Source organism: Diabrotica virgifera, chromosome 1 (assembly GCF_917563875.1).
Source record: "Diabrotica virgifera virgifera chromosome 1, PGI_DIABVI_V3a".
NCBI lineage: Eukaryota > Metazoa > Arthropoda > Insecta > Coleoptera > Chrysomelidae > Diabrotica > Diabrotica virgifera.
The window spans coordinates 107197560-107341738 of record NC_065443.1 but is presented as its reverse complement, the minus strand read 5'-3'; the positions used below and the strand labels follow the sequence as shown (position 1 = coordinate 107341738).

General features: G+C 33.2%; 2 protein-coding genes and 1 long non-coding RNA gene across 8 annotated transcripts; 2 read left to right on the top strand and 1 right to left on the bottom strand.

Annotated features, from left to right (window-relative positions):
* The first annotated feature begins 47076 nt into the window (after nucleotides 1–47076).
* On the top strand, nucleotides 47077–131031 carry LOC126879743 (uncharacterized). Of its 5 annotated transcripts, none has more exons than XR_007696235.1 (2): nucleotides 47077–47264; nucleotides 50407–50591. It is a non-coding gene; the product is annotated as an uncharacterized LOC126879743 (long non-coding RNA). The 5 variants fall into 5 exon arrangements; XR_007696238.1 differs by lacking the exon at nucleotides 50407–50591 and adding an exon at nucleotides 56387–56571 and having other exon boundaries at nucleotides 47101–47264; XR_007696246.1 differs by lacking the exons at nucleotides 47077–47264; nucleotides 50407–50591 and adding exons at nucleotides 52303–52574; nucleotides 130868–131031.
* On the top strand, nucleotides 105321–123805 carry LOC126879730 (uncharacterized). The gene is made up of 2 exons (XM_050642945.1): nucleotides 105321–105467; nucleotides 122768–123805. Exon 2 carries the CDS (start codon nucleotides 123248–123250, stop codon nucleotides 123659–123661), a length of 414 nt encoding a protein of 137 aa, XP_050498902.1. The 5' UTR covers nucleotides 105321–105467; nucleotides 122768–123247; the 3' UTR covers nucleotides 123662–123805.
* LOC126879735 (uncharacterized) lies at nucleotides 108616–116750 on the bottom strand. Of its 2 annotated transcripts, none has more exons than XR_007696231.1 (2): nucleotides 116443–116750; nucleotides 108616–108850 (listed from the first exon to the last, which is right to left on the bottom strand). XR_007696231.1 is itself a non-coding variant. In XM_050642948.1 (2 exons), exons 1-2 carry the CDS (start codon nucleotides 111790–111792, stop codon nucleotides 108840–108842), a joined length of 342 nt encoding a protein of 113 aa, XP_050498905.1. In that variant the 5' UTR covers nucleotides 111793–113572; the 3' UTR covers nucleotides 108616–108839. The 2 variants fall into 2 exon arrangements, 1 of the variants encoding a protein (XP_050498905.1); XM_050642948.1 differs by lacking the exon at nucleotides 116443–116750 and adding an exon at nucleotides 111462–113572.
* Nucleotides 131032–144179: the final 13148 nt, after the last annotated feature.

Below are 144179 nucleotides of genomic sequence, written 5' to 3'. Positions count from 1 at the left end.
GATTTATGTATCTAAATATATACGATGTATGTTTCCTATGTCCAGCTGAACAATTTAAGTGCTGTATATGTGTCATCCTAATCATTCTCTTTGACTTTGTCCATATGCGGGTGTAATAAATAGTGTGATAATAATTCCCTAATAGCATTTCTCAATAAGTTTCTATCTTGAGTCATATCACCATCAATCCCCTTTACCGACCAAGTCACCATCTTCACCCAAGGCTTCTTTGGTCTTACTCTACTACTCCTTAAAGGAACTAGAAGTTCAGCAATTGTGCATATTGAGTGATTAACATCTCCACTTTGAACATGACTAAACCATCTTAACCTATGCTCCCTCATGCTGGCATCAACTGGTGCCACCCCTGGACTTGCCCTAATATACTGATTTTTAATAATCCTTTTTTGATACTCCACTCATCCATCTAAGCATCTAATTTGTTCTACTTATATTCGTTGCTCTTCTTTCTTTTTAACTGTCCAACATTCAGTCGCGTACATCACAGCCGGTCTTATGGCTGTTTTATAGAATTTTCCCTTCAGTTTCAGTGGAATTTTTTTGACACACAACACACCACTATCTTTCTTCCACTTTATCCATCCAACCCTAATTCTACTGCATGCGTCTCCATCTATATCCCCATTACTCTTTGATATCCATCCTAGATACTTAAAACTACAATTACTTTTAACACTCATTTCACCATCCAAAGATATCATTGTAAGTATTGGTAGTAACTCCGTTTTTAAATAAACATTCCGAAAACTCTGTTTTTATCGTGTCACTAAGTAGTTTTATGCTTGTGCTAATATACTGCTTCTCCATTCGTCTGGCATTTGTTCAACTTCTATAATTCTATTAAATAGACCTGTCAGCTAACTTGTTCCTGTCTCTCTTAATGCTCTCCACACTTACCCAGAAATATTATCTGGTCCAACCGCTTCTCCTTTCTTTATTTTTTGAAGTGCAAGAAAAAAGTAGATACAAAAAACCGTTGTTTTTATGGACATTCAGACATTCTTGCACATAGCTTTGACAAAGCTTTAGCAAAACTTTGTATACGCAGCCTATAAGCCAAGTTTAGTAGCAATTATTTCTCCAAATAAGTTCCATGTGCATCTATCATATTAGATATTTTCTAAAATCAGCTTCATACTGCCTACTACCTACTAAGTAGTTTAAAGCATGTACTATTTATTATACTGCTTCTCCCTTCGCCTGGCATTTGTTGAACTTCCATAATTTTATTAAATAAACCTGTTAGCTAACTTGTTCCTGTCTCTCATAATGCTCTCCACACTTACCCAGGAATATCATCTGGTCCAACTGCTTTTCCTTTCATTATAATAATAATAATTATACCGTTGTTTGTATGAACAATCTTGCCCATAGCTTTGACAAAGCTTTCGTTAATCCTAACTTGATTTGCAGTGGTGGCAGGTATACTTTTTTTAAGATCACCCAAAGGCGTGATATTTTTTACCAGCCAACATTTTATTTACCAGATTCAAGAGATTTCCGCTTATACCTTGTTTTCTGTTTATAATGGCTTTTACGATCACGACTGGCCCATTCACAAAGAAAGCAGCAACACTTTGTAATATACGCAGCCTGTAAGCCAAGTTTCATATCAATTACTTCCCAAATAAGTTCCATTTGCTTCTATAATATTAGATATTTTCTAAAATCAGCTTCATACTGCCATATGACTCTTTAATGTTTGCAAATGGGCCAAAGGGTTTGAAGAGAATTGGTTACCGTTATGCAATAGTGCAGCCTTAAGGCTAACTTTCGATGAGTTGTAACGATATGTCTTCCGCCCGGCATTTAACAGCTCGCCAGCAGAGGACCGAACGCGCATCGACATCAATCCAACCTCACTAAGTTCCCCTCTCCGATGGATCCAAGGAATGATGGGTCGCCGAGAGTGCATTTAAGAAGACAGCCGAGGATCGTAAAATCAGTTCCACACAGTGTACTGAACTGAAAAGGAACTCAAACGGCAGTGATGTGACGGATTGAGTCGGAACCTGCCGGGGCGAAGGAACTCTGTATTGAAGACATGCTTCGCCGGTAACTGTGTAGCCGCAAGTGAGCGGTTGCTGATATTTCCGATCCGGAGTTGTTGTATAGGTAGCTGTGTGTATAGTTGTCGACTGTTTTTATTTCGAGAGTATGTGTGATTATACCGAATTGAGATATAAATAATGGGGCTACGAGTCTCTGTTCTGTGTGTTGCGTCTTTTACTAATATTGTTATTACGTTTTTGATAATAGTACATACAATTTAGTTTTCTTTTGCAGACTTCCGACAAGGATGCTTTCTTCGGGGGCGGAGCAAAGACACAATATTATTTTATTTTATTTTAATTTTACTCTGTCTATAAATATTCATAATATATTTATTTATTTTGAAGCTGTTTACTGATTCTGTTGTCCAAAAAGAACTACCCGCCACAGAGTCTACAAATAAACTCCATTTGAAATGAATTAAGACGTATTAGAGAGGAATTGGTAGTATAGGATGTAGTGAGATAAGTTAGATCATGCAACCTATTTTGGAGAGATCATGTTGATAGTATGCTAGAAGAAAGATTGGCAAATTGGGCTAAGAAACGAAACACGCAGAAGCCCAAAATTGGTAGATTACAAAACCGATGATTTTTATTTAATCCCGGTTGTTTATAGCGTTCTTCGGTTCCCAGTTTCCAGCTTTTTCGGTCGTTCCATTCGCCAGGGTGTAGATTCCTTTCCGAAATTGCTTTCTGATGCCGCCTAGCCAGGATTGTTTCGGCCTTGCTCTCTTCCTTCTTTCCCTTGGCGTTCATTTTAGAATTTGTTTTGGCAGCCTGTTGTTTTCTTACTTTTACTCGTACTTTACTTTTTCGTGACTGGATCCGAATACAGTTTTTCTGTCCAGTATCGGGCTACGTCTACACCCTTTGTATTGGAGAACCATAAATCATCGAGGGTGCACTGTGATGGGCAAAGTCTGCATACTCTCAGGTGCTCCACGTTCTGTATTTCCCCACGTCCCCACATTCACAAAGTGCGTCGTTATCTGTTTTTAATGAGGTTCTGTTTTACAGGGGTAACACCTGTGCATATGCGGTTGAGTGCCAGCCAGGTTCTCCAGTCCAGGTTCATTCCATTAGGTCGTTCTGGATGTAGGGGGAACAGTTCGGGTTCGGCTGATTCCTGGCGGTTCGTCAAACCCGTATAATTGGTGCCTTTCATCGAAAGTTTGCCTGAACTTCTCTACATATTGTGAGGCGCATCTACGGTCGTCTGCTGATGCGAATCCAGCTGCCCGGTACAATAGGGGTAGAGAGGTAGGCTTCATACAACCGGTAATTATTCTACATGTTTCATTTAACGCCGTGGTGACTTGTTGGGAGTGTCTAGATCTACCCCAGATGGGACAAGCATATTCCCCTGTTGAGAAACATAAGGCCTCAGCTGTTGACTTTAAGACCTGGGGGTTTGCACCCCACTTGCTCCCTACAAGTTTCCGGAGAAGGTTGTTTCTCGTAGAAACCTTTTGTCTTGTGCTCTGACAGTGGAATTTACAAGTTAGTGACCGGTCTAGTATCACTCCAAGATATTTGGACCTATCAGTATGTTCCAAGCGTTGTCCATCCCAAGAAACATTTAGTTTTACATGCGTCAGATGGTTGTTGAGATGGAATGCACATACTTGGGTTTTAGTAGGGTTTGGTTTTAGTAAGTTTTGTTTGTAGTAAGTTGACATCATGTTTAAAGCCTCTTCCATTATCGACTCTACTTGTGTGAGTATTTTCCCCTTTACGGCGATACCAAGGTCGTCAGCGTAAACAAAACTCTCAGTCTGAGGGTGCACTCTCAGCCTGAGGGTGTCGGCGTCTATTCTTTCTACATGACCATACCAGAACGCAACTTGAAATAGCGTTATTTCCCTTAGAATTTGTGTTTTAGGATCCTTGGACAAGACCAAACCCTTGAGAGGAGTGGCGTGGATTGTCCGGTCGTTTGTCGGCAAATGAGCACACTTCAAGGAGAATCAGAAGCTTGAAATATTTCCAACTCAGCTACAGCTGGTCAACAACCTTGTGTTGTAATTGTTAACATTGTGTGAATTAACCAAACCACTCAAATTTCTAAGGCCAACACTGGTGGTGTACCTTATAGTCTCTAGAGGAGAAGATGGTCCGACCGATTTTAACATAAAGTAAATATTTATTAATTTCACAGTAACCTGTGACGCCAATCGTTCTCTCTTTTCTTTTCACTATTATTATATTTTCTTTCTCTTTGCCTATGTAAACCAGTGAAGTTTTCCACGCCACACTCCATGGAATCACATCTTAAGAAAGCCAAAAGTTCAGGGATGCTTCGAGATTCTGATTATATTTTTATTATTTTTGAAAGTATCTAGTAGTTGTTATATTTTTTAATACTATAAGGCAAGGTATTCTAGAATTTAATAGGTACTATAATTACAAACATTTAAATTTTTATCTAATTTCTTCTTGGATGGATCCCTGGACTGGCTTATTTCGCTGTATTAACAGGTTTAATGACAATTTTGATGATGAAATTACCAAGTTGAAAATGTAGGGAATTCAATATTTTTCGTCACAATTAGAGCACTTAAATACGGACGGCAAATTTGAAACATTTTAAGCACGCAATGGTTCCTGGCTCTTAGTTGGAAAATTACGATTGATTTTAATCATTATAAATGCGCAGCACCTGTCAACTAACATGCGACTTAAAATTTTTAGGAAATTTTCGGAATTGATACAAATTTTCTTGTGATAGTGTTTTGCAACTAAAATTATATCAATTTTATTATTAAGGTTATGCTTCTTTAGGCGCGATTGGGAAGAATACATTTAGATGGAGCTGTATCGTCGCCCCCATTAGCGAAATTATTCCGATTCGATTTTTTTGCATAAGCTTACTCAAAAAGAAATCCTTATAACAAATACGCATGGTGTCAGGCGGTGCCGTGGTCAAAAAATTGTTTAAACAATTTTTTTAAACAAATTCACAAAAATTATTTTTTCATTTCTAACAAATTTTTTTTAGATAATTTGGGTCATTCCGAGCAAAAAAGTATTAGTAATTTTTCTCTAAAATTGATTGTTGTCAAGTTATAATCGATTTAAAATTTGAAAAATGCGAAAATAGCCATTTTTAAGGCTTAATAACTCGATTAAAAATTATATCTTGAATGCCAGAAAGTGATCAAAGCAAAGTTTAAAACCCCTCCTTCAAGTTATTGAAGAAATTTTTTTCATTATTTTATTACAAAGCTGTTATTTTTTTTTAATTATTAACAATTAGCGCTATATAGTCCAGGCTGTATCGTCGCCCCCGTTAGCGAAATTATTTCGATTAGATTTTTTTGCACAACGTTACTCAAAAAGAGGTTCTTATAACAAATCCACAGAGTGCCAGGCGGTGCTGTGATCGAAAAATTGTTTAAAAATTTTATTTAAAGAAAAGTTTTTTTACTTCGAACAATTTTTTTTTAGATAATCTAGGTCTAGTTCATTCTGAGCAAAAAAGGTCTCTTGGGATTTTTCTCTAAAATTGATTGTTGTCGAGGTATACGCATTCCGTTTTGTCGCATTAATATTGTGTATTTATTACTTAGTTACGAACCACATAATGGTATACATTATGCCCGCGCGGGCATATGTTATACTTTATACTTTATGTTTATACTTTATGTTCTACTTTATGTCCGCGTGGGCATAAACAAATTATTGCAATAGGAAAGAACAAAAATCAAACATTTCATTTAATCCATTACAGAAATTTAGCGTATTCCTTGTCGTACGTTTCTTTGGATTTTTCGGTAACAAATTCTCAATCGCTTTTTTGGCTTTTTAACTATTTATTCAGAAATATCGAATTTCTCTTGCATTCTGACTTTTTTTTGACAATGTCACATAGAAAAACTTTGTTTATGTTAATACCAAATTGCTAACCAACATAATTTTCCTAGCAACGGTACTAAATACCTGCTGCGATACAATATTACTTCTAAATAATAAAAATAAAATTAAAACTTTAATTGATGTAATGAACCGGTATGAGATAAAGTCAAAGTTTGTATGCACCACGTGCATTTTTAGATGTTTATACTCTACGACAGGGGTCACCAATTAGTTTCCCTGAGGGTCCGTTTCAAAAACCTATGACAATTCCGGGGTCCGGATTTAATGCTGCCTGTGTCTGGTTGTTCTGATAGGGTTTCTTTGCGGATTCTTGTTAAGAAATATCCCCTATAAACAAATCAGAAGGATGAAGGGCCAAAATTTTTGGGCAGAAATTGTTTAACAATTTTTTTTTAACAAATTCAAAACACCACCTTTTTTGTCCCCGAAAATATTTTTGGGTCATCTTATACGAAAAATATCTATTTTCATTTTATCGAAACTTGAGAGTTTTCAAGCATCGAAAATGCGTATTTTTGCATTTTTCAGATTTTAAATCGCTTATAGCTCGAAAACTATCAACTTTTCAAAAATATGACAAGAGACCTTTTTTTGTTTAAAATCACTCAAGAAACCTAAAAATACATTTTTGCACGATTGATCATTTTTGACTGTTTACAGTGACAGATTTTACGTCAGTAGGTGACATTTACTAGCAACTCGACGGTAAGTAATCCAACTCGACGGTAAGTAATTCACTTACCGTCGAGTTAAAAAATCTCTTAATTTTAATTTATTTTTTGAAAGAATAAAGAAAACTAACGAATTATTTATTAATATTGAAACTTATGGTACAATTTGTTAAATTATTTTGCAGAATTTCTAAATATGGAATTTTATCGTCTGGTTTATTAACGACTGTAAAAGTACGCTGGATGCACGGTTATTAGACTTTAATACGGTTGTCTTGTCCGACGGTGGTGGGGAGACTTATATTTTTGACTTTACGTCACAAGAGTTTACATTCCCATATTTTAAATGATTTTCGATCATTGAATGTGTGTTATTGTGTATATATGTGTATTATTTGTGTTATTATGAAATAATTAGACAAATAGTACACATTTTATCTTATACCGGGTGGTGAATCGTAAAAAGGGCCATAGGAAACTCAATGTGAAATTCTGAATTGTTGAATTCCTGCTTCCCTGATTATTTTACATCAAAAGTCATGAGGGAATACTTGTAGAGAATTAAAATATGTATTAAAATCAAAAGTTAAAATTATTCTACGATTTAAATGCATTCCAAAATTTTGAAAAATATGATACATTTTTTTTTTATTATTTAGCTAATGCCTCGACAAATAATGGCCATTGGCATGGTAGGTACGGTAATTTAGAACAGTTAGGTACCTAGTGTCATGTGTAGTGTGTGTGTTGAGTAAGTGTCTTGTTACTTTGCAAAGTCGACGTCATTGTCTTTGCAAAGAGACGCTAATTGTATCCGAACGTCTGCGGTCCCTCCGGTGAGTACCGATCCCACAAGGACAGAAACTATATTCATTTATTAATTTATAATAAATGAAAAATTTCTGACCCTGGTGAGATTCGAACCCACAACCTTTCGGATTTTTCCGATCCAAAGGCAGGCGCTCTTACCACTGAGCCACGGAGGGGGTATGATACATTTGCCACAATAGGTATGCGTGTAAAAGTAAGGCCACACGTTACTGTTTAACTGACAGTGCTCACACCATTGACTGAATAAAAAAATCTTTATTATTAATCCTTTCTCCGCAACTGAGGGTATCTTATCAACTGTATTGTTTTTAAACAATAGATGATAAAATAAAAATATTGACAGTTCAGAAATATGAACATTATTGCATTGTGTGTGGCCTACGTTTGGGCTGAAAACTAAAATGTATTATATTTTTACAAAATTTTGTAATATGTTTAATTACGTAGACCAATTTTAACAGTTATTTCCAATACAGATTTCAATCCTCTACAAATAGTTTCTAATGCCATTTGATGTACAATAATTATTAGGGAAGCTGGAATTCAACAGTTCAGAATTTTACATTGAGTTAATGCAAAATTTTGACGCATGTCAAAATTCTCAATGTGTTTTAATTGTATTCATTTTTTCGAATCCTGAGAAAACTAATAAATATTTTAAAAAAATTTAAACTCAGAATGAAGGACTACATTATTACCGAGGGCTGAAAGTCCCTGAAAACTTATATAATGTTTATTTTAATAAGTTACAGGGCTGAAAATAAAAGAGAAGTGTGATATTTAATTTCAAATATTTCATTCAATAGAATCTGCTTGTTTATTCTAAGGGGCTTTCCGCCCTCGGTAATAATGTAATCTTGCATCCTGCGTTTAAATTCTAAAATACTTGGTTTTCTCAGGATTCGAAAAAAATCATATTACGATTCAAATGACAGTAAACTCTCGTGACGTAATCTCACCCTTAATGTTCATTGGTTAGTCGATTTAGGCAACCGTAGTAATGTCTAAGAACCGTGCGCTGGATGTTCGTTTTTGTATTGGGTACTTTTACAATCATTAAACCATCGGTTTGTTGGATGACATTCATAGTAATATTATATAATTCTTCTCTTCTACAGGCACCAGATATTCCCAATATCATTGCGACCTACAAATTATGAAAAAATCTTCATTAGAGTATTTCTTTTACCTTAACTAGCTTATATTACCTTGTGAACTAGAAATTCTTCATCCGGTGCTTCCATTAGAAATTTTTCAAATTGCTGCCGTGTAAAAATGCTCGCTTTCTTAGGCCTATAGCCAACATTTTTTCTCTTCAAATACGCGATCAAAGTTGAAAACTTGGAAATATCAATGCCATCATAAAGAAAAACGGTGGATTTAATCATTGAATATTCTGCCCAGAGGCTTCCAGGAGCTTTCAACTGCATATGTCTTTGAACGAAATATGCCAATAGAGTCTTTTCTTCGATTCTTAAATTCTTGCCGTCGCACCATTTTTTAAAACTTTGGTAGGTATTTTGATAACGGATTTTGGACTTTTCGGGAATAATTGCGGAACACCCTTCTTCCCAAGCCCGTTCAATTTCTTCAAATTCACTTTCGGTCATATTTTAATTTATAATAATCAAAATTGTACTTAAAATTATTGACAACTAAATAAAAACTCAATTCTCCATTGTTGTTATGCACCCTAGTTACTACCTAACAACCAAAGTATCTATCTTGATAAAATGAATGAAACTAGTCAATATGACGAAAATGTTTAATTTTATAATTTATAATGGTATCAATCGTGTAAAAAACGTTATAAGCATGTCGAACGTTAAGGGTAACCGATCTCAGACAATAATTGGAGTCGTCGCTCCGCTCCTCCTCCAAATAATTGTCTTCGATCGGTATAAAACCCTCCGTTGTCCTAGGTGAACGACAAACGCGACAACGCGACACGACGCGACGCGACGCGAAAATATCAAGTAATGGTTTTATTTGTGTATGGCCTACGTTTTCGGGTTAATCAGTCTACGACAAGACGCGACGAAGTGCGAACTTGATTTGTTCGCGACGAGACACGACACAGTGTGACACCCCATTGCTTTTTTCAATTCAAATTATGCTACGCAATAGTTTATTAAATTAATAAAAACTAATAATAACTATATAGTACCAGTGTTTTTTCATTAACATACCTTAAAGTCAGTAACAGCCTCTCCTCAATAGAATTTGGTTTTTGAAAATTACTTATTGATAGTTATTGAGAGCTCAGTTATTAATACATACTGAGTTTAACAGCTTCAGTGATATAATCGAAAGTGAATAAGCCACAATACTCTTTAAACCAACGTGGATTATTTCATTAATTTCGGATATAAATGATTAAACTCTCCATAAATGATTAAACTCTCCAAATTTACTCGTTCTAAATATATGACATTTGTTGTCTTTCTTTTTCGTTTATGGAATTTTTTAGCTAAGTATTTAAAATATGAATTTTCTAGTAACACTGCCGTATACTTCCCCACACTTAAGAATAGGAATGAATAATTGACATCGTCACGTTTGTCCTGGTTTGAGTGATGGAAAGCGACGCGATGCGACGCTACATAAGCCACACGTCGCGTGAATTACTGGTCGCATCGCATCGCAACGCATCGCATCGCGTCGCGTCGTTTTCCGTCGCTCACCTAGGACAACGGGTTACCGTTCTCCATACTTAATATACTATTTTGTACGATTGATCATTTTTGACTGTTTACCGTGACAGATTTTACGTCAGTAGGTGACATTTATAACCGAAAATAATGACTACACTGCAGAAATCAAAGTCAGAATCGAGAAAGCACGTTCTAATTTTATGAAAATGAAAAAGGTCCTATGTAGTAAAGATTTAACATTAGCTCTTAAAGTACGCCTAACAAAATGCTACGTATATAGTGTACTATACTATGGACTGGAATCATGGACGTTAAATGTAGAGACAATGAGACGACTTAACGCCTTTGAAATGTGGACGTATAGAAGAATTATGAGGGTTTCCTGGGTAGATAGAGTTACGAACAATGAAGTACTGAGAAGAATAGGTAAAGAGAAGGAAGTTGAACTGACAATTAAAGAAAGAAAACTACAGTACCTCGGACATGTGATGCGGGGCGAGAAGTATGGCATCCTGCGACTCATAATGCAGGGAAAGATAGATGGCAGAAGAAGCATCGGCAGAAGACGAATTTCATGGCTGAAGAACCTGAGAGAATGGTTTGGATGCAGCTCAAAACAACTATTTAGAGCTACTGCCTCAAAAATTAAAATAGCTATGATGATTGCCAACCTCCGTAGCGGAGATGGCACCTGAAGAAGAAGAAGGTGACATTTACTAGCAACTCGACGGTAAGTAATCCAACTCGACGGTAAGTACTCCAACTCGACGGTAAGTAATTTACTTACCGTCGAGTTAAAAAATCTCTTAATTTTAATTTATTTTTTGAAAGAATAAAGAAAACTAACGAATTATTTATTAATATTGAAACTTATGGTACAAATTTGTTAAATTATTTCATGAAATCCCACTTGTTTGGGCTGTGGTTTCACTTCTAACAGAAACTCCTGCAGAATCGCATACATTAGTAGTATTACTAGTATTAGAATAATTGCGGAACACCCTTCTTCCCAAGCCCGTTCAATTTCTTCAAATTCACTTTCTCTCATGTTTTAATTTATAATAATCAAAATTCTACTTAAAATTATTGACAACTAAATAAAAACTCAATTCTCCATTGTTGTTATGCACCCTAGTTACTACCTAACAACCAAAGTATCTATCTTGATAAAATGAATGAAACTAGTCAATATGACGAAAATGTTTAATTTTATAATTTATAATGGTATCAATCGTGCAAAAAACGTTATAAGCATGTCGAACGTTAAGGATAACCGATCTCAGACAATAATTGGAGGAGGAGCGGAGCGACGACTCAATTGATCGACAAACAATTGTCGTCGATCGGTATAAAACCCTTACCGTTCTCCATACTTAATATACTATTTTCGGGGCAAAAAGGTAATTTTGAATTTGTTTAAAAAATTGTTACGCCCGGCACCGTTCTGCACCAACACCAAAATATTCTATATGGTCCACATAATGTTCAGAAAAAAGTCACACCATTTTGAGCGTCGGGTTTGGGGGGGGGGGGGAGAGGATGGAGAAATCGGTAAATTCGTAGTTTTTTACGTTTTTCGTCAATATTTCTAAACTAAAACTTTGCGGTTTAGCATGAACAACCTTTTATACAAAAATGTTCTACATTAAATTTGAAATAAAAAAAGCCCGATGCATAATCCTTCTAAAATGAACAGTTCCAAAGTTACGGAGGTAGTGTAGGTGTAGGTATAATTGGTCCAAAAAAGGCCTAACCCAAACATCCAAAGTAAAACTTTTCCTCCAACACCAAATTGTTCTATATGGTCCACACATTGTCCAGTAAAAAGTTACACCATTTTAAGCGTCCGGTTTGGGGGGGGGGGGAGATGGGGGAGAAGTCGGTAAATTGGTAGTTTTTTACGTTTTTTGTCAATATTTCTAAAACTATGCTTTGACGTAAACAATGTTCTATAAAAAATGTTCTACATAAAATTTAAAACAAACCAGGTGCTATACATAATTTTTATAGAATCAACGGTTCCAGAGTTACGGAGGGTGAAAAGTGGAGGTTTTCGATACTTTTTATATTTTCTGGGCAATTTATAATATTATTACTGATGAAAGAAATTTTCTTTAACAGGATTGTGTTTTCTAAATAAAATTTGCTATTTCAGTGGCCGATGGTATGTTAGTGATAAGCCCTTGAAGAAACGTCAACCTCACCACCCAAAATCATCATCAATTGCCCACAAAATATAAAGAGTATCGAAAACTTCCACGACAGAGTCCGACGCTCTTATAGGGCATAAGGACAACGTGAAGAAGAAGAAAACTTCCACATTTCTCCCTCCGTAACTCTGGAACCGTTGATTTTATAACAATTATATGTAGGACTTTTTTGGTTTAAATTTTATGTAGAACATTTTTGTATATAACATTGTTTATGTTAAAGCATAGTTTTAGAAATATTGACGAAAAACGTAAAAAACTACTAATTTACCGACTTTTCCCCCATCCTCCCCCAAACCAGACGCTCAAAATGGTGTAACTTTTTACTGAACAATATGTGAACCATGTACAACAATTTGGTGGGGGAGGAAAACTTTTACTTTGGATGTCTGGGTTCGGCCTTTTTTTGGACCAATTATACTATACTGCCTCCATAACTTTGGGACCGTTCATTTTAGAAGGATTATGCATAGAACCTTTTTAATTTCAAATTTAATGTAGAACATTTTTGTATAGAACATTATGTGGACCATCTGAAACAATTTGGTGTTGGAGGATAATTTTCATTTTGAATGTCTGGGTTATGCCATCTTTTGGATCGATTATTGTATCATACTACTTGGTTTTCATCTAAATCATTGCTATAAATGTCGGTAAGCCTAAGTGAGTAAGTTTCAACTTCACTGGGAGTTAAATTTTCCAAATGATGTAAAAACCCAAAAATTGCAATGGATGGATTTATATGCAGAAAGGCTCTGACATAAAGAGGAACTGAACTGATCTATAATAGTAAAATTTTGAGTCTTAAATTTCTCCGATGTTATCATTTCAGTCTCTAGTAATGTTTCTTAATTCAGTGGAGTCAGTGGAATATTCCTCAAAAGAATATAAATTGATGAAGTGATCTAAGTGCCGCCACTCCTGAATTAAGGCTAATATTTGGATCTTGGAGAATACGACTTGTGCCGTTTGTCCTCTCTGAGATTTAAAAATATTGCAAATATTCGAGTAATGAATTTTGACTAATCTTTTAATGAATTTGCCGAAAACTCCAGAAAATGAGGTAAACAGTAGGTACCTTGGGTACCAGGTACTCCGTCGATCACTTCCGATGTCATATTCGTCGTTAGCGACCCCAAAAACTCCCGAGTAATTATTTTTGTCTAATTTTTTAATAAATTCTTTGCCGAAAACTCCACAAGACGAGGTAAACAGTAGGTACCCTGGGCAACAGGTACTCCGGAAATCACTTCCAATGTCATATCCGTCGTTAGCGACCCCAAAAATCCCCGAGTAATGATTTTACTAATTTTTTAATGAATTTGCCGAAAACTCCACAAGACGAAGTAAACAGTAGGTACCCTGGGCACCAGGTACTCCAGAAATCACTTTCCACATAATATTCGTTTTCAGCGACAGGGATGAGCGGGCCCCGGTAAGAAGTGAAGAGAGGGCCCCGGTAAGAAGTGAAGAGCGGGTCCCCGGCAAAAAGTGAAGAGCGAAAAAATTGTTTAATTCAAACATTTCAAATACATATAACTTTTATTAATTTTTATTATATTTTTATAATAGTGAAAATATTTACAATACCGATGCTTTTCGAGTTTTCTGATTGGCAAAAATGTCTATAATTTTCGAAAATTTGCATGATTTTACCAAATCATTCTCAGTGGTCAAAGTTGCTAGGTCAGTTAACTAATCCTGTTTCATTTTAGCTCTTATAGCATTTTTTATGCGAGAAAGAAAACTAAAGGATATTTTCCCTTTTTGCGACTTCCACCGGTAATGTGCAATGTGTAATGTTGACGCTATAACGACGTTAGGAAATAATGACTCCAATTTGGGATGCTCAATTTTATTATGCAAATCTACTGTAGAGCTTCACAAATTGAGATTCACAAATATTCTCCTTGTATATCGCTCTATCGTCTTCTTTATAAAACTCGAGCAATATATCAATTTTTTTGAAGTTATACTTCTTTACGATCGAGAGTTAAATTTTATAATACCGGGCACATGCGCACACAGACAGTATGTAGTTCGTTGCTAATCTTTCAAGATATGTATGTATCAGCGCTGTCAGCGCAAATAAGTCATTAAATGGATATATTAGTGTTTTTAGTAAATGTATTATTTATTATAATTTTTGTGTCTTTGGATTTGTCTTCCTCGGGAATAAGATATTTTACAATAATAGTAAGTATATTTAAAGTATTTTTGTATACTTCACTTGGTCTATTAAATTTATCAGTATGTATGAGAAATCTTGTAACCTGTCAAAGCGAAGGGAATATAGCTCAGTGGGGAGAGCGTGTGACCGGAGATCGAGAGGTCCCGGGTTCAAATCCCGGACGATTCATATTCTTTTTTTCTTTTTTTAATTTTTGGTATCGTTTTAATAAAATTTTTTAAAAAGTGGTAGGTAAGAAAGTTAGTTTAATATTTAAATAAAATACAAATAACCTGTTAAGTATATTTATTTCTTTGAAATTATACATATAATAGAAGTATAACTTCTTACGTGCGTACAAAGTACACACACATTCTTTTTTCTTTATATTGTCATTATCTTCATCTCAGAATGCCCATAGAATGTTAAATAGCGAATGAATTTCAATTGCTGCATTAAATCTTCTGGTTAAGTTGCTTATTATATAATCTATGACAATATTAAATCTCTCTCCCTCTCTTGGAATATCACTCCAAGTGGAGAATTGGGCCATTTGGCGCATCTACGTTTCTTGGCCGATGGTGTAAGACGGCTGGTGGCCAGCTCAGCGCATGGCAATATTAAATATTTCATAGCGAAATATTGCGTCGGGCTCAAAATTATCAGTCGCCTCAATACTAGGCCCTATAATTAAGGAGCAAAAAAAACAAGAAAAATTACGTCTTTGGTCTGGTCGACGCCGGTCCTCTTACATCGCCGGGCCGCGAATTTACAAAACCTATGCTATTTCAGTCATGGGGGCGACTGAATTCCAGTAGGTTTTGTATACAGAATGTTAGTTACATATCCTATGCTATTTCGGTCCAGAAATTAACTGTATCGGTGTAGGATTTGTAAGCGAAATTTTTTATCATTATTGAGCAAATGTCTATACTGTTTCAGTCATGTAAGTAAAACTAATCAAATATTTACTAAGTGGATTTGTTATTATATTTATCATAAAATTTTTGTTTTGTTTTTGATTAGTTTTGAAAATTAAAATTAATAACATATATTTGGATAATATTAAAAATTAAAAACAAATGAATAATTACTAATGTATGAATATATACAGTATATCCCTGTAAGTTGGAACCATATGAAAAAATTTTTTATTATTAATTTTACGAAAAAAATATATTCTTCATAAAAAGTTCTGCATGGTCTAAAACCGAAGATGCAATCATCTGATATCAAGCTTTTTCAATAGTATACGAGGGATGTCAAAAAATATGAATTTGTCTCAAGAGTAAAGTAACTTTATATATTTCACAGGATTGAAAATTGTTATTACCAAAATTTGTTTGGACTTAAAAATAATTTTCTAATATGCAACTACATTCTTCTAATTGAAAAAAAAATTGAAATTTTTTCTCTAAAGATACTTTACTCTTAACAGAAATTCATATTTTTTGACATTTCTCATATACTATTAATAAAACTTACTAGTAGTAATATCAGATGTAATAATGCAAAAGTAATATCAGATGATTGCATCTTCGGTTTTAGACCATGCAGAACTTTTTATGAAGAATATGTTTCTTTTTTTCGTAAAATCAATAATAAAAATGTTTTCCATATGGTTCGAACTTACAGGGGCATACTGTATATATTCGTATATTAGTAATTATTCATTTGTTTTTAATTTTTAATATTATGCAAATATATATTATTCATTTTAATTTTCAAAACATATCTACATATTATGATATAATAATAAATCCACTTAGTAAATATTTGATTAGTTTTACTTACATGACTGAAACAGTATAGACATTTGCTCAATAATAATCAAAAATTTCGCTTACAAATCCTATACCGATACAGTTAATTTCTGGACCGAAATAGCATAGGATATGTACCTAATATTCTGCATATAAAACATACTCGAATTCAGTCACCCCCATGACTGAAACTGAAATAGTATAGGTTTTGTAAATTCGCCGCCGGGCCCCGGTAAAATGTACCGGCTGTACCCACCTCTCGGCGGGCCTCCCTACAGGGTGTCTCAAACTTAACATAAGAAAACCATTTCTTTTCTTCCACCCGGTATAAGTTAACAAAAGTTTGAGTAAACCTTTGCCCAACTGTGTAAATACCAAAGAAAAATCTATCTAAAAAATAATTTTTGCTATATAGTACGTTCTTTAACGGTAAAATATTGCAAAACCTCTAAATTTTAAAGAACCGCTTGGATTGACATGAAATTTGGCATACACATAGCTAACAAGTCAAAGAAAAAAAGTGATATTGTGCCGATATGTGTTTTGCCCCGAGGGTGGTTTTCACCCCCTCTTGGGGGTGAAAAAGTATTCGCCCAAAGTAAGTCCGGAAATTGATAAACTGACTAATTTTAAGTAACTTTTGTTCTATAGAGTTTTTTCACTAAGTCAATACTTTTCGAGTTATTTGCCAGTGAATATTATGTTCATTTTTTCAACAAAATAACCACGCTTTTAGACGGTTCTTTGCAAATAACTCAAATAGTGTAGGAAACAGAGGTTGAACCTTGCAAAATGGACACAAGTCCGGTTTTATTTTTTTTCTTGCATATCAAGGGGTGCTTATTATAAGACTAACTTTTTCTGAAAAAATTTCGCCCCGGAACCCCCCTTTCCACCCCTTTAAAGGGGGTAATTTATGGTTTTGCAGAACGTAGCCCTTCCTGTACCTTTTACAAAAAATTTCGTTTATAGAAATATGAAGAGGACTATATTTTCTACGATTTATTTTCGACAGCATCTCTCTATCATCCACCGTTTAGCAAGGGTGGCGCCCCAAAGTTGACAAGTTTTTAAAAAAGATGTTTTTAAAAAAAATATATTTTTCCCCAACTGTAACGGAAATTAAAAAGAAATGCTGCGGAAATTATTCACAAATAGATGATTGATTTTTTGGTATAGGTTTCACTTAAGGGTAATTGCCCTTTTTTTAATTACAGGGTGTTACATTTTAAAAAACCCCTTTTTATACCACCTGAACCGTTTATGCTAGAGTAAAAAGACTTTTAGCGATTACCCATGTACTGGTGTTATTTACAAATTTGTATAATGCACCCCCATTTTTTCCCCGGAACCACCCAAAAAAAAAGAAGAATTAATAAATAAAGTGATTTTCTTGGAATCCTTCACACACAATGCCCTTCATTAATATGCTTCATATATCATTTTGTGCAAGTTATTATTACCCATGCATGGACACTAAAAGCGATTTCCTAGTGCAACCCCTGTAGCCAAAAACAATAAATAAAATGGGGGGTTGAAAATTTTTTTTTGTTTTTTGCTTTTTGATCCACATGGGCATATGCTTCATCAATAGTGCTTTTCAAAAATATATATGGTTATTACAACATCCCTGCGCAAACCACCCCTATCCTTGAAAATATACTGCAGAAACTACCCCTATACTTTATCCAGCATGTTTTTACGATTTTCTCATTACCTATTCATTTTTTTTTAAACAAATTTATACAAGCTTAACGACCACTATTTACTCTAAAAATTAGGTCGTATTCATTTTTTTCGTTTAAGCAACCGTTACGGCACAGTGGCGCCGTAAACCTCATATATGCTTTGACGGGCTCCAGTTTTTGTTTATTTTTTCGTCATCTGTTTGTTTTATTGATAAAGTACTTATGTAAAATAAAACAACACAGTGTAACCTACAAATTATGACCTATGCACATTTTACACTCTTTGCTCCCCAAAGCTACAGTGGTGGCCCAAAATAAATTTTTTCATATTTTCGTCACCTACACGCATTTTATTGCGTTAATGCTACCTTAATAGCACAATATTCACCCCTAAGTGGTCGCTAAGCAGTGGCGGATCCAGGGAGGGGTGATGGGGACGATCACCCCCACCCCTCTCAAACCAAGTGATATTATATTTGAAGATTATAAAAATATTCATTTATTTTTATAGAAATACTTATATTATATTGATATTATTTTTATAAGAATGACTTTTTATGCTTTAGCGACAGTGGCGGATCCAGCATCGTTAAGATGGGGGTGCCAATTGGTTAAATTTCTATAAAAATAAATGAATATTTTTATAATCTTTGAATATAATATCACTTGGTTTGGGAGGGGGGGGGAGATGATCACCCCATCAACCCTCCCTGGATCCGCCACTGCGTAGCGACCACCTAAGGGTAAATATTGTGCTGTTAAGGTAGCATTAATGCAATAAAATGCATGTAGGTGGCGAAAATATGCAAAAATTTATTTTGGGCCACCACTGTGGCTTTGGGGAGCAAAGAATGTAAAATGTGCATAAGTCATAATTTGTAGATTACACTGTGTTGTTTTATTTTGCATACGTACTTTATCAATAAAACGAACAGATGACGAAAAAAAAAAACAAAAACTGGAGCCCGCCAAAGCATATATGAGGTTTACGGCGCCACTGTGCCGTAACGGTTGCTTATAGGAAAAAATGAATACGGCATAATTTTTAGAGTAAATAGTGGTCTTTAACCTTGTATAAGTTTTGTTTAAAAAGAATACATAGGTAATGAGAAAATCGTAAAAACATGCTCGCCAAGGGATAGGGGTAGTTTCTGCAGTATATTTTCAAGGATAGGGGTGGTTTTCGCAGAGATGTTGCAATAACCATATATATTTTTGAAAAGCACTATTGATGAAGCATATGCCCTTATGGATCAAAAATCAAAAAACAAAAAAAAATTTTCAACCCCCCATTTTATTTATTTTTTTTTGCTACAGGGGTTGCACTAGGAAATTGCTTTTGGTGTCCATGCATGGGTAAGAATAACGTGCAAAAAATGATATATAAAGCATATTAATAAAGGGCATTGTGTGTGAAGGATTCCAAGAAAATCAATTTATTTATTAATTCTTCTTTTTTTTTGGGTGGTTCCGGGGAAAAAATGGGGGTGCATTATACAAATTTGTAAATAGCACCAGTATATGGGTAATCGCTGAAAGTTTTTTTACTCTAGCATAAACGGTTCAGATGGTATAAAAAGAGGTTTTTTAAAACGTAACACCCTGTAATTAAAAAAAGGGCAATTACCCTTAAGTGAAACCTATACCAAAAAATCAGTCAATTATTTGTGAATAATTGCCGCAGGATTTTTTCTTAATTTCCGTTACAGTTAGGGAAAAATATATTTTTTTTAAAAACATCTTTTTTAAAAACTTGTCAATTTTAGGGCGCCACCCCCGCTAAACGGTGGATGATAGAGAGATGGTGTCGGAAATAAATCGTAGAAAATATAATCCTCTTCATATTTCTATAAAAGAAATTTTTCGTAAAAGTTACAGGAAGGGCTAGGTTCCGCAAAAACCACAAATTGCCCCCTTTAAAGGGCTGAAAAGGGAGGTTCCGGGGCGAAATTTTTTCAGAAAAAGTTAGTGTGATAATAAGCACCCCTTGATATACCAGAAAAAAAATAAAACCGGACTTGTGTCCATTTTGCAAGGTTCAACCTTTGTTTCCTACACTAAAATTGTAAGTATTTTCTCGAAAAAACATTCGTAGCAAAAATATAGCCTGTGAAAATTAAAAAAAAAATGATGTATACATCACGTTTATATACCTAGTAGAAGCAGAGTTATAGCTAATTAAAAATAGGTGCATATCCGTCAAAATCCAACTGGAATACTTTAACGTGAAATAACCAAAAATGAAGCACATTTCGGGGAAAACTCATTACAACTTATTTAAAGTGTTTAAAAAAGCTTTATTTCTGTTTTATAAAAAAATTTTTAGCATCAAAAGTAAACAAGTTACGCTCAAAATAAAGTTAGTCCCTTTTTTTTGGTAAAACAATCGGAAAAATCACCCCCTAATTAGTATCTCAAATGAACTTAATCGTTACGACTTCACAAGTTTCTTGACTCGTGTATGTATTGTTTATATGATCTGTAAGTTTTATCGGTTCAAAGTCCTTATTTTGGAAAGGGCTGTAGTTAAAAGGGGTTGAACGAGTCACTGATCACGAATGTATGCAAATTTAGAAACAGCAAATCTTAATCAATTTTTGTCTAACAGAAAAACAAAAAAATACGCGATATGCAGAAAAGCAATGCTGACTTTTTTTGTTTTTCGAGATTTTTGGTATCTCTAACAATTTTTAAGTGATTTTGAAAAAAAGCATATTTTTCAAAATTAAAATTTTTAAAAATTTTAATTTAAAACAAATTTTTTTTCCAAAATAAGCACTTTGAATCGATGAAACTTACAGATCATATAAACACAACATAAGTAAAATAATTTGTGGAGCGGTAACGATTAATTTTATTTAAGTTGCTAATTAGGGGGTGGTCTTCCCGATTTTTTTTGCCAAAACAAAAGGGACCAACTTTATTTTGAGCGTAACTTGCTTAAATTTAATGATAGAAACTTTTTGTAAAAGCAGAAATAAAGCTTTTTTAAACACTTTAAAAAAGCTATAATGGATTTTCCCCAACAAGTGCTTGGGATATTTCACTTCGAAGTATTCTATTTGAAATTTGCTGAATATGAATCTATTTTCATTGGCTATAACTCTGGTTTTACGAGGTCCAGAGACCTAACACGTACATCATTTTTTTACTTTTTACAGGCTAAATTTTTGCTAAGAACGTTTTTTCGACAAAATACTTACTTTTTGAGTTATTTGCGAAAAATCGTCTAAAAATGTAGTTATTTTGTTGAAAAATGAACATATTCACTCGCAAATAACTCGAAAAGTGTTGACTTGGCGAAAAAGCTCTATAGAACAAAAATTACTTAAAATTAGTCAGTTTATCCATTTCCGGACTTATTTTGGACTTACATTTTTTCACCCCCAAGAGGGGGTGAAAGTCACCACCAGGGCAAAAGCACACATCGGCACAATATCACTTTTTTTCTTTGACATGTAAGCTATGCGTATGCCAAATTTCATGTCAATTCAATCGGTTTTTTAAAATTTATATCAAAAACCGTGAAAGAATGGACTAATATCCCTAATCCTAACTTATGCCTCGCAGTATAAGTTGTGTATTGGGTACTATATCAACAACCTAACCCCTTTTGTGGTATAAGTGAGACATTTTTATTTAATTAATGCGCATTTATAACTTTAATTAGAGCATATCTTTTGTACATATTGTTTATTAGAATTGCATGACAAATATGGCTTCGAGGTCAAACTAAAGTAATAATAAAATGACGTATTCTTTTATGAGCAAACATATCTTGTCAATCCTCACTAGAAACGCGGAAAAAAATATAATTAATGGTTTAATTTTTCTTTGAAATGTTTATTACCTATTATTTAGAAATATGCGGTTTTGCTTCTGTTTTATTTCTTGTTTAAAATATATTTGATAAGTAAATAAACAAGGCATACATATTTATACAAATTTACTATTTTTACTAGGAATAAGCCACAGTAAATTATTGTATTAAGATGCCACAAGAAAATTTATATAGCTTCAGAACAATTTATACAAATATAATGGAAAATACCTAATTTTATAAATTATGTATGTATAATTTTTTTTGTATCCCGAATTAAGTACGTGCCTCCAAGTGGCGGGATACGGACAACGATACATTGGCTTATAGAGCAGTCCTATAAGCCATCCTGTATAGGCCATCCTGGCCTATACAGAAAAATGCAGGCGGGTGTGGGGTAATACTGCACTTTGGTTGCATTGGTGGTGTATTGGCTAAACGTACAGGGAAGGGTATGGTGCTGACAGAAAAGGCATTCAGGCATCAAATATCCAAAAAATCTTTTCAGGCCATAAAAATGAAAAGACCTTCTCCAACGCAATAAAAATTTATACTGAAATGATGGCATCTCCTGAGGTAAATTATTCTGGAAGTAAAATGAGCCTCCGTTCGGATCTCCGGGTGAGGACTATCTCAGGGGGAACACCATTACAGATTAGAAAAATCAGGATAGGGTCTTGGAATCTTGGTAGTCTTACAGGTAAGAGTCTGAAGTTAGTGGAGGCACTCAAACGAGGACAAGTTCAAATTGCTTGTATTCAAAAAACTTGGTGGAAAGGACAAAGGGCGAAAGAACTTGGTGAAGGATACAAATTGTGGTATGTAGGGAGTAGTAACACTAGAAATGGAGTTGGTATAATTGCTGATAGTGAAATGAAAGATAACGTAGTAGAAGTTGTAAGAACGAGTGATAGAATGATGCCAGTGAAATTTGTAATTGATAAAGAGGTATTAAATGTTGTGTGTGTGTATGCTCCTCAAACAGGTCTGGGTGAGAATAAAAGAAGAGCTTTCTATGACCAATTAGGAGACGTACTGAGCGATATTCCAGCAGAGGAGAAAGTTATAATAGGAGGTGATTTCAATGCACATGTGGGCCAAGCCAAGACAGGATATGAAACAATACATGGGGGATTAGGCTTTGTAACTAGAAATAAAGCTGGAGATGACATTCTTGAATTAGCAACAGCATTGGATATGGCGATTGTTAACACATTCTTTAAAAAGAGAGAAACTCAACTTATTACCTACAAAAGTAGATAACATCAAACCGAAATAGACTACTTGATGATAAGAAACGAAGGCATACGTGAATGCAAGGACTGCAAGGTAATAGTTAGTGAGACAGTAAGCCAACAACATAAGCTGCTTGTTCTGGACATCGAAGTAAAAAGCAAACAAAAATATCGGAGAGGACCACAAAAAATCAAGTAGTGGATGCTAAAACATGAGAAAGAAGGTCTATTTAGGGAAAGAATAGTCGAAAAAATATATTGGAACATAAAAGGAAGCCCTAACACAATTTGGAGAAAAATGGCCAATATTATTAGAGAGACGGCTATTGAAATACTTGGGAAAACGTCAGGAAAGAAGTTTGAGGATAAAGAGACTTGGTGGTGGTCAAATGAAGTACAAGGAAAAATAAAAGAGGAGGGAAAATTATATAAAAAGGGGCAAGAAACCAGATCGGACATAGATCTTCAAAACTATATGGTCGCCAAAAAGGAAGCGAAAGTAGCAGTAGCAAAAGCTAAAGCAGAAGCGTATTCAAACCTATACGATCAACTTGATACCAGGGAAGGCGAAGCAAATATATATAAAATAATCAAACAGAGAGCAAAGAAAGCAAGGCATTTTAATCAGGTTAGATGTATCCGAGATGAAAATAATAAAATACTAATTCACGAAAAGGATGTCAAAAAGAGATGGAGAAAGTATTTTGACAGTTTATTAAATTAAGAATTTGACAGACAGCCTGTGGAGTTAACGGAGACAGTAACAGCAATGGTTACCAGAATAACAAACGAGGAAGTGGCTCAAGCGCTTCAAAAAATAAAGAAAGGAAAAGCAGTCGGACCAGATGACATTCCTAGGGAAATATGGAGAGAATTGGGAGAGACAGGAATAAGTTGGCTAGCAGGACTATTTAATAGAATTATGGAAGTTGTACAAATGCCAGACGAATGGAGAAGCAGTATATTAGTACCTGTCTACAAAAACAAGGGAGACATACAACAATGTACAAACTACAGTCCTAGAAAACTACTTAACCACACCATGAAAATATGGGAGAGAGTAATTGATAGACGGACACGTGAAGAAACCGAAATATCTGATAATCAATTTGGCTTTATGCAGGGCAGATCAACAACAGATGCAATTTTCATTGTAAGGCAACTGATGGAGAAATACAGGAATAAAGAGACCAACGCTCATATGGTATTTATTGATCTGGAGAAAGCATATGAGAGTTCCTCGAGAGATTCTGTGGTGGGCACTCAATAAGAAAGGAGTCCCTGGCGAATATGTAAAGATTGTGAGAGATATGTATGAGGGAGTAACGACTAGTGTTAGGACAGGTGTGGGAGAGACTGATAAACTTCAGGTGAAAGTAGGATTGCACCTAGGTTCGGTGCTTAGTCCTTTTATTCTCATTAGTTTTGGACCAGATAACAGCGAAACTACAGGGTAGCATTCCATGGTGCCTAATGTATGCTGATGATGTAGTGTTAATAGGAAATAGTGAAAGAGACTTACAACAAAAACTGGAACAGTGGAGACAAGCTCTGAAGGAAAAAGGTTTAAAACTTAGTAGGACAAAAGCAGAGTATTTGGAATGTTCATTTAAAGATGGAGTTACTACAAATAAAATGGTATCTTTTAATGGTGAAATGATTGTGAAAAGATATAGTTTTAAGTACCTAGGATCGGTATTACAGAGTAATGGAGAAATAGATGGAGATGCATGTAGTAGAATTATAGCTGGATGGATGAAGTGGAAAGAAGCGAGTGGTGTGTTGTGTGATCGAAATATTCCAATGAAGTTGAAGGGAAAATTCTATAAAACAGCCATAAGATCGGCTATGATGTACGGAACTGAATGTTGGGCAGTGAAAAAGAAAGAGGATCAACGAATGCATGTGGCGGAAATGAGAATGCTTAGATGGATGAGTGGAGTGACAAAGAAGGATAAAATTAGAAATGAGTATATTAGGGGAAGTCTAGGTGTGACACCAATTGATGCCAAGTTGAGAGAGCATAGGTTTAGATGGTTTGGTCATGTTCAACGTCGAGACGTTAATCACCCAATACGAAGAATAGCTGAAGTGCAGATTCCTGGAAGGAGTAGGAGAGGAAGACCAAAGAAGACCTAGGGGGAGACGATAAGGCAGGACATGTTGGTAAAGGGGATTAACATTGATATCACCCAAGATATAATTATGTGGAGAAATGCAATTAGGGAAGCCGACCCCGCATAGGGATAAGGCAAAGAGAATGATGATGATTTGTATTTTCTATATTAAATTTATTTTATGTTAAATCTGTGGACTATTCTTTGCAGACTATCTTCTTTTTGGGCTATAAATATTGCGTCGTCTGTGTAATAGAGTATTTTTACTTCTTTGTTTCTCATTCTGTATCCTCTTCCTTTGCTAACGCTTTTGATTATTTCATTTTTTGTTAATTGTAATAATCTTCTCCAATCTCCGCGACGGAGGTCGGCAATTATCATAGCTATTCGGACTTTAGAGACGGCTGCTCTGAAAAGTTCATTTGATGTCAGTATCTATGCTTCCTTTTGCTCGAATACTTCCCTGCAAAATCATTTGGAGCAAGTTGTATCCGTCTCATCATGTAATATATTCTAGATATTCCAATTTTCTTGTTTTGATTGTATTTAATGTATTTCTCTATTCATCTTTATTCATCTATGTGACTGGTGACAATAAAGATTTGTTAATCATTTCCCGTTTTGTCGTCAAAATTATTTATCCTAAATTTATTTTTGTTTTTATTAATTGAATATGCTTGATATTTTCATCTTTTACGATATATTTGTTTTCTTTAAAATATCGTTCTTTTATTGTTTTGGTAAGCACCACACATTTTTCTAGTAGGTACTAGATAAATAAAAAAGAATGTTCTGAATGTTTGCTGTAGATAACCGGGTGTTTATGCTAATTTATTTTATTTGCAGCTTCTTGGAATTGTATATGCCAAAATTCAAAATAATTTAGTGTTATAATAACAAATATGTGTTTTTCAGAAGCTTTTATTGGGTTTTCCTGCAATTCTTTATGACCAGTAAACAATGACAATATCTTAACATATTCATGCATTAAAACTTTTTGTTACACATATATTTGTATAATTTATACGTTTGAGTAATTACATATTCGTGATATGCATAACGTAAGATACTTCTTATCATAATAGTACGTGTATCGCAATAAATACATTTATGGATTTTTCTGCATTTTTTAGAATTTTCCAATATGGGATTTTCCCTATATATCTGTTTTTCGTTTAAATAGTCACGTTTACAATATTGCCCAATACTATCTGTGAAATAATTATCTATTTTACGTAAAAATCTAATATACAGTAGGAAAAATGAAAGAATACCCATGGACGAACATATAAAGCACGCTGTATTTTCCTGTCACCGTGTCACACAAAAAATTGGCCAGCGCAAGTACATGTAATAATTATTATTACATGTACTTGCGCTGGGCAATTTTCTTTGTGACACGGTGACAGGAAAATACAGCGTGTTTTATATGTTCGTTCATGGGTATTCTTTCATTTTTCCGACTGTACATGTTTTTGAACAGCAAACCGAAGATAGACGTGGATATCTCCCGATAAAAAGACGAAAAACGAGTACGCCAGGGAAATAAGGCAAAAATATACCATGTTCGGGACACTTGAGCAGCCAGGTTGTAAATGGGGTTTTTGGGTATTATATACCTAATACGTTATTAATACAAAAATGCCCGTCACAGTTCGGACGAGAATTTTAGTTATTAACAAATAAGCGTCAAAAATGGCAGTTTTTTCGTTTAAATCGCTACAGGTGTAATTAAATATGTTATTTATAGCGTCCTTCTTTTATTAGATGAGCAAAGGTTTAAAATGGCAATTTTTGAACTTTAGTCCGATCCTTTGTTGTTTCGGAAATTTAAAAATAAAATAAAAATTTCGGATATAAAAAACTTGCTATAACTTTTGCGAAAATCACCTTAAGACTTTCATATTACACGAAGAGTTGAGTCAAACAGTCCAAATAATGCACAAAAAGTTTTAGGACGATTTGTCAATTAGTTTAAATATTATTCAATTTGTTTATCTTAAAGAGCTCTTTTTGCAATGTTAATGTTCAGAAAATAATAATGATATAGCAATTCTGTGGAAACCGCGTGCAAGAAGAATAGTTATATTTTTAACGCATTTAAAAAAATTATTAAAAAGTCATTTCTATCATTCCGAAAACAATTTTCTAAAGTAGGGTCATTTTTGGCTTATAAACAATTTGAATAACTTTGTTAATATTGACTCTAATAGACTAAAACTACTCTGGGATTTGAAAAGCTGGTATTTTTACACGAATTTAAAAAAAACCTTTTTGCCTAGGTTAATCAGGATCAAAGTTAGCCACTTTATTTTATTTAATTCACAGCTACTTTGTTTATAAAAATTAAGCAACCTAACTAGCGCCATTTTGAAGTTCGACGTATATAGTTTATGTGTAAAGTTTGACTAAACTTTGAACTTCAATAAAATGGTCAATAAAGCTTTAAAAATTACGTCCTAACGAAATCCATTCGTGGTCGGTGGAGGAGAATAATAATTATTAAAATCCGTGCACTCAAAAAATTAAATTGATTCTTCAAACATATGCTGCAATTAATCTCCGGAGCTTGTTGATGGATTTTGATCATAATTTTTTTAATTTGTATGTACTCGTGGTCTTGTAGAGTAGGTACGTTGTGTACACATATCCCCTCCTAACATTACAAAATGTTAGGGGGAACCCCCTTTTTACTCAGGATATGAAAAATAGATTACGACCAATTCTAAGACCTACCGAATATACATAATATATAATTTCATAACAATCGGTCAAACGGTCTCGAAGAAGTATGGCAACTAACAGTGTGACAGGAGAATTTTATGGATGCAAATATATAGATGGCTATTAAAAAATAGGGGTTGGTGATAGAAGAGTGAAAATTAAGAGTTGTATGTATTTTTTGGTTCTACATTATAGAAAATTAAAGTAGATAATTTTGTCCAAAAAATAAAAAAAATGTCAAGGGGCCAACCCCCCTTACAATTTATGGCCATAAAAAATAGATTAGAACATATTCTCAGTCCTACAGGATATACGTGTAAAATTTCATAAAAATCGATCAAGCCGTTTCGGAGGAGTATGGTAACTAACACTGTTACAGGAGAATTTTATGTATATAGAAGTAACTGTGAATTAAATAATAAAAGTGGCTAACTTTGACCGCAATTAACCTAGGCAAAAAGTTTTTTTTAAATTTTTTGTAAAAATACCAGCTTTTGAAATCCCAAAGTAGATTTACTCAACAGTCAATATTAACAATATTTTTCAAATTGTTTTTAAGCCAAAAATGACTCTACTTTAGTAAAACGTTTTCGGAATGATAAAAATGACTTTTTATAGATTTGAGAAAGTGTTCTCCTTTCATGTGCTTTCCACAGAATCGCTGTATCATTATTATGTTCTGAACAATAACATTGCAAAAAAGCTCTTTTGGATAAACAAATCGAATAAAATTTAAACTAATTGACGAATCATCTTGAAATTTTTTGTGCATGATATGTACTGGTTGTCTCAACTTTTCATGCAATATCAAAGTCTTAAGTTAATTTTCGCAAAAGTTATAGTAAATTTTTTATTTTCGAAATCTTAGTCTTATTTTGCAATTAGCGAAGCAACAAATAATCGGACCAAAATTCAAAAACTATCATTTTGAACCTTTGCTCATCATCTACTAAAAGTTGAATACTCTAAATAAAATATTTAATTACCCTATTTTTATCTGTAGCGATTTAAATGAAAAAAACTGCCATTTTTGACGCTTATTTGTTAATAACTTAAATTCTCGTCCGAACTGTGACAGGAATTTTTGTATTTATAATGTATTAGGTATATAGTACCCAAAAAACCCATTTGCAACCTGGATGCTTAAGTGTCCCGACAAAAATCTTATTTCTCTGGACTGGAGATCGGTTACTTCCTAAATGGGAACAAAAGACAATTTTGAAGATACTGCTCTCAATCAATTCACAACTGGCAGCAATCATCGTCTTCTAAGAGCAAGGGTTCTTGTTAAACAGACGAAAACCAGTAGAAAGAGGCCACATAATAATTGTGATCAGATAATCAGATCAGTACCTACAGAGAAGTCCTAAGAGAAGAATTTGTAGAATATTATCAACAAGAATATACCGACATAACACAATTAATCAATTAATGCAACGAAATCTCTTGAAAGCAGGACTGACTGTTGCAAGGAAAACGAAAAGTAAAGAAGACAAAATAAGTGATGGAACAAAACTGTTGATGGGAAAGAGACGCATATTTCTAAGCGAAGGAAAGCGAAACACCGATGCGATGGTGTCAAAGAATTGAATAAACAAATAAAGAAGGGAGTATAGGAAGACTTAAGGATCTACAATGAAAACAAGGTAAAAAAAATTATAGAAAAGAACCGAGGCATGAAATGCTTAAGATCAAACCTAGGAAAGCTTCTAATAATCTCATTGAAGGATAAAAATGGAAAAGACATAAGAGAAAAGAATGAAATTCTAAAAGTTATTCAAACATTTTACCGTGATTTATATTCCTCAAACAAGAACCCAGACAACACTGCAAAGGAAAATCTTAGGAGAGAGATAATAAATGCCGACTCATAAGTACTTCCTAATATAAGTAGAATCCTTCGAAGTAACACAAGCTATGGCACAACTAAAGAACAATAACGCTCCGGGCCCAGATGGAATACTTGCTGAAATGTTGAAGGAGGGGAGTGAAATTATTCTCGAAGAATTGAAAAATGTTCTCAACAAATGCCTTCAAAGTGGAGAAGTCCAGTATGATTGGAAAGAATGTTTGACAATAATTCTCTTCAAAAAAGGAGACGGGGGAGATCTGAAAAACTATAGGCCAACCCCCCTGCTCTCCCAAATGTACAAACTGTTTATGAGAGTGATAACTAATAGGTTAACGTCCAAGCTTGATAGCTATCAACTGGTAGAGCAGGCAGAATTCCGAATGGGTTACAGTACAGCGGATCATCTTCTCACAGTCAGAACGCTAATAGAAAAGCAAATGAATATCACTTGAATTGATACATTCGTTTCGTTGATTATGAAAAGTCATTTGACTCCATAGAACTTTGGGCAATAGAGAGAGCTATGAGAATATTTACAAGAAAGCTACAATGAAAATACAAATAGATGAGAAAACCAAAGCTATACTAATCGACATAGGAGTTCGCCAGGGAGACGTTATCTCACCAAAGCTATTCACACTGGACTGGAAGACGTGTTCAAAGACATTAACTGGGCAGATAAATAGAAGAAAACGGAGTCATTTGAGATGTGCTGACAAGATTGTAATATTCGCTACAAGTTTCGAAGAAATACAGATCACGATGACGCAACTAATTAAAGCTTCGGTTAAAGTAGGTCTTAAGATGAACTTGGAAAAAACAAAAGTAATGACGAATACACCGAACATCAGACAAATAACGTTGAACGACATAAATTTAGAAACAGTAAGCGAATACATTTAACTGGGACAGATAATGGAAGTTAACAAAGAAAATCAAACTGCCGAAATTGCCAAAAGAATAAGGTTGGCGTCGGTAGGATTTGAAAAACTTGTTTTTTTTTTATTGCATAGACTTGGGTGTCAAATAGCCAGTCACAACTTTTTTGTTTTCTATTCATACATAAAGAAGGCAATGAGCTCCTTAGAGTTTCATAGCAAACTCTTCCACAGCTCTCTACTCAGTTCAAAATCAAAAAAAGATGGAAAACTTGGTTGGATCTTGAAGAACGCTAAAATAGAACAATACTTGAAATCCAGAGTTTACGATCAGTGTATCCTCCCTTTACTCACGTATGGTTCACAGACGTGGACACTTACTAAGGCCAATATGGATAAAATAGTAAAGGCACAAAGAGCTATGGAATGATTAATGCTCGGGGTGAGACTTACAGACAAAAAAAAAAAAAAACAAAAAATAGACTAGAAGCAAAACCAAAGTAAAAGACGCAGGAGAACATGCTACCAAGTTAAAATGGAGCTTCGCAGGACACAATGCTCGACTGAAGGATAAAATATGGAACCACGAAGTACAACAATGGAGGCCATGGTTAAGAAAGCGAAGCAGAAGAAGGCCACAAATGAGATGGGCTGATCACATTAAGAAGATTGGAGGACCCAACCGGAAGCAAGTAGCACAAAATAGAAAACACAGGATTGAAGTTCGGGAGGCCTTGTCCAAAGTTGGATTACTTAAAGCTATAGAAGAAGAAGAAGTTATTCTTCCCCGAACTTGCTTTCCAAATATTTTTTCTTACTTGGCTTGTAGGAACGCATAGCTGGAATCATTTCGGATAATGTGTCCTAAGTATTCTAACTTTCGAGATTTCGAGAACTCTTCTTCGTTCTTCTGAGGATCTCCTTAAGCTCCGGTCAGTCCACGAGACATTAAGTATTCTACGAAATATTCTTTTAAAATATTATAAAATTACAGCTTTTTATTTATTGTTGCCCACATTTTGGATTTAGAAAGGCCCACGTACGTGGGAAGCCATAGTTGCAACCCAGGCGCTAGCCCAGAACTGCTACGATCAAAGGAAATATGTAATCATGTGCTTTATAGATTATGCAAAATCGTTCGATAGAGTACATCATAAACTCGTACACATACTAAAACAACTCAACATAGATCAAAAAGATATTCGTTGCATAGAAGCTCTTTATTGGAATCAAACATCTGTCGTCAAGGTGGACAACGAAACAACGCAAGCTAAACAAATTTTCAGAGGTATAAGACAGGGTTGCATTCTCTCCCCACTACTGTTAAATTTATATTCAGGAAGTATTTTCCAGGAAGCTCTTGAGGAGTGCGAAAACGACATCAAAGTAAATGGTACCTTGGTCAATAATATACGATATGCAGATGACGCGGTCTTAATAGCGGACAATATAGGACACCTCCAAAACCTTTTTAATAAAATTCGAGAACATAGCAAGAACATGGAACTTAGCATCAATATAAAAAAGACAAAGTTTCTTATAATCAGCCGTCAATTATGTCAACATCAAAATGCAAGACTAGCATATAACAACTAAGATGTAGAGCGCGTAAGAAAATTTAAGTACCTGGGAACCTGGCTATGTGAAAACTGAATGTCGGACATGGAAATTAAATGTCGGATAGAACGGACCAGAAGCGCATTCATAAAATTCAGAAACGTCTTTACGAACTCTGAAGTTGACCTGAACCTAAGACTAAGATTCATGAAATGCCTTATATAGAGTGTCCCGAAAGTAGTGGAAAAACTGAAAAATACGTTTTCAATCATTTTCAAAAATCTATCCAATGACACCAAACACCAATCCCCACTACACCCGCTGGAGGTAGGGTGGGGGGTAACTTTAAAATCTTAAATGGAAACCCCCAGTTTTTCTTGCAAATTTGAATTCGTTACGTAAAAGTAGGCAACTTTTATTCAATACGTTTTTTCGAACTGTGGATAGATGGCGCTATAATTGGGAAAAACGATTTATCCTGATACCATAGGTAAATTATAGAAACGGTCTAATATCTCACGAAATACACTTCCAAATGAGAAACCAAAAAACAGATTTTTAATCTTTTTTGAAAAACTATCGAATAACACCAAACATGACCCTCCAACCCACCCCCTGGATGTGGGGTGGGGGTAACTTTAAAATCTTAAATAGCAACCCCCACTTTTTATTGCAGATTCGGATTCGTCATAAAAAATTAAGCAACATTTATTCGAAACATTTTTTAAAATTTCTGATAGATGGCGCAATTAATCGAATTTTTCCAATTAAGGCGCCATCTATTAACAATTCTAAAAAATGTTTTGAATAAATATTACTTAATTTTTCATGATGGATCCGAATCTGTAATAAAAAGTGGGGGTTGCTATTTAAGATTTTAAAGTTACCCCCCACCCCACATTCAGGGGGTGGGTTGGAAGGTCATGTTTGGTGTTATTAGATAGGTTTTCGAAAAAGATTAAAAATTTGTCTTTTAGTTTCTCATTTGGAAGTGTATTTCGTGAGATATTAGACCGTTTCTATAATTTACCTATGGTATCAGGATAAATCGTTTTTCCCAATTTTAGCGCCATCTATCCACAGTTCGAAAAAATGTCTTGAATAAAAGTTGCTTACTATTATGTAACAAATTAAAATCTGCAATAAAAACTGGGGGTTTCCATTTGAGATTTTTAAGTTACCCCCCACCCCACCTCCAGGGGGTGTAGTGGGGGTTTGTGTTTGATGTCATTGGATAGATTTTTGAAAATGATGGAACACATATTTTTCAGTTTTTCGATTCGATCTTTAGTTCGCGAACATTCAACCGTTCCACTACTTTTGGGACACCCTGTATACAGGGTGTCCCAAACTTTTAGCAAGAGTAACTTTTAGTACTAAAATATCTCACAATTTAATAATCTTAAATCAAAAATTGACCACATGACCAGTACTAGAAATTCGCAATTAATGAAATCGATTCGTCTCTGGAATATAAATAAACGTACCAGTTTTCGTTTTTCTAAATGGTTTTTTTTGAGTTTTTTTTTTGGAAATTCAATAAAGGAAAAATTTTCAAATCGATTTTTCTAGAAAACGATGTGTTCTACCGACTTAAAGCAAGAGTACCTTTTAGTACTAGAATACCTCATAATTTAATAATCCAGTGTCAAAAATGCTTAAAAGTTAAAGACAAAAAAGTTATGCGATAAAATAACCGTTGCCCTACCCAAAACGGACGCCTATGACCGGTACTAGAAATTCACAATGGATGAAATCAATTTATCTCTGGAAGATAGATATGCGTACCAATTTTCATTTTTCTAAATAAACGCGTTCTGGAGTTATTCAAGAAAAACTAATTACAAGACGCCATCTTCAAAGAGCTCTAGCTCCCTTAGGAAGCATTTTCGGACTAGAAGAATTGGTTTAAAATGTCTTAAATTTATCTGAGGAATCTCCTATCTTCGTTTGTCGGTAGAGTTTCTGGACACCCTGTATATATTGTCGGTGCTCCTATATGGCATGGAAGGATCGACTTAAATAAATACAATGAATAAGCCAGATGCATTTAAGATGTGGTTTTTCACGACGAATTCTTAAAGTTCCCTGGACCGGACGAATAACAAATGAATAACAAATGAAATACTGAGAAGAATTGGTACAGAACGACAACTGCTATGCACAATTAAACAGAGAAAAACGAGTCACGTAATTAGAAACGAAAGATACCAATTTCTGCAAACCTTAATAATTGAAGGAAAGATCGGAGGAAGAAGTGGAGTACGCAGGAAAAAAATCTCATGGCTCCGTCATGTCTAACAATGGACAGTGCTAAAAAACATAGGAGACCTAATACACACAGCAAGAGATAGAGAATAAGACAATATGAAATTTTTTTTTAAGAAACGCTTTTATTTAGTTATGAGTGACTAGAGTTACGAGTGACTAAAGTTAAAATATAAAAAAATCAACTAAAAAACAAAAAATAAAAAAATCAAACTCGACGGATTATTCGAAAAAAACGTTCGTTAAAAAAATGAAAAAATCTAACACATTCGTTAAAGAAAAGCGTGGGCGAAAACCGTTTATTCGATGAAGACGCTCTACGCTTTTCTTTAACGAATGATTTTTTCATTTTTTTAACGAACGTTTTTGTCGAATAATCCGTCGAGTTTGATTTTTTTTTTATTTTTTGCTTTTTAGTTGATTTTTTTATATTTTAACTTTTAGTCACTCATAACTAAATAAAAGCGTTTCTTAAAAAAATTTTTTCATATTGTTTTATTTTTTACTTTTTAGTCTTACACTTTTCAAACATTAAAATATATCGTCATGTTTAAAAAAAAGGTGTAGGTATATGACAGATACCTTTTTTGCATTTAGTTTAACTTTTGATACATACATTGTACATTTTCTATAATTTCTTCATACATTACATAAATCAAAATCATTATTTACGACTATTACAGTTTTCGCAGTATTTCCATCTCTTGTAACACTTTACTATTGCACGGTGTAGACGCTGTTAATTTCTCGCAATGCAGTTCTTCGATGCGCAAGCCGTCTAAAGGTACGTATCCATACAAGAGTAAACCTCGCTCGGTGGAGTAGCTCCACTTAGTGGATACGTCGCTGATCGCCGCTTGGCGCGTACACTCTTCGTTTCAACCTGTTTGCGGTTTATATGTAAGGGAGCGCATGCTGTATCCATTTGAGCAGCTACACCGAGCGAGGATCACCCTTGTATGGATACGTACCTTAATGATCGCACTCGGCTCAATGAAACGTAAGCTTTGCAGGTTCAATGCAGGCTTTTAGGCCTGTCCTTACGCAAACACTTTCGGGCTCAAGTTCACGACAGCGCAGCGTAGTCAACAGTCGAACCTTGCGTTTTATGGACAGTCGAAACCCACGACAATACTAAGGGCAGCATTCGTCCCTCTGCGGTGCCATAACTTTTTTTCGCTGAAAACTGGATAGAAATCGGACAGCAACTGGATAAATTTGAAACTTTATTGTTTATATATGAAGCATAACGTAAACAAATAACGTAAAAAGTGAAATTATGTATAGTTAATATAATTAGCTACAATCTGTAAAAGTTTCAAGTTTCTACATTGTAAAAAACAAGAAAATTTAAGTATTTTCCGTTAAAATCGTTTTTTTTTATTTAAACAATTCATAAACATAAAAAAAATTGGATCGACTATTCGTGTATTGTTCCCGCGAATCCATATGTCTGCAAAATTTCATTCATTTCCATTGAAGAAAAGGCAGTCAAATTAACGTCTAAATATTTGACGCAAACGATTGAACTGAATATAAAAGCGTTTAAAAATGGTCAAACGTGATCGCGAACATCCATTGGTGGATTGTATAACAAGAAGAATTATATTGTTGGCCCAGGTATATCATTTTTTGTTCGTTGAAATTTTGGCACATTATTTGTAATTCGTAAAAACTCGTAAGTCCTTATCGTTAATACGTAATAAGGAAAAACAAACAAAAGTTTACATTACAGCTGATTTTTATTATACAATAAATTTATTTACTTAAGATATACCAAAACACTGATAAACTTAATAAAATTTATTTTATAAATGCATCGTTATCAAATTTTAATTCAGTAATTATAGGGAATTACCCAGACTGAAAAAATTGCACTATTACTTGACTCGTAATAACCTCCTATCAATGTCATGACTCTTTTGTATTTACTTATAACAGAACCGATGAATAATTTAAAAGTTTCTTCACATTCTATTGGTTTATTTTATAAATTCAATACGATATATTGGCGGTGCAAAGGAATTCCCAATGTTTGTTGATAATTTGTATATATTCAGAACCGGAATTAGAGAAAATTTTAACGGAATTTTAATTCTGTTCAGATTATATCTTCTACATTCAAGGAAATACGAATTCTTTATGTATTCCACTTTATCGTCTTGGTGCTACAGCCCGTAGAGGGCCTCGACCTTCTCAAGCTTTCTACGCCATTCTGTTCTGTCCCTTGCTTGCATTTCCCAGTTGCCGACTCCGATTTCTCGGCATCTTGTGTTACCCCGTCCATTCACCTCAGCTTTGGTCTACCCCGTCTTCTCATTCCCACGGGTTGCGCTGTTAGAATCTTTTTATCATGTTCGGTTCAGGGGCCCGAGCTACATGTCCTGCCCAGTGCAGGCGATTTCGCTTAATTATATGTAGTGGTAATATCTTTTCCACCAAACGTATGCTTGTAGATATTCAGCAGTTCAAAGTTATATCTACGCCTCCATATTCCGGCCTCACAGACCCCTCCGAATATTTTGCGTAGCATCTTTCTTTCAAAAATCGATAGAGCGGATTCATCTGTTTTAGTTAGCGTCCATGCCTCTGATCAATATGTGAGAACGGTGACTATCAATGTTCTATACAGCTTTATATGAGTTATTTGAGACAGACGTTTGTTAGCTAAGTACTTTGATAGACCATAAGAACAGCTGTTTACAATTATTAATCGCCTTTTTATTTCCCCTGATGTGTTATTATTGGGACCGATGTCCCTAGATATATGAACTCTTTGATCGCTTCGAAGTTTTGGCCATTGATGATTAGATCTGCGTCAACATTTCCAGCTCTTGTGTTTGTGTTAGTCGCTATGAATTTGGTTTTATTTTGATTTATATGTACCCCTATTCGTTCTGCTGCTGCTACTAGCACGGTTAGGATTTCCGCAGTTCTCGCCCTTGTTCTTGTTATAATGTCCACGTCTTTTGCATATGCTAGATATGGACTTATTGGACTGATCTATTAAATATTGTTCCCCTGCTATCTAAATTAGCGTCTCGTAAGACTTTTTCTAAGGCTACATTAAAACGCCAGCGCATCTTCCTGCCGTAACCCCTTATGTTTTTCAAATGGGGTTTAAGAGTCGTTTTAATTTTTACTGCTGATAGCATCTTCGCCATTGTCACTTTTAACATAATATGAGTTTTTTTAAATTCCAAACTCATTCATAGCGTTGTAAAGACATGTCCTTAAGACACTATCATATGCCGATTTAAAATCGACAAAAATATGGTACATATCTATGTTAAACTCTTGCGCTTTTTCCAGGATCTGTCGTAGGGTAAAGATCTGGTTAATGGTTGAACGTCCACGCCTGTATGTAATATTCCACTTACTTAGTATATTTTCACATTGTTCTACCTCGCCTTTTTCTACCAGTGCATGGGGAACATTTTAATATTGTCATATCTTATTATCTCTATATGGCTATTCTTGGCTATTCTATATAGGGCTATCGAGTGGTAGAAGTCAGCGAAGAAAACGGACTGTCCCTAAACACAAAAAGACACAATTCATGGTAATAACAAAAGCCCAACAGCGCCAGGAAAGCTTAACAATACATGGAAAACAAATTAAAAAAATTGAAAAATATAAATATCTGGCTACAATAAAGAATGGAAATAATGAATAAACAAAAGAGATTAAAGCAAGAATATGACAGGCAAGATATGCTTTTAACAAACTGAAAAAAGTATTCTGTAGCAGGGATATTACAATTTCTTTAAAGATAAGACTTCTAAGATGCTACGTCTTCTCCGTATTATTCTATGGGTTAAAGACTTGGACATTAAAGAAAGATGTTTCGGACAGATTAGAAGCCCTCGAGTTATGGGCCTACAGAAGAATATTAAGAAAAAGTTGGGTGGATAGAGTCATGAATGTCGAGCTGTTGAGAAGAATGGGAAAAGCACACGATGTCTTAAATACAATTAAAGTTAGAAAACTGCAATATCTGGGAGAACTCATGAAGGGCGAGCGTTATAACTTGTTGCAATTAATAATACAAGGAAGTATAGACGGTAGAAGTAGTCGTAGAAGAAGATGCATCTCCTGGTTAAACAATTTGAGAGCTTGGTTTAACTGCAATTCTGCTGATCTTTTTAGAGCAGCGGTATCGAAAGTGCGAGGAGACGGTACATGAAGAAGAAGATAGCTATTCTTCGTGTATTCATGTTTTCAATATTTCTAGTAGTAGATTAGTAGTAGTAGTTAGACTTAACAGAAATTTCCCACTTTCTTCCATTCTCTTGGCATTTTGACTTCTTATTTGCGAGTTTAATTTGATAAACTCCATATCATTTCCTTTTTTTTGTTGCTTAGACCAAAGGGCATTTAGAACAAAAAACACGAACGATTTTTAAATACAGCACCTATCGACTTACACGTTTTTGCATTGTATTCGGGATGACGTCAGGAAAAAAGTCTACAATAGAAAAAAGGGTGGAAATGCATAATAGTGTAGGAAACAGAGGTTGAACCTCGCAAAATGGACACAAGTTCGGTTTTTTTTTCTGGTATATCAAGGGGTGCTTATTATGAGACTAACTCTTTCTGAAAAAATTTTGCCCCGGAACCCTCTTGTTCATGCCTCTAAAGGGGGTAATTTGTGGTTTTTGCGAAATGTAGCCCTTCCTGTACGTTTTGCAAAAAATTTATTTTATAGTAAAATGAAGAGGCAATTAATCACAAATAAGTGGCTGATATTTTCTGGTATAGGTTTCATTTAAGGGCAGTTGCAATTTTTTTAATTACAAAGTGTTACATTTTAAAAAAACCCTTTTTTTACCGTCTGAACCACTTATGCTAGAGTAAAAAAACTTGTCAGCGATTATCTATGTACAGGTGTTATCTACAAATTTGTATAAGGCACCCCCAATTTTTTCCCGGAACCACCCAAAAAAAGGAGAATTAATAAAGAAAGTGATTTTCTTGGAATCCTTCACACACCATGCCCTTTATTAAAATGCTTCATATATCATTTTGTGCACGTTTTATTACCCATTCATGGACATCAAAAGCGATTTCTTGATGCAAACCCTGTAGCAAAAAAAAATAAATAAAGTGGGGGCTGAAAAAACATATTTTTTTTTTGCCTTTTGACCCATATGGACATATATGATCCATCAATAGGGTTTTTCATTAATATATATATATGATTATTGCAACATCCCTGCTGAAACTACCCCTTTCCTTGAAAATAAACTGCAGAAACTACCCCTATCCCTTGCAGAGCATGTTTTTACGATTTTCTCATTACCTATGCATTTTTTAAAACAAAACTTATACAGAATTAAAGGCCACTATTTTCTCTACAAATAAGGTCCAATGCATTTGTTTCGTATGAGCAACCGTTACGACACAGTGGCGCCGTAATCCTCAGAAATGCTTTGACGGGCTCCAGTTTTTGTTTTTTTGTTCGTCACCTATTAATTATATTGATAACGTACTTACGGAAAATAAAAGAAGACACTTTCTGGTACACATTATGACCTATGCATATTTTATTTTATGTGCACCCTGAAGCCACAGTGGTGGCCCAAAATCAATTTTTGATTATTTTCTTTATTAATTCTTCTTTTTTTTGGGTGGTTCCGGGGAAAATATGGGGGTGCGTTATACATATTTGTAAATAACGCCCGTACATGGATAATCGCTGAAAGTTTTTTTACTCTTGCATAGGCGGTTCAGATGGTATAAAAGGGATTTTTTTTAAATGTAACACCCTGTAATTAAAAAATTTGCTAGTGCCCTTAAATGAATCCTATACCAAAAAATCAGCCACTTTTTTGTGACTAATTGCCGCAGGGTTTCTTCTTAATTTTCATTAAAGTTAGGAAAAACTATTTTTTTTTTAAACATCTGTTTTTTAAAATTTGTCAATTTTGGGGAGCCACCCCACGGTAGGGACGCTAAACGGTAGGCGATAGATATAATATGCTGTCGAGAAATAAATAGTAGGAAATAAATATGGTCTTCTTCATTTTACTATTAAGTAAATTTTTTGCAAAACGTACAGGAAGGGCTACGTTTCGCAAAAACCACAAATTATCTCCTTTAAAGGGATGAAAAGGGGGTTCCGGGGCGAAATTTTTTAAAAAAAGTTAGTCTTATAATAAGCATCCCTTGATATATAGGCTATTGATTATGTACTATAGAAAGGAACTACAACGTTAACGGGGTTTTATTATTTCATATGGTCAATGAATCTCTATATATGAAAAAACCGCGGAGTGCTACCATTTAAAGGGGTGCGTTTTTGAGAAATGGGCGAATTAGTCCCTGGGCACAGGTTACATTAGGGTGAGTTCTATGTACTTTTGGTACAAACACGTCTACATAAAAATTGTTCCTGGTTAAATTTCCTATCTAAACATATCTTTTCAAAGTCAAAGATACTTTTTTTTACAAAAATATATTCAAAAGAAAAAGCACAAAGAAACCCGAAAGAAAGAAATTTTGTTTTTTGTCTCATAACTTTTGTCCACGGGGATATAGGTATAGACATTGCTTCACAGAAAAAAAACTTACATATCTTCGCTTTAAAACGTTGTTTCGTAGAGGACAGTAGGATTTACAATTTTCGAAATATGATTTTTCAAAGTTCTCCACTCACAACAATTTTGGGCAATTTTCCTTGTTATTTCGCAAATATTGTTCTGTAATTTTTTCTACGTAACTTTAGGCATATTCAATGGTACATGTAAGAGGAATAGACATCAATTACCTTTAAAATGTTATACTGTATAATGTTGTACGACTTCTTTTAAAGAGGTTATATTTTTCAAGATTTTATACTTTAAACGAGTTTTTATATTTTTTACGATTATTTTTTAAATTTCCCATTATAACTTTTTTTTCTACATTTAGGTATATATTACATAATAAAAAAGAAAGCTTCTTCTGTTTACTTTAAAATGGTGTATTACAAAAAATTCTAGGATTATTTTTGAATAAGATATGCTTTTTCAAAATGTAATAAGTACTTGCAACGAATTTTGATTTTAGGATTATTTTTTAAATTTCTCATTATAACTTTTTTATGTGATTGTGTGTTATGATTGAATCTTAGTTTTTATAGGTAATACTTTGGATCCACTTGACTCGGCTGAGCAAACTTCAAAATATGGATTAATTCCAATATTTACTGTCAAAGCTCCTGCACCACAAGCTTTGCTTGAAAAAATAGCATGTAAATATACCAAAGGATGTACAAAAAACTGCGGTTGTAGGAAGATAGGAATTAGTTGTTCAATATTCTGCAAAGGGTGCATGTGCATGGGTACTAATTGTGGGAACTCTAAGATAACTGAGGTGTCAGAGGAAGATATTGAAGCTAATGCTAACGAAGAGATGGACTTTGATTTTGAAAATTTTTTAAATGTCAACGTTTAAATAATTTTAACTAAAGTGATGTTTTCTAAGACTAATGTTTATGTAATTTTTGTAAAAGAAATAATTTTAAATAATACAGGTAAAAAATATCAAAGAATCAATCGGTTACCATTATTTCAATATAGATGATACACCATTTTAAAGAACAGAAGGTAAGCCCTCTTTATTGAGCAATATATAGTATATTCATGTACAAGAAAAAAAAGTTATAATGAGAAATTGAGAAATTTAAAAAATAATCCTAAAATAAAAAATCGTTGCAATTACTTATTACATTTTGAAAAATAATATCTTATTCAAAATAATCCTAGAATTTTTTGTAATACACCATTTTAAAGTAAACAAAATAAGTTTTTTTATTATATATTATAGAATACTAAATACGAAATGTAGAAGAAAAAAAGTTATAATGAGAAATTTTAAAAATAATCGTAAAAAATGTAAAAAATAATAGATATTTCTTTATATAAGGTATTATACATATAATATATAATATAATATTATATTATATATACTGTATATAATATAATATTATATAATATATAATATATTATAAAATAAGATTATTTTATTTTTATATTATATTATAAAAAATCGTTAAAAGTATAAAAACTTGAAAAACCATAATCTCTTTAAAAAAAGTCGTACAACGTTATACAGTAGACCATTTTAAAGGTAATTGATTTCTATTCTTATTACGTGTACCATTGCATATACCTAAAGTTACGTAGAAAATAGTTACAGAACAATATTTGCGAAATAACAAGGAAAATTGCCCAAAAATGCTGTTAGTGGCGAAATTTGAAAAATCATATTTCGAAAACTATAAATCCTAATTACCTCTACTAAACAACATTTTAAAGAAGAAATATGTAGGTTTTTTTTCTGTGAAACAATGTCTATACCTATATCCTCGTGGACAAAAGTTATGGGACAAAAAACAAAATTTCTTTCTTTTGGGTTTCTTTTTGCTTTTTCTTTTGAATATATTTTTGTAAAAAAAGTATCATTGACTTTAAATAGTGATATTTAGATAGGAAATTTAACCAGGAACAATTTTTATGTAGATATGTTTGTACCAAAAGTGCATAGAACTCACCCTAATGTAACCTGTGCCCAGGGACTAATTCACCCATTTCTCAAAAACGCACCCCTTTAAATGGTAGCACTCCACGGTTTTTAATGTATAGATGTCCATTGATCATATGAAATAATAAAACTCCGTTACCGTTGTAGTTCCTTTTAGCTATCTTATTTTGAATATAATCAATAGCCTAATACCAGAAAAAAAAATAAAACCGGACTTGTGTCCATTTTGCGAGGTCCAACCTCTGTTTCCTACACTATAATTGGGTTTACAGTGCATCAAATGCATCAAAAGTGCATACACATGTCTGAATCAGTATAATAAGGCCAAATTTTGTTACTCGATGGGTTTCTGGGGTTGCTGAACAAGAATACGTCATCAAAACCGACCCCCGGAGCACCTGGTGCCAACAGTCACTGCTGAGGCACGCCATCTTCTGGAATTTCGAGGGATTTCGGTCTTCAGAGGTCGATTTTGGTCTCATATTCCTGTTTAGCCACCCCAAAAACCGTTGAGTAATTGGTTTGAATCAATTTAGTACGCAAATTCTTCGAAATTTCAGAATATGACGTGCTTCAGCAGTGACACTGGGCACCCACCAAGTGCTCCGTGGGTCGGTTTTAAGAAAGTATTCGTGTTCCGCATAGGCGTCATTTCACGAATTTCATTGGGGTGGCAAAACCTACCGGGGGGGTTGAGGTATTTAATTTTTCCCCGGAAAATTTTTGTAAATTTTGATGCAAAATAGAAGGGTTTAACGCAATTTATACACTATTTTTTTATAACTATACACACTGGCTGTACACCTCCTGATTTTCGATTTTTTACATTCTACTGGATACAGGTCTTAATCTTATAAATTCAATACAGTAATTAAAATCTGTAATAGGCTTTTATTTACAATAATTGTATTTTAGTAAGATAAGAGAAACTATGTGTGTTTTAGAGATGATGGTAACAAATACCTATATGTGTTACAGCCCAGTAAATCAACGTAAAATATGGCGATACCGTTTAATTTTCAGTGTCAACGCCGAAGTGGTTAACTGAAGACTTTTCGAGTTTTTGTTCAACAAAAAAACCACGTTTTTAGGCGATTTTTCGCAAATAGTTCAAAGAGTAAGTACTCGATCGAAAAGAATATTGTTAGCAAAAATGTATCTAGCTTATAAAAAAATGAAACAAAAATGAAGTCTATCGACTCACTAAAAGAAAATTTGTAGCTCATGAAAAGTTTTTCTTATTTGCCAAATTCCAAATCGAATATTTCAACGTGAAATAACCAAAAAATGAAATACTTTTCGGGGAAACTCATTAGAACTTTTTCAAAATGTTTAAAAGAAGCTTTATTTTTTACAAGAGTTTCTAGCATCAAAAATAAGCCAGTTACGCTTAAAATACATTAACAAATAATTAACTTTTTTATATGACCTGTAAGTTTCACCGATTCAAAGTGCTTATTTTTAAAAGGGTCTAGTTGAAAGGGCTTAAACGATTCACTAATCACGAGTATATGCAAATTTTAAACAGCCATATCTTGAACAATTTTTGTCTTACAGACAAACAAAATAAAGCCAAAATATTTATAAAAGGAAAACCTACATTTCTTTACCTTTTGAGATTTTTCGTATCACCAATATTTTTCGAAAAAAGGCATTTTTCCAGAATAAAAAAAATTTTACTATGAAACCAAATTTTTTTAAAAATAAGAACTTCGAAACGGTCAAACTTACAGATCATATAAACAAAAAATATCTAAAATAAATGGTAAAGCGCTATTGATAAATTTTATTTGGGGTGCGAAATAGGGGCAGATTTTCACGATTTTTTTACCAAAAAAGGAGCCAACTTTATTTTGACCTTAACTCGTATAGTTTTGGTGCTGGAAACTTTTATAAAAAATAAAAATAAAGCTTTTTTTGAAATATTTAAAAAAAGTTTTAATGAGTTTTCCCGAAAATTGCTTAAATTTTGGTGATTTCAGGTTGAAATATTCGATTTGGAATTGGACGAATAAGAATAATTTTTCATGAGCTTCAACTGTGCTTTTACTGTGTCGATAGACTTCATGAATAAGTACAGTATTTTTTTGTATCTTATAAGCTACATTTTTGCTACAAATATTTTTTCGATATCTAATATTTAATTCTAATATTTTAAACGTATGTTTTTCACCCCAAGGGGAGGGGTGTCACCACCCGAAGTAAAAGCAACCAACGGCATAAATCAAACTTTGAAGTGGAGTGTAACTAGAACCTAAATTCAAATTGTCAAGCAAATACGTCCGTCGTGACGCTAATAATTTCACTCCAAAACTGTCATTTACTGAGCTATTGGTGTATTCATGCATTGTTTATGATGACTTACATTTTTCATCTTTATTGGTATAGAATAAAATAGAACAAAAATTACTAAATGATTACATTAGTATTATTCTATGAGATGATCAACTTTCTTCGTGCTTTATCTACTATCAGCGAATATATCTACAATTTTATTAATTCGGATGGACAACTTCATGTTCAATACTGCACTGCTTAAAAAACGTATGTATGCAAATACTATAACAGCACATTTTTACATATATTAGACAACAAGATGGGTCCCTTGACATATTGAGGCTTCACTCTGCGGGGGCCTCTGTTACGCCTCTGGATAATTGTATCGAAATAATAAACGTAGGTAAAGAGAAAAGCCATTTCTAGATTTAGAAATATTGTTCTAAAATTCGGCAAATTGCAATTCTCAAATCTTTCAATAGTCATGTACAAAGCATTATAGTTTATTGTCGTCACCCATAAAAGTTCGTGAGACCGGAAAGGATTAAGTTTCTAGACTTGCCGAATACGCCTATTTATAAATTTACGTGTTTAAATTTAAACACACAAAGTAAAATCATATACCTATAACAGATTTTTACATAATATCAGACGACAAGATGGGGCACCTGCTCGATTGGGGCCCCCGCAAGCTTCACGCTGCGGGGCCCTCTGTTACACCCCCAATAGCGGGGGTGTCTTTACTATATTACGAATATGTGTGCCAAATATCTCGATAAAATATTCAAAATTAAAGCTGCTTACGGCTCCGTAAGAGCAGTAAACCTGACAAGGCATTGGTTGACTAACTCTATTTCATCTACAATTGGTTAGTCAAATGCCTCGTCAGGTTTACTGCTCTTACGGCGCCTTTTAAGCCGGCGTAAATTATCGCGTGGGAACATAAGGGAATAGGTCTGGATCCCGCGTATGAAAAAAAGTTGATTAATAGCAAGCTGAAAATTTGTTAATAGCTTAAGGGTGTCTAGTCAGATAAACTTTGATATATGGGAGCACTGTAACAGGGGCAGTTTTAATTGTGGAACAGGTTAAAAATTTGGAACGGTCAGACCACGAAAACGGCACATTTGTTTTGTCCGACAGAACAGACTTAAACTCTCCGAACAGAGATTAAACCCTCATGCAAAAATCAGACTGCTATTTATCACCTGTCATAATTCCTGTCACTTGACATATTCTACATGTTCCCCTCATTAAAACGCCCATTTGGTGACAAATAGCAGTCTGATTTTTGCATGAGTTCTCTGTTCTCTGAGAATCTCTGTTCGGAGAGTTTAAGCCTGTCCTGTCGGACAAAATACAGGTGCAGTTTTCGTGGTCTGACCGTTCTAAATTTTTAACCTGTTCCACAATTAAAACTTCCCATGTTCCAGTGTTCCCATATATCAAAGTTTGTCCGACTAGACAACCTTAAGCTATTAACAAATTTTCAGCTTGCTATTAATCAACTTTTTTTCATACGCGGGATCCAGACCTAGACATATTAAGGGAACATATACGTGTTCCCGCACGAAAAATGGACAGTTCGTCTGATAAGTGATACAAATAAACTGACCAATTTTTAATTAGTATAATATATATTTTCGTTTAAAAAATTATGAAAATTTTGGTACATTTAAAATACCTACTTATATTAATATCTGAAAACTATAATAATTTTAATACGATCCTGTCAGTAAATCCCGTCCAATATTCTCAATTCAAGCACACATAAGAAAACACGTGCAATAAATTTTATACTTACGCAGAAGTGAATTTAAGGTTAAAATCGTTTGTTCAATAACATGCTTCTGTCATTAAATATGATAAACATTACACCTTATTTATATTTACGGTGTTTTCCCATGAGAGAATAATAAAAAAAGTAGTGAGTATATAAGAGCATCCCATCGTCTTTTAGAAGTATAGACTTTTGAAAAGTTCAAGCACAAACATCAACATGAAGATCTTTTTCTTTGTTACTTTCATCTTCTTCGCTATTGCAGCTTTGACTTCGGTTAATGCACAATTAAGTAAGTAGATTATTATTTTTGTAAATTTTTGTAGTTTTCTTTTTAAATATTTATTATGTATGCTCTATTGGGACTTGATAGGCCCTTCTTGAAATCGTGTTGTCTGTTTCTCTAAAGAAAAGAATGCTGAAGGTAAAACGATAGGGTCCTAGAACTTGGTTCAAACATCTCTCTTGCTCCAAGGAAGAACCATATTGAATCTAGAGTCAATATGTCAAAGATAATTAAATTCTTCAAGATTTCGTTGCATGTGTTTAATTTGTCATTATTTTACATCGATTTTCATTTAAATTTTCTAAAAAAAAAGATGTTAGTAAGTGAGTAGTTAGACTACTCACAGGAAGGTTTTCTAAACGTAATTCATTAGACGTATTGTCCGATAATCACTTCATATCTTTACATGATGTTTCTTTGGCATTGTGATAAATGTCAACCTTCATCAGTTGGTTCCAGTGTCATAAATTCTGTTAAAGAAACCAAACAGTGCTCTACTCTCAGTTTCTTCCAAAAACTTTAGTATTTTAGCATTCACTCCATCGGGACCAAGTACTTTTCCATTTTTTGGCGTTTGTTTTGCCTATGTAACCTCACTTTGTTTTATGAAACTGTTATGGCAATCGTTCTATTATGTTTACTTCTTCCATGAATTCAGAAAAGCAGTTTTCTATTCGTTTAACTGTTCACTGATATCTAATATGGTATATCCGTTTTTGCCTTGTTTCCAGCGATATGTTGTTACGAAATTATGTTGTCGCATGTCTTATATTCTGTTTAATTAGTGAGTGGATATTCTTATATTCGTTTTATATTTATTTCTTATGGTGGCACCACGGCACCACACTTCGCTATGTGTTATTTACGAGTATTATGCGTCTTATTCGGCCGCATAGGACGAAGTGTGGGGGGTTCATTCATCTATTCGCACGTATAACGCATAAGTACGAATAGCAAATGGGCCTGTCCGTCCAGTTGTTGGTTTTTGACACATTTCAAAGCACCACACATAGAGAAGTGTGGTGCCGGCATGACATCTCTTCTTTGGTCTATGAGTCTCAGTATTTCTATTGTAAAACCTTGTTTTCTTTTTGTTTTTCCTACACTCAATTTTGTTTCTTGAACGGTATTTATATCTCTCTAATATGTTTTTCATTCTTGTCCAGTTTTCTTCTGTACTTTCATCTTTGAATGACGTCAATTTTATTATTTGTTCTACACTGGTTATTTCCTATTTTACGGTATCATCAGGTCTGCTATCTTGGCTCTACCAATAGTAATTGTTTGCTTATTCGCCCTTTTAACCCCCTTTAATACAATTTTTTTTTTAATTTTATTTTCTTTATTGATAAGATGTGTTAACTAAGCTCTCTTTCATTCTTTGGCTATGTTTCCGTTTTTCTCTGGTTTATTATATTAGTTTATTTATGCCACTTTTTTTATAAACGACTCTAGAACAAGAATAAATAAGATATTTAAACAACGTTCCACTTGTTTGCCCACATTTCTGCTCTTTAAGTTCCTGATCTGTTTATTTGTTCTCTGAGATCTACAATTTTTATGTATATTTTTATTTCTTGACAAATATTTGGGGTGGGTCTTGTGTTGTGGTTTTTAGTATGATTTCCATTGTACTCATATGATTACATATTACAGGTGCTAGTTTATATTTTCCATATTTCCTATGAATCACTGCGAATCTTGTGGCTACATTATTTCCAAATTTTGTGCAATATTTCTCTTAATCTGTTTCCTGTAATTCTAACATTTTTTACATCATTTTTGTATTTTATTCAATTTCTAGTCCGTAAGTTTAGCATTTTATATAATTTTCCGCAAATCGCCAGGAAATTTTGACATTCCTGTCAAAATTTCTTGAAGAAAAAGTCAGGACTTCCTTACTGTAAGGAAATGTCATTTCCTTACTGTAAGGAAATGATATTTCCGTACAGTTGTTAGTGTTCTACATAAATGATAGAAAAAATTGTCAAGTTTGACAATTCAACCTCAATACGTTTCCATAGTAACCCAAGTAATTTTATTAGGAATTTCAAAGCACCATTTATTTGGGAATAAAATTATCGCGTTTTTTTTTAAATCAATCAATATCTGTCGAATTTTAAACGATTTGCGGAAAAATAGTATGTTTACCTCGTAGGAAAAGCCACATTCCTGGACTCTGTGTTGCTAAGTCTCGGCTTGCGCCTCGACTTAGCAATCTTCACAGTCGTCCAGGAATGTTAAGCTTTTCCTACCCGGTAAACAATGTACTAATCCTACAAATTTGAATTTCACTGAAAAAATTGTTTTTATCAGCTAACTTATTAGAACTTGCTTCTTAAAACATGTAACTCCAATAATTGCAAATATTCCTGAAATGAAATGTTACAGAAATTTAGAAATAACTGAGTATAATATTAACAAAACAAAACTTAAAAACAAACGCAACCATGTCGACCAACCGCTTCTTGTCATGTTAGTTGACAACAGGGATGGTCATGTGGAAATTAAACAGGGGTGCTATGTTTTTGTGAATTATTTTATTATTTAATACAATTTCCATCGATTCCAAGTAACCTTCGATCAGATAAACATGTATTGCAGTTACTTGATAAATAGATCTTTTTTATTATTGAAGTGTTACGTATTTTTTTATTATTGAGTTACGTTTTTGATGTGCTAAAAAACAGAATATTATATCCAATACTGATAGTATGTTTGTCTACATATTAGTTATCTTGCTCTGTATTCTCTTTACAACTCATTACTTCAAAACCATGTTTATCCGTAATTTGCTAATTATTAAGTAGTTTACCAACAGTTCATTGTTTCTTTTCTACCGTAACAGTGTCAAAATAAATAATCATAATATGTTTAATAGGTCATTACATACTAACTATATAATTTAATATTGAACATATTCCAATATATTATATTATACAATTTACTATTTTATTTGGAAATAAGCCACAATTTAAGTTAAAAATGAAATTTATTGACGTTTCGACTTCCACTTCGGAAGTTATTAAGTTAAAAATGAAATTGCCGCTTATTTCCCAATAAAATAGTAAATTGTATAAGATGCCACAAAGAAACAGCTTCAGAACAATATATTTTATATTTACCTATATTTATTTCTTTATTTAAGACGAAGGAGATGCTTGTGTACCCAGATCTGAACCTAAATGTGGACCAGGACTAAGATGCTGCGGATTCCTCAAAAAATGTGTCAAAGATGAATAAAACCAAACTTAATTTTGTACTCTTTTTATAATTGGCGCTATTAATAATGAAAATACCAAAAAAATTTAAATAAATAAATATAAAAGTATACATGCTTGTTTTTTTATTTAAAATAATAGGTGTTGTATCTCAGTAACAGGAGAAAAATAAATATATGTACCGGCAATTTTAAAACTATATACGAACCGGAGAAGATATAAACATATTATAACGTCATAAAAGAAATAAAACGAATAAATGTAGACATAATAGGGGCCAGTAAAGAAAAACAAAACAGCTGAAAAATCTTTTACAAGTTTTTGAAGCTTCTAAATGGGGGATAGCTTAGGAATGCGTACAGTTGATTTTTCTTTGATTTTTTTTTAAAACAATCATAAAATGTGAAAAATCAGTTTTTGCCTAAAAAGCAGTTCTGATTCATTTTAGAGAAAAATGGTTCAAATAAAAGTTGAGATTCTTAATAGTTATTTATGATATAAGTGTTAAAAGTACACGTTTAAGGCACGCATGTGAAAGTTTGCATAATGAGCGATAGCGAGTTCTGCAATTCACATGAGTGCCTTAAAAATGTACTTTTTAACACGTATATCATACAATATTTTTTCTACAAACGTAATTACAGGACAATATCTACAAAAAATTTTACTTGAACTTGACTGACATTCCATTTTTATATTTTTTTGACATTACATCAAAATTGCCTATACAGCCAATACAATTTGCAGTGCCATAAAATTTTTAAAGCACTAGTGCCTTAAAGTAGCATTTTTAACGCTCGTATGGAGTGCTAAAAATTGCATTTTTAACACGGTTGTAGACAGGGCCGCCGCTAAAGTGTTGGCCGCCCGTGTGCAATTTAATATTTTCTGCCCCCCTTTTAACACTTTAGTCGTTTCAACATAGGTACTAGTATTTAAAGAAATGTGCAGGAGATACATCGTAACCGTAACAGGTATATGAAAAATAATTGCTCTGATCTCGACTTTACTTTTAGACCTGGATCGCGCGTACCAAAAAAAGTTGACTAACAGCAAGCTGAAAATTTGTTAATAGCTTAACGGTGTCTAGTCGGACAAACTTTGATGTATGGGAACACTGGAACAGGAGAAGTTTTAATCGTGGAACAGGTTAAAAATTTGTAACGTCAGACATAACTTCCAATTGATTTGTCACCATTTCATTAAACTCTCTTGCAAAAATCAGACTGGTGTCTATGACCAACTGGGTATTTTAATGAGTGAAACACGAAGAATATGTCAAATGACAGGAATCATGTTGGTTAGTAATAGCAGTCTGATTTTTGCATGAGAGTTTAATCAAAGGGTAATAAATCAATTGGATATTCTGTCCGACAAAATACATGGGACGTTTTCGTAATCTGACGTTCCAAATTTTTAAATTGTTCCACAATTAAAACTTCCCCTGTTCCAGTGTTCCCATATATCAAAGTTTGTCCGACTAGACAACCTTAAGCTATTAACAAATTTTCAGCTTGCTATTAATCAACTTTTTTTTCATACGCGGGATCCAGACCTAGAACATATTAAGGGAACATAAACGTGTTCCCGCACGAAAAATGGACAGTTCGTCTGATAAGTAATACAAATCAACTGACCAATTTTTAATTAGTATAATATATATTTTCGTTTAAAAAATTATGAAATTTTTGGTACATTTGAAATACCTACTTATATTAATATCTGAAAACTATAATAATTTTAATACGATCCTGTCAGTAAATCCCGTCCAATATTCTCAATTCAAGCACACATAAGAAAACACGTGCAATAAATTTTATACTTACGCAGAAGTGTATTTAAGGTTAAAATCGTTTGTTCAATAACATGCTTCTGTCATTAAATATGATAAACATTACACCTTATTTATATTTACGGTGTTTTCCCATGAGAGAATAATAAAAAAAAGTAGTGAGTATATAAGAGCATCCCATCGTCTTTTAGAAGTATAGACTTTTGAAAAGTTCAAGCACAAACATCAACATGAAGATCTTTTTCTTTGTTACTTTCATCTTCTTCGCTATTGCAGCTTTGACTTCGGTTAATGCACAATTAAGTAAGTAGATTAATATTTTTATTAATTTTTGTAGTTTTTTTTTAATAAAAAGTGAATTATTTATTATGTATGCTGTATTGGGACCTGATTGGCCCTTTTTGAAATCGTGTTGTCTGTTTCTCTGTCCGATAGTAAAAGAAAAGGATGTTGAAGGTAAAATGATAGCGTCTTAGAACTTGGTTCAATCTTCTCTCTTGCTCAAAGAAAAACCTTATTGAATCTAGAGCTAAAATGTCAAATATCATTAAATTATTCAATATTCCGTTGTATCCGTTTAATTTGTTTTTATTTTACATCGTTCTTCATTACATTTTCTAAAAAAAATATTAGTTGGTTAGGTAGCAGTTAGACTACTCGCAGACACATCTTTTTAACGTGATTCACCAGACTTGTTGTCCAATAATAGAGTATAGAATAGAAATATGCTTTATTGTCATGAAAAATTTAACAATTTTATAGACAAAGCTTACAAGAATCATAAATAAAAACAATAACAAATACAATTTACTAAAATTATACAAATCGTCAATATAAATAAAACATAATAAAGTCAAATAAAAATCAGTAACAATCTATTGCAAAATTAAAAAAAAATGCAAATTGCGTAATATACCTTAAGAAATTTAATAAGTAATTTAATAAGTTATGCTGCTGCATATGACACTCAAATATAGATTAAGATTCTACTTATACATAACAATACTGTAATTTCTTAGTTATTGGTTAAGAAACTCTGCTATTGAATAATATGGTCTTTCAGATAAATAGGTTTTAGTCATTTTACGGAACTTGGAGAAAGATGTTGCAGATTTAAGTTGTAGAGGGAGATGGTTGTATAGTTTTTTTGCAGAATATAATATAGATTTCTTTACTAACTCACTGGACGGGATCGGTAAATAGATGTCAAAAGTAGAATTTCTGGTGGAATAGTCATGTCTAGGTCTCTCTGGAAAAACATGTAGATGTTTACGAATTAAGCAAACAGTTTCTAAAATATATAAAGAAGGTAATGTTAGAATTCTGTGATCTTTGAAGTAGCTTCTGCAATGTGTTGTTCTTTTGAGGCCAAACAGATATCTGATTGCTCTTTTTTGCAATTTAAAAATAACATCGGATTGGGCAGCTGTACCAAAACCCCAAAAAGGCAGACCATATCGAAGATGGGACTCGAACAATGAAAAGTATGTTATTTTGGAAGAGGCTAAATCCATTTCCTTAGAGACAGATCTTATTGCAAAGCAAGCTGAGGATAGTTTCTTGCTTAACACATCGATATGAAGGGACCATTTAAGGTTGCTATCTAAAAAAATACCAAGAAACTTTACAGAATCAACGATACCGATCTGGCTGTTATGAAGAGGTAAGGGTTGAAGAGTTCCTTTATAGGGTAATGCTACTGTTTTATCTACGTTAAAAGAGAATAAATTAGAATCTGACCAGGATTTTATTGTGAGTAGATCAGAAGTTATAGTAGCATGAAGAGTTGCGATATTTGAGTTGCTCCAAGTGATACTGGTATCGTCAGCAAAAAGAAAAACTTTTCCATCGATTTTTAAACTAGTGATATCATTAATAAAGATAAGGAAAAGAAGAGGACCCAATACTGAACCTTGCGGTACCCCACATACAACATTTTTGAGACTAGAGTCTGTATCATTTGCTCTAACCAGTTGTTTCCTATTTTCCAAGTAAGATTGAAACCAGTTCAAAGAAATACCTCGAATTCCATAGAAATCTAGTTTTTTTATCAAAATGTCGTGATTTACACAATCAAAAGCTTTAGCATAATCACAAAAAACAGTGGCAGTGTGGAGATTATTGTTTAATGCTTGATAAACCTCATGTAGTACAGAAAACATGGCATCGGTGGTACATTTATTATTTAAAAATCCAAACTGATTTTGTGATAAAATCTTGTTATCAACGAGAAAGGACATAAGTCGGGCTTTTAGGAGTCTTTCAATAATTTTGGAGAGTACCGGTAGTAATCACTTCATATCTTTGCACGATGTTTCCTTTTCATTGTGATAAATGTCGACTTTCATCAGTTGGTAGTGTTCCAGTGTCATAAGTTCGGTTTAAGAAACCAAACATTGCTCTACTATTCTACTCTCATCTTCTTTTAAAAACTTTAGTATTTTAGCACTCACTTCATCGGGACCAAGTGCTTTTCCATTTTTTGTCGTTTGTTTTGCCCATATAACTTCACTTTATTTTATAGATGGAGCTGTTATGGAATCGTTCAATTGTTGTACTATGTTTCATTCGTCTATCTTAAAAATAATTCCGAAATGTAGTTTTCTATTCTTTTAACTGTTCATTGATATCTAATATTCTGTGTCCATTTTAGTTGTTTTCCATTTTAGTGGGGATTTTTTTAATTTAATTTTCCATTTCCAACAATCGTTTTTTTAGATTATAGCGTCATCTATCCATAATGCGAAAAAATGTCTCGAATAAAAGTTACTTATTTTTACGCAATGAATCCAAATCTGCAATAAAAAATGGGGGCTCCCATTTAAGATTTTAAAGTAACCAACACCCCATCTCCGTGGGGGTCGTGTTTGGTGCCATTCGATAGATTTTTCAAAAATATTGAATAAGTGTATTTTTAAGTTTTTCGATCTGATGTTCATTTCGCGAAATATCGCGGGATTCGTATTTAAAATATTAAATTTACCCCCCAACCCCTTCCGTGGGTATTCGTGTTTGGTATCATTCGATAGATTTTTGAAAAATATTGAACACTTTTTTTAGTTTTTCGAACTGTCATTAATTTCGCGAAATATTTGCTTTTTTCTTGTGAAACGTTGGGACTCACTCATTTCCTTACGCCCCGCTCAAATCGTCAGATTTTTGAAATATACTCTGTTTTGCATGTACTTAACTTACCTTATCTTATTCTGACGATCTCGAGTATTTCTAGGGATAAATTTTTTTTTCGCCCCCCCCCCCCAACGAACCTGCATTAAGAGCCAATATATGGTAGAGGTACATATTCAGGGTACAAGGTTTCTCCCCATGTAATAATCTGACGCGTTCGAGTAACTGCAAAAATCCCCGCTTGGGCTCCCCTACCATGATAACATTCTCTAGAAACTAAACAAAAGTGTGATGATATAAATTATTTTATTATTTAACATACATTTCCATCTAGTAACTGCCGATTACATAAATAGTTACTTGATAAATAAATCCATAAATAGATCGTTTTTTATCATTGAATCTAATTTTTAGCAAAATATTTAATCTGAGATTGATAATAATTATTATATTCTGTTCTTTGTTGTCTTACTCCGTTTTCTTTTTACAACTCGTTACTTCAAAGTCATGCTTATCCGTAAGTCGCTAATTATTAAGAAGTAGTTTACATAGTCCATTGTTTTCTTCCTACCGTAATGGTATCAAAATAAATAAATAAATACCGTATATGATATTACATACATTGTAATTATACAGTGCGTCCATAAAGTAATGCATAAATTCAGTATTTCGTAAAGCGGCGTCTTTCAGGAAAAATCCCGAAACAGGTCGATTTTTATCTTTAAATTACGATTTTTTGGCATATATATCATACTAATGACGTCATCCATCTGGACGTGATGACGTAATAGATGATTTTTTTTTAAATGAGAATAAGTGTCATATGATAGTTCATTTGAAAGGGTATTCGGGACCTGATTCGGGATCTTTCCTTAAAGTTACCGGTTTACGAAATATTGAATTTATGCGTTACTTTATGGACGCACTGTATAATATCGATCATATCATATTCGAATACATTTTATATTTATTTTTATTTTTTATTTAAGACGAAGGAGATGCTTGTGTACCCAAATCTGAACCTAAATGTGGACCAGGATTAAGATGCTGCGGATTCCTCAAAAAATGTGTCAAAGATGAATAAAACCAAACGCAATTTTGTACTCTTTTTATAACTGGCGCTATTAATAATGAAAATACCAAAAAAATTTAAATAAATAAATATAAAAGTATACATACTTGTTTTTTTTTACTTAAAATAATAGGTGTTGTATCTCAGTAATAGGAGAAAAATAAATATATGTACGGGTTATTTTAAAACTATATACGAAACGAAACAGACATAAACATATAACGTCATAAAAGAAATAAAACGAATAAATATAGACATAATAGGGGCCAGTAAAAAAAAACAGCTGAAAAATCTTTTACAAGTTTTTGAAGGTTCTAAATGGGGGATAGCTTAGGAATACGTACAGTTGATTTTTCTTTGATTTCTTTTAAAACAATCATAAAATGTGGTAAAAAAATCAGTTTTTGTAAGGAGATCGGAAGATTGGAAATTATCAAGGCTATCCTGACCTTGTTTACAGGTGACCTAAATAGTTCATTAGCGGTGCAGCCAAACCACTTTATCAAATTCCGTAACCACGACATTCTTCTACGGGCTAGATACCGTTTACCTGCTATTTGTATTATATTTTGAAGTAATGCCCATTTATGTCCTCTCATCAGGTGACCCAAATATTCGAGTATTCTTCGTTTTATCGTTAACACTGGAACTTTTCCTATCCTTCGTATTACTTTATTACTTCAAGGTTTGTGACTCTTTCAACTTAACTTATCTTCAGCTAGAGCTCCATTTTTCCGGCCCCTTTTGATTTCCCGGGAATTGGGAGTCGGTAATTTGGCTTTCCCGAGAATTCCCGGGAATCGGGAAATTTAAAAATAAAAAGAAGACATTGTTGTTGTTTTAATTTGTCAATGCAATTAGTATATAAACGTATAAATTTGATTACAAATTAAAAATGTTTAGAGAACTTTAAAATTTTCAAGGAAATTTTAAAAATAGAAAAATTATGTGTTTAATCTGAATTTTCGTTGTTCTTATTATCGAAATATGTTAAAAAAAAACATAAATTGTTGAGTGTTTGATCTTTCAGGGTGGCTCTTTTTTTTGTACAGAAATTTGCTGAAGTTGAAAATCAGACCTTCTGTTGATGTAGGTCTGATAATTTTTAGTGTAGTGAGTAATTTTTTTAAACTCCCGGTCAGCTGATTTGCACCAATATAATAACGTATTAAATTTCCTATGTACTAATTCTTCATAAACATAATTTTAATTCAAAATAAATCTCTCTCCCTCTCGTTCCATCCCTCATTGTGGAGTATTGGGCGCTTATGCGTTTCTTGGAAAAAAGTGTAAGATTGCTGTCTGGCCGGGACAGCGCATCTTCTTTTGTTTTTATTCTCTGGATAAATTGTGAACTAATTCCCTCCACTCTCTTCTATCTTTTGCTCTCTTTTTGACTTCGCCCCATCTTAGTCCAATTTTTTCGTGTTCTTTCGTTGTTGTTCTTTTCCAGCTGTTGTCTGGTCTGCCCCTCTTTCTTTTCCCCTCTGGTTAGTATTCAAGTGCTTGTCTTGCTATGCTGCTTTGGTCTTTCCTTAAAGTGTGGCCGATCCATTTCCATTTTTTTTCCTTGACTGTAGTAGATACGTTAGTTTGCTTTGTCCTTTCCCATAGTTATGTATTAGTTATTTTGTTTGGCCAGTATATTATCAGGATTTTTCTTAGAGATTTGTTTACAAATGTTTGTAGTTTTTTAGTTGTATTTTCGTCCTGTTTCCATGTTTCTGCTTCATAGAGCAGTATACTTTTAATGCAACTGTTAAAGATTTTAATTTTTGTTGTTTCCGATATTTCGTTTGTTTGCCAAATTCTATTTAAAGCGTTGAATGCGTGTTGCGCCTTTGTTATTCTCGTCTGTATATCCTTTTTACAAATTCAAAATAAATATTTATGTTCTAATTCTGGATACTTCCAAATGAATCAACTCGTCGCATAAACAAAAAAATGTTTAAGCTGACGGATATGATACATTCTGATTTAACGCCAAAATTGGATGTTTTAAAAAATTATTAAAAAATTTATATTTTAAGTGAAATAATTTAAGATGATTATTGCAGACAGAGATATTAATTGTATTAGAATCATTTATTCATTTTGAGTTAGTAATATCTCCGCTAATAATTTAAAATAAAATATTTAAAAAAATTCCGGGAAATTTGTAAGAATTCCCGGGAATCGGGAATTCCATTTTTTACTGATTTTCCGGGTTTTTTGTCCCGGGAATTTCCCGGGAATGCAGCTCTATCTTCAGCACTCGACGGTAGCACCGCATCTCGAAACTTTCAATATTTTTTAAGTAAAATGGAATATTTTTTTTTCAATTTTATGTTCATATTGTAAAAATGAAATTTGTATTTTATTTTTTATGTTGTTCTGTTTGAGAGTTCAGGCCACTACAGCATAAATATAATAGCGTGTTAAATACGTATCCTCTTAGCATTCTTAATCGTAAAGGGATGCTTATATCTCTGTTGCAGAAGAATTTTTTCAACTTTATGAAGGTGGCTCTGACAATTTCTATACGTCTTTTTATTTCATTGATTTGGTCTCCAGTTTCGTTTATTCCAGTTCCCAAGTATTTTTAACTTGATATTTTTTCAATTTGAATGCCGTTTATACGAATATGTGCTGGTTGTGCCATGTTTTTACTTAAGACCATATACTTGGTTTTTTTGATATTGATGTTTATGTCATAATTGTTGCAAGCAATATAATTTATGTTTGTAAATAATCGTTGTAATTATTCTACTGTTCTTGCAACTACTACAGTCAGTGTCGTCCGCGTATCGAATATTATTTACAAATTCTCCATTGATTACGATTAGTGTTGCCCAAATGCAAGACCAAGACGAGACTTAGACAGTCTTGGTCTTGGTCTTGCGCCAGTACACCTGGTCTTGGTCTTGGTCTTGGTATTGCGCTCCCGGTCTTGGTCTTGGTCTTGGTCTTGCAGCAAGAGTCTTGCAAGTCTCGCAGTTGCCTATTAGCCTATTGCATATCTTTGAACAACGTGACAGAGATGTACATTTTAAGCTAGAATATCATAGCCGTAGTAAAGACCAACCAAATTAATAAATATCTAGACCAGCGGTTCTCAATTTGGGGTGCATGTACCACTGGTGGTACATATCATTATTTGCGGTTGTACACAAAACGCAAACACAGCTAAAATCAGCACCACAATTATTATTATACTTAATTAGATTATCTAGCTAGATGCCTATTTCAGTTAGTTGGTAACAAAAATAATAAAAAGTATTTTATGGTTCATGACTCAAAAAGATTGAGAATTACTGATCTAGACAACTGATACCGGGTGGAGTTTGAACCCATGATCTAAGTGATCCGTGCCTATGGTCTAACTAACTAAAGTTTATTAGAAACTTATATATTTTATTATATTAATACAGGGTAGCAAAGCCATATCCATGATGAACGGCATTCTGTGGGACCAGACAATATCTAAAGCGAACAAACAGCTCATATACAATAGCATACTTGAAAGTAAAATCACATATGGCAGTGAAGTTTTTCCACTGAAACAAAGAACGGAGAAAATGCTACTAGTAACAGAAATGGACTTCTGGAGAAGAGCAGCAGGCAAATCAAGAAGAGATCGGATACCAAATGGGAGAATACGAGAAATGATGGGAGTCACACATACAATAATTGATGACATTAAAACAAAACAACTAGTATGATACGGCCATGTACAGAGAATGCCAGATGACAGGATCCCTAAGAAGATTTTGGCATGGACACCACAAGGGAGAATAAAAAGAGGAAGGCCGAGAAGAAGCTGGAGGGAGGGAATTGAAAAAGGACTAGAGGAAAGAGAAATCCCTCCAGGTCTATGGTTAAACAGAGAAGAATGGTGGTTAGGAGTCGGAAGGCGTCGAAGAACGCTGTAAACCGATAGTAATAGTAGTAGTAGTGTATTTTATTATCCAATATAAACGAATGTAATGTCCAATATAAGCGAAAATATGAGGTTATCGTTGTAATTTCAGTATTTTATAAATGCTAGAATATTCCACAGAGTGATGCTAGCTCTGTGAAAAAACACACTTTTATTGGTACACTCGGTCTACAGTGACAATAATAATTGACCTGTCTAGCAACAAAAATATTACAGCGATATTTATAAAAATAAGGCAACAAAAAAATCACTTAAATCCCACAAGAGGCTTAGGAAATTCAAGACATTAACAATGACCTGTTTTTAAGGTGGTGAGTAGATTTTTTGGAGAAGTGTATATTGTTAATTTCGATATTTTATTTACACTGTTCCTTTGTCTCGTTATCATACTTATTCATACTTTTAAATAATAGCCGCGCTGTTTTCGACGCTTCGACAAATTTTCTGTAACCCAGTGATCTCATAGCATGGGTCATAGCACATTCAGCAAAAATAATACATAATAGTCTATATACCGATAATTTATCAGCAAGGTGACATATTTTTAAAAAGTTTGGATACGATATTTGATATTACTGTCGGCGTCGCAAAGAAAGAATGTTATGTTATGATTAGAAGGCGACTATTCTCATAATAGGTCTGGATCCCGCGTATGAAAAAAAAGTTGATTAATAGCAAGCTGAAAATTTGTTAAGAGCTTAAGGGTGTCTTGTCGGACAAACTTTGATGTACGAGAACACTGGAACAGGGGAAGTTTTAATTGTGGAACAGGTTAAAAATTTGGAACGGCCAGACCACGAAAACGGCACATGTATTTTGTCCGACAGAACTTCCAATTGATTTGTTACCCTTTCATTAAACTCTCATGCAAAAATTAGACTGCTATTTATCACCTGTCACAATTCGTGTCATTTGACAGGTTCTACGTGTTCCACTCATTATCATGCCCATTTGGTGATAAATAGCAGCCTGATTTTTGCATGAGAGTTTAATGAAAGGGTAACAAATCAATTTGAAGTTCTGTCGGACAAAATACATGTGAGGTTTTCGTGGTCTGACCGTTTAAACTGTTCCACAATTAAAACTTCCCCCGTTCCAGTGTTCCCATATATCAAAGTTTGTCTGACTAGACACCCTTAAGCTATTAACAAATTTTCAGCTTGCTATTAATCAACTTTTTTTTCATACGCGGGATCCAGACCTATAATCCGGACAACTAATTTCAGAGAAGTCGTCTGATGGGAAGGAAAGTACAAAATATTTTATTTTTACATTGTATAATGACCTGAGTACGTGTCAAATGTGTCAAGTGTTCTTCAAATGGATATTTTGACTCGCTATGTATGTTTATGGTATCGTTCGTAGTGAACATAAGTCCAATTTTCAAAATTTTTGTTACAATTTTTTTTTGTTTCTCATAAAGTATGTAAGAATATATCCGAACTAATATACATACTCCCTAAAACGACCCTTAGTTCTCACTGCAAGACGCAAGAGTCTCGCAGGCTAAGTCTTGTTCTTGCTCAAGTCTTGCACGGTAAGTCTTGGTCTTGGTCTTGCTAAAATTAGGCGGTCTTGGTCTTGGTCTTGCGAAAACGCAAGAACAAGACCAAGACTGCAAGACCAAGACCGATTTTGGGCAACACTAATTACGATTCCTTCGTTTGCTTGCAAAAGGGCTTCCTGGCAGAGGCTTTCACTATATACCTACATTAAATAGCAGTGGTCACAAAATGCATCCCTGTCGTACTCATCTACATATTTCTATTGCTTGTGATGTTTTATTTTATATTTTGATGTTAGCTTTGTGATTCCAATATAGATTGAGAATTATTCGCAGATCTTTATTATCTATATCCTTTCTCTCAAGAATGTCTCTTAGCTTATCGTGGCGTACTGTATCAAACATTTTTTCAAAATCGATAAAACATGCAGGTACTTCTACATTAACGTCTAGGCATCTCTGTGTAAGAACGTTCAAACCAAAGAGAGCTTCTCGAGAACCTAGTCTTTTTCTAAACCCCATAATGTGTGTATTACTAATATCTGACTTCAATTGTTGATAAACTCGGTTGTGGATGATTTTTAGAAATATCTTTAGTAGGTGGTTCATTAAAGATGTTTTTAGTAGATGTTCTGAACGTTCTTCTTCATTGGATTTCTTTTCCATTGTAACGAATGTAGACAACAGCCACTCTTGGAGGTATAATACCAGTATTGTATATTGTGTGATAATATTATACCTTAATAATTAACCTTAAGAAATAAAAAAAAATCAATAAGTTAAGCCGCTACATATAATACTGAAACTATGGTCTGAAACAAATATGGTCTTTCAGATAGATAGATTTTACGGAACTTGGGGAAAGATGTTGCAGATTTAAGTTGCAGAGGAAGACGATTATAAAGTTTTTTTTGCAGAATATAATAGATTTCTTTACTAACTTGGTGGACGGAATTGGTAAATAGACGTCAAAGAACGACGTAAATTTGATTTACGATTTACTTGTAATTTTATGTTTTAACTTTTATTATGCAGTGTCCAATACGTACTGGCTAATAAATACGTGAATTGCTTTAGAAAGATAACAGCTACGTATAAAAACACAATTTGCTCGTATTTTATGTATAGTCTTAAAATCATGAAGTATTACATTTTTTTGGCATATTTTTTGGTAGCTGTTCTTGCTATTTCCTACGTTGAAGGAGCTGACGATGATGGACTTGGTAAGTAAACCAATGTGATGAATTATAATTTTTTCTTCGTTTTATATAGACATACCTTTTTGATACACTTAATTAACCGTAATCAACCAAAGAATTATATACAGATTTCTGTTTGGTCTATCAGGAAACAAGTGTGTTACAAACCTATTATAAAATATGCATTTCCTTTATATTTGTTTTGCAGATAGACGACTTTCTCTTTTTGTTTGCTGCCCTTACTAAACAACATTATTCTATCTTCAAGTTGAGCCGAGCCGAGCCGAGCCGTGCTTTTGACAAGCTTGAGCTCAGCTCGAAATTTCGAGCCGAGCTCGACATAGAAGCTCGGCTTGAACGTCGAACTGCAGGTTGAGCTCGTGGCTCGTTTCGGCTCGGCTGGAATTTATTCCATATTATACGGACACACTGTATAATGAAAATACATATTTGTGGTCTGAATTAGTTATTCTCAAACAAAAGTATCAGTCGTAGCAGAATGATGTTTTAATTTTTTGTCCCAATATTCAGAAAACTGCTAATATCAATAGCTTAAGGGGTAGGCGCAAAACCTTGGCCCAACTCTATTTAAATGCATTCATTTTTTGTGAATCCTGAGAAAACTAATAAATATTTTTAAAAAATTTAAACGCAGAATGAATGATTATTACATTATTACCGAGGGCCGAAGGTTCCTTAGAATAAACAAAAAGTATTTTTAAATGAAATATTTAAAACTAAAAATCACACTAAATTTTCTCTTTTATTCACCCCTATAACTTATTAAACTAATAAATATTATAGAAATTGTCAGGGACTTGCCGCCCTAGGTATAGAATAGAAATATGATTTTTTGTCACTGAAACACTTTTATAATACAATACATTTATAAATACAAATTTTATGGACAAAGCTTAACATAAAGTCAGAAAAAAAAATAATAACAATAACAATAACAAATACAGTTTTCTAAAATTTGATAAATCGTCAATATAAAAAAAGTTAATAAAGTATAGAAAAAAACAAAACCGATATATTGCAAAAATTAATAGAAATTGCAAAGTGAACATACAACAATTAATACAGTCATATGAACTAATAGGTTTAAGCTGCTGCATGTGACACCCAAATATAGATAAGTTTGGTTACTTGTACATTACTGTAATATCTTAGTTAGTCATTAAGAAACTCTTTTACTGAATAATATGGTCTTTTAGATAGATGAGGTTTTGTCATTTTACGGAACTTGGGAAAAGCTGTTGCAGATTTGAGTTGTAAAGGGAGATGGTTGTATAGTTTTTTTGCGGAATTAATATAGATTTCTTTACTAACTTAGAGGACGGGATCGGTAAATAGACATCAAAAGTTGAATTTCTGGTGGAGTAGTCATAATGAGGCCTTGCTGGAAAGACATGAATGCGTTTACGAAATAAGCAAACAGTTTCTAAAATATATAAAGATGGGTTAAAATTCCGTGATCTTTTAAATAATTTCTGCAATGCGTTGTTATTCTGAGGCCAACAGATACCTTATTGCTCTTTTTTGTAATTTAAAAATAACATCTAATTGGGCAGCTGTTCTAGAACCCCAAAAAGGAAGACCATATCGAAGATGAGATTCGAACAAGGAAAAATATGTTAGTTTAGAATATGCTAAATTGAGTTCTCTCGAAACAGATCTTATAGCATAGCAGGCTGAGGCGAGTTTCTTACTTAACAAATCGATATGAAGGGACCATTTGAGGTTGCTGTCTAAAAATACCAAGAAATTTTACAGAATTAACTGTAGAGATCTGGCTGCTATTAACAAGCAGGGGTTGAAGAGCACTTTTATAGGATAATGCCACTGTCTTATCCACGTTAAAAGAGAGTAAATTAAAGTCAGACCAGGTTTTTATGGTAAGCAAATCAGAAGTTATAGTTGCATGAAGAGATGCAATAGTTGAGTTGCTCCAAGTGATACTGGTATTATCAGCAAAAAGAAAAATAACGTCAATAACGTAATGTTTCATTCTGCGTTTAAATTTTTCAAAAATACTTATTAGTTTTCTCAGGATAAAAAAAATAAATGCATTTAAATAGCATTGGGGCAAGATTTTGTGCCTACCGCCTTAAGTTATTAATATTAGCAGTTGAATTAGCATCTGAATATTGGGACAAAAAATCCCATCTTAAGTTTGAAGAAAAGACCCATCAATCCATATGTCAACAGGTTTCACGGCTTTCCCCATTTGGGGTCTGTTTTTCGTTCTCGTCCCCAAAACTCCCAAAAATTTCGAAAATTAAGTCCCATCTTTGCGGCTTCTAATAGTATCGATCATTAACTTTTCAACAACGAATGTCTAATTTTGAAAATCGGTTCAAAAGTTACCTATCTCAGAAATTTTACTCAATTTCTGTTTAAAACAAGGCAAATGTTTGTGGGTATGTCTGTATGTATGTTGGTGGAAAAGTTACACCGATCTGAATTTTTCTCTCTACATTTTAAGAGAGTGTCAGGGCCGATTCAGAACCGGTGTAGTTTATTACTTTTGACCACCCATAAGACAGCGATAGCACTGGGTAGGTAAAACAGAGCATATTTTTTGGGTGAATGTAACTCAGGTTTAAAGAGAGATAGGAAAACCTATGTGGTCAGGATCGAACATACACACGGCTCAGTATAGTCGAAAAACTGATAAGTTGAGCTTTGAAAATTTCGGTTTTTCGATAATTATTCAAAATTTCCAACTACGAATTACGCTAATAACTAAGCATTTGTAGGAAAACTCCAGACGCGTCTAACAATGTATACCTTATATCTGGGAAAATTCGAATTTTTAAGTTATAGGCCTCATAAATATGATCAAATCAATTTACGATGGGAAAACAGATTTTTAAGCTCACCAAATCCTATAATACCTTTGGATACCATATTTGATCTTATGTGCATCAGACACTACTTGTAAATACCCGCCAAACTCATGTTTAGTGATCAAAATCGGTTTGATCTCCAAACTATAATCCATTTAACCATTATCACCGAAATGGTCTCTAAGGTTATAGTGGTTACGACGCTAAACTTGATCGGACAACCCGAGTTTATTTTCCAGCTATCCCATATTTTTTTCAATCTATTTCAAATAGAGAAAAAACTCGATGGACAAAAAAATTATAATAAAAAAATAAATATTGGGATGGCTGGGATATGAACTTGGATTGCCCTATTATAAGTTTAGTGTCGTAACTACTAACCCATTTGTGCGATAATGCGGCAAAGACATTATTTTATAGTGCTTAATAGACCGGGCTGTATCGTCGACCCCGCTAGCGAAATTATTCCGATTCAATTTTTTTGCACAAACTTACTCAAAAGAGGTCCTTATAACATATCCACAGGGTGCCGGGCGGTGCCGTGGTCAAAAAATTGTTTAAACAATTTTTTTTAAACAAATTCACAAAATTTTTTTTAGATAATTTTGGTCATTCTGAGCAAAAAAGGTCTCTAGTGATTTTTCTCTAAAGTTGATTGTTGTCGAGTTATATGCGATTAAAAATTTGAAAAATGCGAAAATGGCCATTTTCAAGGCTTAATAACTTGATTAAAAATTAATATTATGAAATTCAAAGAGTCACCAAATCAAGTTTCAAACCACTTTTTGTCCTGAAGAGATTTTTGTCATTATTTTATTACAAAGCTGCTATTTTTAACTACATATTAACAATTAGCGCTACAGTGCAACTGCATCGTCACCCCCGTTTGCGAAACTATTTCGATTAGATTTTTTTGCACAAATTTACTTAAAAAGAGGTCCTTATAACATATCCACAGGGTGCCGGGCGGTGCCGTGGTCAAAAAATTGTTTAAACAATTTTTTTTAAACAAATTCACAAAAATTTTTTTAGATAATTTTGGTCATTCTGAGCAAAAAAGGTCTCTTCTGTGATTTTTCTCTAAAATTGATTGTTGTCAAGTTATATGGCCTTTTTCGCATTTTTCAAATTTTAAATCGCGTATAACTCAACAACAATCACTTTTAGAGAAAAATTACAACAGACCTTTTTTGCCCAGAATGTCGATGATTAACTACAAAAAAAATTTGTTCGAAGTGAAAAAATTATTTTTGTGAATTTGTTTAAAAAAAATGGTTTAAACAATATTTAGAACACGGCACCGCCCGGCACCCTGTGGATATGTTATAAGAACCTCTTTTTAAGTAAGTTTGTGCAAAAAATTGAATCGTAATAATTTCGCTAGGGGAATTTGCTAGCTAATTAATTTATAAAAAAGTTTGAAAACTCTTGATACAAGGATAAAAAACCGTTATTCGCCGTAAAAATGAGTGGCACAAACAATAGTCCAGCTACAAAAGAGCTGATATGAATATAACGTGGCTCAAAAAGATATTTTCAGTTTGATGGAAAATATTGTAGTTTTATTTTGAAAGATTTTTCCACAGAATTTGCAAGATTTGAAGTAAAACGCGCCACAAAAGGGTACCTTTGATAACTGTAGTTTGATGCTCTTTTATGACGCTCTTTACTTCAAATCTAGCAAGTACTACGGAAAAATTTTCAAAATAAAACTATAATAAAAAGACTAAGTTTTCACTCTAATGGCATACAAAACAACATAATGTTACTCTACATCCCACCAGACTGAAAACAATGCGAACTTTTCTCTGGTTACCACTCCAAAACCCCTGCTTTTGGATTTACTTTGAGCTCTATACGCTTAACACCATTATAATTCCATACCCCCCAGAGACCTTTAAGTAGATGTAACCGTCCCCCCAGTGGCGAAGCGTGACTTTTTCTAAAGTGTTACCAAAACTAGATGTAAAAAAATCTTATTGAAAAATAGTTATTTATGAAACAGTTCGTGAAGTATGCTTTTTGCGAACGCACGCGATATTTAGAGCACGAGCGACAACGGAGCGAGTGCTATACATCGCGTAAGTTCGCAAAAAGTACTTCACGCACAGTTTCATACAATATTTTATCTACGATAAACAAATAAAAAAACTGTAACTCTTCGTCACTGGAATTCATTTCTATTCTACAATTTTTAGAACTTTGACATTTAAAAATCCTAACTACTTTCAAACCACAAAACTGTCAAAAATGTTGTTGTAAGTTAGGGTGACCAGATCATAAACTTGAAAAAACGGGACACATCCAAGGAGCAGTAGCGTAGAATTTTTCTCTGGGGAAGGGGGTTGACTTATTGTTTTGCATTGTTTGTGAAAGACAAGTTACATTTTCCTACTTTTTTTATATATTTTTCATATGCCCTGAGGGAAAGGGAGTTTAACCCCCAAGTCCCCTCTCCGGGTACGCCACTGCCAAGGAGGGTTTGAGGCGATATCCAAACGGGCAGGATGAAACATGGTCTTTTAGTCAAGTTGGGACCTACAAATCCTTTTCAATTTACCTTTGAATATGTAATTTACGTACGATCAAGACTGCGAAACAAACTAAAAAAACGCCAGAATATCATGGATCAACAATCCGTCGGAACAAAACAGTTGTTAACTGAACATCAAATAAAGCAATTTTACAAAAAAGTCAGAGCAACAAAAAATAAGCCCAGCATTAAATCAAGCAAAACAAGAGGACTAAAAAACCAAAAAAGAGAAACCGTATTTGAAGAGAAACAGATCAGCAAAATATGGGAAGAATATTACGAAGAAACGCTATTCACTAAGAAGAAGGAAACACACTGAGATGAAGAAATAAAACCGTAGAAAATAACGACGATGTCGAAATTTTCACAGCAGAAGAAGTACAAAAACAAATAGTAAACACCTAGGAAACGGAAAAGCAGCAGGGGAAGATGAAAAGGTAGTGGAATTAATAAAATACGGAGGGAGAGAATTACATAAAGAAATAAACCAACTAATACAACAAATTATGGACAAAACTGACTACCAGACGATTGGAACACAGGTATTGTAGTACCTATAATATATAAAAAAAAAGGAGATCGGGAGGAGTGCGAGAATTAAAGAGCAATAACTTTATTAAACACCACATATAACATTCTAGCAAACATACTAAACATGACACTTAAATAATGCGCTGAACGAATATTAGGAGAATACCAGAATGGATTCAGACCAAGGAGGTAGATGATTAATTTCACACATACAGTAAAACAAATAATTCAAAAATTAGAGAATACAACAGAGAAATTCCCCGAATATTCATAGATTTCAAAAGCGCTTTTGATATAATCAATCGGACGAAAATGATGGAGGAGATAGAGAATGTTGGAACCCCAGAAATATTAAGACAAATTATGCTAACAATAAGCCTAAAGAACACCAAAGCAAGGATCAGTTTCAACGAACAACTTCTAAGGAGATAAATGTAAATAAATGAGTGAAATAAGGTGACTCTGTCTCTCCGACACTATTATTTAATCTGATATTGAAAGTAATCATAAGGAGGACAAACTTGTATCCACCTGTAGCTACTTGGAAGTAACAATATGGAAAAACGGAAAAGAACAGAGGAAAGAATTCTGAAAGGCAGAAAAACATATGGAATGATTAGAAATCTGTTGAGAAACAAGACAAGTATAATATGAACCAATATAATACCTTAATAAGACCTGTTGATACATATGGGATGGAAACAATGACGATTAATAAGAAAGAGGAACATAGTATTCCGAAATTTGAACGAACAATAATGAGAACAATACTGGACCACAACGTAATAAGAGAGGGAGAAATAATAAAATGAAAACAAATGCCGAAATTGAAGAAACAATTGAAATTGAAGAAAAAATACGAGACATTTAGGCGTCCTGAGAGACTTTTTCGGGACACCGGGACAAATCGTTAAAAAACGGGAAAATCCCGTTTTTTCGGGACCTTCGGCCACCCTATTGTAAGTCATTGCTCATATTGTCATAAATATGACAACGCGAAAGTTAAAGATACCTACTTGATTATATGAAAGTGTGCCAAAAAAAACCCATTGAAAGTGTGCGAAAAAGTAAATCCCATTTAAAATACATTGTTACTTCACGCACACTTTAAACCCTTCACTCACTGCTATCTATAATGACAGTTTTCACAAACTAAAAACTTATACATAATATGACATAAAGTAGATAATAATTATTTTGAACCTCCCAAATATAAGTGTTTGTTTTCAATCATGTGGGATAAAATTAAACAAATCACTATTCCCAAAGTATATGCATGTAATTATGTATACATATATTATATGCATGTAATAGGTATATCAATAAATAATAAACAAACTAAACAGATTATTCTACAATAAAATTATCGTCAAAAATAAATAAGTAGGAAACAGAACATATTTTGAAAACTAGTGTTTATATTTTAAATCTATTTTCAATCATTTCATTTTTTTCTTCAAAATTATATATAAAAAAAATATATAAGGATAATGATTTTTCAAGTAGTTGATCGATTACGCAGCAACATTCTTCCATGTTCAAATGCACGAATAGCTACTAAACTAACGTTACCAAATTGTAAAATGGTGACAATACTGATATACACAGCGTGTCCGCGCCGTCTCTGGAGCCGTCATTCCTTCAAAATTTTCAGTCCCGGGCGATAACGAGAATCATCTTTCGTTACCAGAACTAGAAGTGGTAACGGAGTATAATAACGTACAACGGATTCAAACGTATTCGCATGTAATCTCGCCAATATTTTCGTACGTCTAGTTGGCTATTTACTGAATTAGGTAGGTTACTACGTATTAACAAATATTTCTGTTGGTAAAAAATATAAATGGAATTATTTCATAGTCATAAAATATTTATTTGCAAGATTTTTAACTGTTACCAATGGTAACAGTGGTTACATGGACGCTTCGCCAGTGCGTCCCCCTTAGAATCATCCTGGTTACACCTCTGCTGGTTACACCTTCGAGGCTTCTACAATTTGCAAGCCATACGGATGCTGAGACTAAGGAAGATGAGGGAATTTTACAATTTATATTTCACGTCTCATCTGCTCAGCGCGGTAAAGTTCCAACGAGAATGGTTAAAAAATGAATAACCATTTTGTTCCCATTCATTGGGTTCCCATTGTTTTCAGTCTGGTGGGATGTAGAGTAACATTACGTTGTTTTATATGCCATTAGAGTGAAAACTTAGTCTTTAGCTAGCAGTTGCCGCTAGGGCATCTATAGTCCATTCAATAACGGTAAAATATTGCAAAACCTTTAAATTTTAAAGAACCGCTTGGATTGACATGAAATTTGGCATACACACAGCTAACAAGTCAAAGAAAAAAAGTGATATTGTGCCGATATGTGCTTTTGCCCTGGGGGTGGTTTTCACCCCCTCTTGGGGAATAAAATATATTCGTCCAAACAAAGTCAGGAAATGAGTAAACTGGCTAATTTAAAGTAACTTTTGTTCTATAGAGTTTTTTCACTAAGTCAATACTTTTCGAGTTATTTGGCAGTGAATGTGTTCATTTTTTCAACAAAATAACCACGCTTTTAGACGGTTTTTCGCAAATAACTCAAATTGTAAGTATTTTGTCGAAAAAGCATTCTTAGCAAAAATATAGCCTATAGAAAATTTAAAAAAATAGTGAATATATCACGTTTTTTTATTTAGTATAAGCAGAGTTATAGCTAATGAAATATAGGTTCATATTCGTCAAATTCCAAGTGGAATAATTTAACGTGAAATAACCAAAAATGAAGCACATTTCGGGGAAAACTCATTTAAACTTATTTAAAGTGTTTAAAAAAATTTTCATTTTTGTTTTATAAAAAAAATTTCTAGCATCAAAATTAAACAAGTTACGCTCAAAATAAAGTTAGTCCCTTTTGGTTTTGGTAAAAAAATCGAGAAAATCACCCCCTAATTAGTATCTTAAATTAACTTAATCGTAACGACTTCACAAGTTTCTTGACTCGTGTATATATTGTTTATATGATCTGTAAGTTTCATCGGTTCAAAGTCCTTATTATTGAAACGGCTGTAGTTAAAAGGGGTTGAACGAGTCACTGATCACGAATGTATGCAAATTTAGAAACACCAAATCTTGATCAATTTTTGTCCAACAGAAAAACAAAAAAATACATGATATTCAGAAAAGCAAATCTGACTTTTTTTGTATTTCGAGACTTTTGGTATCTCTAACAATTTTTAAGTTATTTTGAAAAAAAGCATATTTTTCAAAATTTAAATTTTTAAAAATTTTACTTTGAAACCATTCAAAAATAAACACTTTGAATCGATGAAACTTACAGATCATATAAACACAATATAAGTAAAATAATTTATGGAGCGGCAACGATTAATTTCATTTAAGTTGCTAATTAGGGGGTGGTCTTCCCGATTTTTTTTTGCAAAAACATAAGGGACCAACTTTATTTTGAGCGTAACTTGCTTAAATTGAATGCTAGAAACTTTTCGTAAAAACAAAAATAAAGCTTTTTTAAACACTTTAAAAAAGTTAAAACGGGTTTTCCCCAAAAAGTGCTTCATTTTGTGGATATTTCACGTCGAAATATTCTATTTGAAATTTGGTGAATATGAATCTATATTTCATTGGCTATAACTCTGGTTCTACGAGATCCAGAGACCTAACGCGTACACCATTTTTTTACTTTTTTATAGGCTATATTTTTGCTAAGAACGGTTTTTTCGAAAAAATACTTACTTTTTGAGTTATTTGCGAAAAACCGTCTAAAAATGTGGTTATTTTGTTGAAAAATGAACCTATTCACTCGCAAATAACTCGAAAAGTGTTGACTTGGCGAAAAAGCTCTATAGAACAAAAGTTACTTAAAATTAGTCAGTTTACCCATTTCTGGAGTTGTTTTGGACATATATTTTTCACCCCCAAGAGGGGGTGAAAGTCACCCCCAGGGCAAAAGCACACGTCGGCACAATATCACTTTTTTCTTTGACATGCAAGCTATGCGTATGCCAAATTTCATGTCAATCCAAGCGGTTCTTTAAAATTTAGAGCAAAAACCGTGAAAGAATGGACTACTATGCCATTTCGTTCGTTGCAATCCGGGACTCCACGTCGGGGTTTGTTTTGGTTGGATCAGAGAGAGCAGCATATGTGCATCCTGATGAGAGACTAATAAGTTTCGAAACCGGTAGAGGTGCTTGCTGCCCTCTCTGATTGGACTAGAATATGGTGCGGCTGTATTTTCGTTTTGCAACGAAATTGAAAATGATTATTCATTTTTGATTTTTGAAAAACTATAATAATTTTATTTTTCATCAAAGTGACAATACATTTTTGCGTCTCGTTATTTTCATATCAACTCTTTTGTGGCTATAATATTTTGTGCGCCACTTATTTTTACGACGTTCACCGGTTTTTTTATTCTTGTCTATTTTTTACTCTATAGTTTAGTTAAAAAAAAAACAAGAGATCCTAATATGTTTTATTAATTGCAGATATAGGAGATCCATGTGTACCCCATAGTAAACCTCCTGTAAAGCAATGCAAAAGAGGATTGAAATGTTGTGAATATCGTAAAAAATGTTTTATAGAATATGACCCTACCAGTACGAAGCCCTACCTTAAAGAGGACCCTACCACTACGGAGTTCGGAGCTATACCATAATGAATACCTAACGAAACGTTCTGTATAATAATTAATGATTGGTTTGTAATGTTACATAAATCATAAATAAACATAAGCAAAAATATTGTATGCTTTTTTATATATTTACCTATCTATAAGATACAACTTAAGCAAGAAAAAAGAAAATCAAAGAACGACAAAAAATGTGCAACAGTATTCAGAGACAAATAAGAACATGAATACGAAAGATAAAAAAGTGGTAAGAATCACAGTGTGAAGAAATAGATTTATTGTAACAAAAACACGATAAGTTTAATATGCATAAAAATGTTAAGAGCAGCATATGTGCATCCTGATGAGAGACTAATAAGTTTCGAAACCGGTAGAGGTGCTTGCTGCCCTCTCTGATTGGACTAGAATATGGTGCGGCTGTATTTTCGTTTTGCAACGAAATTGAAAATGGTTATTCATGTTTGATTTTTGAAAAACTATAATAATTTTATTTTTCATCAAAGTGACAATACATTTTTGCGTCTCGTTATTTTCATATCAACTCTTTTGTGGCTATAATATTTTGTGCGCCACTTATTTTTACGACGTTCACCGGTTTTTTTATTCTTGTCTATTTTTTACTCTATAGTTTAGTTAAAAAAAAAACAAGAGATCCTAATATGTTTTATTAATTGCAGATATAGGAGATCCATGTGTACCCCATAGTAAACCTCCTGTAAAGCAATGCAAAAGAGGATTGAAATGTTGTGAATATCGTAAAAAATGTTTTATAGAATATGACCCTACCAGTACGAAGCCCTACCTTAAAGATGACCCTACCACTACGGAGTTCGGAGCTATACCATAATGAATACCTAACGAAACGTTCTGTATAATAATTAATGATTGGTTTGTAATGTTACATAAATCATAAATAAACATAAGCAAAAATATTGTATGCTTTTTTATATATTTACCTATCTATAAGATACAACTTAAGCAAGAAAAAAGAAAATCAAAGAACGACAAAAAATGTGCAACAGTATTCAGAGACAAATAAGAACATGAATACGAAAGATAAAAAAGTGGTAAGAATCACAGTGTGAAGAAATAGATTTATTGTAACAAAAACACGATAAGTTTAATATGCATAAAAATGTTAAGAGCAGCATATGTGCATCCTGATGAGAGACTAATAAGTTTCGAAACCGGTAGAGGTGCTTGCTGCCCTCTCTGATTGGACTAGAATATGGTGCGGCTGTATTTTCGTTTTGCAACGAAATTGAAAATGGTTATTCATTTTTGATTTTTGAAAAACTATAATAATTTTATTTTTCATCAAAGTGACAATACATTTTTGCGTCTCGTTATTTTCATATCAACTCTTTTGTGGCTATAATATTTTGTGCGCCACTTATTTTTACGACGTTCACCGGTTTTTTTATTCTTGTCTATTTTTTACTCTATAGTTTAGTTAAAAAAAAAAAACAAGAGATCCTAATATGTTTTATTAATTGCAGATATAGGAGATCCATGTGTACCCCATAGTAAACCTCCTGTAAAGCAATGCAAAAGAGGATTGAAATGTTGTGAATATCGTAAAAAATGTTTTATAGAATATGACCCTACCAGTACGAAGCCCTACCTTAAAGATGACCCTACCACTACGGAGTTCGGAGCTATACCATAATGAATACCTAACGAAACGTTCTGTATAATAATTAATGATTGGTTTGTAATGTTACATAAATCATAAATAAACATAAGCAAAAATATTGTATGCTTTTTTATATATTTACCTATCTATAAGATACAACTTAAGCAAGAAAAAAGAAAATCAAAGAACGACAAAAAATGTGCAACAGTATTCAGAGACAAATAAGAACATGAATACGAAAGATAAAAAAGTGGTAAGAATCACAGTGTGAAGAAATAGATTTATTGTAACAAAAACACGATAAGTTTAATATGCATAAAAATGTTAAGAAAGCAACTGGTCTTCTGAAATCCAACACAGCTTGTAAACGAGTAACGAGATTAGTAGGGAAACATCATCACTGATAAAAATCAAGAAATTTACATATGAACCAAATACATACAAGAACTCTTTCAGGATATTAGATATTAACAACCTCCATCCTAAATGTGAAATAGTGTAATGTGTAATAAAAGATGGCAAAGCTCCTGGACCTGACAGTGACAATGCATATACTGAACTCATAAAACTACTGAACACCGACGGTACTCAATGCTTAACAAAGATATTTATTCCTGGTTGCACCAAGAAATTTTAAGCTCAAGCTTAGCCCATCTTAGTTTATAGATAGAGCCATCTTAAGTTTCACTTACGTTGTACCATAATTTTCGATTCTTACCTAAACACTTCTTAAGTGAGAAGAAATGTAAGATGAAATCCCCGTGGCAAACCATTGTGACATGCTGAAAATTGATAGGCCTCAATGGTACAACGCGTGTTTCGTAAACTGAGCTTAAGGCACGTCTAAACCTTAAGATTTGTTGGTGCAACCAGGTATAAATGACATATGTTTAATAAGCAGAATAATACCAAGAACATGGCTAAAGTCGTCGTTTATTGCTTTACCAAAGAAAACAAAATCCGTATCCTGCAGTGATTTCCGGACCATTAGTCATATTTTAAAGTTAATTCTAGAAATCATACATAATAGGATATAAAATACAACCTGCCATATCCGGACCTCCCCATATCCAGACGGTTCTGTCGTCCGCATCTACCGAAATCTACCGAGAAAGGCAGTCCTATTGTAGGATAACGCACCCTCTCATCCCTACCCAAAAGAACTAAAAGATGGCGAAATAAAGTGTCTTTTTTGCCCCCAAATATGACATCCCTCTGTAAGCCCATAGATCAAGGTATTATAGAATCTATAAAATGTGTCTATAGACGAAAGTTATTGACGGCGTTGATTACTGAAATGTATGAAGGAGAAATCGTTTCAGAGACTATAAAAGAAGTGATCTTGATATCCAGATTTTTTCATATCCGGTTCGGTCTGTCGCCACATTGATCCGGTTATGGCAGGTTTTACTGTAATTTATTATAGACTGTGCGAAGAAACAACCAGCTGTACACAGTTTGGTTTTCGGAGTGCAGTGGGTACGAAAGAGGCTGTCTGCAGTATACAAGAGCTATTCCGACAATGTAGAGACGTAAATTGTAATATTTATGCATCATTACTTACCATACAGCGTTCAATACAGTAACGCGTGACGAGCTGATGGAGATATTAACAAATATTTTAATTTATTTTATTTACTCCTACTTTTCCTTACAAAGGCAGGAGAATCCGATAATATCGAAATTAAACGTGGATGTATACTATCACCACTGCTGTTCAACATATACTCTAAAATGAAATCTTTTAAAAAGCGGTAGAAACATTTCTTTACAGTAGGTATTTCGAACTTTTTCTTCCGACTGAAAACAATTAACTTTTAGCGCCTTTTCAGTAGCCCGATGATGTAAAACTCACAAGGCGATAAATCGGGACTATAGGGTGGATGCTCTAATATCTTCCGACTCTTTTGTTGTAGATTTTCTTTCACTACTGTGGCAACATGAGGCCGAGCATTGGCCTGCAGAAGAATAACACTATGTGAGAGTTTGTGTGGATGTTTTCGCATTATTGCTGGAGCCAACATAATATAAAATTATAATGATATCTAGATTCGTCGCCAGCAATTATTGGAAAAACAAAGTCATTACCATTTTGCCTTACTTCATGAAGTCACGTAGTGCACCACATATTGTCGACGACGAAATAAAACTGCAGCTGCCTACACATACATTTAGATACACCTACATCCAGATGAACAACAACTACAAGAACTACAAGATATCATCGGAAGCAAACAGTTACATCAGGGACCTTCAACAAGCGATCCAACTGTATGAAGCCAATAGAGCATACAACGACAAGGACATAAATATCATTTATATGTTGCAGAGGTTCAGTCAGATTTGCTTTTAGGGCAGTCAATGGGGATATTTGGCTCCGAATTCCATTCTACTACATCGATTTGCTTGATATTTTCACAGTAAGTAGGGAATGGCTTAAGAAACAAAGTCTACACCTATCCTATGCCGATGTGCGCTTTTATCTTGGTGGCGGTTCCCACCCCTTCAAGGGGGTGGAAAATTTTTTGGCCAAAATAACCACGGAAGTGACTAGAGGACCAAATTCTAAGCAAAAACTGTTTTATAATTTTTTTTTGAAAACCCATTACTTTTTGAGTTATTCGTGGTTTAATATTGGCTATTTTCATTGAAAGATGACACCTTTTCGGAAGGTTTTTTGAATACTTTAAAAACTATGCATCTAACTGAAAAAACTATATAACATTTTTGAATCTCATAATAAAAAAAACAAAGGTATTCGTTCCTTCATAGATCTTCTAGTTATAATACAAAAAAAGATATGGTAGGTGAAAAGAGTTTGTTTTTGGTGCATGCTCAAATCAGTGTATTCAACTTGAAATAACAGAGAAACGGTCGATTTTAGGTGTATAATACTGCCAATACTTTTTGTAGTGCTTCAAAAGACCTTTAAAATGTGCAATATTAAATGTCGATTACTTTCAAACTAAGTGAGATATGCTGCAAAAAATTTGATGACTAATGTACTTTAAGAAAAAATGAGAAGTGTATTTAACCCTTCATCCACCAGAATTTAAATGCATTGTTTTCCTTTAACAATACCTTTTATTATAGTGTTATATCTATGTTCAAAAAGTTGGACGGGTTTAAATGAATGGTTTTTGAAAAAAAAATGTAATCAAATTATAAAGTGCATTTTTCAATTTCTTTAAAAAACTTTCCTTTTCTCCATGCAACTCGAAAATGATAAGAGATATGAAAAGAAGGTACCATACAAATATGTAGGCTTTTTAGATAAAAATTTTGTTTTTATTTTTAATTACTGCATCTCTTATCATTTTTAAGGTACATGGAGAAAAAGGAAGATTTTAAAGAAAATATTTAGAAATGTGCTCTATAATTTGATCTTTTTTTTTTCAAAAACAGTTCATTTTAAACCCCTCCAACTTTTTGACCACAGAAATAACACTATAATAAAAGGTATTGTAGAAGGAAAACGACGCATTTAAATTTTGGTGGATGAAGGGTTAAATACACTTCTCATTTTTTTCCTAAAATACACTAGTCATCAATTTTTTTGCAGCATATCTGGCTTAGTTTGACTGTAATCGACATTTAAAATTTCTCACTTTGAAGGTCTTTTTAAACACTACAAAAGGTATTGGTAGTATATACACCTAAAATCAACCGTTTCTCTGTTATTTCAAGTTGAATACACAATGACTTGAACATGCACCAATAAACAAACACTTTTCACCTACCATATCTCTTTTTGTATTATAACTACAAGATTTACGAAGGAACAAAGCTCTTTGTTTTTTTTATAATGTTTAAAAATGTTTTATACAGTTTTTTTAGTTAGATGCATAGTTTTTAAGGTATTCGCAAAAAACCGTCCGAAAATGTATCGTTTTTCAATGAAAATAGCTAATTTTCAACCACAAATAACTCAAAAAGTATTGAGTTTTCTAAAAATTATAGATCAGTTTTTTCTTAGAATTAGGTTCTCTAAGAAATTCCGTGTATATTTTGCCAAAAATTTTCCACCCCTTCAAGGGAAATAAGTAGAGGCTATTCCCAAAATTTCATTAAAATCCATGCAGTAAGATAGAATTCGGAGGTGATATCCTGTTCTTGCTCTCATTGACTGGCGTATTCGTCGATAATAAAATTTCACCTTATTTCATTTTATGTTTGAGTGTAAAATAAAGATTAGTTAATTTCGTGTCTTATTTGGCCCATCCAAATTCATTTTTTATTTTTCGATAAAACGTATTTACACCAGAGTGACAGCTAGAGCAAGTCTTAAACACTTGGCTTCCATAATTAGTTGGAGTTTTATTGTTTCACATTAACCCCCAATCAACACACAAGACAAGCGAAATACAAAAGTTAAACGTAGAAAGCTTAGAAGAAAAAGGGGCACAAAACTTGTATAGAAACAGAAAAGCTAAACGGCCATAAACTAGAGACTAAAAAGGATATAGAAGAGACCTGGAAAATTATTAGAAAATGTATCCTTCAAGCAACAGACGAAACTTTAGGTAAAAGAGAAGTCAACTGAAATAAACGGGAATACAAAACTCCGTGGTACGACAAAAGGATGAAACTAGCAAATCAAAAGAAACAAGCTTTCCTAACATACAAAAGAGTAAGAGTGACACCGGAGACATGAGAAGACTATACGTGAGAATCAGGAATAGAGTAAACCAAGAAATAAATATTATTAAAAAAGAACACTGGGAGAAATTGACCAAATATATGGATACGACCTCTATGGATCCCAGAAAAAGGTGTAGAAGATGATAAGGAGACAAAAAACAGAAATGAATTGAATTTGTACGGATAGATAACATCACGGAGGAACAATGGACTGAGTATTTCACGAAATTATATGGAGAAGGAGTAGAAGAGAACGGAGAAAAAACATCAACGAAACTCAAGATCAGAAGAGAAACTATGTACAAGAAAGAATAAAAAAATTAAAAAATTAAAGCACCTTGTCCTGATAAGATAAAAAATGAACTGCTAAAATATGTAGGAACAACACTCCTCAAATTGCTTCTAAAATTATTCGTCGATATAATAAATTATCGAAGTAGTACCAGCGGAATGCAAGGCAGGTCTCCTGCTGCCGATATTTAAGAAGGGAGACTGGAAAAATCCTGAAGATTTTAGAGGCATTAGTCTGATGAATAGTACATTAAAATTGTTGACGCCAGTTATAAAAGATAACATCGAGGAAAAAGCGAACATGGCATATGAACAAGGCTTCCGGAAGAACCGCAGCACAATAGACGCACAATTTTTATTATCAGACAAGTTAAAGAGAAAAGTCCATTGAATATGGAAAACCACCATACATATATATGCTTTGTAGATTTAAAAAGTGCTTTTGAGAGGGAGTGAGGCGAAATGACATCATAAATTTATTATAAGCTGAACAAATAGACCATCAGATAATAAGGATAACACAGCCCAACAAAAAATTTTTTTGTCTTGCTGCCGAAAAAAAATCAACTGATTTTAGTTAATTCATCTGTGCTGATTCCAAAAATATAAACCTTTTCTTTGTATCAGCTCTAGTTTTTGAGATATATCATACTCATCAAATACTTAAATATTCTTACATTTCTGTATATTCCACCACTATAATTGCAATATATGTTTATAAACAAACTTAACAATTTCTACGACAAATGGGCAAATGGACAAAAGAGCATATCAAGCCTATTTTGGTGTTCATTCAGGAGATCAAGATAAATCCTGGGCTCCACATGTAGTGTGCAAAACTTGTCTTGAAAGCTTGCGACAGTGGACGAAAAGACAACGAAAATGTTTAAAGTTTGGTGTTCCAATGGTATGGGGAGAACCGAAAAATCATTTTAACGATTCAGCAAAGACCATCCTAACCTGGATTCAGCAATAAGACCAATTCCACGTCAGCTTGAGCAGATACGCATTCCAATATTTAGCAGCCTACTTACGTTACCAGAGGATAATGTCGAAATGTTATCTGACGAACTACAGACTAATAGATTTGGAAAGACGACAGTGATTTTGAAGGGGATTCAACACGTCTTGGGCGCTTTATTCAGGAAGAGCTAAGCGATCTTATCAGAGCTTTGAACCTTCCAAAGGATTCTTCTGAGTTGCTTGCCTCCAGACTAAAACAAAGAAATGTTCTTTACCCAGACACCAAAATTACATACTACCGTAATAGAGAAAAAGATCTTTTGCCTTTTTTTCTTAGCAAGATGATATGGTTTTTTATAATAATATTAAAGGACTTTTAAAAGAAATGGGTGTATCGGAGTATACACCAGATCACTGGCATCTTTTTATCGACAATTCCAAACGAAGTTTAAAGTGTGTCCTTCTACATAATGGCAACAAATATGGAAGTATACCAATTGGGTATTAGAGTGGAAGATATGCTCAACAACTTTAACAAACACGGTTGTCATATGAGAATTAAAATACCTCTACAGCCATTTAGACCGTTTCCCAGAAAATCTTGGCGACCTTAGTGAGGAACAAGGGGAACGCTTCCACCAAGATATCAAAACGATGGGAGAGGTATCAGGGGAGTTGGGGCAATCACATGATGGCAGATTACTGCTGGAGTCTTTAAAGGGACCGTCCTTTTAAAGCCTTTGCAAGAAAATCATATAACAGGAAGTTTTTAGGTGATGCCGAATAATGGCATTTTTTGCTGCGACGCTGGTAAGGTTAGATGGAAAGTTAAGATTTTTTGGCGGATATGTGTCATGATTTTTGTAAGTATATTGTTGTACAATAAATATCTTACTTTTTATCCGTGTTTTGTTTATTTCATGGGTAGCATCACTACATATATGTAGGTAGTGCTGCGTTAGATTACTCTATATGTTAGAAATGTAATCTGTTGTCGTATTTTCTGAAAGCGATCTGATGGAGCAAATCTGGTGGCATTTTTGGATTCAGCAGACCCAAGTTACCTAGAAACAGTAAAAAACTTTCCGGCAGCAAACTGTGTGTTTACCAGTGTAATTAATGAAATTAACAAGAACAACAAGTCGAGATTTATAATGTCAACAGGAGAAACAGGATGCATAGAATTAGAAGGAGGAATCCGCCAAGGAGACTCGCTCAGCCCATTGTTATTCAATATGGTGATGAATCAAATAATACACGAAATAAGAAAACGACATCGATATCACATGAGAGCGCATAATATCACGATAGTATTCTATGCCGATGATGCAGTACTAACTGCTGATTTGCTGATAACTATAATGACCTACAAAGGCAACTCCACACCTTCAATATCACAACAAACAAACTTAATATGAGAATATCAGTAGAAAAAACTAAAGGTAGAGTGATCAGTAAAGAGCCGCGTAGATGCAAACTAGAAATAGACGGCAAAATTGTAGAACAAGTAATGAAATTCAAAAAACAATAAAATCCTTTATAAAAGGTATATATTTAAAATTCCTCAAAAGGGCTACATCACAGAACTAGTTTTCGATTGGTTTACCAATCATCATCAGTGCTTACGTGAAATTTACATGCTAACCACCAAGATATAATTTTACAAAAATATGTGGGTCAAAGCCCTGTACAAGTAATCCGCCAAGGAAATATCGGTTAAAAATGCTAACTTAAGCATGGACGTTTAAAGTATTTTTCATTAATATGCCCCAGGTAACATCTGAGCTGTGGTTTGACTTGTTCACATGGTAAAAGTATGGCAGCAAGTGAAAAATACTTTAAACATCCATGCTTAAGTTAGCATTTTTAACCGATGTTTCCTTGACGGATTACTTGTACTACAGGGCTTTGACCCACATATTTTTGTAAAATTATATCTTGGTGGTTAGCATGTAAATTTCACGTAAGCGCTGATGATGATTGGTAAACCAATCGAAAACTAGTTCTTAGGTCTGGATCCCGCGTATGAAAAAAAAGTTGATTAATAGCAAGCTGAAAATTTGTTAATAGATTAAGGGTGTCTAGTCGGATAAACTTTGATATATGGGAACACTGGAACAGGGGCAGTTTTAATTGTGGAACACAGTGGCGGCTCGTGATTTTTACAATAGGGGAGGCTATACCTAACTGTAAAATATCTACAGTATAATTCAATAAGCGATGCAGGGCATATAAACAACGATAAATTTAGCAGATAATTGTTAAAGATGTTCCAAATGAGTCTACTCGTTCCGATAAGTAACAGTATAATTATGACACTTTATTAATTTTTTTCTTTTCCCAACTATTAATGTTTATTGCATAGTAAATAAATTATTGTTATCACTGAACACATAGGATGTGAAAAAATGATCCGATTTATAAAATTAATGAATAATTTATGCATACATGCAAGTAACAGTTCTTCAAAAATATATAAAAACTAACCGAAATGTCCATCTTTATTTCGTTACTGCCGACGTCGTCGGCAGCTCATACAGGTTCGGACAAGATTTAAGTATTAGGTATTATTTCGGTATTAAAATTTTGTAATTTGAATCGATTTGTTAGTAAATTTTTAGTGGTCTTGATGGTTAAACGACAATAAATTTTATTTATGCTGTTAATGTTGAATTAGCAATTATTTGTCGTGCCATTTAAAACTATTTAAGTATATATTTTTATTTGTATAACGACCCTATCTGTACGTGATTGTGATTACCGTAACAGTAGTAACCACGTATTATTTCAATAACAGATAACAGATATTGAAACCAAAAATGTCATCCACTGATTCTGCTGATGAATTGGTTGAAAATACATGGAATCCTCCTCGAAAACGCAGTAAAAGAAGCCCTCTTAGCGTTGAAGTTAAAGAAATAATTTTAAATGTGAAAGACAAGAAAATCCCGGGATAGTGGTTGAAGATATGTATTGTGAAAAAAGTGGCCAATAAAGTTGAAGTTTGTGATAGAAGTGTTTACGCTGATCAAGGAATACAAAACGAATCATCAATTCGCTGAACCTTAGGGCTTGTTTATATGCAGGCGGTTTGCCAACGTCGACGTCGCGGTTTACCTGAAAAACCCAACCGCCGTGGTTCAAGTTAACATAGAAACAAATGCAACCGCTCAAAATCGTACATATGCAACCGCGAGTCTTACGCGGTTTACCAGCGTTTAAACAGGTTAATCGCGACGTTTACGTTGGCAAACCGCCCTATCTAAACAAGGAATTAAACCTATGACTTGCATGCCTCATTGCTTGACTTTACGTTTAGTTCTGATGACATTTACAGTAATATGCATTCCCCAAAATTTTCAAATTTAGATAAGTTAACAGTCACGAGTCACGACATATTAATAATTAATTATGAATATATAATATATAGGGTGTCCCAAAACTAGCGGAACGGTCGAATATTTTGCGAAATAAACATCGGATCGAAAACTGAAAAATACGTATTCAATAATTTTCAAAAATCTATCAAATGCCATCAAACACCAACCCCCACTACACCCCCTGGAGGTGGGGTAAGGGGTAACTTTAAAATCTCAAAGAGAAACCCCCAGTTTTTATTGCAGATTTGGATTCGTTACGTAAAAGTAAGCAACTTTTATTCAAAACATTTTTTCGAACTGTGGATAGATGGCGCTATAATTGGGAAAAACGATTTATCCTGATACCATAGGTAAATTATAGAAACGGTCTAATATCTCGAGAAATACACTTCCAAATGAGAATCCAAAAAACAGGTTTTTAATATTTTTCTAAAACTTATCGATTAACACCAAACATGACCCTTCAACCCGCCCCTGGATGTGGGGTGGGGGGTTACTTTAAAATCTTAAATAGCAACCCCACTTTTTATTGCAGATTCGCATTAGTCATGAAAAATTAATCAACATTTATTCAAAACATTTTTTAAAATAGCATAGATGGCGCTAGTAAATGGTATTTTTCCAATTAAAGCGCCATCTATCAACAATTCTAAAAATGTTATGAATAATATGTTGCTTAATTTTTCATGACGAATCCGAATCTGTAATAAAAAGTGGGGGTTGCTATTTAAGATTTTAAAGTTAACCCCCACCCCACCTCCAGGGGGTAAGTTGGAGGGTCATGTTTGGTGTTATTCGATAGGTTTTCGAAAAGTATTAAAAACCTTTTTTGTTTGTTTTCTCATTTGGAAGTGTATTTCTTGAGATATTAGACCGTTTCTATAATTTACCTGGTATCAGGATAAATCGTTTTTCTCAATTATAGCGCCATCTATCCACAGTTCGAAAAAATCTCTTGAATAAAAGTTGCTTACTTTTACGTAACGAATCCAAAGCTGCAAAAAAAAACTAGGGGTTTCCATTTGAGATTTTAAAGTTACTCCCCACCCTACCTCCAGGGGGTGTAATGGGGTTTGATGTCATTGTATAGATTTTTGAAAATGATTGAACACGTATTTTTCAGTTTTTCGATCCGATGTTTAGTTCGCGAAATATTCGACCGTTCCGCTACTTTTGGGACACCTTGTATATTATTTCAACATAATTGAGTAATGAGTATTTTTTTGTTATTATTTTTATGAAACTTTTTGGAATTGTACACACAACTAAGTATATCAAAAATTAAAAATAAGACTTATATTTTTTGTAGGCACTCTGTACATAAAATTGTTGGCAAAAAAATAAATTCTTGGGTTTTTCGCCCTGTATAAATGGTTCCTATTATCGGATATCAACTAAAACAATCAGGTTCTTTGTCGAGCACTTTTGCAAAATTAAAATATAAATTTCGTATTTTATATGATAATATATATTCTGACTAAACAAAAAGATAATCCTAAATGCGGCCCTGTTGAGGCCTACACGTGGTAATATTTACATCGCCCTGCATCGCTTATTGAATTATACTTTAGACAAATTTGCACTAGCAAAAAAATGCGTCAAAAAATGTAATTTAAGGCCCCATCTTTTGACCATTTTTTATTTACATTTCATAATATCATCCTAATTCATAATTTCATGATATTATCATTTTAAAAATAGTTAGTCTAATAGTAAAAGTTTAATACCAAAGTTTGTGTCGTTTATTTGTTAACAATTCCATCCATTTGTAAATAGATACCTATGCATATCAAAATAAATACAGATTTGAAGTTTTGCAGTCCATACATAATGAAGCTTCAAATTTTTTAAGATACTCAACTGAATTTTTTTAATTCTAAACGCGGCCTACTCAGTGGTGTCATGGCAAAATTAGCAGTGCGGGAACGCACTGCTAATTTTTGTTTACAAAACCTAAATTCTCTATTATTTTTTTTTCTTTTCTTAACCAGTGCGGGAACGGCGTTCCCACGCGTTCCCACACGATGACACCACTGGGCCTACTGCGAATTCAAAAACACGATAAATTACCGATATTTTGCTTTGAGTTAGAGATATCGGAAAAAGTTATTTGAGCAAGTTGTTCCAAATATTATTATAACCCCACATACCAAATTTCATAACAAAATTCGCACTTTTAGATTTTTCATTATTTTTAGTCAGGACCCTAAAATTCGTTGTTCCGAGACGCAACCAACCACCCAATGGAGCTGAGAAGGTACTCTGCCTCCCTTGGTATATCTCCGGGCAGCGTGTGATGGCGCCGTAGCGTAGATGCCACTGTTAGGAGACCGGGTCTTCTTAAACGCCTGCTGCGCTGCACGGAGCATTAGCAATGGAGAATGCTGGGCTTCTCGGCTCCGTTCGTGCATCTCGGGATAACCCAGGGTCCTGCCTACAATAATATGTAATAAAACTGAGACGCGAGACGCGATCATGCGTTCTAATGCTAATGCTCCGTACGTATGGATAATTAGTGATAATATGGAATTTACACGTTGTATAATAGTGAGAGTAATTATTGTTGTTTTCGCGATTCATGATAAACAAAACAGTATAGAGTGTGTAAAAAATTTATGGGGAGGCTGAGCCTCCCTTGCCTCCTCTGACGAGCCGCCACTGGTGGAACAGGTTAAAAATTTGGAACGGTCAGACCACGAAAACGGCACATTTATTTTGTCCGACAGAATATACTTAAACTCTCCGAACAGAGATTAAACTCTCATGCAAAAATCAGACTGCTATTTATCACCTGTCATAATTCCTGTCATTTTCTACATGTTCCACTCATTAAAACGCCCATTCGGTGATAAATAGCAGTCTGATTTTTGCATGAGAGTTTAATCTCTGTTCGGAGAGTTTAAGTCTATTCTGTCGGACAAAATAAATGTGCCGTTTTCGTGGTCTGACCGTTCTAAATTTTTAACCTGTTCCACAATTAAAACTGCCCCTGTTCCAGTGTTCCCATGTATCAAAGTTTATCCGACTAGACACCCTTAAGCTATTAACAAATTTTCAGCTTGCTATTAATAAACTTTTTTTCATACGCGGGATCCAGACCTATCTGTGATGTAGCCCTTTTTAGGGATTTTAAATATTTACCTTTTATAAAGGATTTTATTGTTTTTTGTATTACATGGTATACAGCCAACAACAGGAAAATTTTTTTCTTGTGGATTTTTAATGAAATTTAATTACTTAGGAGTAGAGATCACTAGTGATAGCAATATAAGAACAGAGACCACAAGGCAAGCAGCAAAAGCAGCAAGAGTAAGTAAGCCTCCGAGAAACCATATGAAGAAACAAAAATCTGACCACGGAAAGCAAAATGAAAGTATACAAGAAAACAGTAAGACCAATCCTAACATATGCATCAGCGACAAGAACCGATAGAAGAAAGACGAAATAACAAATCAACAATATCGAAATGAAAGTAATAAGATCACTAGCGGGCATATATCATTAAGAGACAGACATAGCAACAGAAGTATACTCAAACAATGCAAAATTGAAAATATTAGGTGGATAAAAACAAGAAAAAAACTGGAACGAACATGTAAACCGAATGAGACGAGATAGATTAGCGAACATCTCTAAAAACAACAAGCCGTATAGCAGGAGACCCGTTGGAAGGCCGTAGAAAAATGAAAAGACAATGTACAGTCAACAACAACTGAAACAGAAGGGACAGACAAACAGCAGTAATCCTATTAGCACGAAGAAGAAGAAGAAGAAGAAGAAGAAGAAGGCTTATGCTTACAAAACAAACTGCCAGTCCCTCAACAAAACCCCAATAAGGAATAGATTCAAAAAATAAAGAACCCAATAAACATTATCCATATTGTCTCAAAGCACATCAGATGTGATATTTAAGAGGAAACAGTAGTGATCAACAGGTAGCAAAAACGCGTTCCAAGATTGCGGCTGTAATTTTGAATATTTTTTGGACATATTTGGCACACGTATTCGTTATATAATAAAGAATGGCGGTACAGAGTCCAATTTGAAAAATATATTAATATGTGGAAATTACTCTGTAATTAAATACAATATTAAAAAACGAGCCTGCACCGCCATTAAGAAGAACAAAAAAATACACTTTCTTCAAATAAACTTTTTTATCCGATGCCTAGATTTTGTGTCATTTTGGAACTATGTACTAAAATTTTTTATTTCATTAGTAGTTAGAAAATGAGACAAAATCTAGGCATCGGATAAAAAAGTTTATTTAAAGAAAGTGTATTTTTTTGTTCTTCTTAATGGCGGTACAGGCTCGTTTTTTTAATATTGTATTTAATTACAGAGTAATTTCCACATATTAATATATTTTTCAAATTGGGCTCTGTACCGCCATTCTTTATTATATTACGAATACGTATGCCAAATATCTCGAAAAAATATTCAAAATTACAGCCGCAATCTTGGAACGCGTTTTCGCTACCTGTTGATCGCTACTGTTTCACCTAATGTTTGTAAGGGTTTTCACCGTAGATCAGATGCCTAGCCTTGTATCAATTTAATTTTATTTTTGTTTGTCAACAATTACTCTTCTAAGAGGGTTTTATACCTACAACTCATACAAGACGAAGCTCTGATGATGGCATTTGCTATGCCGAAAGTACTTAGCTGATTTTACTATATCTATATATTTTTTACACACTATCAGCTTTTGAGAACATACACCTGTTGCTATTTTAACTTATATATAAGTGTAAACGAGTCATACAGTATTTTTCTATACAATAAACATTGTCTCGATTGATCGATTATTTGATATTAACAAAGTACTCAATTCTAAGAAGCTCGTCCAATAAAGATTTTAATATGTACCTTTTTAATAAATTTTGTGGTAATTTCTTAGAGTTAAGCACTTTGTTAGCTCTAGACTACATTTGTGAACTGTGGATACTTCCTTTTATGGATTATTAAATAAATTTGATTTACGATTTGCTTGTAATTTTATGTTTTAAGTTATATTATGCAGTGTTCAATACTTACATGCTAATAAATACCTGAATTGCATTAAAAGATAACAGCTACATATAAAAACACAACTAGCTCGTATATTAACTATAGTCTTTTCTAAAGAGTCTTACAATCATGAAGTATTTCGTTTTTTTGACATATTTTTTGGTAGTTGTTCTTGCTATTTCTTACGTTGAAGCAGCTGATGACGATTATCTTGGTAAGTAAACCTTGTTGGTGTTCTTAATTAACTGTAATTAGCCAAAAAATTATATACATATTGTCTATTTAATATACAAAAAAAGTGAACAGTCCAATTTACCTATTCACCTTTAGTAACTAATAAAAAAATAGGAAAAAAAATATTTTTAAGAAACGCTTCTCTTTAGTTACGAGTGACTAAAATTAAACATATTATAAAAAAAAGTAAAAAATAAAGAAAATTGAAAAAATCTAACACATTCATCAAAGAAAATCGTGGCGCGTCTTCATCGAATAAATGGTTTTTGCACCACACTTTTCTTTAGCGAATTTGTTAGATTTTTTCAATTTTCTTTATTTTTTGCTTTTTAGTTGATTTTTTTATATGTTTAATTCTAGTCATTCGTAACTAAAGAAGAGCGTTTCTTAAAAACATTTTTTTAATTTTTTTTTTATTTTTTACTTTTTAGTCTTCCACTTTTCAAACATTAAAATATATCGTCATGTTTATTAAAATATGTATAATATATATGATGTACAAACACGAAAAGTAGTCGGAATCGGCAAAAAATTTAAAACTTTATTTTTATTTATGAAGCAATTAACGTAAAAAGTGAAATTATGTATAGTTCATATAATTAGCTACAATCTTTAAAAGTTTCAAGTTTCTTCATTGTAAAAAACATGAGAATTTAACCATTTTCCATTAAAATCGTATTTTTATTTAAACAATTAATAAACAATAATTTTTTTATTGACTATTCGTGTATTGTTTCCGCGAATGCATATGTCTGCAAATTTTCATTCATTGGCATTGAAGAAAAGTCAGTCAAATTAACGCCTAAAGATTTGATGCAAACTATTGAAGTAAAGAAAAGTGTCTAAAAATGGCAACAATTTTAGGAATAAAAAACTTAAAATTAAAAGTGTTACAAATCCTGTAGTAGGAGAGCATTGGATGCTAAATTTTCAGTTACTCGAGCGTTATGGGGACTTATTGGGTTGTGAAGATTAGGTCTTAAAATTAGGATTAAGTAAAGTTTTCCATTTTAGTGGGGACTTTCCTTTTTTAATTTAATTTTCCATTTACAAAAATCATGTTTTCGCATTTTTTTGATTATAGCGCCATCTATCCATAATTCTAAAAAAATTTCTCGAATTTAAAAAAATTTTGTGACTCACTCATTTCCTTACGCCCTGCCCAAATTTTCAGATTTTTTAAATATATACTGTTCTACATGTACTTATCTTACCTTGTCCTAATCTAATGTTTTCGAGGGTACAAAGTTTCTTCCCATAGGATTTTCTGACGCGCTTGAGTAACGCGCAAAATCCCCGCTTCTCCTTTTCTTTGTTTAGCAGATAGACAAATCTACCTGTTTGTTTGCTGCCCTCAATAAATATTAGTTTTTACTCAATCTTTAGTTCAATATTCATTCATTAATCCTATGGCTACTACCCTCACTACCGTTCGGTCATCGGTTCTAAGATATTTTCGTCCTATCTTCTCCATTGTCATCATCATCATCATCATCATTATTTAGCTCTACAACTCTATGTGAGTCTTTACTGCGTCCTTCCATCTCTTTCTTGGTCGACCAACTGACCTTTTGCCATCGGGCCTTTCCCAGAAGTCTTTTGTCACTCGATCAGCGATCTTATCACGTGACCCGCCCATCGTATTCGATTTGCTTTAATGTAGCGTACTATGTTTTCATCTCCATATTATTGTCTGGAGTTGATCATTGTGTCTTCTTCTCCATTCTCATGTTGTCTCTTCTCTGCAAGGCCCGTAGATAGTCCGCAGTATCATTTTTTCAAGTACCAGTAATTTTGTTGTTTTCCGCTGGTTCAGAGTCCATGTTTCGCTTCCATACGTTATTGTGGGACGAATTATTGTCTTATATACTCTAATTTTTGCTGGTCTTGAGAGTATTTTTGATTTAAGTAGGGTCAATAATGAGTAATATGCCCTGTTTCCTGCAATGATCCTGGCTGCCACGTCCTTTTCGTATTTATTTTCAGATGTTATGATCCTCCATTGTAGTACTCTGTTATTTTATTCGATCGTCTTCGGAAATTCTGTTAATTTTTCGCGTCATATCCTTTCGAGTATAAATTTTAGAATGTATCTTATATGTACATTTTAAATTTTAAATTTTATTAATATTTATTTTCTACTTTTGGCCATATTATGTTATTATTAGTTCATCATAATTGTTGCATTATTTATGCATACTTCATGTATTTTGTGCATTATTTTCAAAACTTTATTTCAATATTTAACAAAAAAACTGTAAGTTATAAAACATTAAATGCCATTTTATGTTTTGCCATAATTTTTTATAAAATAATGGATATAGATTTGTGCCATGACTATTAGTTGGTTTTTAGTATCCATTCTTCGTTTTATATCTCTAGTTATAATAGTAGCGAGCCTTGGATGCTAAATTTACAGTCACTAAAGCGTCATGGGGACTTCTTGGGTTGTGAAGATTAGGTCCTAAAACCAAAAAAGTTAAGTTAAGTTTTTCGTTTTAGTGGGTATTTTCCATTTTTTAATTTAATTTTCTATTTCCAAAAATCTGCAATAAAAAATGGGTATTCCTATTTAAGATTTTAAAGGGGGGTCGTGTTTGGTGTCTTTTGATACATTTTGGAAAAATATTGAACAGGAATTTTTCAGTTCTTCGATCTGATCTTCATTTCGCAAAATATTCGCTTTTTTCTTGTGAAACTTTGTGACTCACCCATTTCCTTGCGTCCCGCTCATATTGTCAGATTTTTTAAACAGGTATACACTGTTCTTTCATGTACTTTGGTAACTTACATTGTAAGTTAAGTACATTATCGCACCCCCTCTTAGGATAGCCTACCAATATGATTTTTTGTTATTTTATCAATAGTGATATTAACTACTTATTTGTTATCGTCATTATAGTATTCATAACTGGTATAATCGGGTAAATTCTCACCCGAGATTGTATTCAAGTATAAAAAAAACTAATAGTAGGTGAGCCCAAGCGGGGATTTTTGCAGTTATTCGAGCACGTCAAATTATCATATGGGGAGACACCTTGTACCCTATCAATGTACCTCTATCATATATTAGCTTTTCATACAGGGGAGTTCGTTAAGGGGGGCCCGAAAAAAAATTTATCTTTAGACAAACTCGAAATCGTCAGATGATATGCTAAGTTAAGTAAATGCAAAATTGTGTATATTAGATACAAAAATCTGACGATTTGAGTGGGGCGTAAGGATATGAGAAAGTCACAAAATTTCACAAAACAAAAGCGAATATTTCGCGAAATGAACGTCAGATCGAAAAACTAAAAAATACGTGTTCAATATTTTTCAAAAATCAATCGAATTATACCAAACACGACCCCTCACGGAGAGGGGTGGGGATAAATTAAAAATTTTAAATACGAACCCCGCGATATTTCGCGATATGAACATCAGATCGAAAAACTGCAAAATACGCGTATTAAATATTTTTCAAAAATCTATCGAATGGTATCAAACACGACCCCCACGGAGGTGGGGTGGATGGTTACTTTTAAATCTTAAATAGTGCCCCTAATTTTTATTGCAGATTTGGATTCGTTACGTAAAAATAAGCAACTTTTATGGATATATGGCGCTATATTCGGAAAAACGATTGTTGGAAATGGATAATAATTAAAAAAAATGGAAAATCCCCCACTTTATAGAAAACTTAACTTAACTTTTTGTGGTTTTAAGACCTACTCTTCACAACCCAATAGGTTCTCATAACGCTCGAGCAACTGCAAATTTAGCATACATTCCTCCCCTACTTTGTTATAATTTTTTAGACAATATTTTAAATTATTTTGGTTTTTTTACCTCCAATTCTGATGCACGACTGACATAAGACTAGAGAACTTGCACAAGAACAGTAAAACCGACAATACAGCTCCTTCTTCTTCTTCTTGTGGCACTCCTGTCGGAGATTGGAAATCATCAAGGCTACCCTGACTTTGTTTACAGCTGACCTAAAAAGTTCATTAGTGGTGCAGCCAAACCACTCTCTCAAATTCCGCATCCACGACATTCTTCTACGGCCTGGATTCCGTTTTCCTTCTATTTTTCCTTGCATTATATTTTGAAGTAATGCGTATTTATGACCTCTCATCAGGTGACCCAAATACTCGAGTTTTCTTCGTTTTATCGTTAACAAAATTTCTGGGTCTCTTCCTATCCTTCGTATTACTTCAAGATTTGTGATTCTTTCAACCCAACTTATCTTCAGCATTCGAAGGTAACACCACCTCTCGAAACTTTCAATATTTTTTATGTTGTTCTGTTTGAGAGTCCAGGCCTCTACACCGTATAATAGCGTGTTAAATACATAGCCTCTTAGCATTCTTAATCGTAGAGGGATGGTTAAATGGTTATATCTCTGTTGCAGAAGAATTTTCTCATCTTTATGAAGGTGGCCCTGGCAATTTCGATACGTCTTTTTATTTCATTGTTTTGGTCTCCAGTTTCGTTTATTAAAGTTCCCAAGTATTTATAACTTGATACTTTTTCAATTTGAATGCCGTTTATACTAATATGTGCTGGTTGTGTCATGATTTTACTGAAGACCATATACTTGGTTTTTTTGATATTAATGTTTATGCCATAATTGTTGCAAGCAATATTTATGTTTGTAAGTAATCGTTGTAATTATTCTACTGTTCTTGCAACTAGTACAGTGTCGTCTGCGTATCGAATATTATTTACAACCTCTCCATTGATTACGATTCCTTCATTTGCTTGCAAAAGGGCTTCCTGACAGATGCTTTCACTATGTACATTAAATAGCACTGGTGACAAAATGCATCCCTGTCTTACTCCTCTACGTATTTCTATTGCTTTTGATATTTCGTTTTGTATTTTAATGTTAGTTTCCTGATTCCAATATAAGTTGAGAATTATTCGCAGATCTTTATTATCTATGTCTTTTCTTTCAAGAATGTCTCTTAGCCTATCGTGGCGTACTCTGTCAAACGCTTTTTCAAAATCGATAAAACATGCATGTACTTCTTGATTAACGTCTAGGCATCTTTGTGTAAGAACATTTAAACCGAACAGAGCTTCTCGAGTACCTAGTCCTTTTCTGAACCCCATCTGCGTATTACTAATATTTGACTCCAACTTTTGATAAACTCGGTTGTGGATGATTTATGATGAATACAGCTCCAGATAGGTACTTACTAAACTTACTAGGCGCTACGACCCATGGTAGACCCCAGTCTGTCTAACTATTTGCCATGAAACACAACGATGTTAATCCATTAGGTGGAATGCATAAAACGTAGTACCTGCTAATGTTTCAAGTAAGTACTACATTTTTGAAGATTTTACTACACTTACAAAGCATTTCTACACTTACAAATGCTTTGTAAGTGTAGTAAAATTTTCAAAACCTTCCAGCCTTCCAGACTTCCAGCTTCATCAAATCTCGTTCTACAGCGTCGATCCTGCGAAGACGACGTTTTCCTCGATATCTGCTGCATGTTAGGGTTCCCAAGTGGAGTTTCTTAAAATTGGCTGCTTTGATTTCCAATGCCAGATCAGGTTCTCCATGCATTCTAGCTATTTCTTTGTTACTTTTTTACGCTACACAACTTGCTTATGGAACGCTTTGTTGATAATTCTTCAAAAGTCTACTACATTATTTGTACCTACTACAAAGTACTATCTGCTCCTTCTCCTAGTTTCATGATCGCTGTCGATCGTGGGGTATCGGATAATAACGATGTAGTCAATTTTCCGTACCATTGCCTTATATTCTTCAGCCATGATGTTCTGCTTCTACCAAGACCACGTTTACCTGGAAGCTTTCCGTAAATGATCAGATGTAAAAGATTATATTTTTCAGGGTGATAAAAGAACTATACCCTTTTTTGCTAACAGAACTAGAAAATTTGTTAGTCGTTAAAAAATAAGCATATATGTATTGATTTATTACTTTATCTTACAGTTTAGCTTTACAAAAAGAGATTGTCATATTTTTTTCATTTATAGGTTTAGGTGATCCATGTGTACCCCATAGTAAACCTCCTGTAAAACAATGTGGACCAGGATTGAGATGTTGTGGATATCTCAAAAAATGTGTTAAAATAGATGAAACTACCACTGGTTCTACATAATATCTCATAACATGTTCTGTATAATTAATGATTGGATTGTAACGTTACATAAATCATAAATAAACAAGCAATAATATTTTATTTCGCTTTATTTATTCACCTTTAAGAAAAATACCTTAGGGGGGATATATTATTATCTAGGTACTTATTTATTAAATAAAATTATATAATTTATTTATGTAGTTTGTGGACCACATAAGCCGAATGACAACAAAAATAGAGTAGTAGAAGACGATCAGTGGGAAGACGGCGAAAACGATGGAACCACAACTTACTAGAGGCACATTGAAAAAAACAGACAGTCATGTCTATACAGAAAGAAAAAAAATAATTAACTTATGGGATCAATCATATATAGGGTGAGGCAGATAAAGGGCCTATTAGAAATATCTCGAGAACTAAAGCCAGCAGAATCATGAAAATTAGAATGAAGGGGTTCTTAAGAGTGATCTATATAATGAAAATATTTTAATCTATTTCTAACTTCCGGTGATACCGGAAGTTGCTTATAACTTCGTATTTTTTAATGGGGCACACTGTATATTTTTACATTTTTCGATTGTCATTGTCCTCGATGTCTTCTTTCTTAAAATATGAGGTTTAGTAATGCTATATAGGGGGGTTTAAAAGATAATTACGTATTTTTATTAATTTCGTAGCCACTTTCACACCCTGTAGAATGGCATTAGTTTAATATCAAAAACTCTATTTACGTTCAAATGATTTTTAATATAGTCTACTAGTGTTAAAAAAAACTAGTGTAGGTAAATGTTGAATTTTAGTATACAGGGTTAGTGGAAACTCGGAATGAGTATTATCTGAATTTTCTTAAATGGAACACCTTGTCTTTTAGTATTGTAATGAAATGATATTTTATGGTACTTTTTTATTTCTTAAGCATTCCCTATACCTAACTGCTTTAATTTGCGCTTAATTATTAATCGCACAAACAATCTTAACTACAGAGGTATTTTGATAACTCAACCATTATTGGTAATTTTAAGGATCAGTCTAGATTAATATATATTTATTTCCGAAAAATTATTTGTGATTGAATATTTTCACGGCCAACCTAATAAAATTTCACGAATTTTTTGTTGCAATTTAATGTTTGGCTTTAATCACCAATAACTCACAAATTAAAGCAGTTAGGTATAGGGAATGCTTAAGAAATAAAAATGTACCATAAAATATCATTTCATTACTAATATATAGGGTGTTCCATTTAATAAAATTCAGAAAATACTTATTTCGAGTTTTGACTAAGCCGGTATACTAAAATTCAAGATTTAGCAACACTAATAATTTTTAACAAAAGTAGACTATATTAAAAATGATTTGAACATAAATAGAGTTTTTGATGTCAAACTACTACAATTTTACAGGGTGTGAAAGTTGCTACAAAATTAATAAAAAAACGTAATTATCATTTAAACCACCCCATATAACATTACAAAACCTCATATTTTAAGAAAGAAGACATCGATGAAAATCCAAAAATGAAAAATATATAGGGTCTCCTATTTAAAAAACCGAAGTAATAAGCAACTTCCGGTGTAACCGGAAGTAGAAAAAGATGAAAATATTTTCATTAAATAGATCACTCTTCAAAACCACTTTATTTTAATTTTCTCGATTCTGTTGCCTTTAGTTCTCGAGATATTTCTAATAGGCCCTTTATCTGTTTCACCCTGTATATCATTCAGAAGAATTGCGTAAGTAGCGAAGTTAATACTATGCTAATAAAAGATTGATGACATCGAAACTATTAGGCAAGGGAACCAAAATGAACCAAAATCTATAGAAAATTTGATTAGATCCGTATTAACCTAGGGTTGTGAAACCTGTGTAACGACAAAAAATATGAAGCCCAACTCAGAAAATTCTAGAGAAAGATACTGAGAAAAGTATATGGCCCGGTGCAAAAGGGAAAACGGCACATGGAGAATCGGGAGAAACGACGAGGTTAATCAATTAAATGTAGGCTATGATATTGTAAGATTTGTGAAAAGTCAAAGACTGTCGTGGCTGGGACATGCCTAGAGACAAGAATATACAAAAACAACGAAGAAAATATTAGAATAGAAGCCGATAGTAAAACGAAAAAAGGAAGGCCCAGAACGAGATGGTTGTATGACGTAAAAGACGACCTGAAAGATTTGTATGCAATAAAATGAAGGAGCCGAGCACAAGAGAGACCTGAATGGAAGGACATAATCAAATAGTAGACGAAGCAACGAAGCACTAAAAAGCCCAAAACCTAGGAATTTTGTGCAGTAAGATGAATCGTCATGGAACTTTTTGCATTCGATTAGAGAGAGTGTCAGGCAACTTTGTGAACTAAATTCATCTAGGGCAAACATTTTTGTGCATAAGAAAATGCATTTTAAAACTGCATCTCGAAGAGGCGAAAATGAGAAATTTAGAACTTGCGAAATATTGACGGAAATGAGTTGAATGTTTATACTCGGGGGTTTTGGGGATCGCTGAGCACGAATTTCATATTGGCGATGGTCTCCAAGGTACCTGGTGCCCACGGTGGAACACGTCGCCTAGAGTTTTATGTTATAATAATTAAAAATTTGTCAATATCCATTAGTCGGGTGAAATTAGTTTTTGGGGTCGCCGGCCACGAATTTAATGTTGGCGATGGCATCCAAGATACCTGGTGCCCAGGGTGGAACTCGTCGCCTAGAGTTTTTAGTTATAATTATCCAAAATCAGCCAAAAACTATAACCCTGGGGGTTTTGGGGGTCGCTGAGAACGAATTTCATGTCGGCGATGGTCTCCAAGGTACCTGGTGCTCAGTGTAGAACTCGTCGCCAGGAGTTTTTAGTTATGATTATTCAAAATTAGTCAAAAACTATTACCCTGGTGCTTTTGAAGGTCCATGAGTACGAATTTCATGTCGGCGATGGTGACCAAGGTACCTGGTGCCAAGGGTTGGAACTCGTTGCCTAGCGTTTTATGTTATAACCATTCAAAATCAGTCAATAACCATTACTCGGGGGGTTTTTGGAGTCGCTAAACACAATTTAATGTTGGCGGTGGTCTCCAAAGTACCTGGTTCCCAGGGTGCAACTCGTCGCCTAGAGTTTTATGTCATAATTATTCAAAATCAGTGAAAAACCATTAATCTGGGGATTTTGGGGGTCGCTTAGTACGAATTTCATGTCGGCGATGGTTTCTAAGTTACCTGGTGCCCAGGGTGAAAGTCGTCGCCTGGAGTTTTATGTTGTAACCATTCAAAACCAGTCAATAACCATTACTCGGGGGTTTTTGGGGTCTCTGAGTACGAATTTCATTTCGGCGATGGTCTCCAAAGTACCTGGTGCTTAGGGTAGAACTCGTCGCCTGCAGTTTTATGTTATATTCATTCAAAATCAGTCAATATCCATTATATCGGTGTTTTGGGGGTCGCTAAATATATTTTTCATTAATCATTTTTCTTGAAACTCTTTTATATTATATCCTAAAAATTACCTATTTAAAAATTATTTTAAAATTTTGTTGCTTTTAAAGCAGTTGTCGTTTAATTTTGACACTAATGACATTTATGAAATTTTGACATAATTGGCATTTCAAGGGTAATTAAGTTATATCAGCGATTTTTTGTGTTTTCTGCGGTATTATTTTAATTTTTAGATTTCTAGTCTGCTTTCATATAAAAAAAACAGTGGTTTTTCGAAATCTTTAGCGACGTATTAGTATAATATAATGTTGATGGATTATCGTCGAAGGCCAATATGATCAACCAAAAAAAAAAGATGTATATGGTGATTTTTCTATTGACTTTCTTGGGTGTGAATCTGTCTTTTTATTTTACTGCTCCTGGTTTAAAAACAAAGCATAGTATATATGTGAATACTTCCAAGCTACTTTTTTATGTAGTTCTGTTCTTTTAAAAATTTTAATTAATTACAAATAACATCTAAAATGTGATACCGTATTTAAAGCAAAGTAAGTTTTTAATGTTAATGTTCTGAAAAAGTCATATATTTTATACTTATTAGTTTTGTTAATTACAGAATAAATAATAGAATAAATAATATTATAATATCAAGCCGTTTAAGCTTGGTATTAAAGGAATTTTCTTTATCTACAGTCTATAGCTGCGCTGTTTTATAATTTTGGTTTTCGAAATTGCGGAAGAGGTAACTTCAAGTAAGTCAATATATTTTTTTTATTTTAGTTTACTTTTTTATTTATTTTTTCATTATATTATACAAATAAATTGATTATGAATACGTACACTAACATTTAATTTAACAAGTATTTTTTAGATTATTGTATACCTACCTTGAAGACCATCGCCAACATGAAATTGGTGCCCAGCGACCCCTAAAACCATCATAGTAATGGTTATTGACTGATTTTTTATGATTATACCATAAAACTCCAGGCGACGAGTTCCACCCTGGGCACCAGGTAGCTTGGAGACCATCACCGTGATGAAATTCATTTTCAGCGACCCCAAAATTCCCGAGTAATGGTATTAAATTATTTGTAATAATTATAACATAAAACTCCAGACGACGAGCTCCACCCTGGGCACCAGGTATCTTGGAGACCATCGACCACATGAAACTCTTGTTCAGCGACCCCCAAAACCCTCAGAGTAATGGCTATTGACTGATTTTGAATGATTATAACATAAAACTCCAGACGACAAGTTCCACTTTAGGCACCAGGAACCTTGGAGACCATCGAACAGATGAAATTATTGTTCAGCGACCCTCAAAATCCTCAGAGTAATGGTTATTGACTGATTTTGAATGATTATAACATAAAACTCCAGGCGACGAGTTCCACCTTGGGCACCAGGTATCTTGGAGACCATCGCCAACACTAAATTCGTCGCCGGCGACCCCAAAAACCCCCCGAGTAATGGATATTGACTGATTTTTAATGATTATAACGTAAAACTCTAGGCGACGAGTTCCACCGTGGGCACCAGGTACCTTGGAGATCATCGCCGATATGAAATTCGTGCTCAGCGATCCCCAAAACCCCCGAGTATAAAAATTCAACTCATTTCCGTCAATATTTCCCAAGTTCTAAATTTTTCATTTTCACCTCTTCCAGATGCACTTTTAAAATGCATTTTCTTATGCACAAAATTTTTTGCCCTAGATGAATTTAGTTCACAAAGTTGCCTGACACTCTCTCTAATCGAATGCAAGAAGTTGCATGACGATTCATCTTACTGCACAAAATTCCTAGGTTTAATGCTTCGTTGCTTCGTCTATAGGCAAAAACTCACCCAGGGTTATAATGTCAAAAGAAGAAGAAGAATTAACTTCTGAGATAACATGCAAAGTTAACTGTGGGACCTCTTTGTGGAGTACCTATGGGAGTATTTATTTATTGGGTATTGTTTTAATTGTTTAAAATGCGGTAAATCTGATCCTTGGGTTACACAAACAAAAAAGTTTGCACTTGAGCAACTATGATAATTTTAATCAGACAATTAGTTATTTATTTGAAAGTAAGCTCATTACATTTATTATTAATATGATCTAACCTAAATAGTTATTAAAAATATCTTTTAAAATTTCTAACCGCGGAAACAAATTATTGTTATAAAGCTTTTTAGCACTGATAAGAAGTCAAGGTCCGGTGGGTGGAGTAGCCTGGGCTTCTTAGCAAAGTGCTAATTACAATATGATTAAGGTATCGAAAGAGACAGAGCCGGTTTTTTTGAATGAAAACAATAAGCATACATTTTCATAATAAAATCTAAATTTAAGTCTTCTTCCTCTTTATAAGCAATTATGCTTGTTCTTTGGCGGATTGATACCTATATGGAAGGTTGTCACTCCATCTTTTACGCGGACCGCCGATACTTCTTCCACCGATTGGTGATTTATCTCTTGCTATTTTAACCACACGGGTTTTTCCTATTCTCTTTATGCAGTTATTCCATTCTATTTAGTGTCCATTTGTTTATACACTGTGCGTTACATTTTCTTCTTATCTCTTCACTCCTCTCAGCGTATGTGCTGTAATTCTTCTCAGTAGTGATGTTGAAAAAGTAACTATTCGTTACAAAATACTCGTTACTCGTTACTTACGAATACCGAAAGTAACGATTACTATACAGAGCGGCAAATCGTTACTTTGATTACTCTGATTACTTCGTTACTTCGTACCAATCGTATTAGAGCGAGTAACGACTATTGTATCTAAAACCAGAACACTTGATTACTTCCTATAAAAAAATACCAATCGTATCCCAGGAAGTAACGGACGGGACCGGTATTTTACGTTACCGTAACATATCGAGTGTTATCGAATATCGTTATCGGTATGAAGCGTGTTAAGGGTGTGACGGAATACCTATACAAAATACCTACTTACTAAGAAATACGATTCTCGATATGATTACCGGTACTCAAATACAAAAGTAACAAAAGTAATCATAGTAATAAAAGTAACGAATACTGTAAATTATTACTTTATACAAAATTAACGATTTATAACGAATACTCGAAAGTAACTATAATCAACATCACTACTTCTCAGTAATCTCATCTCTGCCGTTTTCAGTAGTCTTTGTGGCTGTATCGGGTCAGGTTTCTGATGTATATGTCATTATTGCTCTTATATTTCTAAGTTACAGGAAAATTTTTCCTTATGGATTTTATATTTCTAAGTGCCATCTTCGCGACGGAGGTCGGCGATCATCATAGCTATTCGGACTTTAGACACGGCTGCTCTGAAAAGTTCATTTGATGTACATCTGTACCATTCTCTCAGGTTACGCAGCCACTATATTCAGATTTTACATTACATTTATGACTTCTTGACTTCATCCCAGTGTTAATATGTAATATGTCGTTAGACTTATATTTGGAAGGTTATTTTTATATAAAAAAATAAAAGGTAGGCGCTTTCAATTAAAATATTTGGTAAGTAATTGCTTAAATAAATTACTAAATATTTGGTAATAGATGATTATAATATTTAGATTGAACGAATAGTGACAAATTACCACGTGATTCAAGGTTACATGGCATGTCGGAAATCTGTATCAGTCAACAATTGCGGTATATATTATCTGTCATTATACATGGTTATAAATACGGCATAATAGGTTTTATTTATTTCGAAATAACCCAAAATTACACTTAAACTTGTACAGACCTGTACCCAGGATTTTCCTGTGTGTGACTTATGTATATTTTGTAGAAAATGGGGTTGCTAGAAGACGAGAAGGGGGCAGCTTTGGGAGCACCCCAAATATAATTCTATTTTAGTGACGTCACGTTGCCTAGCAACCGTCGATTCTCCCATTATGAGATTCTATTTTGTGACGTCAGCAAAATAGAATTCTATTTGGCGTGCTCTGGGCCCAGTAGTGGGAGCACGCAAAATAGAATTCTATTTTAGTGACGTCACGTTGCCTAGCAACCGTCGATTCTCACATTGTGAAATTCGATTTTGTGACGTCAGCAAAATAGAATTCTAGAATACTGACAATGGGAGAATCGACGGTTGCTAGGCAACGTTACGTCACTAAAATAGAATTCTATTTTGCGTGCTCCCACTACTGGAGTCGCTTTAAAACTATAAGTTGATCAATCTATAATCTATGGCATTAACGTTAATGGCAACAAGTTAAACCACTTCAGATTCGCTGACGATATTGTGATTGTAGGGAGCACATTAAAGGAACTGCAAGTTAAAATGGAGGAACTCGTAGGCAGTTCACAATACGTCGGCCTAAAAATGTATATGAGAGAAACAAAAATAATGACAAACACAGATGACCCCAGGCAAATAACTATAAATGGCAGTGAGATAGAATAAGTCCATGAATATAATATCTACCTAGGCCAGATCCTGAAACTTAACAAAGATAAGCAAAGAGCGGAAATTCATAGAAGAGCAAGGCTAGAATGAGCAGGATTTGGAATACTTAATTGGATACTTAAGAACCACAAAATTCCTCAATAGTTGAGGAGCAAAGTGTTCTATCAGTGCATCCTTCCTATCATGACATATGGATGTCAAAACTGTCAATAATCCGGATTGCTGCTTTTGAAAAGCGAAAACTTTATATGCATAGGACGAGTTTCTCCAAAGAAGTTAGCAATGTGTCAGGATACTATGAACCATTCCAAAATAAACTGACCTAAGAATATCTCGACTCACAGAAGTAGAAAATCTGCGCGTGGCAAAAATCTGTAAGGCGAGCTTCTTTAACAGTTCTTCAATATGTTGCGATCAGTTCAACCTTGTATAAATAGTAACACCTAGTAACTTTACTGGTTGAGATGGTAACCCATATATCAGAACAAAATACTATTGTCTGGGTTTTTTGCTCGTTTAACTTAAGTTTGTTACAGTTAAACCAGGATTTAGAGTTTTCCAATATTTCCTGACTGTAGTCAGTTTTATCTCTACCTAATAAGGTTGTGTGATCTGCAAAAAGAACACAGTTGGTGTTATCTAACGCACTTGGTAAATCATTTATATATATCAAGAATAGCAGAGATCCCAAAATTGATCCTTGTGGTACTTCGGTTGAAACTGGTAGAGGATTAGATTCTTGATTATTAAATGCAACAATCTGTGTTCTTCCTGTAAGATATTATTTTAAAAGGTCGTGAATGGTATTCCTTATTCCATAGTACTCCAATTTTATCAAGAGTGTCTGAATATCCACACAATCAAAAGTTTTTGTAAGGTCACACATTAAACCTAGTAGGTTCACCTGTATAAAGACTGTGAAGAATATCTTCTACTACTTCCAATAAAGCTTTAGTTATTGAGTATTTTCTTCTAAAACCAAATTGAGAGCTAGATATAATTGATTTGTTATCCAAATAGTTTGCGATTTCAACAATTTTACTTATTATTGGTACATGGTAATAGGTCTGTAATTGTTTCGAGCATTTTTATTTCCTTTTTTATAAAGTGGAATTACTTTACATTTTTGTTAAATATTATTGAAAGTGATTCAATAATTATATCTAGAGATTCCTTAATAATTTTACTGTCAAAACCATAGTAGGCAACACATGAGGAATTTTTTAATTTGTGTATAGGTACAATATACAATATAAGGAGTGTTGTACCTATTTAAAAAACCAAAGACTAATGACAGTACTAACATGGTAAATCTGGAAAAGTTATAAACATCAAATTTCAAATCTTAATAGTTATTGCAAAATAGACTATTCCAAACTTTTGGTCAAGTTTGTATACATATACATTGAATTAACAATTATTTTCAATAAAATTATATTAATAGTTTTGAATGTTGAGTTTTTTGTTTCTTCCAAAATAATAAAGAAAAAGTTTATTTATGTAGCTACACCATTTTTGTATAACTTTTAGGAAGAATTGAATCCAAATACGAACCTGCTGATAAGTACCCGAAATAAATTTCAACGATGAGAGTTATACATAAAAACACAACTGGATCGTAATTTAAGTATATTCTTTTTCAAACAGTTTTACAATCATGAAGCATTTCGTTTTTTTGACATTCTTTTTCGTAGCAGTTTTGGCTCTTTCCAGCGTTGAAGCAGATCTTAGTAAGTAAACTATGTAACAAAGTTAATCACAATACAAGCCTCGATATTCGATATAGATATATTTTTTCTTATATATTATTTTGTCTATATAGTGATTTTATATAATGATGTCTATAATATAGATTATAATATTATAATGAACCTAATTTTGTTGTATCATCAATATCGGGATATAAATATTATCCATTTGTTCAATTTTTGATCAGCAAGAAAAAAATACAGTATAAAAAATCACCTCTTTTTTGTTAATCTGAATGTATAGACATATTAAAATATATTTTGAAGCTTTTTTGATATACTTAATTTTTTATTTTATAATCGTAATAATTAAAAATGTGATAATTACCTAATTCTAATTACAAACTAACATAAATATATGCATATAAATGTCTCTAATTTAGGTGGATAGATATTATACAGTGATGAGTACACTAATAACCGGCAAAATAACGAAAAAGATGGAAAACATATTAAGTTCTGAGATAAAAAGGGATGAACTTAGTAGAGGTCAGAGTGCGTCCAGGGAGAGTGTAGCCAAGCCCGGAAACCAGAGCAAAATATGGCCGCCCTCAGTGATCACTGCTTGCCCTAGTCGCACACAAAAATATAAATTTTACATAACTGTCAGTTGTAAAAAGAAGATTGAGGTTATATAGAAACAGTACAAAAAATGCAAAATTATATTTTGATTAAATTAATGTTATGTTATTTTATTAGAACTGCTTGTTTTGAGAAAGTCTGAAGTGCCTATAGATAGTGCAATGTTGATTCGGAGAAAAAAGACGTTAATTCATAACAGAAACTAAATTAATCTGAACCAAATCATTGTAAACAAAATTCTGGTCTCATTATGGATGGGCTGCAGTGGAGCTTGCAATAATTGGTTTCACACTGATTGTGTAAAAATATCATTTGCTTCTTAAAAAGCTAAAACGGTATTGTGATAATTCTATAGAAAAGGTGAGAGTATGAGTTGAAGTCATTTAGGTTCGGATGTGTGGAAGATACTGGGAATAAGATAAGAAGCTGGTCAAAATAGTAAAGCAGAATACATAGCGTGGAAGGAGTTAGTATGGTTATTGTTAATGAAAAGTATAAGCATTTATCAGTTATTCTGCAGGTGGATTCTCCCAGGCATAAACTGTTGCTAGAAAAGGGGTAAGATCAGATGAGGATGCTGGAGCTAAACTGGTCTGTTACTTACAAGATTAGTTTTTGTGATAATTTGCAAAATGTGTTTAGGTGCCTCTTTTAATACTAGTGACATAACCAGTGTTTAAACATGGATTAAAAAATAGTGTGTGTACTTTTATGTATGTAAGTTATACTTACAGTAGACGCCCTCTTAACCGACCGACCCTACACCTTTTTGGATGATACTATTTTTAGATTAGAGGTCATACAAGTTTCATAATTTGTCTTGTGAGTGATATTGTTAATTACATATGTATATACACATCGACATTCGTTTCACTTTATATTTTGACTTAATTTGTTTGAAAATGAATCGTGACCCATGGGAAAAGTTATAGTGGACGGACTATATGTACATACTACTTTTTTGTTTATAGATCATAAAATATAAAATATATATATTTTTAATAGAGTTACATATGTAATGTCTTTCTGAGGGTGGTATTAAAGATTTTCGGTTTAACCAACTTCTTGATTATCCGACCTATGGGCAGCTCCCGTCATGGTCGGTTAAGAGAGCGTCTACTGTATATATGATTTCAACTATTTCAAGGAAATAAATAGATTCAAAACAAACAGTTTATTTGTAATTTATTTAAATATTAAATTAAATTTTAATACTTACTACTTTCCAAAAGATTTCATTAAAAGAATAGCACAAATTAAAAAATTATAAATCATATATTTACTAAAAACACCAATATATTTTGTTCACACTTTATTTCCACCGATACGTAACTTGAAAGATTTAGCAACTAACTTTATATTGTCTGTGTGCACAATAGTGCATACTGTTAGTTTTATAAAAAACTCACAACATTTTTCCCAATCGCACCTAATAACTTCAAAAATAGAATCAAGCTAGAAACATAAAGCATAAACGAACTTATAGGTGTTTAATTCAAAATGACAAAAAACATATAAACGTTTTTTGGACAGAAAAGTAATAGACCACTTGTGCGTTTAGATTTGTCAATTTTAATCAAAAGCTAAGTAATGACTGCTAGGTCTGTATGAATTTTTAAGTCTGTATTACTCATTATTCATCACGAATAGCTGGTAATGTATCCACTGGAAATGTATCAGAAATTTTAATACCTCTTCTTGGTTAATGTGGAAGAGACAGATAAAATTAATGGAACATTGCTGGAATAAAACTTATGTTAAGCGATAGTCCATATTCTCCACTTACTGCGGTCACTTTATTAAGTAAGCAGTATCTGTAGGTTTTCATGTGATTCAGCTAAAAGAACTGTATCATCAGCGTATCTCAGGTTATTTATGATCATGCCATTAATTCCAATGCCTATGTTTATTTCATCCATTGTCTTACTTAATATGTCTTCTGAGTACCTATATATTAAATAATATTGGTGAAAGTATACACCCTTGTCGAACACCTTTTTTTTCATTTCTATTTCTTCTGATGTTATGTCTTCTATTCTCACTACCGCTTTTTGGCCATAGTATAAGTATATAGCGAGCCTATAAGGGTCCGTTTTTCCTTTAGAAATATGGAAACCTAAAAACTGTTAATTGTAATAAAATGAATTATTCTATACCTATACAATATTGTGACAATCAATTGATATCGGCCCTGGACAGATAACGAAGTACAGGCATATTTGTGCTCTTCACAATTTGTTAGTTCTTGAGTGGTGAATCAATATCTATGAAAGATTTTTTAATTTTTGCATACTGGTAAACAAAAGTATGTTACATCTCCTACTGTAAGTAAAACTGTAAACAATTTAAAATGATTGATTTAACATGTAGTGTTACCACTTTAAATTCTTAACCTGTCCAAATCAACCGGAAACAAAAAGCTGACAAGTTTCTTTGCTAGTGACATGTGAGCGATTTTACTAATTTGATTTTTAGGCATTAATATTTATTTTGAATTGACTTTATTTATTTTTAAATAAGAACACTTATATTAATTTAAATACACAGACTTACTTCATATTATTTATTTACCACACTAACTTACAAGAACAATAAACACTTAATAGTATTTAATTTATTAGGAAATACTACACATTATCAAATCTAACTTATATTGTACTTTACAAAATTTATCTAATCAAAAATACCTCCAAATCGTACGCTCTAATACAGTATCTCGTCGTGGCTTTATTAGACTTCTCACTCATTCACAATCGTTGCCTTAAATACTATTTACAGTTTTTCTAGAACAAAAAGAATGATAGCGTCATTTATCTGTTAAAAGAGTCTCCCTTTGATTCTAGAATGAAAATAATATTTACATAAAATAAAGTAACATTTACATGTATCCAGAAACTGGTGCCAGTCTAGCGTTACCAGGTGTCCCGATTTGCGCGGGACGTCCCGATTTTCAGGCGTCTGGGGACGCGTACCGATTTGTACGTGATCGGGACACTAAATGTCCCGATTTTCACCCACGAAAACCAATTTCAGGAGGACTTGAAGTGAATTTTATAACTATGTTATAAGAACAAGGAACTCCTAAAAGCGGCAAAATCGAATGAAAAATATAATTTTAATAAAAAATAAATAATTCACTTAATCTAAGATTTTTTTTTGTAATTTCGTCTGATTATTATTATTATGTAGGATTAAAAAATACAGATTATAGAAACACCTTACCGTGTAATTTTCAGGATCAACTCCGAATTGCATAAAAATTTGGACGGCTTGTGCCGTTTGTTGCTTTTACTCGGGGGGTGACAGTCACCCCTAGTTGGGGGTGAAAAACCGCGCGTTTAAAATAAGTCAAAAGATGGATAAATTGACTAATTCTAAGAAATTTTAGTTCTATACAATTTTAACTTAGTTAATACTTTTCGAGTTATTTACGATTGAAAATGTTTATTTTTCGACCAAAAAATCACGTTTTCAGGCGATTTTCACAAATAACTCAAAAGTAAGTATTTGATCGAAAAAAATATTGTTAGCAAAAATGTAGCATAATATAAAAAAATGAAAAAAATTTTAAACTCGTAAAGTCTATAGACCCAGCAAAAGCAAAGTTGTGGCTCATGAAAAATACGTTTTTACTCTTCAAATTACAAATCAAATATTTCAACGTGAAATAACCAAGAAATAAAGCACTTTTCGGGAAAAACCAATTAAACCATTTTTATTAAAGCTTTATTTTTACGTTTTAAATAAGTTTCTAGCATCAAAACTAAGCGAGCTATGCTCAAAATCAAGTTGACTCCATTTTTTTGGAAAAAAAATCGTGAAAATCTCCCCCTACTTAGCCCGCCAAATGAAATTATCCGTTAACGCTTTACAAACAATTTATTTTACTTATGTATTTTTTACATGATTGAAAGGGCCTGAACGAGTCACTAATCACGAGTGTATGCAAAATATGAACAGCCATATTTTAACCACTTTTTGTCTTACAGAAAAACAAAATGAATCTATAATATTTATAAAAGCAAGACCTACCTACTTTTTATTCCTTGAGATTTTTAGTATCCCTAATACTTTTTAAGTTATTTTGAAAAAAGGGCATTTTCCAATATTTTAGGAAAATTTGTTTTGCTATAAAATAAAATTTTTTCAAAACTAAGCACTCCCAACTGGTAAACCTTACAGATCGTATAAACAATACACATATAAAGTAAATGGTAAAGCGGTAACGATTAATTTTATTTACGGTGCTAAATAGGGGGAGATTTTCACGATTTTTTTACGAAAAAAGGAACCAACTTTATTTTTAGCGTAACTGGCTTAGTTTTAATGCTAGAGACTTTTATATAAAACAAAATTAAATATTTTTTAAACACTTTAAAAAATTTTAATAGGTTTTGCCCGAAAATTGCTTAATTTTTTGGTTATTTCAAGTTGAAAAATTCGATTTGTAATTTGACCAATAGGAACGTATTTTTGATGAGCTACAACTTTGCTTTTACTAGTTTTATAGACTTTCTGAACATTAACCATTTTTTTTGCTTTTTTTAATGCTACATTTTTGCTAATGAATATTTTTTTCGATACAATTGCTCGAAAAGTATTGACTTAGTTTAAAAATTATATAGAACAAAAGTTTTTTTAGAGTTAGTCAGTTGATCCATTTTGGGACTTACTTTAAACGCGCGTTTTTTACCCTCGATAAGGGGTAACTGTAACTGTCACCCCCCAAGTAAAAGCAACCAACGGTACAAGTTCAACTTTGAAGTAGACAGTAAGTAGAACCTAAAACCAGATTTTCATGCAATTCGGAGTTGACTCTGAAAATTACACTCCAAAACGGTCATTTACTGGGCTATTGTTCATTTGTCCCGATCTACAACCCTAAATCCCGATTTGTTTTTGCTTATGTACCGACTAAAAACAAATCGGACCTGGCAACACTATGCCAGTCTCACTGGAATGGCAGTGGCATGAAAAATAGACCACCTTTCTATTCAAGGCAGCGCTGGCAGACAGCTCTGGACTGGCGCAAAAAAGTGTTTACACTTGAACAAAACCCTATACAAGATGACTCTGCCAGATCCTTGGTAGAGGAAGAAATTAGAATAATCACAAGAAACTTCCTTGATGGACAACGGATCATCCAAGTAACGAATCAAGACTGCTAAATACCCCTCCTGGATTTGAAAGGTGACTGAAGAAACCATGGCCAACAAACTTAATAAATTAACTATTTATGTGAACTAATATAAAATATATTATACAGGAGAGTTGCCACATGGCAGCTTCTCCCTCATGTGTTCAACATTCACACCATTTACTTATAGCTTCATGATCAGATGGTAAATTAAATTGTGTATTAAATAAAAAAAAATGTCAAAATATTTTTTATACCTAAAGGTGGAGCAGAATCTATTTCCTGAATTTCAGTTATACAATTTTGATCGCTTATGGAAGATGTTTGTTGTCCTTTATATACTTTCTTATTTTGTACACCAATCCTTTTTCTCGGCGATTCCAAATTCAATTCTTGTTCTGCATTACTTCCAATCATTGCAGGAAGTATTTGTATTGTATGATGACCTGATACTAAAGATATAGAAAAAGTCAAACAATGAGGAATGCACATAACTTTCCCCTTGTTGCCATATTCTAAATTTGAAAAAATATATAGAGAATAGTCAGATTTTTTTGATATGCCATTCCTCTTACAGAAACATTTCATTGGCTAGAATTAGTGACGAGTATAATATATGATGTCATGCTAACTGACGTCTGTCATAATATTGGAGGTTACATTTATAATGTCAAATTATTGTTTTCAATTTATATTTCATTTATTTAGTTTATATTTTAACAACAGTTTATTTTTTAAATAACTTTACTTTCCCTTCCGTATCCTTGATTGGTTGTTTAGGTTCGTAATGGTTTTCTTGTATGGTAGGTTTAGTTAGGCATTAATTTTAAGAAATGTTGCTGGCTAAATGGGCACAGCTTCCAAAGGCCACAAAAGAAGAAGAAAAAATAAACAAACAAAAATCTTACATAACCTTCTATCTAAGCCTTCTATACTATAGGAAAACATGACTGACACTGGGTGCGTTCGGATGACCACAGCGGCTGGACAGCTGAGCCAGCAGTAGCTGTCAGACGTCACCGCTGGAAGTCAGCCTCTGAGAGATTTACTAAGCTTTCCCTATCACAGCTGGATACAACCACTCAGCCGATTTCTGCTGACAGTCAGCCGCTATGGTCGTCCAAACGCACCCACTTATACGCTCTGAGCTTCGCTGGTGTCGCTCCTAGCGGATTACTAATTCAACTTTCACCAGTAATTTTTAAATGTATTATTTAATTGTTATCGCTTAATATTTAAAACGCAAAAAAGTAATTAAATTGTAATCGATTTTTTAAAAATTTTGCTAACTGTTTTAACGTTCTCTCAATGAAATATTAATTTCTTACTTCAGATACATTCACAATTATCGTGTAGATGGCGCTTAGATGATTTATATCTAATTATAATTAGATATTACAACATATTAAAAAAACTTAATTCAGTATTTAAACCGTAAGTATACTTAAGATAAAAATATATACCACAGCTTTGACCAACTAATATTTTTTCTAATTAATGTTTTTAATTTCAATTTTAAATTATTCACTTTGACATTTATGTCAAATTTCCAGTAAAGGTTTACAGACTTGTCACTACTGACTCTCGCGATTTTTTAATTATCCCCTCTACCTACGAGCTCAGCGTATATTACAGATACAGTTGGAAAAATGAAAGAATACCCATGAACGATCACATCAATCACTTAATTTATGTTTGTTGTCTTTTTCTATAAATAATAAACGTTTGTTATAGAAAAAGATAGGAAACACAAAATAAGTGATCAATGTGATAGTTCATGGGTATTCTTTATTTTTCCCACTGTAGTTATCTTTGTTTCACATTCTTAAAGACAAAGAGAAACAGTGTCACCTGTAGTTGCTGTGGTAAATACATACCGTCGAAAAAATGAAAGAATACCCATGAACGATCACATCAATCACATATTATTCATCTATCTCTCTCATTTATTATTTATGAAAAAAAAACAGCAAATACAAAATATGTGATTGATGTGATCGTTCATGGGTATTCTTTCATTTTTCCGACTGTATATGTTTTTATTTGGCAACAGCGCTTGTTTCCAAACTTAACGGTAGTGAAAAACTAATAAATGAGGAAAAATTTGTTGAATTTGCTTGCCGTCAAGTTTGTACGAGTACCAGTGGGTTATATTTCATTAAATATAATATGAAGTGCATGCCTAATTGTTTAACTTTTAGTTTATCATACTTTAACAATGAATTGGGTGGCTCTCTGATCCAATATAAGTACTGTTATTATTTCCACTAAAAATGGTTACAGGAACAATTTTTGAAATTTTTTGACTTGATTGATATGACACATTTTTAAAATTCTGATCAGTCTGACGTAGAGGACATTTTGTTTGAATAATTTATTTATTTATTATTCATTTACGGACCGAAGTCCATTAGTACATGATACAATTAAAATTTTTTACAATTAAAATGTCACACAAATTAGAAAAATAAGATCTAGTAGATACAAAATTGGTAAATACATAACAAACAATAATAAAGAATAAACTTACTTGCTCTCATTCAACAATTGAGAGCTAGAACATTTTGAAATTGACAAATACAACTTATCCTAGAACAAAGACAATAACAGTAGTTGACAAATCAGTCTTGAAATTAGAACATTAAGTTAAGTATAAATATAATTGTGTGGAAAACGCAGTAAAGTCGTTCACTAACAAATCAATTTGCGGAGATAATGTGTTTGCTAATTTAAGAGTTTTAGAGAGATAGGAACTTGAACTATAATTTGTGCGGTTAATGACCTCGTGGAAGGTGGTCACAGAACGGGTGGTTCTTGAAGGTACATGTAGACCAATTTTATTTAAAAGTGGGATACAGAATTTATGACCATGAATTAAGTTATATAAGAAGCAAAGATCTTTATGTTGACGACGACTCTGTAATGAGTCAAGTCGAATAATTTGCAGTAAAGACTCATAACTTTGACCAGTGAGATGCATCTTATAAGCATAATAACGTAAGAATTTACGCTGAACTTGTTCGATTTTATTAATATGACAGTTATATTGAGGTGACCAAACACATGATGCATAATCTAAATGTGGTCTAACCAAAGAACAATAAAGAAATTTTAAAGAACGACCAGTCGTAAAGTCATAGCTGCATCTTTTAACAAAGCCAAGCATCTTTAATGACTTAGAAACCATGCTATTAATGTGTAGGTTGAAATTTAAGTTAGTATCAAGAATAACACCCAGATCTATAACTGAGTCAACTAATTGTAACCTAGTGTCCCGTATAAAGTAAGAATTATTCTCAAAGTGTCTTAGTCGAGTAAAAGTTATAGCATGGCATTTGTTTACATTTAAGTCCATACCATTAAGTGAGCACCATTCCACAAGACCATTAAGATCTGATTGCAAATTGTAGTGATCCAAATCAGAGGTAATTATGTGAAATAATTTAAGGTCATCAGCAAATAGAAGAAATTGAGCAAAATTGAAGCTTTTATTTATGTCATTTATAAATAAATTAAAAAGGATAGGTCCTAAGTGGGAGCCTTGAGGTACACCCGATGTAACTATAATTTCATTAGAGAAATAATTCTTAATACGAACTATCTGCCTTCTATCTAATAGATAATTTCGAATCCAACTAAGCAGAGGATCAGAGAAACCCAACTGTTCGATCTTATGTAACAATAACGTATGGTTGACTCTATCGAATGCCTTGGAAAAATCTGTATAAATCGCATCTACCTGTTGTTTACTTTCCAATGCTTCATTTAAGAAGGAGGTATAATTTAACAAGTTCATTTCAGTTGATCTCCCCATAACAAAACCATACTGTTGTTCAATGATTACATTTTGTATAGTAGGCTTAATTTTGTCACATATTAAACTCTCGAATAGTTTAGGTATAGTATTGAGGATACTAATAGGTCTGTAGCTCTGTACCCCGCTTCTATCTCCATTCTTGAATATCGGTGATATAAAACTAACTTTCCAAACGGGAGGGAATTCACTCGTTTGTAATGATTTTTGAAAAATAAAGAATAAGGGACGAGCAAGATTAAAACTACAGTATTTCAGTAACTTGGGTGGGATTCCATCAGGCCCTGGACCCTTATGTATGTTTAGCTGGGATAATTTGGTATATACCTCTGAAATAGATAAGTCACAACCAGTAATGTTGAAACTAGTGTTAGCCCTTATAGCTTTGTTCTAATAGGTTTGTTCTAGCAAACAGTCGAACTAGTCAGCAAACAGTTGGTCAGTGAGAGAACATAATACAGTTATGAGTGCTATCCCCTCTACTCGCGCTGGTCCACTATTCGCTAATGGTTTCAGACCGTTTGAAACTCGTGCTAGAACAAACCGATTGTCTGTAAGAAACAAATCACAATAACTGAATAAAACAGATTTTCCCACCTACCTCTATCCAAAGTATACATTTCCTGGCCTCATTGTAGAGAGCATAGTCATATTTTTTCTCCCTAGGGAAACAAAGTACTTTTAATCCCTAGGGAGTAAAAGTAAAAGTGATGTTGACGTCATACTATGTCATAGCATAGATGAAATAACTTATTGACACCCTATACTATTACTCTATTTTCTATTAGGTAAGTATCCATACATTTTAAATTTTATTTATAGATGTTGCAAAATGGTAAAAACAGTAAATTGTTATTTTGATTTAAAAATTTTTCATTAATAATTTGATAGTTATACTGTACCTACTTGTTAGTTTTAGTTCTCTAATAAATTTTGTTAGTTCTATTGTTGATTGAATACACAAATAACTGTATTCAATTATGATTCATGTATTCAATCAACAGTTATAAAATATTTTAAAAATGAAAAAAAGACTTATTTGAGGGAGGTGGAAAAATGTATAACATGGGAGAAGTGCCTTTTCCTCCCTTGAATGATTACTGTAGTAAACTAGTAAACTTTATTCTTGGGAGGAAAAGGTGCACTTCGCTCTCTTGTTATACAAATATCTATAGGTGTTAAATTGGTGAATAAACAAAAAACCAATATAAATAATTAAATACTTTCGCTTTCTTCTCTAAATATTGTTGGTACAGCAATGCATTTTAATTTTCTGCTGCCATCTTGTCTAACTTTTTTCCACATGTCAGAAGTAGTGTTCCTAAACATTCAAAAATTGAATACAATATTTTTTAATGATATAAATATTATAAAGAGAATGCATCAAATGCAAATACTCAATTAATTTTACTTGAAGAACTTACTTCACAAACAACAGCATATTTGTTTGGATCTTGTTTTAACCCTATATTTTTAATCCACACTTTCCGTCGTTCAGATTCTTTTGGGAAAGAATTCATTTTCACATTATTTTTCCCCAATCGACTTCGCAACCTTTTACCTTACAGGAAGGCATTTTTCAACCTGAATAATAATAGTAATAGTAATTTAATATTTCACTCTATCTAGTTAAGTGAGGTTAAACCACTAAACCAGAGTAAAGTAAACGAAAAATAAACAACTAATCATCTGTTTACCCCTTCCATATTAATCCGGAAATCTGAGCAAAAGATGGCGGAGCCAATCAGCTTTTAGCGTATACGATGGCAACACTCTTCCAAGACGCACACTGGTAGAGGTATTCAATTTAGCGATAGTATCTTAAAAATTGACATTGTATTAATTGTTTCCTACCTTTGGATGTATCGGACAAATTTGAGAAATGCCACTGTCACAGTGACAGTTTTAGTTGACATAGTCGTCTGATACGTCTAAAGGTGGGAAACCATCAATATAATGTCAATGTATATTCTACTATCGCTAATTTTAACATCTCTGTTAGTTTTACTTCTTTTTATCCCACAATTTAATATGTTTTCCATCTTTTGCGCTATTTTGCCGGTTATTAGCGCGCACATCACTGTATAGATTTAATGAGGTGGTATTTGGACTATTCCACTATAACATTTTAAGAACTATTGTAATCCTCTAGCCATAGATTACATTTTCTAGCTTGACCATTTTTAAAAGGTCTAATAACATCGATGCTGAACCTTCAATGTAGTTCTTTGCCGGCGGCTTTTCTGCTGCTGATGTTTCTTCTCTCATGTGACAGAATCTGCACAGGTCATCATCTGCTAATCCCATCAGCTTCAACTGTCTATTTAGCTATAGTGTCCTGTTCAAAACTGCTATGGCCTTGGCTGTTTTCCTGTTTTTACTTATTACACCTACCTACAAATAATCTACAAACAAAATTTTAAACAAAAAACTGCATAAAAAAGCTTTGACATTTTTCTTCCACCACCACAGAAAAAATCCAGAACTTTCTGCTAAGAAAGCCAAACACACAAAAAAAGGAATAACACCAGCTTTCAGAACAAACAACAACTTAGGCATATACGTATATTAAGAACAATAAGATCCAAATGAAAAAGCTATTACAGAGTGGTGTATATGTTACAGTTCAAGTTGATTCTCAGTTAGAGTTGACTATTCCCAGTTCGAGTCAACTCTAACTAAAACGAGTAGTAAGAGTTGATTTAAAAAATTTAATTCAACTTGTACTAGTTGAAGTTGACTCTTTCTAACCCTTGTTAGCAGGGCCGCCGCCACCATGTCTGCAAAGTGTGCATCGCACACGGGCGGCCGATTATAGGTGCGGCCAAAAGCAGGCCACTTATGATAATACTTTTTATAAAACGAAAATAAATTCAAAAAATTAAATAATAATGATTCAGATATTTCTATAAACTCTAATATTCCAAACAATCTAAACAAAAATGCCAGAAAATGTTATTTATTATATGAACTTTTGCAGCTGTACCTAGTCACAAAGTAGTTCCAGGAATGCTTTTTAATTCAAAGTAGCCGGTGGCTTTCGGACTTTAAGATAGTTTTATCTACGTGGTCCATATCGATAGGTTAGTGTGAAAATCTCGTATCTCATTTCACAGAAAATTTTACAGGAGAAACTTTAAACTGAATTTATGCATACCCTAACATAAAACAAAAAAAAAACTATCTTTACATATTTTGATTCTAAGTACGTTTAGATCATTAGATACACGTACATTTTTCATATATATTTTGGGTTAGAGTAGGCAGAAATTCAGTTTAAAGTCACTCATGTAAATTTTTTTGTAAAATGAGATACGAGGTTTTCACACTAAGCCATCGATATGCGATTTTTTCAAATTCTGAACATTTATGATTTGTTAAGAGAGTACGATACGACAATAGGATACTTTCCGAGAATTTAGATAAGTGCTTGTTAAGTTACTCTCATTGAGTAATAAAAAAGTCTTTTTTATTGGTCGATGGTTTAAAAAAATCTATTTTATTACTCGATGGTTACTCTGTTATATATGCTTATGTATGGTTATAGATGGGTTATAGTTCAGTTTAAGTTGAGAATTTGATGATTTTAGACACGCTTTTGATAAACGATTTTGGTTGTAATATATAGTAGTGTACCCGTTTTTTTTGCACACTACTGTATTTCAAATAGACCTGGATCCCGCGTACCAAAAAAAGTTGATTAATAGCAAGCCGAAAATTTGTTATTAGCTTAACGGTGTCTAGTCGGGCAAACTTTGATGTACAGGAACACTGGAACAGGGGAAGTTTTAATTCTGGAACAGTTTAAAAATTTAGAAGGTCAGATTACGAAAACGTCCCATGTATTTTGTCGGACAGAACATCCAATTGATTTGTTACCCTTTCATTAAACTCTCATGCAAAAATCAGACTACTATTACTAACCAACATAATTCCTGTCATTTGACATATTCTTCGTGTTCCACTCATTAAAATGCCCAGTTGGTGATAAACACCCGTCGGATTTTTGCATGAGAGTTTAATTATATGGTAACAAATCAATTGGAAGTTATGTCCGACAAAATACATGGACCGTTTTCGTAGTCTGACGTTCCAAATTTTTAACCTGTTCCACAATTAAAACGTCCCCTATTCCAGTGTTCCCGTACATCAAAGTTTGTCCGACTAGACACCGTTAAGCTGTTAACAAATTTTCAGCAATTAACAAAATTTCATATTTAATTTGCTAAAATAACAAATTAATTAACTTTTTTTGGTACGCGTGATCCAGGCCTATATATTTAAATATATTAGTAAACAATTAAGCATGTTGAATTTTGTAAGTAGTCTAATAAACAAAACTTACACATGTAGGTATTAGTGCAAGAGTGTATTTCTGTATATTATTATTGACATAATAGGTCTAAAAAGTAACATCGAGATCAGAGAAATTATTATTCATATAAGTACGCGTTACGGTCTCCTGCACAGTTCTTTAAGTACCTTTGTTGAAGCGACTAAAATGTTGGAAGGGGGGCGGCAACTTTTTAATTGCACACGGGCGGCCAACACTTTAGCGGCGGCCCTGCTTGTTAGTAAAAGTAGATCGCGGGAAAATAGAATCAACTCTTACTAGTTTGATTTGACTATTACTGATCGATTCAGTAATATGTAAATGTAGATTATACGAGTATAATCTCACGCACTTTTTTGATGAGTATGCGTCTCTTTGTTTTGACCGTTTCAACTACTTATCACGATTTGAACATATCCGGTAACATTTAATTTCTAGAATTGGTTGTTTGTGTGAATCAACTCTTACTAAATGGCATTGCGAAGAGTATACTTTTTTTAGTTGGAGTCTATTTTTGCTAGTAAATGTTGAATAAAAATCTTCATTTTATATTTATAATCAACTTTTACTAAAACCAGCCGTTTGAATCGACTCCAACTAGGAAAAGTCAACTCCAACTGGATAATCAACTTGAACTGTAACATATACAAACTGACATGTGGTGACTCTCCAAAAACTTACATCGGTCAGACTGGCAAAACCTTGACAAACGTATAGCAGAACTTAGAGAATTTAACACATCGGAAAAAACACGAAAAATTGGGAAAAAACAGGTTTTTTCCGTTTTTTTCCAAACCATTGGAGAAGTTAAAAAAATGGGAAAATTTAAATATTTTTTAATTGAGACTTGAAACGTGAAAAATACCAATTTTAAAGTCGGTTAAACATATCTATGTATTTTGTAAAAATAAGTACAGGAACATACTTTAATAATATCTATTAATATCTGAGATATAAGTACAAATATGTATATCTATAGGTTTAAAAATTATAATATTATTCTTCTTCTTCTTCAAATGCAAATCCACTAATGGATGTTGGCGATCACATTTTCCATTAACTCTCTGTTTCTTGCAATGTGTATCAGAGATTGTATGTCGTTAATCCCTGTCCATTGCCTTATGTTTCGGAGCCAGGACATTTTCTTGCGTCCTATTCCTCTCCTGCCTTCAATTTTACCATGGATTATAAGTTGAAGGAACTGGTATTTTTCGTTTTGCATGATGTGACCCAAATACGCCGTTTTTCTTTTCTTGATGTTTTCGAAAAGCTGACGTTCTTGGTTGATTCTTTTAAGGACATCCACATTTGTGACTGTCGCCGTCCATGGTATCTTTAGGATACGGCGATAAAGACACATTTCGAAGGCTTCTAATCTGTTTATATCCCTCGTTTTGAGTGCCACATAGCAGCACCGACCACACGTAGCATTTAGTAAACCTTAGTCTCAGTGTAAGGTCGAACTCTGAGCACGTCAGTACCTTCCTGAATTTTACGAAAGCTTGTCGAGCTTGCTTAATGCGACATTTTACTTCCCTGTCCGATGCCCAGTCTTCAAAAAGACACGTTCCTAGGTATTTGAATTTGCTCACTCTCTCAATGGACTTAGTATTCAGTGTTATGGTGGAGTTTTCAAATGCATCTAAGTTTCTGGAGATGATCATGAATTTGGTCTTTTTTGTATTAATCTCTAGTCCCATTCGCTTACTCTATTCTCCGATTATAGTGACAAGTTGTTGAAGATCTGCTATGTTGTCGCAAATTAGACAGCATCATCAGCATATCGTATGTTGTTGATCAATACTCCATTCACTTTGATTCCCATCTCTGCATCTTCCAAAGACTGTTGAAATATGGCTTCCGAATAAATGTTAAATAAAAGAGGGGAAAGCACACATCCCTGCCGAACACCCCTTCTTATATGTATGGATTTGGATATAGAATTGTCTATTTTTAACTGTGCTGCCTGATACCAGTACAAGTTTTCAATGCATCTTATGTCTTTTTGGTCTATATCAAGCTTCTTGAGGATCTGCATTAACTTGTGATGTTGGACACGATCAAACGCTTTCTCGTAGTCTAAAAAGCACAGGAATACGTCCTTCCTCTGATCGTAACAATTTTGGACCAACAGCTGTGTTGCTACTATTGCTTCTCTTGTTCCCAAACCTTGCCTAAACCCAAACTGAGAATCACTGATGTCCCATTCACATAATATTGTTGAAAGTATCAAAACCGAAACTTCATAGATAGAAAGCACAACCAAAGCGCTCAGTGGTTTTCATCTGAGTCTGAATCTGAATCTTCAGACCAAGCATCTAATTCAGACTCGATCCCAGCTTCATCATCCTGAACTGATAAAACAACATGATTTTTATCTGTTTTTCGTTTATAACCAAATTTAAATGAATAACTTCTGAATTTTATCCTATGATTGTATTTCTTTTGCTGGTATGTATGAGGCCGTGTAAAGACCAGTTTCTGAAGAGGCGGAAGATGGAGGTCCATTTAAAATTCGGGAGCCAATTGGCATAGCATAAGTGGCTGCGATGTAAACAAACCTTGCCACCATATAATGGGATGAGCATTATTCGCACTATCCCATAAAGAATTTCGACTAGAAAACCCAGTTTTTGTACTAAATCGGGTTAGATTTGCCACCACCTTCCCTACATCTAGTTTAAGTAAACAAGCCATTTTAGAAATTAAGTCTATAGCTTCTATTAGTTGGTCTTCGTTCAATAATTATTCTCCTTTAAAACGAGCATCAAGAAAATTGACTGCAAAGTGAACCGGCCTAGAACAAAATTCGTAGCTTTCTTAAATTTAGCAAGCTTTCGATAAGAGAACTAGTCTGGTTAATTTGTTGGGCAATATTTAATATTGTGTCTTTTATATACTTAAAGACAAAGGCACTTCTGATAATATAGATATATGCGATTCTACTAAATTTATCGATTTTAATACGGGATGCAGGATATGTTTAGTATATTGTAACAAATTTCAATTTTTTTGAATTCTTCCTGTTTTTTTCCTGGAAAACGGAAAAACAGTTTTTTTCCTGCACCCAATTTTTCCGGAAATTTTAAATCTCTAAGCAGAACACAAAAGGGTTGTATAATCAAAACACATAATCATTGCTTTAATGAATAGTTTCAAATTCTCCATATTTAAAATAAAGGCCTTAAGCTATCTTTAAGAATCTTAAGAAAAACAGTTCCACTCCTCAACCTATACAGTTAGAGACTTTAAAAAACAGACACATACTTATTAAAATACATCACTTAAGAAAGGCACTCTGCCGAAAAAGGTGTAACAAATTTTGAGGAATTACTTATTATCTTTGTTTGTTTATTAGTTGTACCTACGATAGTTATATAATATTAAAACAGCTTACTGTTTATTTTTAATTACAGAGGAAGGAGACCCTTGTGTACCCGAGAGTCAACCTCCTGCAGAGCAATGCGGACCAGGATTAAGATGTTGTAAAATGCAAAAAAAGTGTGTTAAACCAGATGAAACTAAGGCTCCTTCAAGCTAATATTTTATGAAATGTCCTTTATATTTGATAATTGGTTTGTAACGTTAGAATATGATAAATAAATACACACATATATTGTAAAGTTCTATGTATAATACATATTTACCTTTATTAGTGTAAAAATGGGGGATATGAAAGGAGCCTCCACATAGATTGTGATCACTTGTTAATACAATCGGGCGTCCCTGGAAACGAGTAATGTCGGCTAATCCTTTCAACACCGGTGCACCAACAACACAGATGCAATCAGAATCAAAACGGTCTTTATCAAGGCCATTTTTGATGACGACCTCAATTAATATTGAAGGACTATCAGCAGATAAAGAAGACCTATTGTCTAATATGTACAGAGAACATGGTCTCGACGTTCTACTGGTTCAAGAAACCCATAAAGGTACCGCAAGCCGCAGACCAAGGATTCGGACCTGAGATATGTACCGCAGTCTTCGTTAGACCAGATATTGACGTAGCGTCCACATCTCTAACAGATCAAAATGACATCAAGATCCTCACAGTGGAGATGAACTCCTGCACAGTAACGTCAATCTACAAACCACCAAACGCTGACTTTGCTTTTGAGGAACCGAGTAACTTTCAATCACAGCAAATCAAATTCGTACTGGGTGACTTCAACTGTCATAGTGTCGCGTGGGGTTATAACGAAACAGCTTTCAATGGCGAAGAACTAGAAAAATGGGCTGAAAGCATGAACCTAAAGCTTATTCACGATCCAAAGCAGCCTGCGTCGTTCAACAGCGGAATATGTTAATGCGATATATTTGTCAGCGACAGAATTGGAGACCAGGTGACAAAAATCCTCCCTTGTTATACAAATGGCTATTCCTTGTGGATCTTTAATAATATATTAATAATATTTTTTCTATTCTCATACTAGAATACCCGTAAAAAATAAAAAATATTGCCAGCGAATAAAGCTTATTTTGCTAATAAAAGATTTTATTTAAATGAATACCTATTATTACACCTATATTAATTATACCTATTATTAATTGAAAGTAGCAGTAGGAAAAGTCAAAGCAGAAGCGTATTCAAACCTATACGATCAACTTGATACCAGGGAAGGCGAAACGAAGATATATAAAATAGCCAAACAGAGAGCAAAGAAAGCAAAATATCTTAATCAGATTAGATGTATCCGAGATGAAAATAATAAAATACTAGTTTACGAAAGGGATGTCAAAAAGAAATGGAGAAAGTACTTTGACAGCTTATTAAATGAAGATTTTGACAGACAGCTTGTAGAGTCAACGGAGACAGTAGCAGCAATGGTCACCAAAATAACAAACGAGGAAGTGGCTCAAGCGCTTCAAAAAATAAAGAAAGGAAAAGCGGTAGGACCAGATGATATTCCTGGGGAAGTATGGAGAGCATTGGGAGAGACAGAAACAAGGTGGTTAGCAGGTCTATTTAATACAATTATGGAAGTTGGACGAATGCCAGACGAATGGAGAAGCAGTATACTGGTACCTGTTTACAAAACAAGGGAAATATACAACAATGTACAAACTACAGGGCTATAAAACTGCTTAGCCACACCATGAAAATATGGGAAAGCGGAAAGAGTAATTGATAGACGGATACGTGGAGAGAACTAAATATCCGAGAATCAATTTGGCTTTATGCAGGGCAGATCAACAACAGATGCAATTTTCATTCTAAGGTAGTTGATGGAAAAATATAGGAGTAAAGAAACAAACGCTCATATTGTATTCATTGATCTTGACAAAGCATATGATAGAGTTCCTCGAGAGATTCTGTGGTGAGCACTCAATAAGAAAGGAGTCCCTGATGAATATGTAAAAATTGTGAGGGATGTGTATGAGGGAGTATCGACTAGTGTTAGGACATGTGTGGGAGAGACTGATACATTTCATGTGAAAGTTGGATTGCATCAAGGCTCTGTGCTTAGTCCGTATTTATTCTCATTGGTTTTGGACCAGATAACAGCGAAACTACTTGGTAACATTCCAAGGTGCTTAATCTATGCTGATGATGTCGTGTTAGTAGGAAATAGTGAAAGAGACTTAGAACACAAACTGCAACAGTGGAAGCAAGCTCTGGAGGAAAAAGGTTTAAAACTTAGTAGGACAAAAACTTAGTAGGACAAAAAACAATAAAATGGTATCTTTGGATGGTGAACTGATTGTAAAAAGCAATAGTTTTAAGTACCTAGGATCGGTATTAAACAGTAATGGAGAAATACATGTAAATGCATGCAGTAGAATTAGGGCTGGATGGATGAAGTGGAAAGATGCGAGTGGTGTGTTGTGTGACAGAAAAATTCCAGTGAAGCTGAAGGGAAAATTCTATAAAACAGCCATAAGACCGGCTATGACGTACAAAGAGGAACAACGAATGCATGTGGCGGAAATGATAATGCTTAGATGGACGAGTGGAGTGACAAAGAAGGATAAAATTAGGAATGAGTATATTAGGGGAAGTCTAGGTGTGGCACCAATTGACGCCAAATTGAGAGAGCATAGGTTAAGATGGTTTGGTCATGTTCAACGTCGAGGCGTTAATCACCCAATACGAAGAATAGCTGAAGTGCAGATTCCTGGAATGAGTAGGAGAGGAAGACCAAAGAAGACCTGGGGGGAGACGATAAGGAAGGACATGTTGGTAAAGGGGATTGACATTGGTATGACCCAAGAAAGAATTGTGTGGAGAAATGCAATTAGGGAAGCCGACCCCGCATATGGATAAGGCAAAGAGAATGATGATGAATACCTATTATTACATCCAACAGAAACAATGACAATGCCTGAAAAAATAAACGAGACTTACAAATAGTGAAAAGAATCATAAGAACTATTACTGGGACCAATGAAAACAGATCAAAATGAATATATAAGCAAAACAAATGCAGAGGTTAAGAAAGTACAGTAGAGCGTCAAATTGTTGATTATCGAACATATGTTCAAAATACATATAAAGCTCATAAACATAGTACATATGTACATACGTTTTAGTTACAAGGAATAAAACACCTGCATAATACACAAATATATTGTATGTATTTCTGCATAAACAAAACGAAAATCCACGGTCACATTTTGCCCATATTGTCATATTAAATCCAAAATTCGGTCCGCGATCATATTTTTTAATTTTATAATTTTTTTGCCTTCGGATTACCGAGCGTTCGGATTACCAGGGTTCGGATTATCGACGCTCTACTGTACTACCGAATAGAAGTTATTGTGACCAAAATAAACCAATGCAGAATTAGGTGGCTAGATTGGCGAGTAGGAGACCATGCAGTGATATACGCGATGATATAATGGAAACCAAAACGAAGAAATTAATGGGGAAGATCAACATCAAACTGGCTGCAAGAAGTTGAACAATAGTTACAAAACGCAGTAGTAAGAGAATGACAGCAAAAACTAGAAGCAGAAAATATGACAGAAATCGTTCAGAAGATAATAAAAACAAAAGGTACCGATCTTCCCGCCAAATAGGATCTAGAAAGTTTTTGCTGCTTAGCCCCCTCTCTCCCCCCATCTCCTTTCAAATAACCAACCTCCAAAATAGACCACCTCCAATGCAGTACATATTATACACCACTTTCTGAGAGAACATATAAATCAAAGACATTTTTACAATTTCCCAAATAACCTGAAAGTAGTTCTTCTTCTTAAAGTGCCCTCACCTCGATGGAGGGTGGCTACTACAATTGCAAATTCTGTCTTCAGCCGTTCTTATTTGCTGTTCAAAATTTAGCCCTTTCTATCGCGGGATGTTTCTTAGCCACGATAGTCTTTCCCTTCTTAGTCCCCTATTTACATCGATCTTTCCTTTCACTATCACTATAAGTTGAGCATATTGGTACTTATTATTTCTCAATATGTGGCCTAGGTATGGTGTTTTTCTAACTTTCACTGTGTTGAAAAGTTTTCGTTCTTTGCTTATTCTATGCAGCACTTCTTCGTTTGAGGTATGCTATGTCCATGAAATTTTGAGGATTCTCCGGTAGATACACATTTCAAAGGCATCCTCCAATTTTAGCCCAGTAAATGAACGGGAAATACGGCGATACCGTGTAATTTTCAGAGGCAACTACGAATTGCGTGAAAATTTGGGTTTAGGTTCTACAGACCCTACACTTCAAATTTGAAATTGTGCCGTTGGTTGCTTTTACTTGGGGGATGACAGTCACCCCTTTTTGGGGGTGGAAAAACATACGTCCAAGATAAGACCGAAAATTAATCAATTGACTAGTTTTAAGCAACTTTTGATCTATCAAGTTTTTTATGTATGTCAATACCTTTCGAGTTATTTGCGATTGAAAATTTTTATTTTTCGACAAAAAATCTATGTTTTCAGAGGGTTTTTCGCAAATCACTCAAAAAGTAAATATTTTATCGAAAAAAATATTCTTAGCAAAAGTGTAGCTTATAAAAAACCAAAAAAAAAATGGTGTATCAGTAAAGTTTGTTAATCGAGTAAAAACAAAGTTATAGCTTATGAAAAATACGTTCTTATTCGTCTAATTCCAAATCAAATATTCAAGGTGAAATCAGTAAAAAATTAACCACTTTTCGGAAAAACCCCATTGAAACTTTTTTAAAGTGTTTATAAAAATCTTTATTTTAATTCTTTACAAAAGTTTCTAGCATTAAAAATAAGCGAGTTACGTTCAAAATAAAGTTGGCCCTCTTTTTTTTGGTAAAAAAATCATGAAAATCTCCCAGTGTTTAGCCCCCAAATGAAATTAATCGCTACCGCTTTACAAACAATAATTTACTTACTTATCTATTTTTTATATGATCTGTCAGTCTCACCGGTTTAAAGTGCTTATTTTTGAAAGGTTTATAGTTGAAAGAGCTTGAACGGGTCACTAGTCACGAGTGTATGCAAATTTTGAGCAGCCAATTTTTGTCTTACGGAAAAACAAAATCAAAGTAGCATATTTATAAAAGCAAAACCTACATTTTTTTACTGTTTAAGATTTTTGTTATCACTAATAATTTTTAAGTTATTTTGAAAAAAGGAAATTTTTAAAAAAATTTTAGAAATTTTTTTACTATAAAACCAAATTTTTTTAAAAATAAGCACTTCAAACCAATCAAACTTACAGATTCATATTTATCCATTTCCGGGCTTATTTTAAACACGCGTTTTTCACCCCCCGAGAAGGGCTAACTGTCACCCCCCAAGTAGAAGAAACCAACGGCACAAATTCAACTTTGAACTGGAGGGTAAATAGAACCTAAATCCAAATTTTCATGCAATTCGGAGTTGCCCCTGAAAATTACACTCCAAAACGGTCATTTATTGGGCTATTTATTTACGGTTGATGTTTTAAGGGTCCACGTTTCCACTGCATATTGAACGTGTTACATTATTATAGAATATAGAACGTGTTGCATACAATTTTATTTTTTAGTTGTTACAAAAGTCACAGAATATCGAATGTCGTAATAGCCTTCAGGTCGATGTGGCTTTATTGCATTCTATAAATAAAAAAAATCTTGTTCACAATTTATGTTTATATGTTTTTTTTAATACGATCATGCCAATAACTCCACAACCAATATTCGCACTATAAGCAAGGATACAAGAAAAATATGTGAAATACAATTTGTACTAACGCATTGGTACAATTAATGTGAAAATCCATTCAATTCAATAACTTGTTTCTGTCATTAAATATGTTAAGTATTATACTTATTTATATTTATTGTTTTTTCCCATAAACTAACATTAAAAAGGTAGATATAAAAGAACATACAATCGTCTTTTAGAACATTATAGACTTCTAAAAATTGTTAACACAAACATCAACATGAAGATTTTCTTCTTTGTCACTTTTATCTTCTTTGCTCTTGCAGCTTTGACATCAGTCAATGCCCAGTTAAGTAAGTAGATTACCGTTTTGTTAATATTTTTTTTTATAGTATAATGTATATGTACTTGATAGGTTTAAAAACTCTAGATTCCAGAAACTTTAAAATTTTTTAAGGGGTTACTCGCAAAATCTTGGTTTAATACTATTTAAATGCATTAATTTTTTTCGAATTTTGAGAAAACTAATAAGTATTTTTGAAAATTTTAAACGCAGAATGAAAGATAACATTATTACCGAGGGCCGAAAGTCCCGAAGAATAAACAAAAACTATCTTTTGAATAAAATATTTGAAATTAAAAATCACACTAAATTTTTTCTTTTTTTTTACCCCTGTGACTTATTAAAATAAGCATTATAGAAGTTTTCAGGGAATTTTGCCCCTCGATAATAATGTAATCTTTCGTTCTGCGTTTAAATTTTTCAAAAATTCTTATTAGTTTTCTCAGACCAATAGCATTGGACAAAGATAGAGTAAATGATACAGACTCTAGTCTCAAAAATGTTGTATGTGGGGTACCACAAGGTTCAGTATTGGGTCCTCTACTTTTCCTTATATTTATTAATAACACCACTAGTTTAAAAATCGATGGAAAAATTTTTCTTTTTGCTGACGATACCAGTATCACTTGGAGTAACTCAAATATCGCAACTCTTCATGCTACTAAAACTTCTCATCTACTCACAATAAAATCCTGATCCGATTCTAATTTACTCTCTTTTAACGTAGATAAAACAGTAGCATTATCATATAAAGGAGCTCTTCAACCCTTACCTCTTCATCATAGCCAGATCAGTATCGTTGATTCTGTAAAGTTTCTTGGTATTTTTTTTTAGATAGCAACCTTAAACAGTCCCTTCATATCGATGTGTTAAGCAAGAAACTATCCTCAGCTTGCTTTGAAATAAGATCCGTTTCGAAGGAAATGAATTTAACCTCTTCCAAAATAACATATTTTTCTTTGTTAGAGTCCCATCTTCGACATGGTCTTCGTTTTTGGGGTTCTGGTACAGCTGCCCAATCCGATGTTATTTTTAAATTACAAAAAAGAGCAATAATACATCTGTTTGGCCTCAGAAAAACAACACATTGCGGAAGCTACTTCAAAGATCACCGGATTCTAACACTACCTTCTTTATATATTTTAGAAACTGTTTGCTTAATTCGTAAACATCTACATGTCTTTCCAGCAAGACCTAGACATGACTATTCCACCAGAAATTGTACCTTTGACATCTATTTACCGATCCCGTCCAGTGAGTTAGTAAAGAAATCTATATTATATTCTGCAAAAATACTATACAACCATCCGCCTCTACAACTGAAATCTGCAACATCTTTCCCCAAGATCCGTAAAATGACAAAAGCCTATTTATCTGAAAGACCATATTATTCAATAGCAGAGTTTCTTAACCAATAACTAAGCAATTACAGTATTGTTATATATAAGTAGAATCTTAATCTATATTTGAGTGTCATATGCAGCAGCTTAACTTATTAAATTTCTTAAGGTAGATTAGGCAATTTGCAATTTTTTTTAATTTTGCAATAGATTGTTACTGATTTTTATTTCACTTTATTATGTTTTATTTATATAGACGATTTATATAATTTTAGTAAATTATATTTGTTATTGTTTTTATTTATGATTCTTGTAAGCTTTGTCTATAAAATTGTTAAATTTTTCATGACAATAAAGCATATTTCTACTGCTACTTCTACTAGATTTTGCGCCTATCCCAATAATACCTATCTATATTTCTATAAAACCAACATCTTTTTTTCATTAAATTCTTACAGGTACTCGTACTTTTCGAAACAAATTTTTTCCTTTATTCTTAATTGATTTTTGTGCTTTTTTTTTAAAGTTTTCAGTAGATTGTTATGACCTCATTTCAGCAACCTTGCTTCGTGTAGACACTCTTCAAGCAGGGAAAGACCAGCGGATGTCTGTTGCTTATTGCTCAGTTCAAGTGGTTAGCGTAAAAAGGTCTAAGTATCATCGTGATTGGCCTTTCCGTGACTGAATTTGTATCAAGTGTCTGATCGTGTAGGGTTGCTGAAATGACGGCATACCACTCTACTGTTTTTTTTTATTTTAGACGAAGGAGATCCTTGTGTACCTGGCTCCGACCCTAAATGTGGACCAGGATTAAGATGCTGTGGAAGGTTCAGAAAATGTGTTAAAAATTAGAAGGAATAACAAACTAATTGTTATATTTTTAAAACTGGCGCTATCATTTCTAAATAAATCAAAATAAAAGCAGTCAATTTTTTCTATTTGTGATAATCGATATACCTGTGTTACTTCCAAATGTTGCTACCCGACAATGAGTATCTTTGGAATTTTGATTTCCAAAAAAATTACCAAGTGGTAATTTTGAAAGATGGCGGTAGGAAAAATGAATATCTTGGTGGTCGGAAAAATAGTACAAAAATTAGATAAAAAAATCCTGGGAAGGGTGGAACATTTTATAGGGCAGTCAATGAGGGTATTTGGCTCCGAATTCCATCTTATTACATCGATTTCCTTGATATTTTCACAGTAAGTAGGGAATAGTCTACACTCTCAAGAAACAGTCTACCCTATGCCGATGTGCGCTTTTATCTTGGGGTGGTTCCCACCCCTTCTCGGTGGTGAAAAATGTTTTGGTTAAAATAGCAACGGAAGAGGCTAGATAACTTTATTTTAAGCAAAAACTGTTCTATAACTATTTTTTTAAAACACAATACTTTTTGAGTTATTCGTGATTGAAAATTGGCCATTTTCATTGAAAAATGACTCCTTTTCGGACGGATTTTTGCGAATACCGTAAAAACTATGCATCTAATAAAAAAACTTTTTAAAATATTTCTGTAGGTTATTAGAAAGCAAAGAGATTCGTTCCTTCATAAAACTTCTAGTTAAAATACAAAGAGGTATATGGTAGGCAAGAAGAGTTTGTTTTTTTGCTGCAAGCTCAAATGGGTGTATTCAACTTGAAATAACAGAGAAAGTGTCGATTTTAGGTGTATAATGATACTAATAACTTTTGTAGTGCTTGAAAATACCTTTAAAATGAGCAATACTAAATGTCGATTACATTCAAACTAAGCGAGATATTCTGCAAAAAATTAATGACTAATGTATTTTAAGAAGAAATGAGAAGTATATTTAACCCCTCATCCATCAGAATTTAAATAAATTGTTTTCCTTCTACAAAACTTTTTATTATAGTGTTATTTCTATGTTCAAACAGTTGGACTGGATGAAAATGAATGGTTTTTGAAAAAAAAAAAAAATAAGATCAAATTATAGAGCGCATTTTTAAATTTTCTTAAAATCTTCCTTTTCCTCCATGTAACTAGAAAAAGATAAGAGATACGAAAAAAGATACCACACAAAAATATAGGGCTTTTTCAGATAAAAATTTCTTTTTCATTTTTCATTACTGTATCTCTTATCATTTTTAAGTTACATGGAGAAAAAGGAAGATTTTTAAGAAAATTTAAAAATGCGCTCTATAATTTGATCTTCTTTTTTCAAAAACCATTCATTTTAAACCCGTCCAACTTTTTGAACATAGAAATAACACTATAATAAAAGGTATTATGGAAGGAAAACGATGCATTTACATTTTGGTGGATGGGTATTAAAATTACTTCTCATTTTTTCTTAAAATACATTAGTTATCAATTTGGTTTGCAGCATATCTCGCTTAGCTTTAATATAATGGACCTTTAATATAGCTCATTTTAAAGGCCTTTTCAAGCACTACAAAAGATATTAGTAGCATTATACACCTAAAATTGACAGTTTCTCTGTTATTTCAAGTTGAATACACCAATTTGAGAATGTACCAAAAAACAAATTATTTTCACCTACCATATCTCTTTTTGTATTATAACTAGAAGATTTATGAAGGCAAGTGTCTCTTTGTTTTTTTATAAACTAAAAAAATGTTTAATATAGTTTTTTTAGTTAGATGTACAGTTTTTAAGGTATTCACAAAAAACCGTTCGAAAAGATATTGTGTTTCAATGAAAATGGCCAATTTTCAACCACGAATATCTCAAAAAGTGTTGAGTATTCAATAAAACAATTCCGTGGTCATTTTAACCAAAAAATTTTTCACCCCTAATAAGGGGTGGGAACCACCCCCAAGATAAAAGCACACATCGGCATAGGGTAGACTTTGAATCCGGAGATAAGTAGAGTGCTGTGTCGTTCAGTTTTGTCGAATTCGACTAATTAACAAAAATTTTGATCGTGTGTGACCGTGGATCCAACAAAATCGTTACAATTTTACCACAGAGAGACTGGTCTTTCTGCTGCAATACTGCAGAACTGACATTATCGATGATTTTGTCGAACGACACCGCAGTATCGTGAGTGGCCGGTTAGCATATTTATAGATGCTAGCGTGTGTGGACACCAGGGTGTTGAAATCAGTTAGGGTTTGGAAAAACAGTACATTTACAAATACTAACAGATTTGGACACCAGAGTGTTGAAAGCAGCTAGCTTTTTTAGTGGTTATACATGCATATATGCTATATATGACACTGATTTTATATACCTACTGCTGTGGAAAAATATTTAAGTGATTTAGGTATTAATAAATAATTAAACGTTGTTGGGATATAACCAATAATATATTAACACAATAGAACAACATACAAAATAATGTTGTTCTTAGGCTATTTCCTTGTGGCGTTTTTATAATTAACTATTTAGATAGGAAAAACTAGGAAATAAGCCACAATTAAATTGAAAAAAATAATTTTAATATCGTTTCGATGCCCAAATCGGGTGTCGTTGTCAAAATGCAAAATACTACTAAATTAAACAAAAATGTTGTTGCTTAGTAAAAAATGCATGTAATAATTTATTTAATCTGACTCATTTATATTGGCAAGACTATAGTAATTTTGTTAATGGCAGCTCGGTAAAGGGATGCAGAGGATCTGTTAATCCATTCTCACAGGTGTCTAAGCCATGACGGTCTTATTCGACCTTGCCTTTCTTCTTCCGTATACCTTGCCTTGTATTATTAAATGGAGTATATTACAGAGACTGAGTTTTATATATGGAAAGCCTCAATTATCTCGGAAACGGCATGCACGATTTTTTATAGATTTTGGTGACAAAGGGTTTTCTAATGCGGCCGATATAATAGTGACAATTACATTGTTGTCAGAACTTCCGTTTTTCTGTAAATCTAGTGAATTTTCTTTTTTCAAATGGAACACCCTGTATATTTTTGCGTTTTGAAGTCCTTAAGAAATGCTGATTATTTTCCGTGTTATATTCCCTATATCTAAATACCATAATTTCGTAGTTATTTAGCTACATTTAATAAAAAAAATTAAACAAATTAAAAAAAATCAATTTTTTCAACCCGGGTACATTATTTTAGGTTCTTTTGATCATTGGAAACAAAAAAGGTCTTTTGTAATTTTTCTCTAAAGTTAATATTTTTGAGTTATAAACAATTTAAACCTGAAAAAGACGAAAAATATTTCATACCTCCTTCTTCCATTCAGGAATCGTATTTTAAATCTTACATACCTCCTTCATCCACTAGAATATCTATTATTAAGCTTTTTAGAGATACAGTATATGTGTCATATGATGGTGAAGTTACATACCACCTTCATTCACTAAGAAACTCAAAATTTTAGAAAATGTTAAATACCCCCTTCTTCCACTTAGGTCTGCGTAGTATATTATTCAACGAGCATGCATTGATAGGCAGCTACTACTCACGATGAAGTTTGCGGTACGAGCCAAAGGCGAGTGTCGTAATTCATCAGAGTGAGTAATTGCCATTACATGAGAGTAGAATACTATACTTTTTCTACGACCTTTTTTTATTTTAATAAATAAAACAAATAATATTGTCAGCTAGGTACTCGAGATTAAAATTATAATATACAAAAATAAATGTTGCTTTATAAAATTAAAAAAAACGGCAAATACTGTCTTATGTATTGTAAAAATACAACAAGAAATAGCCAACTCAAGTTCTATTCGTTTACGAAAATTTTAAGCACTTTGTACCTATTGCCAATGTAATAAATAAGAAATGGCTATTATTGCTAGACGTATGTTATAAAGTTATAATGTACGTTTTTAAATTTAACTATATAATATAATATAATAATATAACTATGTTATAATATATTTAAGACAATATGACTTTATAAAATAAACACAATAAGTGTAAGTTATAAATTCCAATAAACACAGCAAATGCCCTAATGTCACTCTCACTAAAAATGATAGAAAAATGATAAAGGTCAAAATTCATACATATTAAACAAGGTATAAACGTAAAAGTATACTCAACCATTGTTACATATTTTATAATTCTTTATAATTTTATTCTCGAGTAGTTGATAATCATGTTTTTACTAATTAAAATAAAAAAGGTCGTAGAAAAAGTATAGGATTATACTCGCACGTAATGGCTATTATTCACTCTGATGAATTACGACACTCGCCTTCGGCTCGTGCCGCAAACTTCATTATCGTGAGTAATAGCCATCATTACATGATGAAGCTCAACTACAACTAATATACTAAAAGTGGCATGCATTTCTTGAACCTTACTTCAGCCCCTGAGTAATGACCCGTGAGTAATGAAGTAGTCCTCACGGGTAAAGTCTTGGGTGTTATTATGTATTCATATTTCCCATCTAAATAGTTAATTATTATAAAAATGCCACAAGGAAATAGCCTCAGAACAACATTATTTTTTATGTTGTTCTTTTGTGTTAATACATTAATGTTTACATCCCAACAACGTTTAATTATTTATTAATACCCAAATCACTTAAATATTTTTCCACAGCAGGAGGTATATAAAATCAATGTCAATAGCCGTTAGCATATATGCATGTATAACCACTAAAAAAGCTAGCTGGTTTCAAATGTACTGTTTTTCCAAACCCTAACTGATTTCAACACCCTAGTGCCCTAGTGTAAACACACGCTAGCATCTGTAAACGTACTATTTTTCCAAAACCGAAGCAACAAAAGAAAAAAAAAAAGAAGCAGAAACCTGATGAGAAACATCACAGAGAACCAATCTAACGCTAAAGAGCATGGATCTGCTCATTAATCTAATATTATTTTTTATAATTAACTATTTGCATGGGAAATAAACCACAATTATATTAAAAAAATAATAATTTTATTAACGTTTCGACGCCCAAATGGGGTGTCGTCAAAATACAAAATACTACTAAATTAAAAGAAAATTGAAGTTGCTTAGTAAAAAATACTTTAAAATATATAATATATGTCTGAATTGCCGATATAAATGAGTCAGATTAAATAAATTATTAGACGAATTTTTTACTAAGCAACAAATTTTTGTTTAATTTAGTAGTATTTTGTATTTTGACAACGACAACCGATTTGGGCGTTGAAACGTTAACAAAATTTATTTTTTTAAATTTAATTGTGGGTTATTTACCATCTAAATAGTTAATTATAAAAATGCCACAAGGAAATAGCTTCAGAACAACATTATTTTTTATGATGTTCTTTTGTGTTAATTTGTTATTGCTTATATCCCAACAACGTTTAATTATTTATTAATACATAAATCACTTAATTATTTTTCCACACCAGTAGGTATATAAATTCAATGTCAATAGCCGTCAGCATCTATGCATGTATAACCACTAAAAAAGCTAGCTGGTTTCAACACTCTGGTGTCCAAATCTGTTAGTATTTGTAAATGTACTGTTTTTCCAAACCCTAACTGATTTTAGCACCATAGTGTAAACACACGCTAGCATCTGTAAACGTACTGTTTCTCCAAACCCTAACTGATTTCAACACCGCGGCACACCGTGGTGTCAACACGCGCTAGCATCTGTAAATGTACTGTTTTTCCAAACCCTAACTGATTTCAACACCCTGGTGTCTACACACGCTAGCATGTGTAAATATGCGGCCGGTTAAGTCCATCAGGTACAATAAAATCAGTACTAACGCATATTATGGCTAATTAAGGTTAAAATGCTTTATTCAATATCGTGTTTCTGATTAAATATGACAAACGCATACTTTATTTATAACAATGGTTTTTCCATAAAAAAAAAATTAAAAAAAATGAGTATAAAAGAACATCAAACAATATTTTTAAACTATTAACTTCTGAAACGCTACAGAAAAAACATCATCATGAAGATTTTTTTCTTTGTCACTTTCATCTTTTTCGCTCTTGCAACTTTGACTTCAGTTAATGCACAATTGGGTAAGTAGATTATCATAAAATAAATTACAATATACAGGGTGCGCCAAACCTCTGGTCTTCTTTGATTACGGCTAAACTATGAGATATACAAAAAAATGTTTATAACAAAACTAATGTGTATCAAAGAGGTCTATAATTTAAAATTATTTTCAATTATACAGGGTGAGTCAGAACGACGGTATGAACCAAAGTTTTATTTTTTTAAAAGGAACACCCTGTATATTAAATCATTTTTGAATATATTATTTAAAAATATGAAAAATTTGTATAAGGTCTTATAGGTCTAAAGTTAATAATTTTCGAAATATTTACATTTTTATTGAGAAAAATGGTAATATTTATAGGGTTGTGGATTATGCTTCCAAGGAAATAAAAATTTGGGTGATAGGTCAAAGTTTTTAAAATATAGTGTTATTTTTAAATAATTTAATATTTTTTACTTTTAGCCATAAAATATACAGTGTGATCACTGTTTGCACATACAAAATTTTCTCATTTTTTTTAAATAGGACACCCTGTATATTACTTTTGCGTTTTGTAGTAAATATTACAACCTTTCTTTTGGTATAAGGTTGTATGTACCTAGCATGTTTCGTTTTGTAGATATTTAAAAAAAACTATAGATTTTACGTGTTTGCGGATTTTTTATTTAAAAATTTTTTTGCAAGAAAAATAATTATAATCTGGTTTTAGAAACATACACTAAAATATAAAATATGAAGATAAAAACGTAATTAAAGATTAAAATAAATCGTATGCTAGTACAATTCAATTGAATTTAATAACTTTAAATTATTTTACAAAAAATATTTTACCATATTAATGAATGCATAAATTAGTTACTAAATTAAATAAACAACCAAATTTTAAATCAACCGTAGTAATTTTTCTACTACAGCAACTTTCCTGTACCAAATTAATTGTTAGTTAAATTGTATTTAGTTAAACTTTTAATTTACCTTTTAAATTCACTTACATACATCTTGAGAATATAAAAATTATTATAAAGTATGCTTTGAAACAAATGAATGTTAAATGTATCATCCAAATTATTTATTAATATAAATAGTATTTACTGGTGTCACAAAAACTGGGAATACTTTTGTAGTTGAAATTTTTGTAACATTTTTTTTTATTTTAAATTTTAATTTTTTAACCGAATCATTTTTGGATATGACATTTGATTTGGGCGAAACCATTAGAAATTATTACCAGATTTTGTGACACGAGTAGGTACATAGATACTATTTACTTCTTAATATACTTCCATAACGTTCATTTGTTTCAAAGCATACTTTATACGTTCTCAAGGTGTAGGTAAATTAAAAAGTTATTAACTGATCTTACTCGTAAATACAATATAACTAACAATTAATTTGGTATAGGAAAGTTGCTGCGGTAGAAGAATTACTACAATTGATTTAAAATTTGGTTGTTTATTTAATTTAGTAACTAATTTATGTATTCATTAATATGGTAAAATATTTTTTGTAAAATAATTTAAAGTTATTAAATTCAATTGAATTGTACTAGCATACGATTTATTTTAATCTTTAATTACGTTTTTATTTTCATATTTTATATTTTAGTGTATGTTTCTAAAACCAGATTATAATTATTTTTTTTGCAAAAAAATTTTTAAATAAAAAATCCGCAAAAACGCAAAATCTATAGTTTTTTTAAAAATATCTACAAAACGAAACATGCTAGGTACATACAACCTTATACCAAAAGAAAGGTTGTAATATTTACTACCAAACGCAAAACTAATATACAGGGTGCCCCATTTAAAAAAAATGGGAAAATTTTGTATTTGCAAATAGTGATCACACTGTATATTTTATGGCTAAAAGTAAAAAATATTAAATTATTTAAAAATAACACTATATTTTAAAAACTTTGACCTATCACCTAAATTTTTATTTCCCTGGAAACATAATCCACAACCCTATAAATATTACCATTTTTCTCAATAAAAATGTAAATATTTCGAAAATTATTAACTTTAGGCCTATAAGACCTTATACAAATTTTTCATATTTTTAAATAATATATTCAAAAATGATTTAATATACAGGGTGTTCCATTTAAAAAAATAAAACTTTGGTTCATACCGTCATTCTGACTCACCCTGTATAATTGAAAATAATTTTAAATTATAGACCTCTTGGATACACATTAGTTTTGTTATAAACATTTTTTTGTATATCTCATAGTTTAGCCGTAATCAAAGAAGACCAGAGGTTTGGCGCACCCTGTATAAATAGTTTATTAGTTACCTACAAGCAACTTGCAGGAAAGACTAATTTGACAATTTCCTATTGTTTCATGTATAAAAATAGAATCATCAATCAGCATAGATTTTGTCCATTGTTGAACATAGGCTTCCTCCAGATATTTCCATCTTTTGCTGTTCTGGGCCTCTGCTATCCAATTGGTCACAATTATTTTGAGCTCGTCGGTCCATTGCGTTGGGGTCTTCCTCGGCTTCGCTTGTAAGGTGTAAGTTTTCTGAGTGTAGATTTTAATTCAGTTTTCATCGCTTCACGGTTTTTGACTAAACTGATTAGATTTTAGAGTCTCCATCGGCGGGGTTTTCTTAGAAAAACATATGTGGTGCTATCGATAGATGCGATTCCCAAGCAAAGTTTGAGGCTTTAATAGCCATAACTCATTTAGAAATTAGGGTTTAAAGGTCCCTTTTTGCATACATCTGACGACGGTTGAGAAAGTTGCGTACCCAAGCCAGCAGTCCCTATTTAAGCAGAAATCTGTGAAATCTTGGCATTGTGTGTGTAGTTTTTGAGCAGTTAAGTAGTTCAATAGTTTTTTGTTGACGTCCGAATTCAGGACGCTTCGATTCAGTTAAAGTTGAGTTTTGATAGAGTGCACTAATGTAGTGAACTCTAGTATTTTGTGATCTTAAGACCAGCCTGGATTAGTATTTAAAAAACATTTTTCTCATAGAGCACTCGCTATGAATAATTAATTTTGTTCATAGGGCTGTCCGAATCCCAAGTTACCGCCTACCGCTAATACCTACGTCCACATTACACTGTAGTCAAAGCTATTCTTTGTCGCTGGGTATATGACCTGGCCTAGATAAGGAATGCTGCCTGTAATGTAAACACGGGCATCCCCTACATCTATTTAACGTAAGTTACGCATTCTTCAGAAGTATTTAGAGATGTCTTCTCGCGTGCCCAGAACCAGTGGCGGTTCGTATCACTTTAAGTAGGTAGTGCCAGAATTCGGGCAGCTGCCTAAATTTTTAGTGACGGGTTCACAATATTGTCAAAAAAGGTATAAAATAGAAATTAAAAAAAATAGGTACGGATATTTTTACATTATGTAGGTATATACCATTTCTGGGGTGTCAAGAAATTTAAACATTTAAAATGCATTCAGTGATTGATTTGACATCATGTCCGTCCAACAAGTAAAATCTCCAAAATCTCTCAACTTATCGCCCTTTACACAAATATCGGAAAACTATAACTAACTGAAATTCACTAGCGACGACGTCTGTCATTTCATCGGCAATCACTGCAACACAAAGATAATTTTCAATTTCTTTCCTTATTTCCTCGTGATAAACATCTAAGATGCACTGAAGGAGTTCATTTTGTGTTGTTTTGAGGTACATGCTTTTAAAGATTTGGAACTTTGAATATGAACCGAAGTTGTTGTCTAATTCGGCTAACACTGAACAGTTCCATAAAGATGCCTCTATTTTCCGAATTTTCCTTTTCGTCGTGATTTCTCAAAACTAACTCGAAAGCTTCACAAAACCATATATATATATATATATATATATATATATATATATATATATATATATATATATATATATTTATTTTTAGCATCTCATGACGTCCTCCCATGTTAAACCGTAGTCTCTCGTGGCTTCCAGGTCTTCGTGAACTCCGATATACGGTTGCCACGAGGACTTTCCCTAAAATGTATCGCAAATAAAAGGTACCACTTCCTACAATGCTTACACAAAATATTGGCCGGACGTCCTCAGTCACGTTATCTGTATAATAATATACACATTACTTGGAGCAATTGCCGTCAGGCGCGCCATGTTCGCTTGCTGTATATCTAAAATCACTTTAACGGTTTTGATGGCATCCAAATATATATTTATTCAGTTTGCGGTTGTGGTGGTCTCCGTATATTTGAGTTTATGTCCTCATGGCTTCCACTGCGCTGTTGCCACCTCAAATGTTGGAATTTAGACTTCGGATATTTTTATAATTGATTATTGTACTATGTTGAAAAAATTGTTGTTGTGATATATCAATGATATTTTTTTGTATAATTAACAATGTATTTTTTTTTTCACTGCAAAAATAAAAAATTAAAAAGTATGTTCATTAAAATTGATGAATTTATCATAGCCAGTTGCCGAATCTGCTGGTCTAATTGCTCAATTGTAACATATTATAGAAGTGTTAAAATTGAATTCTTAATTTTTTATTACAAAATTTTTACCTCGACAGCGTAGGGTACAAGAGGACGGCTTAAGTAAAGTACATAAGTACAACATTTTTAATAATATAATTTGTTCAACTAATACGTGCAAAAGTGTCTGGAAAATAATAAAAATGTTTAAAATATTGCTTACTTATTTCATACACTCAATGTATTTTTTTATGTAAGGATATAGAAAATAATATTTTGAAAAATATTTAAAATATAGTAATAAATCTTAAATTTCACATTACATAAAGTAGTTAAGTCTGCTAGTCTACAAAATTAAAAACAAATAGAATACTTAAAAAAATTAAAGCACTCATGCCATACCAAACGAACTACATTCTTACATATTTTTAAAAGAAAAATCTTTAATTTTGCCCAACCCGACTAAACTATCGGCAGGTAAAAAGTCTTCATTATGCGGGGGCCTTACTGTTGAAATAAATTAGAAAATTAAAATAAACTTATCTACCATTATGAAATTCTAATTTGACACAAAAAACTGTATTCTGGATTAAGAACAAGTGTGTAGAATACTCTCGTGAATTAAGAAGCGTTTCTACTGTAGGGTGACCATATCATAAATTTGAAAAAACGGGACACATCCAAGCAGCAGTAGCGCACCTATAACTTTTCTCTGGGGAGAAGGGGTTGGCTTGGGCGTCGAAATTTTTTTCTATATTTTGTGAAAGACAAGTTACATTTTCCTGCTATTATTTATATATTTTTCATATACCCTGGGGGAAAGAGGGTTTAACTCCCAAATCCCCCCTGGGTGCGCTACTACCAAGAAGGGTTTGGAGCGATACCCAAACAGAGATTGAAACGTCGTCTTTTAGCTAATTTGGAACCTATAAATCCTTTTCAATTTTAAATGTGTAATTTACGTACGATCAAGACTGCGAAACAGCAGAAAACTAAAAAACTACGCTAGAATGACGTGGATAAACAACCAATCCGTCAAAACAAAACAGGGAAAAATAAAAAATAGCGAGAAACACAGCAAAATCAACAAATAAAAAGAAGAAAAATGACGGGTTTCGCTGGAGGACATTAAAAAAGACAGAGAAAACCATCAAATACAACAATTTTACAAAAAAGTCAGATAAAAAAAAATATGTCCAGCATTAAAATAAGAGTACTAAAAAACAAAAAAAAAAGAGAAACGCTGTTTGAAGACAAACAGATCAGCAGAATATGAGAAGAATATTACGAAAAAATGCTATTCGCTATGAAGGAAACAGATGAAGAAGAACAAGATAACAACGAAGTAGAAATTTTCACAGAAGAAGACGTACAAAAACAAATATTAAAAACATAGAAAACGGAAAAGCAGCAGAAGAAAATGAAATAACAGTGGAATAAAATACAGAGGAAGAGAATTACATAAGGAAATAAACCAGCTAATACAACAAAAAATATGATCAAAACAGACTACCAGCCGACTGGAACGCAGATATTATAGTAGGTACCTATATACAGTAAAACCCCGCAAATCCTAACTAATTGGGGGGACAGCCTGTTCGGATTCCGAAAAGTTCGGATTATCCGAAAGTTAGCCTAACTAATAATTGAAAGTTTACTTTGTCGTTGATTTTGAGTCGCTGTGCCTGTCTCTCTCCCTCTTCCACCCATCTCAGATTGATGTCACTGATGCAGAGCCAGTGTCATCATTTGTGCTTAGTCGTTAACTCCATGGCTTGATTTCTAATTTGAATAAGCTCCATTTTCCCCGTTCCCCTATACAAGATGGATGAGAAAACTAAGAAGAAAGTGTAATTACAGAATGGATTGAAGCTGACGACAAAGGGGGCGAAGAATTTACGGATGAATACATTGTAGACTTGGTTCAACCTCAAGGCAACCCTAATGACTAATGAAGATGAAGAAAGCGAGAAAGAAGTTTCCCTGTCATATTGGGTGTCACACGCAGATGCCACTAAAGCTCTGGGTGTGGCTCTACGTTACGTGGAGCATAACTCTGCTGCGTTACCAGTAGATGTAATGTTTATGTGTAAATAGTTTATCATCACTGCGTCAATTCGCTACACTTCCATGCGTCAGAACAAAGTTATGGACTCAAAGACCTATTAAACGTAGATTGTTCAATTTTCTGGTTTTACTCTGTATAATAAACATGTTTTTAAGTTTTTGTCTTGAATTTTTTTCACTTGCCGTTGGTCCGGATTTGCCGAACGTTCGGATTAGCGGGGTTCTGATTTGCGGGGTTCTACTGTATATAAAAAGGAGATCGGAAGGAGTGCGAGAATTACAGAGCAAGCACTTTATTTAACACCACATATAACATTCTAGCAAACATACTAAACATAAGACTTGAATCATGCGCTAAACGAATATTAGAAGAATACCAGAACGGGTTCAGACCGGGAAGGTCGATGATTAGTTCCATACATACAGTGGAGCAAATAATTCAAAAATCGAGAGAATACAACAGAGAAATACACCTAATATTCATGGATTTCAAAAGCGCTTTGATACAATCAATCGCAAGAAAATGATGGGGGAGCTAGAGAATGTTGGAATCCCAGAAAAATTAAGACATATGCTAACAGTGAGCCTAAAGAACACCAGAGCAAGGATCAGTTTCAACGGAACAACTTCTAAGAAGATTAATGAAAACAAAGGTGTGAAACAAGGTGACTCTATCTCGCTACGACATG

Bases quoted from the DNA above. Each gene is read 5' to 3' on its own strand.
- LOC126879730 (XM_050642945.1), top strand. From the start codon at position 123,248: ATGGTCTCGACGTTCTACTGGTTCAAGAAACCCATAAAGGTACCGCAA.
- LOC126879735 (XM_050642948.1), bottom strand. From the start codon at position 111,792: ATGAAATGTTTCTGTAAGAGGAATGGCATATCAAAAAAATCTGACTAT.